We start from the raw sequence: 144179 nt of genomic DNA, 5'->3' as shown, positions 1-144179 counted from the left end.
ACTTAATATGTGGACCTTTTGAGAATATTCCAGATCCAAGTTGTAACACAATTAATATGTTGAAAGTGTATCATTGGTGTATTTAAAAAATTAACTGGGTGCAATGACTCTCAATTCTAATCCCAGCTATGAGAAGGTTGAGGCAGGAGAATCACAAGTTTGAGGCTGGCCTGAGCAACTCAAGTCTCTATTCCAAATTCAGGTAAAAAATGGATGAATAGGTTGTAGTTCAGTGGTAAAGTGCCCAGGAGGGGAAAACGGATTTAAAAATTCAGCAACACTATAGATGGTAATTTAAAAATGATAGCACGAAAGATACGATTTCCATTGAAAGGAACTGCCTACAAAGCACATTCATGGATTATACTTTGAAGAAAAAAAATTAAGTGTAACTACAAATAAGATAGCAAAATAACTATTGTTGATTGTTAAATTACCCCCTTCCTCCCTGAATACAATAACTGTTCCTGTATGTACATGTGAGAAAATTTCCCTGTATTTTACAGAATTGTAGCTAGAAAAGATTAGCAAAAAGTTGCTATGAAAATTCAGGAATTAATTCTTTCAATGACCATCAGTAGATTAAATCCCCAAATATTTACCATGATTTTTAAGAATTCACCACTCAAATTCTACAATATTTTCCTGTGTTCTTAGGAAACAACCCTCTCCTGGTTCTTAGTGTAGCATGAACATTCCTGACCTTGATCGTGTGTGCTGTGCTGATATAATAGAGATTCATTGATGTCTTCATAATCTATTCTCCCATAAGAGGTGATACAGAGTGATTTTAACCATAATTCTTATAGGGAATTACATTCCCATATCTCTGCTTACTATTGAGTCGTCACCATGAATCGTTCATTCACCAGTTATTATCTTGGAGCTGATATATTATTTTTCTTTTCACCACTGTTGGTCAATATCTCTAGAAGATTCTAGAACATTTATAAACAATTTGAAGTGTGAAAGCTGTATTCAATTAGTATTAAGGAATAAAGTTCAATCTAAATCTAAACTTTAACTTCATAAGCAATATGAAAGTTTTTCTTGGCTCAAAGGAAGCATTTTGCAAAGGGGAAGTGGATGTGAAGTTACTATTTCTTATTTCTTCTAAAGGGCGTTTATAATATAGCCTTGTTGCTCTGTATGTGACAGATGATCAAGTGTTGGATATTTCTCCCAGTGTGTAATACTTAAATCCTGGCTACAGAATGTATACAAGTAAAGAAAAGCCTTTTCATAAAGCATTGTCATTAGAAGACTGACAACTCCTCTCTTACAACTAAAAACTTAAGGTGGATGATCCAATTTGACATCAATAGCCACAACATAATCCATTAAAATTTTTTTTTTATGTTATGCTGGGAAATATTTTATTTCCTTTCTGCTTATTATTTGAATTCTTTCCAATTTCTGTGTAACAAACAACACTAAGGAGAATTATTTTGTTAAAGGTTAGCAGGCTTCTTAGGCTGTCCCCTGGAGATAATTTCTTTGATGTAGAATTTCTGAGTCAAGAAAATAATGACTTTTGTGATTTTGATAAGTTTGGGATAATTTTCTTACAAAACTGTATCTATTTATTCTTCAACCTGGAGGGTTACATAGTAAATTAAACAATCAACAATAACAACAACAACAATTTCAACTAACTAACTCTTTGTATCTTTTCAGTATAGGTTGTTATGATTTTAAGCAGCTGTATTAGTTAGCTATGAAGGTAGGTTCATGTTTGAAAGTGGTTTTAAATTTTCTCCCATTTATCTGCATTTGAATTTTTTCTTTATTGAATTACTTATGTATATTTTTGCCCATTTATATGAGGCTGTCACTTATTTAATTAATTATGTTTGCTCTTAAAATATTATATTCTTTGCTATATAACTAACATTTTTCTTTAAAAATTAAAATATCATTTGATACTATTTCCTTTTAAAATGTGTGTAACAGTAACAGGTTTCTATATGATCTTAAAAAAATGTAAAGGTTTTGAGACGCATTGTTGCATGCCTGCAATTCTAGTAACTTGGGAGGCTGAGGCAAGAGGATGGCACTCCTGGGTTCAATCCCTGGCATCAAAAAACAAAACAAAACAACAGAAAAACAAACAAACAAAAAACACCCTAAAGGCTAATAAATAGCCATGGACATGGTGTTTTAAACATAAATGCCCTAAATTTGCATGATTTCAAAATTCCTTCTCTCATTCACAAATACGTTTGGAAGATCTATTTATGTTGACTGAAGTTGTTTCAGTTCTTAACTTTCCATCATATTTTTAGTAAGATGGTGTCATATTATTTATACTTTCTTCAATTTTGTCATTTAATTACAATGTGAAAACTGATTTGAACATATCTGTTCACATTCTGGTTTCTATCAGCATGTATTTAAAAATATCTACTATACACACTTTAGTCAAAAATAAATTTTAAGGGGCTGGGGAGATAGCTCAGTTGGTAGAGTGCTTGCCTTGAGAGCACAAGACCTGAGTTCAAATCCCCAGCACCGCCAAAAAAAAAAAAAAAATCAATTTTAAGATTTTTTGCTTTGGATGAAGACAACTCCTTTTGATATACAATGTGGAAATATTAAAGTTGAACAAACAAAAATGAATAGAAGCATCCCAAAATATGCTGAACAGACATGAGAAACCAGGGTTTAGTAGTGTCTATCTCCAAACTTCTGACCTGCACAATTTTGTACATCATGCAGTTTATGTGCTGACAGCTGTAGTTCTCATAAAATGAAATATTCTAATCCCACCCATGGCCACTAGGGTTTCTTATCCTTAACTCTTCCTTTCCCAAAAATTTATTTATTTTTGTCATTTCCCCCTCCTTTTCTGAAAACCACCTTGAACAAATTCTTCAATTACCCAATATCTTTTTACAATACAGCTGATAAAATCCTTCTCCCTAGTTGTGATCCTGAAGACTTTAAAACTTGTTTGAAAACTATAAGACTTGAAGAGCATATTTTAGCCTGTCTGAAATTTATGTCTCCTGAATTGCAACTCTGATTAACCCAAATAATCTTTGTTTCTTGATCAATTTTTGCCTCAGTTTCTCTTAAGGGTCTACAACAGTGAGAAATAGTTCAGAATCCCAAATTGCCTGTTATCAAAATTTTGCATATTTGAAATTAAATATGTGAAGTGAAATTATTTTTCTTTAGAGGCCTCAGAAGACAGTAATACATACAAAAATTTTAGGCTCTGATGTTCTGTTTTACACTTTACAAAAATAAGTATTTATGCAAATTTGTTTGGACAACATCACCAGAAGTTAGTGATTGGATAGATCTTATGAATACTAAACTCTCTCCCACTCAAATTTCTACATTTTATTTTTAATCTCTGTTTTTTATTGAGATATGATTTCTGCATACACACACATACACCACACGTTCCAATAATTAATTTATGAAACTAGGTCATTATGTAGTATTACTTTCTATATTTTTAATGTATAGGAAACAAAAAAACTGGTGGCCCAAAGACCTGATATGACTACAGACACACCTTTTGTTGTTATTTGTTTTTCATCTGACTGTTTTGAACCTTATAATTGCCTTCCTTTAAATTTCAATGCCTTAGTGAACACATATTCTATTCTTTATCATAGTCCCCATTGTTACTCCCTATTATGTTACGCTTGAGACAATTCATATCACCAGTTTGCATCCTGTGTCAATGATTATTTAGTCTGTTTGTTCACTTAAATTTTCTTTATTAATTCCTCCACTCTCAACTTAACCTCTATTTTCCCTTTCCCAAGAAACAAAAACTAAGAGCTTGCTTGGTGAAGGTAGATAGTGGAGGGGAAAGGTAGTACTTTAATTAATTGTACAGGGTTCCTGATTTAATGATAGTCTGTATTAATTGATCAAATTTATGATAGAGTGAAAGCAATATGCATTCAGTAGTAATTGCACTGAGAGTGTACAGTTTTGATCTTTTCCCAGGCTAACAATGCATGGTGGGATACTCATGATGTTGGATTGCTGCAGAGACCAGCAGCCACCCATCAGGCACATGATCACGAGGGTCAATAAGCAAGATTATACAGTGTTCTGAGTTACTAAGCTATGATGTTAAGTCAGTTAGGTATATTAAATTCACTTTTAACCTAATGATATTTCCAACTTACAAAGGACGGATGGGTTTATCAGAATGGAACCCCTTAGTAAGTCGAAGAGGATCTGTAATGCTCTAGAGGTCATAGGCAAAGGCTATGCTAGGTTCCTAATAAATCTTATGCTAGGTTCCTAATAAATTTTATCCAGAATTAATTTCCAAACTATTTATTTCCCTTGGATAACAATGTTAACTCCAGTTGTGTATGAACATGTGTTTTGAATTACCTATTAATTCACCCTTAACCCCCACCCCATCCTTCCACTTCACTCTTTTTAGCTGTGTTTCCCTCTCATTTATTGTCTGGTCAATCAGAAAATGTGTTCAGTGTTTCTTTTTCTTTGATTTTTATTAATAATTTCAGGATATTCACAATTTTCTAAAAACCCGATACTGGCTGTTGTGTAAATAAAAAGCTACTCAGAGTTTCCTTCATTAACAGGTCTCATTCACACTTACATGGCTGTTCGGTTGGTGAAGTGCCACACTACTTCTATATTACAAACATTCACACCATTTCCCAGTAATTACCACTCACAAAAGGCTGAAGGTTATTACTTTCTTACCCATAAATGGAAATTAGTCTACTAAATAGCATTTTAAAAATTTTACTGAAGCAATGAGTAATGATCAAAGGGCTTAATAACTGATAAATTGCTGATCCTGTAAATGGCATCTCTGGAGTTTTGTCTTTCTGAGTACCAACAGAGTAGGTTCAGGGAGTTCTGTTTTGTTTTTTTTTCTCTTCTAGCCAAAACACATCCAAGGACAGATAAGGATAAAACAGTAATACTAGAGGAGAAACTTGAAAATGTCCTATCAATGTGTGAAGCCTTCCTCTGAGATAAAGAAAGGGAGTGAGGGATGGAGGGCCTAAATAATCTAACTCCACTGAACAGGAAATAAAAGTTGAAGCCTTGATCAAAACTCAAGGCATGGACTGTAACTGCAGGGGATATTAAAGAATGAGTTACAAAATGTGGCACTTACCATTTGTTCACATTGTTAAGAAAAACAAAGACTGTCTTAACTATGAATCACTTATTGATTTATATAATTTAATGCTTTTGAAATAAGAAATCTTATAAATAAATGGCAATAACTGGTTCAATTTTTCTGAAGAATTCATATTATTATTTTCTACTCCTTCTACCTTTTTTGGCTTTGGGGATTGAACCCAAGACATCATGTATACTATTTTTTTTTCTACTCTTATACCCTATTACCTTTGTACTGTCTAGCATTTCACTGTCTCCCAGAAAACCAGTTAAGAAACTACTACAGACTTTGCTTCTCAAATAGTTTGTTCAACACCTTCTCAGACCCTGATATATCTAAGATTATTATGTTGTTCTTGTTAAGTCATCTTAACATTTTTCTTTTGCATTCTAGTAAAACAGGGAATGAATAACTTGAAAACAACTCCAAAAAAACATAATTATTTTAAAATAGTAACAGAATCTCAACATGTAGCTGGTAAGATTCAATGAATTTCACATGAAGTAAATCTCTCAATGATAACATAGTGTTCCTCTCTCCTCTTGAGGCCTTTGGGATTTGTTACAAGCGGCTTTGTTGTCTATTATATCAATGTAATTGCCATATTGTAACATCTCAGATTTATTTCTGTGGAACATTTGTCAGTAAGGACTGCATTCATTTTCTGTTTTTCTCTACTATTCAAAATTCAGCACAAATCACACAACAAACCATCATTTTCTTCTGCTGCTAATAGATGATATATAAAAAAGAATACCACAATCCCAGTATTTTTTATTTTCTATTTTTTGTAATTTTCTTCTACCTTGAATTGTATCTATGGAGAATGAACTCCGGTGGGACAGTAAAAATCTATAATAGACACAAAAGAAAAAAAGTTAGTGGTTTATGTATTTCATAGTATGTACAATATCTACTTGTCTGTTTTTGGAGAGTGAGAGCTCACCTACCCTTGGGGTGATATGGTGTATATCAATAAAACTGTGTTCAAGACTTATTCTTTTAGAGCAGTTTCAGGTTCATAGCAAAATTGAGAGGAAGACAGAAGTAGCCCATATCTCCCTGCTCCCGATGCATGCATACCTCTCCATTATCACACCCCCTGCCTGCATGGTACATTTGTAATAATTGATGAACCTAATTTAAAAAATCATTATCACCCAAAGTTCACAGTTTAAATGAGTTACACTTGGTGCTGTTCATGCCTTAAGTTTGGACAAATGTACCCTGATGTATATTGATCATTATAGAAAAATAAAGCCCCGAAAGTTCTTTGCACTCTTCTTGTTTGCCTCTTTCTGCTTTTTTGGCTCCAGTCTCTGGCCCTGTTCCTTCTACAATCTCCATAATTTTGCCTTTTCTAGAGTGTCACCCAATTGGGAACAAATATTGTTGTAGCCTTTTCAGATTAACTTCTTTCTCTTAGGAATAAGCATTTAAATTTTCTTCCACATCTTTTTATTTATTTATTTATTTATTTATTTATTTATTTATTTATTTATTTATCAATCGTGTGTGTGTGTGTGTGTATGTGTGTGTAGTTCTATACCTCATTTCTTTTTATCCCTGAATAGTGTTCCATTGTCTGGATGTACTTGCTCATCTATCAATTCACCCACTGAGGAGGCAGGTCTCTGGAGGTGTACCTTCAGGGTGTTTATTTTGTCCCTTGTGAGGAGAGCTCTCTGCTTTCTTGTTGACTGTGTCCGGAGCTTTTTTCCTCTGCCACACTCTTCTGCTGTGATGTCCTTCCTCACCTTGGGCTCAGAGCAGTAGAATAGACCATCTATGGACTAAGATCTCTTCAAACCTGAGGCACAAATAAGCTTTTCCTCTTCTATGTTGTTCTTATTGGGATTTTTGGTCATAGCAATGAAAAAGCTGACTAAAACAATTAAGATTGCTGTAAACACCCAAGTATAATATTGGTTCTTTTACTTGTATGTGCCTGTTGGATTCTTCCTCCTGACCTCCTTTAGAATTGCTTATTCTGGGCCTACTGTGATGAGCCTATCATTGCTCATTTTTTCTCTCCAAGTTGCCTGAATTACCACTGCAAGGAAGAGTGAACATTCTTCTTCAAATATGTCTATACATTGCTTTTGAGTATTTGCTGCTGATTCTTTGTCTGAAGAGTTTGAATTACCTCTCTTCTTTGAATTATGAATGGGATTAACTTCCTTGGAAAAACTGTGTTCTGGTGATTCTGACATTTTTCTCCCTTAGCGTTGTCCTCCACGAAAGCACCTTTAGTTCTCTCTCTTCCCACTTTAAAAAATCATTTTTATTGAGATATAATTCCCCTAGCTAACATCAACTCTTTTAAAATGAACAGTTCAATGCCTTTTTATTACAGTATAGTCACAAATTCCATTCTACATTTTGCTGCCTTTATTCTAACTCTTTCTCTCATTGTTGCTGTCTCTTCCAAAACGTGTCATCCTGCCTTCTGGGACTCACATTTTCAGCTAAAATACCTCTCCTGCCACCTGAACATTTTCATTATACTTTGCCTGTATCCCATTGCACTAACTGAAAGCTGGCTATCTGCTAAGAGGATGACAGCTTCCTCATTATTCCCTATTCCTCCTACATTGGTGCTGGGAGACAGGGATTATATCCAGTTCTCTCCCAAATTAGTTTCAGGATCATTGCTGCTTTATCCTCCCGTTAAAAGCATCTGTTTGACAATTACTCCATCTGCCTATACCTATTCTTTCAACTACTCAATTTTAGTCACTATTATTTTATCAAGTTTATTGTAACTCCCTTACATTTACTGAAGAGTGCAGTACCTAGAGTGAATGGGTCATTTGCACTCCAAATTCTGCCATTATTCTGGTTGACTGCTACATCCAACTGGATTGAACATTTAGCACTATACAACACAAGTTCTTGTTTTTCCAATCTCAAACAAGCCTCCAGTGCTATCTCACAAACACTGTTTTCACAATTTCCTTTATTCTCTACAGGGACTATTGCAAAACTTTATCACACTTTCAAGCACATAATCAATAACGTGTCCACTCAGGTGGTAGTGTTCTTATTTCTGTACTTTCAAACAAAAAATTTAAATAAAGGAAGTAAAGATTTTACTTAATATATAATACTGTGTTCAGTAAGTAACATCCACCTGTCTCTCCTTTCAGAGTCTTTCCTTCTGCCTAAGGCTCTATCTTCCATCTGATCTTAATTCTCACTGAGATTGATTCATTTCATTATCCTTGCTGTCTCACATTTCCACTTGGTCCATTCTTTTCTCTGACATGTTACCACATATTTAAAAATGACCATTTTTTTAAATGTAAAAATTTTCAAATAAAAAATCTTAAACATAAAACACTTAACACAAATAGGTAAAATACTCCATCTTCTATCTCATATGGTTTTTCCATTTCATAGTCAAATCTTTGTGACCTTCATCAATTTTTACGGTTTCCAAAATTTCCAGTTATTCCTCAATTTATGATCATTTGATTTTGCCCCATCATACCACTGAACCTGCTTTATTCTATAATGTGTACTTGCACTGAATACAGTTAAACTTTAAAAAATTATTGCTTTCCTTCTGTATATACTTTTTTACACTTTTCATTTGTTCTTCTTAGTTATACATGACAGTAGAATGTATTTTGACATATCATACATACATGGAGTGTAACTTCTAATTCTTGTGGTTGTATATGATGTGGAGTTATGCTGGTCATGTATTTGTGTATGAACATAGGAAAGTTATGTCCAATACATTCTACTGTCTTTCCCCTTCCAATCCTCACTTCCCCCTGATTTCCCCCGGTTCAATCTGGTGAACCTCCATTATTGCCTGCCTCTCTCCTATTGTAAGTCAACCTAAGCATATCAATGAGAACATTTGGTTTTTGTATTTTTTGAGAATGACTTTTTTAACTCAGCATTATACCTTGTAATTCCATCCATTTACGGGCAAATGCCGTAATTTCATTCTTCTTTATGGCTGAGTAAAATTCCACTGTGTATATATACCATATTTCCTTTAACCTACGGCACCTAGGTTGGCTCCATAGCTTAGCTACTGTAAATTTAGCTGCTATAAACATTGGTGTGGCTGTATCACTGTAGTATGCTGATTTTAAGTCCTATGGGTATATATTGGAGAGTGAATAACTGGGTCAAATAGAGGTTCTATTCCAAATTTTTAAGGAATGTTACTCCTTTACAGAGTGGTTCCACCAGTTTGTAGTCTACCACTAATGCATGAGTGTACCTTTTTTACCTACATACTTGCCAACACTTACTTGTATTGTTTTTTTAAAATTTTTTATTGTAAAGAAATGGGATACATCTTGTTTCTCTGTTTGTACATGATTAGAGGCATACCATTTGTGTAATCATACATTTACATAGGGTAATAGATTTTGATTCATTCTGTCCTTTTCTCCCTGTCCCCATCCCATCCCTCTTTTCCCTCTATACAGTTCTTCCTTCCTCCATTCCTGCCCCCCTTCCACCCCCCATTATGTGTCCTCATCCATTTATCAGCGAGATCATTCATCCTTTGGTATTTTGACATTGGCTTATCTCACTTAGCATGATATTCTCCAATTTCATCCTTTTGCCTGAAAATGCCATAATTTTATTGTCCCTTATGACTGAGTAATATTCCATTGTATATATATATATATATATATATATATATATATATATATATATATATACACACCTCAGTTTCTTTATCCATTCATCAATTGAAGGGCATCTAGGTTGGTTCCACAATCTGGCTATTGTGAATTGAGCAACTATGAACATTGATGTGGCTGTATCTCTGTAGTATGATGACTTTAAGTCCTTTGGGTATAGGCCAAGGAGTGGGATAGTTGGGTCAAATGGTGGTTCCATTCTAAGTTTTCTAAGGAATCTCCACACTGCTTTCCACAGTGGCTGCACTAATTTGCAACCCCACCAGCAATGTATGAGTGTACCTTTTTCCCCACATCCTCGCCAACGCCTATTGTTGCTTGTGTTCTTAATAATCACAATTCTAATTGGGGTGAGATGGAATCTTAGGATAGTTTTGATTTACATTTCTCTTATTACTAGAGATATTGAACTTTTATTCATATATCTATTGATTGTTTTGTAGATCTTCTTCTGTGAAGTGTCTGTTCATTTCCTTAGCCCATTTGTTGATTGGGTTATTTGTGTTCTTGGTGTAGAGATTTTTTTTTTTTTAATTAATTAATTAATTAATTTATTTATTTTTATTGTAAACAAATGGGATACATGTTGTTTCTCTGTTTGTACATAGAGTAAAGGCATACCATTTGTGTAATCATAAATTTACTTAGGGTGATGTTGGTTGATTCATTCTTTTTTTTTTTTTCCCTTCCCCTACCCCTCCCATTCCTCTTTTCCCTCTATACAGTCCTTCCTTCCCCCATTCTGGCCCCCCTCCCTAACCCTAACTCTAACCCTAAAACTAACCCCTCCCACGCCCCATTATGTATCATCATCCACTTATCAGCGAGATCATTCTTCCTTTGGTTTTTTGAGATTGGCTTGTCTCACTTAGCATGATATTCTCCAATTTCGTCCATTTGCCTGCAAATGCCATAATTTTATCATTCTTTATGGCTGAGTAATATTCCATTGTATATATATGCCACAGTTTCTTTATCCATTCATCAACTGAAGGGCATCTAGGTTGGTTCCACAATCTGGCTATGGTGAATTGAGCAGCAATGAACATCGTTGTGGCTGTATCTCTGTAGTATGCTGATTGTAACTCCTTTGGGTATAGACCAAGGAGTGGGATAGCTAGGTCAAATGGTAGTTCCATTCAGAGTTTTCTAAGGAATCTCCATACTGCCTTCCACAGTGGCTGCACTAATTTGCAACCCCACCAGCAATGTATGAGTGTACCTTTTTCCCCACATCCTCGCCAACACCTGTTGTTGCTTGTATTCTTGATAATCGCCATTCTGATTGGGGTGAGATGGAATATTAGGATGGTTTTGATTTGCATTTCTCTTATTACTAGAGATGTTGAACATTTTTCCATATGTTTGTTGATTGTTTGTAGGTCTTCTTCTGTGAAGTGTCTGTTCATTTCCTTAGACCATTTGTCGATTGGGTTATTTGTAGTCTTGGTGTTGAGTTTTTTTGAGTTCTTTATAGATTCTGGAGATTAGTGCTCTATCTGAAGTATGATTGGCAAAGATTTTCTCCCACTCTGTAGGCTCTTTCTTCGCATTGCTGATAGTTTCCTTTGCTGAGAGAAAGCTTTTTAGTTTGAATCTATCCCAGTTGTTGATTCTTGCTTTTATTTCTTGTGCTATGGGAGTCCTGTTGAGAAAGTCTGGTCCTAAGCCGACATGTTGAATATCTGGACCTACATTTTCTTCTATAAGATGTAGGGTCTGATTCCGAGGTCCTTAATCCATTTTGAGTTTAGTTTTGTGCACGGTGAGAGATATGGGTTTAGTTTCATTTTGTTGCATATGGATTTCCAATTTTCCCAGCACCATTTGTTGAAGAGGCTATCTTTTCTCCATTGCATATTTTTGGCCCCTTTGTCTAGTATGAGGAAATTATATTTATTTGGGTTTGTGTCCGTGTCCTCTATTCTGTACCATTGATCTACCTGTATATTTTGGTACCAATACAATGCCATTTTTGTTACTATTGCTTTGTAGTACAGTTGAAGTTCAGGTATTGCAATACCCCCTGCTTCATTTTTCCTGCGAAGGATAGCTTTAGCAATTCTGGGTTTCTTATTCTTCCAGATGAATTTCATGATTGCTTGTTCTACTTCTGTAAGGTACATCATTGGGATTTTAATTGGAATTGCATTGAATCTGTATAGCACTTTTGGTAGTATGGCCATTTTGACAATATTAATTCTGCCTATCCAGGAACATGGGAGATCTTTCCATCTTCTAAGGTGTTCTTTAATTTCTTTCTTTAGTGTTCTGTAGTTCTCATTGTAGAGGTCTTTCACCTCTTTTGTGAGATTGATTCCCAAGTATTTTATTTTTTTTTTTATGCTATTGTGAATGGGGTAGTTTTCCTAACTTCTCTTTCTGAAGATTCATCACTTATGTATAAAAATGCATTGGATTTATGAGCATTGATCTTGTATCCTGCTACTTTACTGAATTCACTTATGAGTTCTAAGAGTTTTCTGGTGGAATTTCCTGGTTTCTCTAAGTATATAATCATATCATCAGCAAATAGGGATAGTTTGAGTTCTTCTTTTCCAATTTGTATCCCTTTAATTTCTTTGGTCTGTCTAATTGCTCTGGCTAGAGTTTCAAGGACGATATTGAATAGGAGTGGTGAGAGAGGGCATCCCTGCCTTGTTCCAGATTTTAGGGGGAATGCTTTCAGTTTTTCACCATTTAGAATGATATTAGCCATGGGCTTAGCATAGATGGCCTTTTCAATGTTAAGGAACGTTCCCACTATCCCTATTTTTTCTAGTGTTTTGAGCATGAAGGAGTGCTGTATTTTATCAAATGCTTTTTCTGCATCTATTGAAATAATCATGTGATTCATGACTTTAAGTCTGTTGATATGGTGAATTACATTTATTGATTTCCTGATGTTGAGCCAACCTTGCATCTCTGGGATGAAACCCACTTGATCGTGGTGCACTATCTTTTTAATATATTTTTGTATGCGATTTGCTAAAATTTTGTTGGGAATTTTTGCATCAATGTTCATTAAGGATATTGGTCTGAAATTTTCTTTCCTCGATATGTCTCTGTCTGGTTTATGTATCAGGGTGATATTGGCTTCGTAGAATGAGTTTGGGAGAGTTCCCTCCTCTTCTATTTCATGGAATACTTTGAAAAGTATTGGAATGAGCTCTTCTTTAAAGGTTTTGTAGAACTCGGCTGAGAAACCATCAGGTCCTGGACTTTTCTTTGTTGGTAGGCTTTTGATGACTTCTTCTATTTCATTACTTGAAATTGGTCTATTTAAATTGTGTATGTCCTCCTCGTTTAGTTTAGGCAATTCATAGGTCTCTAGAAACTTGTTGATATCTTCGAAATTTTCTATTTTGTTGGAGTATAGATTTCCAAAATAGCTTCTAATTATGTTTTGTATTTCAATCATGTCTGTTGTGATATTTCCTTGTTCATTCCAAATTTTGGTGATTTGGGTTTTCTCCCGTCTTCTCTTTGTTAGCGTGGCTAAAGGTTTATCAATTTTGTTTATTTTTTCGAAGAACCAACTATTTATTTTGTCAATTTTTTTTGTATTGTTTCTTTTGTTTCAATTTCGTTGATTTCAGCTCTGAGTTTAACTATTTCCTGTCTTCTACTACTTTTGGTGTTGGTCTGTTCTTCTTTTTCTAGGGCTTTGAGCTGTAGTGTTAGGTTGTTTATTTATTGAGTTTTGCTTCTTTTATTGAATGCGCTCCATGAAATAAATCTTCCTCTAAGTACTGCTTTCATAGTGTCCCAGAGATTTTGATATGATGTTTCTTTGTTCTCATTTACCTCTAAGAATTTTTTAATTTCCTTCCTAATATCTTCTGTTATCCATTCATCATATAATAGCATATTGTTTAATCTCCAGGTGTTGGAGTAATTTCTGTTTTTTACTCTTTCATTTATTTCTAATTTCAATCCATTATGATCTGATAAAATACAAGGAAGTGTCTTTATCTTCTTGTATTTGCTAACATTAGCTTTGTGGCATAATATATGGTCTATTTTAGAGAAGGATCCATGTGCTGCTGAGAAGAAAGTGTATTCACTCTTCGTTGGATGGTATATTCTATAAATGTCTGTTAAGTCTAAATTATTGATTGTGTTATTGAGATCTATGGTTTCTTTTTTCAATTTTTGTTTGGAAGATCTGTCCAGAGGTGAGAGAGGCGTGTTAAAATCACCTAGTATTATTGTATTGTGGTCTATTTGGTTTCTGAGATTGAGAAGGATTTGTTTGACATACATGGGTGAGCCACTGTTTGGGGCATAGATATTTATGATTGTTATGTCTTGCTGATATATGGTTCCCTTAAGCAGTATGAAATGTCCTTCTTTATCCCTTCTGATTAACTTTGGCTTGAAGTCCACTTTATCTGAAATGAGGATGGATACCCCAGTTTTTTTGCTGGGTCCATGTGCATGGTAAGTTTTTTCCCATCCTTTCACCTTTAGTCTATGGGTATCTCTTTCTAAGAGATGAGTCTCTTGCAGGCAACATATTGTTGGATCTTTCTTTTTTATCCAATCTGCCAGTCTATGTCTTTTGATTGATGAATTCAGGCCACTAATATTCAGGGTTATTATTGAGATATGATTTGTATTCCCGGTCATTTGACTCATTTTATTCATTTATTTGCTTATTTTTGACACGACTTGGTTCCTCTTTATTTGAGATTTCCTTTAGGATATCTCCTCCCTTTGCTGATTTGCTTCTTTGTTTTTCATCTCTTCCTCATGGAATATTTTGCTGAGAAGTTCTGTAATGCTGGCTTTCTTTTTGTATATTCTTTTAGCTTTTGTTTATCATGGAAGGATTTTATTTCGTCGTCAAATCTGAAGGTAAGTTTTGCTGGGTATAAGATTCTTGGTTGGCATCCATTTTCTTTTAGGGCTTGAAAAATGTTATTCCAGGCTCTTCTAGCTTTTAAGGTCTGGATTGAAAAATCTGCTGATATCCGTATTGGTTTCCCCCTGAATGTAATTTGGTTCTTTTCTCTCACAGCCTTTAAAATTCTGTCTTTATTTTATATGTTAGGTATTTCATTATAATGTGCCTTGGTGTGGGTCTGTTGTAATTTTGTGTATTTGGAGTCCTATGAGCCTCTTGAACTTGATTTTCCATTTCATTCTTCAGATTTGGGAAATTTTCTGAAATTATCTCATTGAATAGGTTGTTCATTCCTTTGGTTTGTTTCTCTAAGCCTTCCTCAATCCCAATAATTCTCAAATTTGGCCTTTTCATGATATCCCATAGTTCTTGGAGATTCTGTTCATGATTTCTTACCATCTTCTCTGTTTGTTCTACTTTGTTTTCGAGGTTAAATATTTTGTCTTCAATGTCTGAGGTTCTGTCTTCCAGGTGTTCTATCCTATTGGTTGTGCTTTCTATGGAGTTCTTAATTTGGTTTATTGTTTCCTTCATTTCAAGGATTTCTGTTTGGTTTTTTTTCAATATCTCTAACTCTTTATTGAAATGGTCTTTTGCTTCTTGTATTTGCTCTTTTAACTGTCTATTGTTGCGTTCATTCAATGCCTGCATTTGCTCTTTCATTTCATCATTTGCTTCCCTTATCATGTTGATTATGTACATTCTGAACTACCTTTCTCACATTTCTTCTGCCATTCTGTCATTGGATTTTATTGATATAACATCCAGATTTGTTTGAGGCATTTTCTTCCCTTGTTTTCTCATATTGTTCAGGTATCAGTGGACTGCAGAGATGTTGCAGATTTCCTCTATTGACTTATAATGTCCCTGAAGATTACTAGTGTATCCCCTCTTATCCTTCAGTAGCCTGAAGTCTTAGAGGAAGTTGATACTGCGTTGTTCCCCTAGGTAGCTGCCTCTCTAGGGGTGGTGGTCTTCAGGTGGGGTATATTCCCTGCTAGTGGGCAGAGGTGCCTATATTTGTTGACCAATGGTCATCCAAAGGGGAACTAGACTGCGGGCTGAGGCAATGCCTGTTTGGGCCTGTGTCTCTGGTTTTACCATCGTTGTGGGAAAACCTCACCCGGTGGGGAAGATTCACCCGGTGGGGAGGTCTCGCTAGTCAGTTCCCCTCCTAGAGGTTCCCCTCAGTCCAGAACTACCTGGGCAGGGCAGTCTTCTCAGGCAACGTTTCCATGGGCCTGGACCTACCTCCTGGGCCTGGGAGCCCTGCCCTTCGCAGATGAGTCTCCTTAGGTAGCCCCTCCTCAGAGAAGCTGCCCGCAGTCCTGGAATCTTCGCTCCACCCCTCAGCTTGTCTCTGTGTAGCTCTTTCAAGAAAAGGTGCTTAGGTCCCTGGATTGGACCGTGCTTTGCACCTAATCACCTGGCTATGCGACCCCTCCTCTGAGCAGTCACTTGGAGCCTCGTACATATGCTCCAAGCCCCAGTGACCCGTCACTCGTCTCTTCCTCCAGGCAGCCACCCGGTGTTCTGTGTGGGCGCTTGGAGACCAAGCCACTCACTGCGCACCTCCACCTCCTCAGGACAGCCCCCTCCCCGTCGTTCAGGCGGTTGCTGAGTCCAAATAGCTCACCGCCCAACTCTTTCTCTGGCAGCTGCCGGAGCCCCAGCAGATTGCTCCAAAAAACCAAGCGGTGTGCTGTTCAGCCTCCTGTGCAAAGTTCCCCGCTTTCTGAGTTCACTGCTCCATCGGGGGGAGGGGTGTCTTGCCGCCTGGGCAGGGCAGCCTTCCCAGGCAGCATTCCCAGGGGCCCGGACCTACCTCCTGGGCCTGGGAGCCTCACCCTTCATAGATGAGTCTCCTTAGGTTGTCCCTTTTTAGAGAAGCTGCCCGCAGTCCTGGAAACTTCGCTCCGCCCCTCAGCTTGTCTCTGTGTAGTTCATTCAAGAAAAGGTGCCTAGGTGCCTGGACCGGACCGTGCTATGCACCTAATCCCCTGGCTATGCGACCCATCCTCTGAGCAGTCACTTGGAGCCTCGTACATATGCTCCAAGCCCCAGTGACCCGTCGCTTGTCTCTTCCTCCAGGCAGCCACCCAGTGTTCTGTGTGGGCACTTGGAGACCAAGCCACTCACTGCATACCTCCACCTCCTCTGGACAGCCCCCTCCCCGTTGCTCAGGCGGTTGCTGAGTCCAAACAGCTCGCCGCCCCACTCTTTCTCTGGCAGCCGCCGGAGCCCCGGCAGATCGCTCCAAAACCAAGCGGTGTGCTGCTCGGCCTCCTCTGCAAAGTTCCCCACTTTCCGAGTTCACTGCTCCAGCAGGGGGAGGTGTGTCTTGCCGCCTGGGCAGGGCAGCCTTCCCAGGAAAGTGCCCAGGGGCCCGGACCTACGTCCTGGGCCTGGGAGCCTCACCCTTCACAGACGAGTCTCCTTAGGTTAGAGAAGCTGCCCGCAGTCCTGGAAACTTCAATCCACAGTTTTTTCGCTCCGTTTTTTTGCTCCGCTTCGCTGTCCGTGTTTACCGCTCCAGTGGGGGGAGGGGCGTCTTGCCAAGCCACTCTACTTCACAAAGTTCTCTGCGTTCCGGGGCTACTGCCCCATCCGGAACGCCTCCCCTATGGGAGAAACTCACCCGGTGGCTTTGAGTTGGTCCCAAGTCACTATCTCCTCTTTTGAATCTTGAGTCCTGGAGCAACATGAAATGCAGCCGCCCTCTAGTCCGCCATCTTGAAAAATGGTGTAGAGATTTTTGTGTTCCTTATATATTGTGGAAATTAGTGCTCTATGTGAAGTATGAGTGGCAAAGATTTTCTCCCAGTCTGTAGGCTCTCTCTTCACATTGCTGATAGTTTCCTTTGCTGGGAGAAAGTTTTTTAGTTTGAATCTATCCCAGTTATTGATTCTTGCTTTTATTTCTTGTGCTATGGGAGTCCTGTTAAGGAAGTCTGATCCGAAGTCGATATGTTGAAGATTTGGTCCTGCTTTTTCTTCTATAAGATGAAGGATCTCTGGTCTGATTCTGAGATACTTTATCCATTTTGAGCTGAGTTTTGTGTTGGGTGAGAGATAGGGGTCAGTTTCATTGTGCTGCATATGGATTTCCAGTTTTGGCAGCACCATTTGTTGAAGAGGCTATCTTTTCTCCATTGCATACTTTTGGCACATTTTTATAGTATGACAAAATTGTATTTATTTGGGTTTGTGTCCATTTCCTCTATTCTGTACCATTGATCTACCTATTTTGGTACCAATACCATGCTGTTTATGTTACTATTGCTTTGTACTATAGTTGAAGTTCTGGTATTGTGATATCCCCTGCTTCACTGTTCTTGCTAAGGATTGCTTTAGCTATTCTGGGTTTCTTATTCTTCCCGATGAATTTCATGATTGCTTGTTCTATATCTATAAGTTACATCATTGGGATTTTAATTTCAATTGCATTGAATCTGTATAGTAATTTTGGTAGTATGGCCATTTTGACAATATTAATTCTGCCTATCCAAGAATATGGGAGATCTTTCCATTTTCTAAGATTTTCTTAAATTTCTTTCTTTAGTGTTCTGTAGTTCTCATTGTAGAGGTCTTTCACCTCTTTTGTTAGATTGATTCCCAAGTTTTTTTTTTTTTCAAGGCTATTGTGAATGGGGTAGTTTTCCTAACTTCTCTTTCTGAAGATTCATCACTTATGTATAAAAATGCATTGGATTTATGAGCATTGATCTTTATCCTGATACTTTACTGAATTCACTTATGAGTTCTAAAAGTTTTCTGGTGCAATTTTCTGTTTCCTCTAAATATATAATCATGTCATCAGCAAATAGGGATAGTTTGAGTTCTTCTTTTCCTATTTGTATCACTTTAATTTCTTTGGTCTTATTGCTCTGGCTAGAGTTTCAAGGACAATGTTGAATAGACATGGTGAATGAGGGCATCCCTGCCTTGTTCTAGTTTTTAGGGAGAATACTTTCAGTTTTTCACCATTTAGAATGATATTGGCCATGGGCTTAGTGTAGATGGCCTTTACTATGTTAAGGAATGTTCCCACTATCCCTATTTTTTCTAGTGTTTTGAACATGAAGGGAGGCTGTATTTTATTAAATGCTTTTTCTGCATCTACTGAAATAATCACATGATTCTTGACTTTAAGTCTGTTGATATGGTGAATCACATTTATCGATTTCTGGATGTTGAACTGACCTTGCATCCTTGAGATAAAATGCACTTGATCGTGGTGCACTATCTTTTTAATAAATATTTGTATGCGATTTGCTAAAATTTTGTTGAGAATTTTTGTGTCGATGTTCATTAAGGATATTGGTCTGAAATTTTCTTTCCTTGATGTGTCTCTGTCTGGTTTAAGTATCAGGGTGACAATGGCTTCATAGAATGAGTTTGGGAGGATTCGCTACTCTTCTATTTCATGGAAAATCTTTGAGAAGTATTGGAATGTGCTCTTCTTTAAAGGTTTTGTAGAATTCGGCTGAAAATCCATCTTGTTCCGGACTTTTCTTTGTTGGTAGGGTTTTGATATCTTCTTGTATTTTATTACTTGAAACTGATCTATTTAAATTGTGTATGTCCTCCTGGTTCAGTTTAGGTAATTCATATGTCTGTAGATCCCTGTTGATGTCTTTGAGATTTTCTATTTTGTTGCAGTATACATTTTCAAAATAACTTCTAATTATGTTTTGTATTTCAGTCGTTTCTGATGTTATATTTCCTTGTTCATTCCGAATTTTAGTAATTTGAGTTTTCTCTCTCCTTCTCTTTGTTAGTGTGGCTAAGGGTTTATCAATTCTGTTTATTTTCTCAAAGAACCAACTATTTATTTTGTCAATTTTTCATATTGTTTCTTTTGTTTCAATTTTCTTGATTTCAGCTCTGATTTTAACTATTTCCTGTGTTCTACTACTTTTGGTGTTGGTCTGTTCTTCTTTTTCTAGGGCTTTGAACTGTAGTGTTAGGTCATTTATTTGTGATTTTTTTTTTCCTTTATTGAATGCGCTCCATGAAATAAATTTTCCTCTAAGTACTGCTTTCATAGTGTCTCAGAGATTTTGGTATGATGTATCTTTGTTCTCGTTTACCTCTAAGAATTTTTAAAATTTCCCTCCTGATGTCTTCTGTTATCCATTCATCATGCAATAGTGTATTATTTAATCTCCAGGTGTTGCAGTAGTTTCTGTTTTTTATTTTGTCATTTATTTCTAAATCAATTCATTATGATCTGATAGAATACAAGGTAGTATCTCTATCTTCTTATATTTGCTAACATTAACTTTGTGGCATAAAATAAGGTCTATTTTAGAGGTGGATCATGTTCTGCTGAGAAGAAAGTGTATTCGCTCTTTGTTGGATAATATATTCTATATGTGTCCATGAAGTCTAAATTATTGTTTGTGTTTGTGATCCATGGTTTCTTTGTTCAATATTTGTTTGGAAGATCTGTCCAGTGGTGAGAGAGTTGTGTTAAAATCACCTAGTATTATTTTGTTGTGGTCAATTTGATTTCTGGAATTGAGAAGGATTTGTTTGACATACATGCATAATTCACTATTTGGGGCATAGATATGTATGATTGTTATGTCCTGCTGATTTATGCTTCCCTTAAGCTGTATGAAATGTACTTCTTTATCCCTTCTGACTAACTTTGACTTGAAGTCCACTTTATCTGATATGAGGATAGATACTTCAGCTTTTTTGCTGAGTCCATGTGTATGGTATGTTTTTTCCCACCTTTTCACCTTTAGTCTGTGGGTATCTCTTTCTATGAGATGGTCTCTTGCAGGCAGCATATTGTTGGATCTTTCTTTTTAATACAATCTGCCAGTCTACGTCTTTTGATTGATGAGTTCAGGCATTAACATTCAGGGTTATTATTGAGATATGATTTGTATTCCTGGTCATTTGGCTTATTTTTGTTTTTTGACATGATTTGGTTTCTCCTTTATTGGCTATTCCTTTATTAGTATTTCCTCCCTTTGCTGATTGACATCATTGTTTTTCATCTTTTCCTCATGGAATATTTTGCTGAGAATGTTCTGTAGTGCCAGCTTTCTTTTAGCTTTTGTTAATCATGAAATGATTTTATTTTGTTGTCAAATCTGAAGGTAAGTTTTGCTGGGTATAAGATTCTTGGTTGGCATCCATTTTCTTTCATAGCTTGAAAAATGTTGTTTCAGGCCCTTCTAGCTTTTAGTATCTGGGTTGAAAAATCTGCTGATATCCGTATTGGTTTCCCCCTGTATGTAATTTGATTTTTTTCTCTCACAGTCTTTAAAATTCTGTCTTTATTTTGTATATTAGGTATTTTCATTATAATGTGCCTTGGTGTGGGTCTGTTGTAATTTTGTATATTTGGAGTCCTGTAAGCCTCTTTAACTTGGTTTTCTATTTCATTCTTCAGATTTGGGAAATTTTCTTTTATGATTTCATTGAATAGATTGTTCATTCCTTTGGTTTGTTTCTCTAAGCCTTCCTCAATCCTGATAATTCTTAAATTTGACCTTTTCATGATATCCCATAGTTCTTGGAGATTCTGTTCATGATTTCTTACCATCTTCTCTGTTTGGTCAACTTTGTTTTCAAGGTTAAATAATTTGTCTTCAATGTCTGAGGTTCTGTCTTCCAGGTGTTCTATCCTATTGGTTATGCTTTCTATGGAGTTTTTAATTGGTTTATTGATTCCTTCATTTCAAGAATTTCTGTTTTTTTTTTTTCATATCTCTAGCGCTTTATTGAAATGATCTTTTGCTTCCTGCATTTGCTCTTTTAACTGTCGAGTGGTGCGATCATTCAAAGCTTGCATTTTCTCTTTCATCTCATTGTTTGCTTCTCTGATCATTTTAATTATGTACATTCTGAACTCCCTTTCTGACATTTCTTCTGCCATGCTTTCATTGGATTTTATTGATGTAGCATCTAGGTTTGTTTGGGACATTTTCTTTCCTTCTTTTCCCATATTGCTCAGATATCTACCCTCTAGTATTTAAACCGTGTGATATTGCAGATTTCCTCTATTGACTTATATTGTCCTTATAGATTTCCAATAACTCATCTCCTAACCTTCAGTAGCCTGAAGTCTTGGAGTAACTTGATAATGCAGTGATACACAAGGAAGCTGCCCCCCTAGGGGTGGTGGCCTTCAGGTGGGTATATTCCCTGCCAGTGGGCAGAGGCACCTCCACTTGTTGACTGATGGTCAGCCAAAGGGGGTCTAGATTGCGGACTGGGTTCATCTGGTCTGGGCCTGTGTATCTGATTCTACTTCCCTGGTGGAAAAGCCTCACCCAGCAGGGAAGACTCACCTGGTGTGGAAGTTTTGCTGGGCAGCTCTCCTCCACGAACTTGCCTTTGGTCCACAACTACCACCTGGACTGGGCAGCCCTCCTCTAAGACATTCTCAGGGGTCCTGATCTACTGCCTGGCCTGGGGAACCTGGCCCTGCAAGGAAATCTTTTGCTGAGCGGCCCTCTTCTGCTACATTCCCTGGGGACTGGACATATTGCCTGGGCCAGGGAGCCTCACCCTGCACTGAAGTCTCTCAATGGGCGGCTTCCTCCAAGAAGCTGCCTGCGGTCCAGTCCTGCTGCCCAGGCCTTGGCCCCTCTCTCTGTTTCAAAGACTCTTGCTGTGTGGCCCTCCTCTGCATTGTTCCCAGTTGACCGGGTTCATGGTTCTGGCAGGGGAGTCTCACTGGGCTACTTTTCTCCATGAAGTTTCCTGCATTCCTGTCCGGGGATCCTTGCCCAGTGGGAGAGACTCACCCAGTGGCTCTGAGTTGGTCCTGAGTCTCTCAATACCTTCTCTTCTTGAATTTTGAGTCCTGACATAGGGCCTCCGGTCTCCTGTAAGAGTCTCAGGAAGGGAGCCGCCCTTCCGATGATGGCCACGCACTCAGGAATAATTCGAAATGCCTGCACCAGCCTATAAAGAAGCTGGGGAGCACCAGTGAAGGTGTGGTGAATCAGCACAGAGGCAATTGCAGTGTCCCTCAGCAGTAGGGAGGGAAGGCAGGCAGGCTCAGCAATGGCATCCGACATTAGTGTGAGGATAGGGTGGGCTCGCTCACCCATCCGCTCCATCGGAGATGGAGACTGACCAGGTGTGGGGATTGGGCAGGCTGGCTCACTCACTGACTCACCATGCAATGGTGACCAACCTCCATGTGGTAGTCTGGCAGGGTTGTTCAGTGATGGTGTCCGACCTCGGTGTGGGGGTTGGATGGGCTCTACTTGTATTCTTAATAATTGACATTTTGATTAGAGTGTGATGGAATCTCACTGTAATTTTAATTTACATTTCTGTCATTGCTAGAGATGTTGAACATTTTTTCATTATTTATATACCATTTATATTTCTTCTTCTGTGAACTGCCTGTTCAGTTCCTTTACCCACTTATTGATTGGATAATTAGTTTTATTGGTGTTAAGTTTTTTGAGTTTTTTATACACCCTGGAGATTAATGCTATATCTGAGAAGCAGGTGGCAAAGATATTTTATCCTATTCTGTAGGCTCTTTCTTCATGTTCTTGTTTCCTTTGCCTTGAAGAAGATTTTTAGTTTAATACTATCCCATTTATTGATTCTTGATTTTACTTCTTGTGTTTTAGGGGTCTTGTTGAGAAATTTGGTTCCTAAGGCAACATGATGGAGAATTGACCTATTTTTCTTTAGTAGGTGTAGAGTGTCTGGTCTAATGTGTAGGTACTTGATTCACTTTGAGTTTTGTGCAGGGTGACAGATTTGTCTAATATTATTTTGTTACAAATGGATTTCCAGTTTTCCAGCACCATTTGTTGAAGAGGCTATCTTTTCTCCAATGTAAGTTCAGGCTGCCTTTGTCTAGTATGAGATAACTGTATTTATGTGGATTTGTCTCTGGTCTTCTATCCTGTATCATTGGTATTCATGTCTGATTTGGTGTCAGTACCATGCCATTTTTGTTACTATAGCTCTGTTGCATAATTTAAGATCTGGTGTTGTGATGCCTCCTCCTCCAATTTTCTTAACTGGGGATCAGTTTGGCTATTCTGGACTTTTATTTTTCCAAATGAATTTTATGAGTTTTTTTAGTTCTATGAAGAATATCATTGGAAACTTAAGAGGAATTATATTAAGTCTGTATAGTGCTTTTGATAATATGGCCGCTTAGATAATGTTAATTCTGTTTCTCCAAGAACATGAGGAATCTAGTCAGTTTCTAAAATCCTTTTCAATTTTTTTCTTTAGTGTTTTGTAGTTTTCATCATAGAGGTCTTTCATGTCTTTCATTAGATTGATTACTAAATATTTTATTTTCTTTGAGGCTGTTGTGAGTAGAATAGTTTTACTAAATTCTCTTTCAGTTGATTCATCACTGAAGTGTAGAAACATAATTGATTTATGGTTGTTAATTTTATATCCTTTCAGCTAATTTGCTGAATTCATTGATGAGTTCTAGAAGTTTTCTGGTGGAGATTTTTAGGTCTTCAAAATATAGAATCATCATCAGCAAATATGGATAATTTGAGTTCTTTCCCTATTCTTATCCCTTATATTTCTTTCTTCTAATTGCTCTGGCTAGAATTTTTCAGGACTGTGTTGAATAGAAGTGATGAAAGAGGGCATCCTTGTCTTATTCCAGGTTTTAGAGGGAATGCTTTCAATTTTTCTCCACATAGAATGATGTTGGCTTTAGTTTTAGCATGTATAACTTTTACAATTTTGAGGAATGTTTTATTATCCCTAGTCTGTCTCGTGTTTTGAACATGAGAGAGTGCTATATTTTGTCAAATGCTTTTTCTGCATGAATTGAGATACTCATGTGATTCTTGTCTTTAAGTCTGTTGGTGTGAAGAATTATGTTTATTGATTTCCATACATTGAAACAACTTTGTATCACTGGGATGAACCCCACTTGATTGTGGTGCACTATCTTTTCAATATGTTTTTGTATGTGATTGGCCAGGATTGTATAAAGAAATTTTACATCTGTTTTCATCAGAGATATTGGTCTGAAATTTTCTTTCTTTAATATGTCTTTTTTTTTTTTTTGGTTTTAGTATCTGGGTGATACTAGCCTCATAGGATGAGTTTGTAAGGGTTCCCTCCTTTTCTACTTCATGGAATAATTTGAGGAGGATTTTTGTTAGTTCTTCTTTGAAAGTCTGATAGAACTCAGCTGAGAATCCACCTGGTCCTGGGCTTTACTTTAATGATAGAATTTTGATGTCAACTTCAATTTTATTGCTTGAAGTTGATCTGTTTAAATTTTCTATGTCCCTGATTCAATTTGGGTAGGCATATTTCTCTAGAAATTTGTTGATGTCTTGGAGATTTTCTATTTTATTAAAGTATGAATTTTCAAAATAAGTTCTCATTATTGTCTGTACTTCAATAGTGTCTGCCATGATGTTTCCTTTTTCATTGTGAATTTTAGTAATTAGAGTTTTCTATATCTTTGTTAACGTAGCTAAGAATTTATCAATTTTATTGATTTTTTCAAAGAACCAACTTTTTGTTTCATCAGGTTAATTGGATTGTTTCTTTTCTTTTAATTTCTTTGATTTTAGCTCTGATTTCAATTATTTCCTGTCTTCTACTGCCTTTGATGTAGATTTTTTCTTCTTTTCCGAGGGCTTTGAGATGTAATGTTAGGGAGTTTATTCATTGACTTTCTGTTCTTTTAATGAATGTGCTCAATGTAATGAACTTTCCTTTTAGTATTGACTTCATAGTATCCCAGAGATTTTGATATGTTGTATCACTATTCTCATTTACCTCCAAGTATTTTTTAATTTAATCCCTGATTTATTCTGCTATCCATATGTCATTCAATAGCATATTATTTAGTCTCCCGGTGTTAGAGTAGTTTCTACATTTTACTTCCTCATTGATTTCTAATTTTATTCCATATGATCTGATCAGATGCAATTATCTCTATTTATTTTTTTTTGTATTTGCTAAGAGATGCTTTGTGCCTAGAATATGGTCTTTTTTGAGAAGCATCCTTGTGCTGCTGAGTAGAAAGTATATTCTGTCATTTATGGATGAAATATTCTATATATGTCTGTTAAGTCTAAATTATTAACTTTATTTTTTTGTTCTATAACTTCGTGTTTTAGTTTTTGTTTGGAGAATCTATCTAGTGGTGAGAAAAGTGCCTTAAAGTCACTCGGTGGTATTACTGTGTTGTGATCTATTTGCTTCTTGAAATTGAGAAGGGTTTGTTTGATATACGTAGATGTTCCAGTGTTTGGGGCATAAATATTTATGATTTTTATATATTGTTGATGCATAATTCCTTGAAGCAGTGTGAAATGTTCTTCTGTGTCCCTTTCAATTAACTTTTGATTGAAGTTCACTTTATCTCATATGAGGATAGAAACCCCTGCTTGTTTGTGAGATCCATGTGAGTGATATGTTTTTTTTCCCATCCTTTCACCATCAGTCTGTGAATATCTTTGCCTATGAGGTGAGTCTCTTGGAGATAGCATATTGTTGGTCTTGTTTGATTAATGATTTTAGGCCATTTACACTGAATGTTACTATTGAGATATGATTTTTATTCCCTGTCATTTTTATTTATTTCTGATTTTTAATTTTAATTGGTTTCTTCGTTGATTCACTCTTCTTTTAGTGTGAGTCTCCCTTTGGTGATTTTCACTTTCATTTTTCATTTCTTCATCTTAAAATATCTTATTTAGTATGCCTTCTATTATAAGCTTTCCAGTTGTGAATTATTTTAACTTTTATCATGGAAAATTTTTATTTCATCATCCATTTCAAAGCTTAATTTTGCTGGGTATACTATTCTTAACTGGCATCCATTTTCTTCAGAACTTGGTATATATTATTCTAATACCTCCTAGCTTTGAGAATCTTTGTTGAGAGATCAGCTGAGATCTGGATTGATTTTCCTCTAAATGTTATCTATCATTTTTCTGTACCATCCTGTATAATTCTATCCTTATTCTGTATGTTAGACATTTGCATAATAATGTGCCTTAGGGGAGGTCTGTTGTAATTTTGTACACTTGGGATCCTATAAGCCTCCTGTATTAATATTCCATTAATTCTTTAGGTTTGGGAAATTTCTGATATTATTTCATTGAAAAAATTGTGCATTCTTATCATTAGTATCTCCTATCCTTCATCTATCCCAACAAGTCTTAAATTTGGTCTTTTCAGTTTATCCCATTGTTATAGTTTTAATGTGCAGTGTTCCCAAAAATCACATGTGAGACAGAGCAGTAAGGTTCGGTGGAGAAATGATTGGGTTTGAGTCTTAACCCAATCAGAGAATTAATCCTGATGGTATTAATTGGAGTGGTAGTGTGTGGCGAGGAGATTGGAATTAGGACATGGTTTTGGGATATATATTTGGTATCTGGAGAGTGAAATCTGTCTCTCTACTTCCTGATGATGCAAGCTGCTTCCCTCTGCCATGCTCTTCTGCCATGATGCTTGACCTCACCTTGAACCCTGAGGAATGGAGCTGGTTTTCTATTGACTAAGTCCTCTGAAACTGTGAGCCCTCAAATAAACCTTTCCTCCTCTATAATTGCGTTGGTCAGATCATTTAGTCACAGCAGCAGAAAAACTGACTAAAACAACCATATTTCTTGGAATTTTTGTTTGAGTTCTCTGAACATATTTTCTTCATGGTCAACTTTTTTTTCAAGACTATATATTCTGTCTTCATTGCTTGAAACTCTGTCTTCCAAGTGATGTAGTCTGTTGGTGATGTTTTCAATTGAATTTTTAATTTGGTCTATTGATTGTTTCCTTTGTTTTGATGGTTTCTACTTTTTGTTTTTTCAAGACTCTCTCTTTATTGAAGCAATCTTTCATTTCTTGTATTTTCTGTCTGATTTCTCTTCTTATGTACCATTCTTTACTACACAGATCAGTTTAAGTACATTCTAAAGTCTTTCTCTGAAATTTCTTCCACTGTGGCGTTGTTCAGTGGATTCTGTTACTGGAGTATCTTGGTTTGTTTGGGGTGATTTGTTCCCTTGCTTTTTCATGTTGTTTTTGTGTCTACCCATCTAACATTTTGTATCTGAGGCTGTAGAGTTTCTGACCTGTGGACATATAGTGTCCCTGAAGGTTTCCAATAACTCACTGTTTAATGGGAGACAAGTAATAACAGTAAAAAATGCAAACAATATATAGCATTAAACCAAATATTTCCTACTATGACATCTTCAATGTTATCACAATAAACAGAAATGATATGACCAGTTATTCCCTACAATAAAAACAGTGAGTTTGCAAAAGGGTCTACAATTTCACATTTTTATACAGGGATAAAAACAGAAGTGATCTAAGATGTGATGATTATGAAGGAAAGAAGATGGAAGTAAAAAATCAAAGGAAAAGTGAAAGGGAGAACAATAGAGATCGGCTGATAATGGAAGAAAAGAGGGAAAGAGAATCAAAGGAAACAGATAGGTAAGACAAAAAATACATATAAATTTAATAAATTAAAAATAAAAATAATAGAATATAAAAAACATACTAATCAATAGTATAAAAATATACTAATCAATCATCCTGATCCTAAAAAAAACTGATCTATAAAGAATAATTGGCTTCAAAAATTGTAGAAATGAGGAAACAAACATGAGTATTGTAAATGACCATGTACCCTTAACTTCACGATTAAAGAGAAGGGGAGAAAAGGAAAAAAGAAAAAAGAACAAAATAGAAAAAAGTGAGAAAGAAAAAAATTGATGAAAAGTTAAATTATTTCTTCTGACGTTCAGTAGATTCTCAGTTTCTCTTCTCAGAAGTTTTAGTTGGAGTTGTCTGGAGAATGATTCTTCCCCTCCAGATCGCTGGACTGAGAGAGGTAATCCCTTAGGTGAAATTCCTGGAGGCAAGGTTTCAACTTAGGTGGACTCCAGGCACTCTGCTGAATGCCAGATGATTTAGAGATTTTAAATCAGTGCAATCCCAGGCCCAGTAATTGCCAGTCCATTCTGGAAGGCTGTACCCAAGGAATCTCCCCTTGGTTCCACTAGTGTGTGGAGGAGCCAATTCTTAGTCCACTACCTCACCTACTGATCTTGAATTTCCTGGTCTTGTTTTCAGTCTCCAAACTTAATCTCTCCTTCCCCTGCACTTCTGAATTCCCTGCCAGATGCGTTTCTCCCAGCAGGTCCTTCAAGCAGCTGGATTGGAGTAAAAGGGGTAGAGCTGGGTGAGTTTCCATGACCAGTTGTCCCCTGTGTAAACATCTCTCCACATTCAATTTCTTTCTGGTCACTTAAGCACACTCTATGTCACGCAATGTATGTTTACTGGGATTGTATTTTGGGCCAAATTTGAGTTTGCCTGGAGTCAACTTCCTCAGTTTCTGGCCCCTGTACTATGGCTACAAAATGGTTCCTTCCTTTGTTCTGGAGAGATCGTGGTTTCTTTCCCTCAAAAGAACTTTATGCAGTGTGCCTTCAGTTTAGTTGTCAATGTTCTTGATCTCTAAATGCTCAGCATCCAGACATGCCTCAGGCTTCCTAAAAATCCAGATTCCTTTAATTCCCTTATCCCTCCACTTTGCTCATGGAGGGAATGCTCTGGCTGGTGCTTTCAGCCTTACCAGGGAAGTGGCTATGCTGCTGAGGATTTCTTCCTTGTTTTATTATATCCAATTTCCTGATTCCCTGATATACTTTGAATATCCAGTTTTAAATTTCAGTAAAGTCCTCCCATGCCTTTTTGTTTGTTTGTTTTTCAATTGTTCACCCACCTTGTGGAGAAGCTGCCTTTCTGCTTTCTTGGTTTCACACCATGGACCAGCCAGGAAAGGGACATCCTCTATTCAGCCATCTTGAAACCTCCCCTTCTATATATTTGAGTAGCTTCTGAACTACTGATTTCTCCCTTTACTTAAAACTCTCTCTGTGACACTACTCTTTCTCTTTTTAACTTAGTTTTATTATTATTATTATTATTATTATTATTATTATTATTATTTTACAATGCTTCAAGGTTTAACACAATATTTCTTCTAGAAATTAAAATTTTTGTCAGTTTTATGTGTACTAGCTAGGACTGTTTCATAACATATAGAAGAAAGGGAACATACTCTCACACATATGTATTGTACAGAGCCTTCCAAAAAACGTTTTTCATTCCATATCATTATGAGAAATAAAACACTAAACTCTGAACCAATTATTATATGTCAGGGAATGAAATACTCTGGTTTACTCAGAGAAAGCTCACCTTTGTAGCTGCAAAGATAGTCAACTCCACTGAAACTAGGTAGGAGGGTGGAACACTTTTCCAAAAGGCAATTATGAACTTTGGTCTAAAGAAAGGTGAATATATACTTGAAGATCTGTAAATTGATTATAAAAATGCATCTATTACAACTAGGTTTCATTTTCAAAACAGTTTTTGGCACTCTGAATTGAACCTGGATAGTAATATCTAGTCCCAAGTGTCAGTGATTACCTCTATGATGCTGGTGCTCAAATACTATTTCAGCTGTCCTAAGTTTTCTCCTAAGTTCCAGAACCCAGTATCTACTGCACATCTTGCCAATATTCTTCACTGGATTGTTTTACTGGCAGTAAATATATTTAAAAAAATGTTTTTTGGTTGTCAATGGATCTTTATTTTATTTATTTATTTATATGTGGTGCTGAGAATTGAACCCAGTGCCAGGCAAGCACTCTACCACTGAGCCACAACCCCAGCCCTACTGGCAGTGTATTAAACTTATTTTTTTTACTCCAGAATCCCTATTCTCTGAATCACTTTGGTATTGATTGTATTTCCTGAAGGAATCAAATTATCTGAATTTTAATGATTTATAATGTATGTTATTTTACACATTGTATGAGGTTCTTGATTGGTTCCAGATCTGGTTGGGAAGGCAGATTTCTTCTAGCCTATTTGTTGTTTCATCTGCCATTTCATCGTACAACTTGGAATAAGGAACAATTTTCATTTGAGACAGTTCTATTTTTGTGTTTGAGGGGAGGAGTAAAGAGTGGAAATGAACCAAGATGTCACCTTTAAGGTTCCTGCTCAGACACGACACCTGTCAAATGTGCTCATGCTTTTATGACCAAAGCACCTCAGAGATCCAGTGCCAACAGAAAAGGATATGAAAATGAGTATTTGTAAAGAATAAAACAATCTACTACAATGTTTTCTTTTCCCAAATGTGGGTATTGTTTTATTTCATATATTTCTCTTATAAAATCAAACCACTGGGACCACAGGACCACTACTGTTCCTTTGGAACATTCTATGACAGTGAGAATAATTTATAACGTGTATTTTCACACAGGCTAGTCCTTTTTTATGCTCATGCTATACTTTATTTTGGTGAATGAATGCATATTAAAATCGAAGGAGGAAAACCATAAGGCAGAGTTGGGGAAAAAGCAGATGGCGGTTCTCTTCCAATGGATTCATGTGAACAGCACTTCATTCTCCCTGAAATGATGTGTGGCCACACATGCAAAGCATCACCAACCAAAGAGGTTCACCCAAGCCTTGGTGTCCAGGGATTTTATTGAAGATCATTCATATAGGCATGGAGCATTCATGTAATTGACCTTAACTACTCCCATAACCATAGGCTAGTCCTTAACCACATGTAATATTCAGACATAAAATATAGTTAGTCTAATTATGAAGTAAAATTTTTAGTTTTTAAAAAACTTTATTTATATAATGTGCCTGGAGACTACTGTCTTGGACATAAAATCTAAACCCTATACCTAAAAAAAAAAATTGAATTTTGATTTTTCATCAATCTTTTTTTCTCTTTCTCCTTAACATGCTTCCTCGGTTGGATGAAATAGACTTGATTTAGGACATTTCCACTGATAATTTCCAAGACAGTTTCTAAACCACAATGTGACTTGGTGTTTGTTTTTGGAGGATTTGTTAATTTTTTTTTTCTTTTTAGTGCTGAGATTAAACCTTGTATGTGGCCTTGCTCATCATCTCCAGCCAGTTTTGTTAAATTCTTAAACCATTTTTTTTACATAGATAATTAAGGTAATCAATATCTCTTTGGTCTTCTGTCACTTCTCTTAGTGATTGCTTTTTGCAGTGATTAAAACTCACTAAATTTTTGTGGCATATGATAGTGAAATAATTTATTTGTATCTAAAATCTGACTGTGCTTTGCCTGGTTTTGACTATGCTCAGCTGAACTTTGTTCTAGGATGCAAATCAGATCAGAAATTTTGCATTGCAAGACTCAGGATAAAAGATCTATAACCACTTGGAAAGTAGTTCTATTGTAACAGATGGTGGCACAAGAAAAATACAAATTCTGCTCTGCCCATACTACATGGGTCAAAGTAAGTATCATGACTTAAACTCCAAACCAACTGGTGTAAAGAAATAAAGCTTGCCTTCAGTGAATCAAGGTAAGGTAGAAAAAGAAGACAGTAGTGTGATTAAATAATAACCCTTTCATAATTCCGTATACAAGTGGTGATTTCCTTTGTGTGACAGGTTACAAAATATGCAGTGCCTTGCTACTGTAGGAAAAATGAATTTTATTGAATTATCTATATCTTTATCAACCTATAGATATGCCAAATTCATATGCTTTCAGGTGTTGGCACAGTTCCTGAAACTTTGATGAATAAAGGTGACATAGTTTATTACTCTTAAACCAATATCATCTTATTCTTACACTAATATTTAGTTCACATAGTCTCTCAATACTACCCTATTGGAAAGTATGTATTATGAATTATTCTTACCATCATAGAATGCTCCCAAGGGACAATAATGATCCTGTGGTCTCAGTGACTTATCTTTATATGAGAAATAAATGAGATAAAGCAATACCCAGGTTTGGGGAATAAAAGGATATTATAATAGGTGGTATCATTCTTTGAAAATACTTTTACATCCCTTTCTATTAACATGCAAAATAACACACATTAGTGTAAATCACTGAAATTTGTATTATTTTATTCCTTCAGGGAATCTAATCAGTATAAAAGCAATTAAGAGAACAGAGACATTTAGAAAAAAATAAAAAGTGTAATATACTGTTAGAGAAGATTCATGATAAGCTGAGAAACAGAAACTCCATTCACCTTCCTTTAGATCAAAGATCACTGCCACAAAGGTATAGATTTGCGCATTCAGACCAGCCAAGACTTACACAGTTTTCTTTTCTTCCTATCTCCTTTAATGAAAGTGATAACACATCAAATTGAAACTTGAAGAGGAAGCAGGGAAATTCCAGGGAAAATGAAAATGGAATATCATCTTTAAAATAGTATTTCCTTTCCCATGTAATCAAAGAAAACTTGTACCAATTAAATTATCCTTTTTGGTTTCATATTTAGGCATTCTATCTTCATTTATAACCAGAAAAATATGAAATTAAATAATCAAAAGTCTACATAAAGGCTTAAATGATTGTTGTTATGAGAAGATCATACATATATTCAGAATCATTTTGAGAACTGTAGGCAAATTTTGGGTTAATGTAATTAAGTGGATACCAGAAATCTTAGGTATTATGTACAAGTTCATGCATATGGGTTAAAGCGAAATGGGAATGTGAATTCAGGTTTTGTAATTTCAAAGACATAACATTGCAAAGAATTTCTGTTAGGAGTACTGTAATTTCCTCTCCTAACAAAGTTCAACTAAAATAGACATCATTATTGTCAAACATTTTGTATATTTCATACTCCTAGCATTTACTGTTAGATTAGATGCTAAAACATTACCTGGTAATCATTATTTCAACAGTCCCCAAAGTAAAAGGAGTTAACATTATGTAGCACAGATTTTCTACTACATCAACTGTTCCCACTAAATAGTGCAACACAATGAAACATTAGATATTTTTGGTATAACAATCTTTTTATTTATTCCTGATCCTAAGCCATGTGTGAAACAGTCAGAAATTCATACTATGTATTATATACTGTAGAGTAAAAGTGTTATTTTCAAATAATTTCAAAAGAAGTCATACTCTTAACAGAGTACTGTAGAAAAGTAAAAAACCCATGCACTTAGTTTGACTTTTTAATTTTTTTCCCTAAAGTTTCCCAATTTGATCAAATGAATTCCATTTTTAGTGCATCAATATTATTACCATAAGACATTATATTAGCTTTATTTTTATTGAGACTTGCCTTTATTCTCTAGAGTTTCTATGATTCAGATTTATTGCTTATTAAATCATATTTTTTCTTTATTTGTCTATCATGAAGAAAAGAGGATTTATAGGCCTGGTAGATCCTGACTTTGTAGCTGCTAAGAAGAAATGCTAGATAATTACATATAAATTAATGTCTTTTTTGATTAAACATAATTAGTGGTAAACTGTATTGTTGTTAAATATTTCTGAAGCACTAAAATTTAGTTTCAAGAAAGAAAAAATTAGGTTTGTAATTTGTGGGTCTGTGACTCGGGTTTACTAATTCTCTGAACAGCTGAGTTTCCAGATTAGAGATTGTTTAAAGCAATTGCACGAAAGAACAGAGTTTTATTGTATATTTACTCATAGTTGTTTCGAACCATATTGTACCAAAGAAAAGTCCCACCTATTGGTGTTTTGAGTATCAACTAAAGCATTCCTCTGCAGTTGTTGGCAGTGGACTCAAATAGTGGCAATGTGAACAGACTCTGAAAGGTGGATCTTCTTCATTAATTGAAGTTTGAAGTGAATTATTGTGATAGTTAACCACTTTCCAAATTCTATAAGCCATGAATTTATTATACTTTTTTTTCAAACCATTCTATTAAATAGCTGACTGGCCTACTGTGAGAATCATTAACAAGTGCAAATAAATCCCTGCTGCTCCTTACCCCGGGGCACACATTTGGATTCCCACTTGTGAAAATAGCCTTGATTGCAAATCAGCACCTGCAATTTGGGGCATCTATCTTTTTAATTTTCATTTAGAAACCTCCCTTACACCACTGTGTTCTGTTCATCCACAGCGCCTAATCATGTATTGGTAGGTCTGCTCTATGCAACAGACAAATGGACTTGTAGCTGTTCTGTTCTGTTTGCCCTTGAGGAAGACTGCAAAGATTGCTGAGGTTCTCTGTGGGCTTCCCAAGACAGGTAACCAGGAAACAGCAAAGCTTACATTTTAAGTAACTATCCCAAATATAAGCACAAATCAGGTTAAAATCTGTTCTGCCATATGGGCATTTTACAGGGGGAAAAAAAAAAAAAAAACTCAGAAAAATAAAAATATTTAAATTGTGTATTTTAGGAGATTAAAATCTGACCTACCTATTTGTCTATTTGTTAATCTATGTTGTAGGCTATTTCTAATGTTAAATTCCAATTACTAATTTGATGTTGATTTATTAATATGACTAACCAGCCAAAACCTAACATGTTCAAAATCATTCTTTTTCTGACTTCCATTAAACTAGTTTCTTATTTAATAGAATCATTAATCATCATTGTCATTCAGATAAGGAATCCCAGAGTGTCAAATAATTTCTCTTACACATATTCTACATACAGAAAAAATTCAAGTCGCTATCTTTATACTTCATTTATTCATTTTTAAAATTCATACACTTAACACATATTTATCAAATGTCTACCATGTTAGACAATGTTTATGCAGTGGACATTCCTTAGGAAACAAACGTCGAAACTTGTACCTTTGCATTGCTTATATTCTGGTATAGAGAAAAATGTTTAAACATGAGAGAAGTAATGAAAATGTATCATCTGCCAGGCATGTTGTTGCATATCTGTAATTTCAGTGGCTGGGGAGGCTGAGCAGGAGGATCACAAGTTCAAAGCCAGCCTTAGCAACTTAAGAGAGGGCCCAAACAACTTAGTGAGACCCTGTCTCAAAATAAAAATAAAAAGGTCTGAGGATTTGGCTCAGTGGTAAAGCACTCCTGGGTTCAATCACTAGCACCAAAAATGAAGGAGAAAATACATCATCTATCAGATGGTGATTTCTACTAGAGAAAAAGGAACAAGGGTAGAAGGAAGTAGGATGAAATACAATTTTTAAAGCATCTAAATTATATTTATAAGATTTGTTACAAATATGTAGCGGAAGCAAGGTGGTTAGAAAATGAAGGAATATCCAAAAAGAAAATTGTGAAGATCTTTGTAAAAATCCAAGTAAAAATAACTGTGACTTTGGCAGGGTGGTAGCATTGAATGTGATAAAAAGTGGCAGGACATTTGAAGTTTTCTAAGGACCTAAAAGGTATTGCAAATTAACTGAATCCTGAAAAAGAAAAAAAAAAAAAATCAAAGGTAATTCAAAGGATTTCTGGTCTCAATTAGAAATCCATGATGCCTTTTACTCAGATAAGATAGATTATTGGAAGAATTTTTTTGGAGGGAAGATCAGGAAATCAATATTAGAAATGTTATATTTGTTATGCCACTTGAACTGTGGAAATGTTAGGTTGGCTATTGGATTAAGTTACCCGGAATATAGGAGTGGAAATTCATATATAAGAACTGGGACTCAGGACATGGATATTTATAGCTTAGTTCATGAGGAAAATATATGTGAATAGAATAAGAGGCATTATTAAGAGATGGACAGTGTGAATGGTAAGAATAAGAGGTTAAGAGAAAAATTCTATAAAATGGGCCCACCGTACTCACCTCCACATGCTTTATTTTCCAAGAAGCAACTTACCTGCAGCCTTGCCTGGCCTAAATGGAAGGCTATGCCACAAGTTCTTCACATATTACCTCCTATCTGCAGGAAAAATGCAGACCTGAAATAATGTCTATAAGAGGAACCCAAGTTACCCTGAAGGTGGAGATTTTTTGTAATCCTTTTCATAGACCAGATCCTAAAATTCTGGGAGATAAGGAAAATTCCTCCTAACCATGAAATCTGTAAAAATGTATGGTTAAGATGTCAATTAGAACTGGTTAGCATGGCCCAAAGTGGCCTAGAGTTGCCATGACAGTGGGGACTTGAAAGTCTAATGTCACCCAGCTGTCAGTCACAAGTCAAGAGGTGGACCTGGGTGGGACTCTCTGGAAACTTCTCTGGATTCCTGGAGTGCAGGAGAGGCACAATCTGATTACTCTGAGCAACATGGTTGAAATTTTTTCTGACTTGATTGCAAAAATTGGGGTTTGAAGGGGGTCTTTGCTCTGCCTCAGCTTCTCAAGAAGGCCCCAGCTCTGTAACAGTATCAAAGTTGAATAGTGCAGTCCTCAACAATATACAAGTGAGGGAGATGGAATAATTAGAGATGTAGTTAGAACTACTAGTGATATAAAACAATAACCAAATTATAACAGTGGTGAACAGGAAAATCAGGAGTGTGTTCTTCCTACAGTGAAGTACAGAAGGAATTAGTTGTCTATCTACCAACATACTTTTAAGTAAACTTTTTATTTTGAAATCATTTATAAGCAGTTGTAATAAATAATATAGACAGATCCTGTGCACCATTTACTCAGATCTCTCTCTCTGTGATATCAGAATCCTTAGAAACTGGTCGCACAACAGATGGAAATACAGAAACTATAGAGAAATGAATAGTCACTCTCACCCTGGATATTGGCATTGGTGCAGTGCAGGCACAGGACAGTCCCAGCCCCTCTAGGCCCCCTCTGTTGCCCTTTGTAGGAACACCAGCCACCCCTTCCCTTCCTCATCCCAACTCACAGCCACTGTTTTTCATTTCTATAATTTTGTCAAGTCAGTAGTATAATATAAATGGAATTATGCAGTATGTAACATTTGGGAACTGGAATTTTTCACTCCCAGCCTGTTTTCCTTTGTTTTACCCTAGCAGTTGCTGGAACCCAATTGTTCCCATTGCCCAGAAGAGTCCCAAGATCAAGTGAATCACACTGTGTGTTTAACCACTCATCTGTTGAAGACACCTGTGGTTTTCCAGTTTTTGACTACCTCTCCAAAAGTTTCTATGAACATTTGGGTGAATTTTTGTAGATTTTTGTTTTTATTTACTCTGTATTACAGTCAAGAGTATGATTGTTGACACAGATGGAAGTGTCATGCTTAATTTCATTAGAAATAGCTAAAGTGTTTTCCAGAATATTACTTTACATTTTCTTAATGGCAAGGGAGGAATGATTCAATTTCTTTACATTTTTGTCTGCATTTGATATTCTCAATATTTTTTTTTACTTTGTCTATTCTTATTGCTGTGTAGAAACAACTCAATGTAATCTTAATGTGCATTTTCATAATGGTAAATTGTGTTCAATATTTATTATGTCTTTGTCATTTTTATATCCTTTTTTGTAGAGTATCTACTTTTTGTTGATTTTTAATTTTTTTTAATTGGTTGATTTTGGGAGTTCTTTATATATTCTATGTGACTTCTTATTGGATATGTTATTTACAAATATGTTTTTTTTTTTCCATTATGTCTTTTCCTCCTCATACCTAGATTTTCTGCAAAGCAATTTTGAAAATGATGGGTTTCAAGTTACCTTTTTAATGGTTACTTCTTCTGGAGTCAAAGATAGGAAGCGTGTCTGGCTCTAAATTTAGACATTTTCTGAAAAAAATTTTCTTAGAGGTTTATAATCATAGGGTTAAGTCTAGAATTTTGAGTTAATTTTTACATAGGTGTGAGATTTTGGTTAATCTTTCTCTCTTTTTTTCTTTCTATAAATATCCTTTTCCTGTAGCACCTTTTGAAATCATTGTCTTTCCTCTCTTGAATTGCTTCTGAACCTGTGTAAAAAATTGTTTGAGGATATTTGGTCTATTTGTATTCTTTATTGAAATCCATTGATTTACCTGTCTACCCTTCTATTAATATCACTATTTCTTGATTTGGGTAGATATAGAGTTTTGCTATACTATTGCATAAAGTTATTCCTCCACTTTATTCTTCTTTATGAAAACTATGCCAGCTTCTTTAGTTATGCCTTCATGTATAAATTTTTTCAGTGTCTATCATAAATCTTGCTGGGAATTTAATATAATTGTTCTAAATGTGTATGTACTTCAATTCACTTAAGTATTCATTGATTTATTTCATTAGCACTTTATAATTAGAATTCTTAGTATGCATGTAAACATTGTATTAAACTTATACCTAGATATTTTATTTCTTTTGTGATAATATGGCATTTTATTACTTTCCAGTTTCCACATGATTATCATTAATTCACAGAAATATATTTGATATTTGTGTCAATCCTATATTCTGTGACCTTCCTAAAATTACTAATTTTACAAAGAGAAATCATTTTATTTTTTCCCCTTTCCAATATCTATGTATTTTACTTCTTTGTCTACATTATCATAATGGTGAAAACATCCAGGAGTATGGTCTAACATAGTACTGAGTAGAAGTCTGGTCTTGAGTGTAAGTCTTGAGACCAGAAGTACATTCAGAGTTTTATGAGTTTATCATTAGTTGTAGTTTGTGTATATCCTTTACTAAATTATGAAGTCCATCATTAAGTAGATGTCCATTTTGTTTCTAAACTGTTGAGAATATTTTATCATGAATGGGTTTTGGATTTTATCAATTTTCTTTCTTTTTTTTTGGTGACATAAGCAATGAGATTTTCTCTTCTAAGCTATTCTTAAGGTGAATTACTCTGATGATCTTTAAGTGTTGAATAATAAGTCTTACATACATATATAATATTTGTTAATTTGTGTATAGTTGTTTTATACATTATGGGATTTTATTTGCTAATACCTTTTTTTTTTTTTTTTTTTTTTTTTTGGTACTAGGGATTGAACTCAGGGGCATTAGAACACTGAGCCACATCCCCAGCCCTATTTTGTATTTTATTTAGAGACAGGATCTTGCTGAGTTGCCTAGTGCCTCACTTTTGCTGAGGCTGATTTTTTTTTTTTTTATATATTTATTTATTTTTTTTAATTGTATACAAATGGGATACATGTTGTTTCTCTATTTGTACATAGAGTCAAGGCATACCATTTGTGTAATCATACGTTTACATAGGGCAATGATGTTTATTTTTTTTTCCCTTCCCCCCCACCCTTCCCACTCCTCGTTTCCCTCTATACAGTCCTTCTTTCCTTCATTCTTACCGCTCTCCTTATCCCTAACCCTAAACCTAACCCTAAACCTAATGCTAACCCCTCCCACCCCCCATTATATGTCCTCATCCGCTTATCAGCGAGATTATTCGTCCTTTAGTTTTTTGAGATTGGCTTATCTCACTTAGCATGATATTCTCCAATTTCGTCCATTTGCCTACAAATGCCATAATTTTATCATTCTTCATTGCGGAGTAATATTCCATTGTATAAATATGCCACAGTTTCTTTATCCATTCATCAACTGAAGGGCATCTAGGTTGGTTCCACAATCTGGCTATGGTGAATTGAGCAGCAATGAACATTGATGTGGCTATATCTCTGTAGTATGCTGATTTTAAGTCCTTTGGGTATAGGCCAAGGAGTGGGATAGCTGGGTCAAATGGTGTTTCCATTCCAAGCTTTCTGAGGAATCTCCACACTGCTTTCCAGAGTGGCTGCACTAATTTGCAACCCCACCAGCAATGTATGAGTGTTCCTTTTTCACCACATCCTCGCCAACACCTATTGTTGCTTGTATTCTTGATAATCGCCATTCTAATTGGGGTGAGATGAAATCTTAGGGTAGTTTTGATTTGCATTTCCCTTATTACTAGGGATGTTGAACATTTTTTCATATATCTGTTGATTACTTGCACATCTTCTTCTGTGAAGTGTCTGTTCATTTCCTTAGACCATTTGTTGATTGGATTATTTGTATTCTTCGTGTAGAGTTTTTTGAGTTCTTTATAGATTCTGGAAATTAGCGCTCTATCTGAGGTATGGTTGGCAAAAATATTCTCCCACTCTGTAGGCTCTCTCTTCACATTTCTGATAGTTTCCTTTGCTGAGAGAAAGCTTTTTAGTTTGAATCTATCCCAGTTGTTGATTCTTGCTTTTATTTCTTGTGCTATGGGAGTCCTGTTAAGGAAGTCTGATCCTAAGCCAACAAGTTGAAGATTTGGACCTACTTTTTCTTCTATAAGATGCAGGGTCTCTGGTCTGATTCCGAGGTCTTTCATCCATTTTGAGTTGAGTTTTGTGTAGGGTGAGAGATAGGGGTTTAATTTCATTCTATTGCATATGGTTTTCCAGTTTTCCCAGCACCATTTGTTGAAGAGGCTATCTTTCCTCCATTGCATATTTTTGGAACCTTTGTCTAGTATGAGAAAATTGTATTTATTTGGGTTTGTGTCCGTGTCCTCTATTCTGTACCATTGATCTACCTGTCTATTTTGGTACCAACACCATGCCGTTTTTGTTACTATTGCTTTGTAGTAGAGTTGAAGATCTGGTATTGCAATACCCCCTGCTTCGCTCTTGCTACTGAGGATTGCTTTAGCTATTTTAGGTTTTTTTATTCTTCCAGATGAATTTCATAATTGCTTGCTCTATTTCTGCAAGGTACATCATTGGGATTTTAATTGGAATTGCATTGAATCTGTATAGCACTTTAGGTAGTATAGCCATTTTGACAATATTAATTCTGCCTACCCAGGAACATGGGAGATCTTTCCATTTTCTAAGGTTTTCTTGAATTTCTTTCTTTAGTGTTCTGTAGTTCTCATTGTAGAGGTCTTTTACCTCTTTTGTGACCTCTTTTGATGCCCAAGTATTTTATTTTTTTTGAGACTATTGTGAATGGGGTAGTTTTCCTAATTTCTCTTTCTGAAGATTCATCACTTATGTATAAAAATGCATTGGATTTATGAGCATTGATCTTGTAACCTGCTACTTTACTGAATTCACTTATGAGTTCTAAAAGTTTTCTGGTGGAATTTCCAGGTTCCTCTAAATATATAATCATGTCATCAGCGAACAGGGATAGTTTGAGTTCTTCTTTTCTTATTCGTATCCCTTTAATTTCTTTGGTTTGTCTAATTGCTCTGGCTAGAGTCTCAAGGACGATGTTGAATAGAAGTGGTGAAAGAGGGCATCCCCGCCTTGTTCCAGTTTTTAGGGGGAACGCTTTCAGTTTTTCACCATTTAGAATGATATTAGCCATGGGCTTAGCGTAGATGGCCTTTATAATGTTAAGGAATGTTCCCACTACCCCAATTTTTTCTAGTGTTTTGAGCATGAAGGGATGCTGTATTTTATCGAATGTTTTTTCTGCATCTATTGAAATAATCATGTGATTCTTGACCTTAGTCTGTTGATATGGTGAATGACATTTATTGATTTCCGAATGTTGAACCAACCTTGCATCCCTGGGATAAAACCCACTTGATCGTGGTGCACTACCTTTTTAATATATATTTGTATGCAATTTGCTAAAATTTTGTTGAGAATTTTTGCGTCGATGTTCATTAAGGATATTGGTCTGAAATTTTCTTTTCTCGATGTGTCTCTGTCTGGTTCAGGTATCAGGGTGATATTGGCTTCATAGAATGAGTTTGGGAGGGTTCCCTCCTCTTCTATTTCATGGAATAGTTTGAGGAGTATTGGAATGAGCTCTTCTTTAAAGGTTTTGTAGAACTCGGCTGAGAACCCATCTGGTCCTGGAGTTTTCTTTGTTGGTAGGCTTTTGATGACCTCTTCTATTTCATTGCTTGAAATTGGTTTATTTAAGTTGTGTATGTCCTCCTCGTTCAGTTTAGGTAATTCATATGTCTCTAGAAATTTGTTGATGTCTTCGAGGTTTTCTGTTTTGTTGGAGTGTAGATTTTCAAAATAGCTTCTAATTATGTTTTGTATTTCACTCGTGTCTGTTGTGATGTTTCCTTGTTCATTCCGAATTTTAGTAATTTGAGTTTTCTCCCTCTTTCTCTTTGTTAGTGTGGCTAAGGGTTTATCAATTTTGTTTATTTTTTCAAAGAACCAACTATTTATTTTGTTAATTTTTCCAATTGTTTCTTTTGTTTCAATTTCGTTGATTTCGGCTGTGATTTTAACTATTTCCTGTCTTCTACTACTTTTGGTATTGGTCTGCTCTTCTTTTTCTAGCACTTTGAACTGTAGTGTTTGTCGTTTATTTGTTGATTTCTACTTCTTTTTTTGAATGCACCCCATGAAATAAATCTTCCTCTAAGTACTGCTTTCATAGTGTCCCAGAGATTTTGATATGATGTGTCTTTGTTCTCGTTTACTTCTAAGAATTTTTTTATTTCCCTCCTGATGTCTTCTGTTATCCATTCATCATATAATAGTGTATTATTTAATCTCCAGGTATTGGAGAAGTTTCTGTTTTTTATTCTGTCATTTATTTCTAATTTCAATCCATTATGATCTGATAGAGTACAAGGTAGTATCTCTATCTTCTTGTATTTGCTAACAGTAGCTTTGTGGCATAAAATATGGTCTATTTTAGAGAAGGATCCATGTGCTGCTGAGAAGAAGGTGTATTCGTTCTTTGTTGGATGGTATATTCTATATATGTCTGTTAAGTCTAAATTGTTGATTGTGTTGTTGAGATCTATAGTTTCTTTATTCAATTTTTGTTTGGACGATCTATCCAGTGGTGAGAGAGGTGTGTTAAATCGCCTAGTATGATTGTGTTGTTGTCTATTTGATTTCTGGAATTGAGAAGGATTTGTTTGACGTACGTGGATGAGCCAATATTTGGGGCATAGATATTTATGATTGTTAAGTCTTGCTGATTTTTGCTTCCCTTAAGCAGCATGTAATGTCCTTCTTTATGCCTTCTGACTAGTTTTGGCTTGAAGTCCACATTATCTGAGATGAGGATGGATACTCCAGCTTTTTTGCTGTGTCCGTGTGCATGGTATGTTTTTCCCATCCTTTCACCTTTAGTCTATGGGTGTCTCTTTCTATGAGATGAGTCTCTTGCAGGCAGCATATTGTTCGATTTCTTTTTAATTCAATCTGCCAGTCTGTGTCTTTTGATTGATGAATTCAGGCCATTGACATTCAGGGTTATTATTGTGATATGATTTGTATTTCCAGTCAATTGACTCATATTTGTTTTTGACATGATTTGGTTTCTCCTTTATTTGGCTATTCCTTTAGGCTAGCGCCTCCTGTTGCTGATTTGCATCGTTGTTTTTCATCTCTTCCTCATGGAATATTTTGCTGAGAATGTTCTGTAATGCTGGCTTTCTTTTTGTAAATTCCTTTAGCTCTTGTTTATCATGGAAGGATCTTATTTCATCGTCAAATTTGAAGGTAAGTTTTGCTGGGTATAAGATTCTTGGTTGGCATCCGTTTTCTTTCAGGGCTTGGTATATGTTGTTCCAGGCCCTTCTAGCTTTTAGGGTCTGGATTGAAAAATCTGCTGATATTCTTATTGGTTTCCCCCTGAATGTAATTTGATTCTTTTCTCTCGCGGCCTTTAAAATTCTGTCTTTATTTTGTATGTTAGGTATTTTCATAATAATGTGCCTTGGTGTGGGTCTGTTGTAATTTTGTATGTTTGGAGTTCTATAAGCCTCTTGTACTTGGTTTTCCATTTCATTCTTCAGATTTGGGAAATTTTCTGTTATTATTTCATTGAATAGATTGTTCATTCCTTTGGTTTGTTTCTCTAAGCCTTCCTCAATCCTAATAATTCTTAAATTTGGCCTTTTCATGATATCCCATAATTCTTGTAGATTCTGTTCATGATTTCTTACCATCTTTTCTGTTTGGCCAATTTTGCTTTCAAGGTTAAATAATTTGTCTTCAATGTCTGAGGTTCTGTCTTCCAGGTGTTCTATCCTATTGGTTATGCTTTCTATGGAGTTTTTAACTTGGTTTATTGTTTCCTTCATTTCAAGTATTTCAGTTTGTTTTTTTTTTCAGTATCTCTAACTCTTTATTGAAATGATCTCTTGCTTCCCGTATTTGGTCTTTTAACTGTTGATTGGTGCGATCATTTAATGCCTGCATTTGCTCTTTCATCTCCTCCTTCAATGCCTGCATTTGCTCTTTCATCTCCTCATTAGCTTCCCTGATCGTTTTAATTACGTACATTCTGAACTCCCTTTCTGACATTTCTTCTGCTGTGCTGTCATTGGGTTTTATTGATGTAGTATCTAGGTTTGTTTGGGACATTTTCTTCCCTTGTTTTCTCATATTGGTCAGCTGTCAGTGGGACCCTGAGATATTGCAGTTTTCCGCTATTGGCTTATAGTGTCCCGGTAGATTTCCAGTGTATCACCTCCCAGCCTTCAGTAGCCTGATGTCTTGGAGGAATCTGATAAAGCAGCGCATCCGAAGAAAACTGCCCCTAGCCCCCTACTGGTTCCACGGTTTGGAACTGGTTCTGTGCGGAAATGCTCTCACTGTGGGCCTGCACCGTGTAGCTGGCCGTGTGGGAGGAGCCCACTGCCGGAGTGTGGAAGGCTACCTTGGGAAGACTCTAGCTGCCCTACCTGGCTCCGATAAGCCACCTCTATCTGGGCCTGCCACCCGGGCCAAGCTTTACCCAGTGGGCAGACTCACCAGTGGCTCTATTTCAGTCCGAGTCTCTCAATGCCTCCCCTTCTTAACTCCTGGGTTCTGGAGCGACTGGGGGTGCAGTCACCCTCTAGGCTGCCATCTTGGAGCTCCCCGTGAAGAGAGCCTGCGACCAGAGTGGGCAGAGCTGCCTGAAGAGTTCTCTGGCTGCCCTGCCCTGATCCCAGAGGCTGCTTGCGGATCGAAGCTCTCCGTTGGTTCGGGGACTTGTGGCTGGTTCTATGTGGAAAACCTCTCACTGGGCGGTCTGGTCTGAGAAGCTAGCCTTGAAAGGCACCTCCCACCGCAGGGGTCCAGGCTACTTGGGGAAGTCTCTGGCTGCCCTATCCTGGTCCCTGAAGCTGCTTGTGTACCGGAGTACGTTGTGCTGCAGTGGCTCCGGGACTCGGAGCTTGTTCTGGTCAGAAAGGCTCTCACTAGCGGGCCAGTTCCGTTCCGAGAACCTGGAGAAGCTGACTGTGTGGGCGTGGCCCACCCACGGAGTGCGCAGGGCTGCCTGTGGATGACTCTAGCTGCCCTGCCTGGCTCCGATAAGCCACCTCTATCTGGGCCTGCCACCCGGGCCGAGCTTTACCCAGTGGGCAGACTCACCTGTGGCTCTATTTCAGTCCGAGTCTCTCAATGCTTCCCCTTCTTAACTCCTGGGTTCTGGAGCGACTGGGGGTGCAGTCTCCCTCTAGGCCGCCAACTTGGATCGCCCCGTGAAGAGAGCCTGCGGCCAGAGTGGGCAGAGCTGCCTGAAGAGTTCTCTGGCTGCCCTGCCCTGATCCCAGAGGCTGCTTGCAGATCGAAACTCTCCGTTGGTTCCTGAGGCTGGTTTTGAACTCAAGATCTTCCTGCCTCAGCCTTCCAAGCCCCTGGATTATAGGCGTGCACCACCGCACCTCACCTTCTAAATTTTTATTTATTAATTTTCACTGTTTGATTTTACTATTAAAATAATTCTAGCCACCTAAAATTGTGTTGGGAGATGTTTCATTTGCTTTTTTCTCTTCCAGGAAAAGATTATCTAAATTTGGGGTTAATCTTTCTTTAAAAGCTTGATAAAATTTATGAGTGACACCATGTGGACCTTTAAATATGTTTTTTTAGGGAGAGTTTTTAATAGTACATTCAATTTACATAATGGTTACAGGATTATACAAATTATTTACTTAATCTTGATGAGGCTATATTTCTTTGTGGTTTCCAAGAAACTCTTCAATATTCTAAGTTGTTAAAGTTATGAAATAAACTATTCTCTTATTATCTTTTTGATGACATAGGATTTGAAGTAATATCTCATTCTATTCTCGATAATTTTTCTGCTATTTATCTATTTATTTAGTACTATAGATTGAACCCAGGGGTGTTTTACCCCTGAGGTACATTCTCAACCCTTTTGATTTTTAATGTTGAGACAGGGTCTTGGTAAACTGCTGAGGTTGGCCTCAAACTTGCAATCCTCCTATCTTAGCCCTCCAATCACTGGTATCATAGGTGCATGCCACCACACCCTGCTCCCATTCTTGATATTGATGGGTTATGTCTTTTCTTGTTTCATTTTTGTTAGACTTTTAGAGTTTCATTAATTTTACTCCTTTTTTTTTAAAAGAAGCAGACTTATTGTTTTATTTATTCTTCTATTGTTTCCTATTTTTAATTTTTAAATTTTACTCATTACTGCTCTTATCTTTATTATCCTCTTTCTCTGCCTGCTTTGTTTTAATTTTGATAGTGTGTGTGTGTTTCTTCAGGTAGGAGCAAAAATCGTTTAGTTTGCTTACTTTTTTCTAATGTCAACATTCAGTGCTATAAATTTTTCTCGCAGCACTCTTTTAGTTACAATCTAGTAAGTAGGGCTCCTGGAATGATTTTTGGAAAGCTGCTATATCTATGTATCTATCCCTGTGATGGGTCTACAAAAAAGATGATATCACTGTTTCCAGGGCAGCTGTTGGCCAGCAGGACCAGCTACAGAAAATAACTGATTCAAGAGCAAGAAAAAGCCAGGACTGGCGGGCAGCTTTGTAATTGTTCTTCAACATATCTGACTACAAAGAGCTTAAGGTGGTAATAGCTGCCACTTTATTTTGTTCCTTTGAAATGTGATACAAGTTCCTCTCTAATCTGATGTACACAGAGAAAGAATTTGAGGAAAATGTGAGTCTCAGCTAAAGCAGGTTGACAAAGTATGATCCAAAAACAGTCTGTTATTTGTTTAATGTGGAATTTATATAAACTCAATCATATTTACCTATAAATAAAACCAAAAATAAAAATCATGCTTCTGCCTAATATAATGGAATTACTCTGAAAAGTCCCAAACATAATTTTCCACAAAGACAATTGACAAAGTACATGTTTCATTCAACATGTTATCTTTACTGTTATGGTCACTTTGTCATGGGATAAGGGCATGAATGGCTAATTGACATCCACAGATCACAACATTTTGTTCATCTGATTATTAATGCCCTCTTTTACTTATATTATTTAGTAAGTATTCAGGTGGACACTGATAATCTCACATTTCTTCCCCAAACATTATCACTTCCACTTTTCATTTGTTTTCCTTCTGAATTCTTGATCAACCAGATAAATCAGTAGTTATTACCCATGAATAGGTGGCAACATATACTTGTGGATATGTCTTTTTCTAGAAAAATAAGCAAAGATGAACAACAAGGTAGGCTTCTCAATATCTACGTTCCCTTTGGAAGAATTTTTGTTCATCACTGTTCTTGAAGGCTATCTATGAATGGACCATGATTGAGGCAATGTCTGCTTTCAGGAAAGCAGCATGTTATATATAGTCTGCAGATGATAACTTAATCTTACTCATTTTCCATGAGTCATTAGTACAAATTCAGAGATGATGCAATGTAGGAAAAATGAGAGCTATGAGAATCTTAACTCCATGTCCATTCACCTTTACTTGTACCTCCAGAATCTGTTCTATTCTGATATTGTGTATACATCTTCTGTTTGATCATGGAATATGTCTGTGTACACCAAAACTTATGGATTCATAGGACACATAACTTTATATTTCATGATAGGCAGTTAGTTTTTATAGCAACTTATCTCACAGGGTAAAGAGGTAGTGTCTGGTAGAGCCTAGTAGCAAATCAGATGTTGTTTATTTTGAAAAAGCCATTATTTGAGAATGGAGCTTGTTTCAAATCCTGGAGGGTCCATAATAGTAACTCTTCTGTCTACTGATATATCAACCACCTCCAAATCATTTCAGTTTTATAACCAGTGTCAGATTAGCTGACACTTCTTTAAACTACGTCTTTATCTATGGGTTGCATCTAAAACTGGTAACCCTTAAATTTACTCCATAGATGAGTGACAAATAGTAAGGGAAAATTATGTATACATTGCCTCAAACTCTACAGAAGATGAGTAGGCTTTATATTTTTTCTAAGTGGTAGGAAAAGCCAGATGCAGTTTCCTTTGAATTGATGTATTGGTATGTACTATAATTATAGAGTATAGAAATTTCATTAAGTTATCAGAATCTTGAATTTTTGTGAAACTTATTTTCTGTCTTCTAGCAAATATGTACATTAGAGAGGTATCAAGTATGGCATGGTATTGGCACAAAATAGACACAGAGATCAATGGAACAGAATAGAAGACACAGATAAACTCACATAAATAGAAGTATTTCATATTAGACAAAGACACCACAAACATACACTGGAGAAAAGACAGCTTTTTCAACAAATGGTGCCAGGAAAATTGGAAGTCCATATGTAACACAATAAATTTGAACCCCTCTCTCTTACCCTACAAAACTCTCAACTCAAAGTGGATCAAGGACCTAAGCATTAGACCAGAGACCCTGCACCTACTAGAAGAAAATGTAGGCTCAACTCTCAATCATGTAATCTTAGGAACCAACTTGCTCAACAAGACTTCTAAAATGCAAGAAATAAATGGGGTAGTATCACACTAAAAAGTTACTTCAAAGCAAAGGAAACATCAAGAATGTGAATAAAGAGCCTACAGAATGGGAGAAAATATCTTTGCCACTTGCTCCTCAGATAGTGCATTAATCTCCAGGATATGTAAAGAACACATAAAACTTAATACTAAAAACACAAATTACCCAATCAATAAGTGGGTAAAGGAATTGAACAGGCACTTCACAGAATAAGAAATATGAATGGTCTATAAATATATGAAAAAATGTTCAACATCTCTAGCAATTACAGAAATGCAAATTAAAACTATACTGAGATTCCATCGCTCTCCAGTCGAAATGGCAAATGTCAAGAGTACAAGTAAAAATAAATATTGGCAAGGAAGGATGAGGAAGTTCATTCATTGCTGGTGGGACTAGAAATTGGTGCAACCCCTTTGGAAATCAGTATGGAGATTCCTCAGCAAACTTGGAATGGAACCACCATTTGATTCAGTTATTTCACTTTTCAGAAGACTTAAAATCAGCATACTATAGTGATGCGGCATCATCAATGCTTATAACAGCTCAATTCACTCTATCTAAGCTATGAAACCAACCTAGGTGCCCTACAGCAGAAGAATGAATAAAGAAAAGTGGTATATATATATATATATATACATACATACAATGGAATATATATATATATTATATACAATGGAATATAATATATATATATACATACAATGGAATATTACTCAGCCATAAAGAAGAATAACCTCATGACATTTTCCAGTAAATTAATGGAAGTGAAAATACACAAATTTCCCCCCAAATCAATGACTAAATGTATTCTCTCTGATGTGTGGATGCTTACACATATTAAAGCAGCGGGGATAGGAGTTCTGTGGAGCAAAGAGGAATGAAGGGAAGGGAGGGGATTGGGAAGAGGAAATACAGTGGAATGAACAGGACACAACATTACTATGTTTATATATGAATACAGGACCAGTTAAACTCTGTATCTTGTACAACCACAAGAAAGGAATCCTAATTAGAATAAGTTATACTCCATATATGTATAATATATCAAAATACACTCTACTGACATGTATATCTAGAAAGAACAATTTTATTTTTAAACGTGTGGGGGAACAGAAAAGAAAGATATCAAGGACAGTTGTTAATTCCTGCTCTGCAGGTCTAGGGAAAATGATATAATCAACACAGTGGGTCAGCATCATGTCCTGTGAAATGAAAAGGTCATCAAAGTTTCTGCAGACAATATTATAAAATGAACTAATGTAGGACTCTGAAATTATCTGCTTAACTTTTGTAGCATTTATTAAGATATAGGAAAAAAATCCTTGCTCAATATTTGCCTCCCAGATGCCAAAGGATCCTTTCATGTTTAGTAACAAAGAACGCACAACTAGAAGAAAAGCTGAAAGTCAATGCCTAATTAAATTACCACAGTTCTCATATGTCCACCAGCCTTTGCACACTCTAATGGGCATATTGGGTGGAAATACGGAAAAAGTCACCAACTCTGCATCTGTCAAGTCCTGTTTTCTGCAAGCTTTCCAAGAATTTCATGTTTTGGTTTCAATGCTATGAAAGGTAAAGGCTCCAGTAGAAGCTTCCAGTTGGCCTTTCCTACCATAATAACCATCAAACCTCAAGGCCAGAGAATCAATTCAGGCATTGCCAGTTGCCTAGAATGTCTGTTAGAGCTGTGGTCCAGAAATGAGAAGATCATCACAGAGTGGTTTCAAGCACCCTCTTGAACCTGTCTGAGACAAAAGCTGGCTGGACTCTATTAATCATCTGGTGTTCATGAGTCCTTAATGTGATCAGGACACTATCACCACACTTCACTTTTCAGGAATTCATGCCAATTCAAAGACAATGACCACTACTTTCTGAATATCATGTTGTTTTCCATTCTTTAATGCACACTACCCTGATAAATGGCCACAGGTGAGTTTGGGGAAGGCAAAGAGTAAGATTTAACATATTATCTGGAAGCTGAAGCAAGATCCTTCCTCGAGGGAAAATGACTTTCTCTGTATTTAAAAGGCACTGGATTTCTGACTTGCCTCAATTCTGAAATTTGTAGAGGAATCATGATTCTTTATTTTGGTGATTCAATTTAGACTTATTCAGAAATAGAATAAATCTGCTTATGTCAAACATATGTAGTCCATCTATATCAGTCTTAGGGACTTTATAGTAAATTATTCAATACCAAAAATATGTCTTCCTCAAAATTTTCTGATAAACATCTTGTCTTTTTACCCGTCATGGCAATCATATCAACCTGTCTCTCAAAATTGCATAGTGTCACTTAGTCCTTCCTTCTCTGAGATTTCCTCCTCTCCATCCAGCATTTTCTAGACCGATTCCTAACTTCCCAAGAACCACTGCAGAACTTTGGAGAGAATGAACTATTTAGGTCATGAACAGTGGGAAGTGAATGGATAAAGGAAAATGAAAGCGGAGTAAGTACAGATTTAAGCCGAACATGTTTGTGGCCGAATTTATTTAAAACAGAGCTTTGCTAACGCCAAGTTAATTTTAAGGTAGCAGCTCTATTGAGTATAAATTTTGATAGCTGTTGTAACACTTCATTGATCATACCATGCACCTGAATAATTTATTAATATTATTTGAACTCAGAACCCATGCTCTTAATCATCACCTAAAATATATGGGAAATAAAAGAGCTAGTGTGGAGAAACAAGAATTGACTGGCAAATTATTGGTAAAGGACTATGACAGGTTCTCCCAGACTAACTAATCTAATATGATGACAAGGGATTGCCAATTGATTGCCAGAGATAATGGATACCAGTACAATGCCATTCTTTTTCATCCCTACCTGTACTCTGTCTGAAGCTGCCCACTTACTTGTCTGTATTCCCAGAAAAAAGATTGCTCTTTAGACTTCTGTGTGTTCTGTGTGTTGAGTGCCCCTTACATTATTTATTATTTGTGTTCCTGTTTATAATTCAAGTTATTTAAGACTGCGCTTGTGTCTCTGTTATTATTTAATTTTATATCCTGATGTTCTACATTAAATATGCTTTATAAACTACAGAAGATTAAACTTTTGCGCAACCAGTGTACTTTCTCTCAGTTACAATATTAGAGAGCAGGGTAGAAATGCTCACCTCTCTACTGGCTTATGGTTCAAATACAGTTGTTAAATATCTGTGTCATAATTGCTTTTCTTTCATTTGTCATGTCTCTATGGTGTGCAAAATGTTTGTTTTATATTCAGTCATTTTATTTTTTTGTGCAACAAAATGATAAATATCAAATTAAGAGAAAAAAATTGGGATAAACTACTATTTTTTTCATAAGCATGGACACCCTGAATAAATAAGAAAATTTTCTTATTTGTTTTTTTTACTTTTTGGGAGGGGAGTACAGGGATCTATGCCAGGGTCACTTTGTTATTGAACTACATCCCTAACCCTTTGTATTTTTTATTTTGAGACAGGGTCTTGCAAAACTGCTAAGGGTCTTATTAAGTTGTTGAGGCTGATCTTGACTTATAATCCTCCTGTCTCAGTCTCCTGAGTCACACTCTTGTTTTTAATACATCAGGATGAGGAATTTCCCAAGAGCATTACGTCCTTTTAGATGACAATTACTTAGTTTGCTTCTTCTTGCTCCTTAATTCTTACATGTAATTTGAGTTATTGTCTAGCCACCAATGATCTATAGAAATAATCACCTAGGTCAACAGAATCTGAGACCCAGGAATATTTTTGAAACAGGTAGTTGTACTTCCTATTGTAACATAGAGTGTGGGTGCCAGGTGGGTTTGTTGTCTTGCAAATTCAAAGAATGAGGTCCATGGACAAGCAGAATGTAGAATAACAAGATTTATTTAAAGCAGAGAAGGGCTCCCATAGCATGGGAGGCGTCCCAAAGGAGGGTACTGCTGACTCTTCTGTGAAGGGGTTTTTATGGGCTTGATTCGACCCTATGGTTGATTGGTGGGATGACACCTAAAAACAGGATTCAGAAAGGGTCCAATCAACTCTCTCCTTTCTTGTCTTCTTTAGCAAATCTGAAGAAAAATCATTTCTAAGCCTAAATCAGCCCAAGGGGAGGGAGTGAGAACTTGTAAGAAGAAGTGGTTTTTAGGGAAAATTTTGAGTTTGTCATAGTTAACAGCTATGAAGGGACCATCCTTGTGGCTAGGACCAGCTGGGGCCAGACACTTGATCTCTAAATTTCTCTTTCTCCTTTTCTTTTCCAAGACCCTTTTCCTGGCTGCCTGGGATAGTCTATTTTCCAGTTTCCCTATTTTGTTTCATGTCTCCACAATTTTAACTTTGCCATTTTGCAAAGGGTTCATATTGTGTGTTTTCTCAGAGGGTTTTCCTTGACTCTGGCAGCCATCCCTTCCTAGGGCTCCACAACCCATTAATTATCTTCTAACTCCTTTCAGAAACTTGTCTGCTCTATACTCGTCATTGCTCTCAAGGCTTGATTCTCACATTTTTGCAATGAATAAAATGGCAATAACAATATCCACAGAGAAAAGTATGTTTTTCAATCTTCCTCTATCCTCATTTTCTCTCTTTACACCCAAGTTCACATTTCCTGATAGGGTGGGTCATAATGAGTCCATTTATTTTCATGTCCAGTGTACTCTCACCTTGTACCATTTGCAATGCTCCACAATAGGCCATCTTTGCCAGAGCTAGCTTGACCTGAGTCACCATGGACATCATTGATGCAAAACAAGGTGGTAGCATTCATTAAACCCTCTCATTATTGTACATTGTCCCTGCAGAACCTCCTCCCCTTGACAATGTTACTGATTTCCCTGACATAATTCTCTTGTGGATTCTCCTACTCTCTCTTTGGCAGGTTATTCTTATTATAATTTTCTGACCTTTCTCTTAAATGCAAATTATTTTCTATTTTGTGTTCAATGTTCTTCCCTGATTAAATTGTATATTCTTGTTTCTTTAAACATTGTTTGTGCTGATGTTTTCAAAATATATTTTGAGATTACATGTACAATAGGTTTTAGATGAATATGTATTATTGCCTCTGGATTTGAATCACTCCAGAATTTGGCCCACAGTAAATCAAAATGGACATGTCTGAAACGGACCTCATTCTTCTGTCCTCTACTACTGCTTTTTCTCTTTCTCCTTTTCTTTTCCTGAACCTTTTTTACTGACACCCTGGTATAGTCTATCTTCCTGTTCCACTATTTTGTCCCACTATTTTCTTCCTGTTACCTGAATAGTAAATTTACCGTGTCATCCTTAGTTTATTCATTTTTCTCTCCCTCATCTCAAATAAGACACCAAGTAATATCAATTTATGGCTTTACAGTATTCCAGGAACTCATAATCCTCACTGATTTTCTAATATCTTTTCCCCTGTTTATTTTATCAACATGGGGGGAGGGAATAATGTTATTTGATCTGCAGTTATAATCTGACTACTTTTTTAAAAACATTCCTTGGCATGCAGAACAAATTTCAAAACTAATATATCTTTTCTATAGCCACCTGTCTTTGCACTCCTATTTGAGAAGTTGCCACGTGGTCAAAGCATTTCAGGATTCATTATGGCTACCTTAACAACTCCACTTACAGTGACTTACATGACTTTTTATCTATTTTTCTAATGTAATGGATAACTCTAAGGGAAACATCCCAGCCTGAATTAGTATATCAGGAAGAAACACTTCTTTCCCACTCTCATTCCCTTCATGTGTAAGAGAACCTGTTATGGTAACTCTGACCTTTGGCTTTTCTCTACAGTTTTACTCTGCTCCAGAGGAGTGTGTGACTCTAGAGATGGATAAACAGATCTGCTTAATTCTAGTGGTCAGTGAGCTGGGCTTTTGAAGCAGGTAATCTTCCCTGGTCCTCTAAAACAGGCTCTTCCCTGGTCCTCTAAAACAGGCAACAGAGAGTTGCCTGGAACAGCATTGCTTGTGCTGAGTGGATACGTTTATCTAATTGTGTATTTTGTTTAACAAACTTTTTGATACTCACATTAGGTCACACAGTCCAACCTAACATCTGTCAATAATAGTGGTGGTGATCTTCATCCAATTCTGTCTTTTGTTTTTGCTTTTGTTTTGTGGTGGGTGGGTACCGGGGATTGAACTCAGAGGCACTCGACCACTGAACACATCCCTGCCTTATTTTGTATTTTATTTAGAGACAGGGTCTCACTGACTTGCTTAGCACCTTGCTTTTTGCTGAGGCTGGCTCCTTCTGCCTCAACCTCCTGAACTGCTGGGATTATAGGCGTGTATCACCATGCCTGGTTTCCAATGCTGTCCTTTGTCCCTTGTTTTATCTCTTAATGCATGTACAAAAAGAAGGTCCCTCTGAAGCCAGAAAGGGTTCAGATTCTTCCTATCTCTGTCCTGGACTCCATATCAATACTTAAACATAAACTCAGTAATTTCTTTTAAGTTTCTAGCAGTAAAGAGGAAGAAAGGTATAATGAAAAAGCCTCTGAAAACAGAACATGTCCCTATTTTATCATGAAATAATAGTTTTCTTGGAAGTTCAATCTAATAAACTACCCAGAATTGAATACATGATCAAGTCTAGCTTTTAGGGATTTAGGGAAAGAGATCATACATATTGATAATTTGAACAAATCAGAGTTTGATTAGAAACAAAACCAAAAACAAATAAGCAACATGAGAGGAGAGTGAATATTGTATAGGCAGCCTACATGCACATTACTTATAAACCCTAAACCCTGAGAATGTTGATTGACTTGTAGATTATTAAAGCTACCAAAGACTTTCATCCCTATGTCTCATTGCATTATTTTTACTTGCTAAATATATCTGTCCTTTAAAACTCAGGCAGGCATTTTCTTTCACAAAACTTACTCTCCTTCAGATTGTGTTAGGAATCTTTCCCAAGAGAGTTCCTACCAATCTGTATTTAGGTTTATCTTAGTACTTATCATACTAAATTGTCAACGTCTATTTTGAGATTTAAGAATAGGGATGCACTCTAAATTTTATTTTCCAATTTGTATGTTTAAATCCATTCATGTGCTGTAAAATCCGAAGATTTGTTTAAGCAGCATTCTTCCTAGATTGCAAGGCATTCAATCAGGGAATATATCATAATAATCTATTAATCTTTGGTGCACATGTAGCACACAATGATTGTATCTCATTTCAATCAGCTTTGCTGTCTTATATGTTTTAAGAGTTATTATCTGGCTATAATCCCTTTACCTACAGAAGTGAGCCTTATGGTAAAATGTTCTTATCAAATCAGTAGGGAAAATAATTTGGGTATACCTGAGTTTCTGTAATGTTTAAATCACCGTTCATAGGAATCCTCCATTCCAATTATACATGGAATCTAATGGAAACCTAAAAATTTAATTACTGACAAGGGAGTAGAAAAGGGTATGTATGTGATAGGGAATAGAAATGGGATACTTCTTAATTTTGGGTCCTCTTATCTTCTCATTTTATACTTTAACTTTGCTGGTATTCTAATTTTGAATTGACTCTCCTAGTAGAGATTTGTCATTCAACAACTTTGTAACTATTGGTGAATTAGTAAACAGCTCCAAGCATCAGTTACATTTTCTGTGAAGTGGGGATCATAATGCCTGGTAAATCTGTTGCAAGGAATGAGTCAACACTGAAAATGCTAAGAGCAGTGTTATTCACTTACTAAGTGTTTAAAAACATTGGTTATTTTAATTTTTAATTATTCTACTCATGCCTACTTATTCCTAAGGACTACTGAGACAAAGGAACAAAAGACATATTTACTATCAAATTAAAATATTATTTTCTTCTATTAGTTGTTCTTTTGCACGAGATCAGGTGAATAAACCTTACTCCATGTTTGCAGATATTTAATGACATACTGTCTGATGGAAAGATAAAACTCAATCCTGGCTTAAAATATGTACTGAGTTCACATTGATTTAAAGTTATTGCCATGAACATTCTGTGTTTATATTTTGCGTTTTTATTTACTAAGGTAAAGTTTAAAGAGGTTGCATTTAAAATAAGAAAGAATTGTACTTACTGTGAACTTGGGGTTCTCCCTGTGAGTTTGAGACCTGGCCTTGCCTCTTAACTGTATGTCATTATGAAAGTCACTGAAATTTTTTTAACTTTATTTGCAAAATCAGGATAATTATATCTCCTTTATCTTCATATATTATTTAAATTATTACTTACAAAGATGCTCATAAAGACTGTTACTTCATGTTTAGCAGTAAGTGAAATCTGAAATCTCTTCTTAAAAAGAAATGTGTTTGAAAATACAAATTAAAATTACAAGAGTGACTGTAATACATCTCTGAGAAAGAGATAAATTCCATGGAAAATGTTAATGCCATTGATACTGATAACCTGGTGCTTTGTTCTTCTCAAAAAGAATGAACATTCACCCAAGTTGGAACAATCTGAATCTTCTAAAGATGATGTCCAACCTTTGGACAATGCTGGAGTCTCAACTATTACTCACTGAAAGTCTTTTTGTAAGTTTTAAATTCACCATTCAATGAGGAGACCATGCAAGCAGAATGTTAAGATGTAATTTCAGGATTTGGACCTCTGGTCAAGAGGGGAAGGAGGTCAGGTTGAGCAAAGGAAGACGTTGAACTCTCTTGTGGTCCTAAGGAGTCTCAAGCAACTGCTCAGAGATCTGGAGAGTGATTTACCTTCAGATTTCCCTAAATAGGGGCAGGAGACCTGAACTGTTTACTGTCATGGCAAAGTCTTGGATGTGTGATGCCAGGGGGAGGGTATGACCAATGGCAAGACAGTGCTCTTCACCTAAGGCATCTCCAGAGGGAAAGGCAAGTGAGAGGTACCTGCCAGTAGCAATTCTAATAACTGTGTAGTAAGTGAGCAAGGACTTTTAAGGTTTGCAACATGGTATCTACATGCAGAATTTTTATGGCAGATAATGGTTGTCTTAGTTCATTTATTCAGGAAATAATAAATACCTGAGACTAGGTCTTTTAGAAAGAGATTAAATTTATTTTCTCACAGTTCTGGAGCCTGGGAAACCCCAAATTGAGGTGCTGGCAGATTCATCTGTCTAGGGAAGACTGTCTTTTGCTTTCACAATGTGCCATATGGCTGAATTCACCAAAGAAGAACTATGCCCTGTCTTGACTTGGCAGAAGGCAGGAGAACAAGCCAATTAAATTCAGTGTGAAGCCTCTTTCACTAGGCTGTTAAACCCCGGAGAGGGAGAAGTCCTTATCTGCTAATCTCTGGTATGAAGCTCCACCTCTTCACCATATAGTATTGGAAACACCTGAGTTTTGGAGGGGTCACTTTGAAACCATAGTGATGGTGAAATAGTTTTTTTTACTGAGAGTTAATGCCACTTAGACACTATACAGTTCCAAACACAGCTGCTCTCCTGGAGATAATATCTTCACTAGTATTGATGAACATGAGCTTTGACTTTAGTAATGCATTTAAAAATGTAGTACATTACTTTAATCTCCACAAATAAATAGTATTCCAAACAATTTGCATTTACATGGAAGGAAAGAATTTCATGTATTATCTGGCCCCAGGATTATGTTAATTCCCTGCCTGTCAAAGTTTTATCAGAAAGTACCTAGATAAGGTTAACACAGCTATAATAATACCTCATATGCTGATGATATCAATCCTTGAAGTTTCAGCATAAAATTATTTCCTGAATGGCAAACCACTAAGAAATTCCAATAAATCTTTAATGCAGATTATTGCATAAACTAAGTAGGCTAATAGTTTTACCTTTTTAACATCTTAGTCATTATTTATTTTATTTATGACTTTGTACACTTGACAAAAATGACTTTCTTGTTGTTTAAACCTATGATTCATCTAAAACTGGAAGGCATGAAGAGTTTAATGAAGAAAGTTTGATAATCCTGTTTCTTAACCAGTTTTGACTGAAAAAGATTAAAGAACAAATACGGTGTTTGTGAACCTAGAAGGACTGTACATAACTCATTGTGACTTTGTAAAATAAATTTTCTCTTTTCAAAAATGATATTTCAGTTTCCAGGTGTAATCTAAACAGTTAAAACTAAAGAAGGTCAAATGACCAGGTAAACAAACATATTAGAAGTTTCTCTAAAGTATTCCAATTTTGTACATGCAAACGTTCAGGTTTTAGATTTATTAAGAATTATAATCCTTTAAAGATATGATCACTACTTAAAATAAGAAATTTAAAATTTTTATGAATAACTTCAAGTAGTTTTAATTTTATAACATTTGAATATAGGCAATTGACATTGCTTTCTGAAGCATTAGCTTGGATCTAGCAACTCATGTTTAAGTTTTCTGTTCACTAAACTTAAATAAACCTCTAACTCTTACTATAGTGACAGCAATTAGTACATCATTCTTTTCAACTGCTGAAAAAGAAAGAAAGAGAATTGCATTCTGTGATGGTTATAAAAGTTTCATAATTACAGTAAAACTACATAAAACAAAAAATAATGGTATATAAATGGAATATAAATATGATAATTGGACATTAATGTATGCCTTTTTATATCTGTACAATGTGCATGTATATCATCTGATTCACTGTAGTCTACCATTTTGGGAGTAAACTGCAGTTTGCAATGTTTAATGTCCTTAGTAAGTGAAGATGAAGGAATGAAGACTGTTGCGGGTAACTCAAAATGGACATAACTAAAAAATATTATTTATAAGACATTGGTTCTGCACCAAAAACCAGCATAACTCAGGAAAATTATATAAAGATTTACACTGCAAGCAGAAATACAAAAACAAACAAAAAATTACTTTCTGGAAGCTTTTCTGCAAACCCAGCAAAACTTTCTTGTATGGCAGAGGCACTAAACCTGGTGACCACAAACAGAAAATTCTGGGGAACATCAACTGCTTTCATTAACTGCCAAAAGATTCGTCAACAATTACGTTCTTCCCTCCTGCCTAACCTCTGATCTGATATGAATTTACATTTTTCTATTGTATATGTAAGGCAGTAAATCATACTAAGTGATGGCTGCCACTTTTTCACAAGAGAACTCACAGATACTTTCATATCCCATTGAACCAATTGCAAATATTTCCTATTATTAATTTCATTATTTTGAAATTATTACAATTATTGGATCTGCCAATAATTTTTAAATTTAATACATTAATCAAGATGCATCTATTATCTATAGCATGCTTCTATTATTCTTATTATATTTCATTATTTTTGGATTTCCTCTGTAATAATATAATTTTTTGGGGGGGAACCAGAGATTGAATCCAGGTGTGCTAAACCACTCAACTACATCCCCAGCCCTTTTTGTGCTTTTTTGTTTTGAGACAGGATCTCACTAAGTAGCTGAGGCTGGCTTTTAACTTGCCGATCCTTCTGCCTCAACCTCCCAGGTCTCTGGGATTACAGGTGCACACCAGCTCTAAATTACTTATGTATTGTAAGTAAGAATTCATAAACAAAACCAGACCATCAAAGAGGTAAAAGGCAAAACAAACACATACAAACAAAAATCAAAACGAAAGACAGAATAGTGGATAACAGTTCCCAGGTAAACTGGGAGCAGAAAAGTGCATCATTAAATTGATGAGTCAGAAAATCTGGAACATGATTAAAAAAATCCAGTGATATCCTCCTTGTTTATCATACATGATATGGATAACTTTAAATTACTATGTTTATGTGTGTGAGTGACAAGGGGTGGTATTCCATTGGGGAAGATAATGTTAGGGTCATATAGAATAAAGCAACCTTTGAAGGAAGGAGAGGCCATGGCCTAAAAACTCATTTGACACACAAAAAATTTCTGAGTTCAGACAAATTTGGGTGAATACTAAATATTATATGAGAAAATTTATAAAAATAAAAACTAACATATTATATATAATACATGATATATATATATATATATATGTGTGTCAAATGACCTCTCAAAACTCTTACTTCGTTATTGAGCATTGTGACAATTAAGTATTTTTCAATATTTCATAAGCATAGAAACTTCTCTTCTTCAAGCATAAAATGGGAATAGAAGTCTATGCATGAAGAAAACATTAACTTAGAATAATTAAAATAGAAGTAAAAATTCTTCAGTGATTACTGACAAACAGTAGGAAATGTCGGAACAAAATAGGAGAACGATAAATAAATAAAAGAGAGAAATACTTCAGAGGTCAATTACTAAAGGCTCCAGAAAAGCTAGTGGCATTTTCAGTCTCAACACTGGAGGGTGTAAAGGATAGAGTAGGATTTAAAGAAAGTTAGAGAGAGGAAGATTTAATATTTTATTTTGAGAAGTTGACAGAGGTGTGCTAAGAGTTACAAAGAGAATGTCAAAAGACACACTGAGCAGGAAGATTAAAGAGAGGTCTAACAGCTATGTTAGCCTCCAGAAACTGTGGACTGAGTCTGTGTTATTATTTCCAAAAGCAACTGTGGTCTGTAAGGCTTGTTACTGATTGCTAACTTTTAATTAACTTCATGTGCTTCCTTAGGGTTCATACTAAGGCATATTATTATTAATAAGACACATTCCATTTTATATAAGAGTATGTGTAATATGAGCTGTATTCCTGGGGCTTAAGAGAGAAAGAAGGAAGAAATAACAGAATTTGAGAAAGAAATTTGTCTACTGAGGTTTAATTAAGAATAAGCTCAAATATCTGCAACAATACACTTGAAGTCTTAACCTATACACATTGTAACCACAGGCAAGATAATCAAGATACTATCAGTAATAAAAATAGTGATTATTAATGCTACTAGGAATCAGGCACTTTGGTGGGAACTTCACCTATATTTTTCAGCTGTTCATTCTAGGAGTTTATGAAATAAGTGTCATTAAAATTTCCAATTTACAAATAAAAACTATCCCTTATTCTTAGAGAATTTGAGTAATTTATTTTAGGTCATACTGCCTCTAAATGACAGAGCTAAGATTGAATTCCAGTTCTTAAGTTTCTAAATTCAGGCTTAAATGACTTAAACTGTCTACCTCTGAATTCAAACCAAGAAACACTTGGGGTGTTATAAATTTAGGGGATAGCTATCGAGTTTTGGATATTAACTTTTGTTTTCATGAAGTCTTCGCTGGGGAACTAAAACGCACAATTAGGCTAAACAGTGAAATTTTGCATACACCAGTTGTTATGGTTTAGATATGAGGTGTCCCTCTAAAGCTCATGTGTGAGATAATGTAAGAATGTCCCAAGGTGGAATGATTAGATTATAAGAGATTTGATATAATCTATGAATTAATCCACTTATGGATTTACTGGGTAGTAACTATAGGCAGGTAGGGTGTAGCTAGAGGAGATAAATCTCTGGAGCATGCCTTTGGGGTTTATATTTTGTCCCTGGTAAGCACAATTCTGTCTACATCCTGGCTGCACAAACTGAGCTGCTTTCTTCCACCACACCCTTCTTACATGATGTTCTACCTCATTTGGGGCTCAGCTACAGAGTTGACTCACCATGGACTGAACCTCTGAAACCATGAACCAAAATAAACCTTTCCTTCTCTAAGTTTTCTTATCAAGTCTTTTGGTCACAGCAAGGAAAACGTAACTGAAACACTAGTCATACTTTCAGCTCTCTGAATAATAACAAACATTTCATTTTATTTAAAAGAACACTTAGGTTGGTAACATGTTATCACTGAAAGAGAGATGATTTTGATATTTAGAAACTAAATAGTATATTGTAGTTCTTATCCTATTAACTTCATTATCTTGAACACATTGCTTCATGATTCTAAGGCACCATTTATTTGTCTTTAATAAGGGATAGAAACATACCTCCTTGTAGTCCAACACAGGCATATGAAAAAGCAATATGAAGAGAACAACTATAGTCATTGTTCTCTTTGCAAATATGTGAGTTTAAAAATCTATTTTAGTAAGACCACCATTTCTCAACCAAACTATTTCATTGAGAAGACAATTTAATTAACTGAACACAGATGCTTAACCTGTGCTCGGTAACCTGATCTTTCAACAAGAATGATGGAACACTTTATATTATATCATCCCATAAAAGAATACAATTATGAGTGCACTTCCCTTATGTCTCAATAAAACTTCAGGAGAGAGGGCCCCTGCAGAATCATTAATATCCTACTCCTAACCTTTGATATGTCTTGATTATTCATTATAATTTTATTGATAAGGCCTTGACAAGAAATAGACATCCTTTAACCTTCCTTGTTATTTAGTAAGGGAAAATGCTTCAACTGGAATTCATTATAGACCATGAAACTATAAAGGGGAAAACTAATATTCATTACTTTATATTCATTGAAAAATCTTAACCTTTAGGAATCATTAGTTTTCAGGATAGTCTATAAAGTTAAACCGAGCAGCACAAGGGCAGATGTGGAAGATCAGGGAGGAGAGAAGATCATAAACACATTATCATTTAACATTTGTTGAGCTGCATTCTTTTAGACTCTAGACTCAACCCAAGTGACAAAATATTTTCAGAACTGAGTTCTCAAATAATCTTACTAGGGCAAGTAAGTTGCTTTAAAAAGCAATACAAAATAGCAATACTCCTAAAGGTGTGATTTATAGTTGTAAATACAGAAAAATCCTTATTTTTCACTATCTACTCCAAATTACTGAAGTCAATCAGAATTCAGTCACTAAGACATCTCAGGATTTCCATTGTCATTGGGGGAAATGTTGGAAATCTTTTCTGTGTGTGTGTAGGTGTCTGTATGTTTGCATGTATGTGTCTTAGTCCTTTGTGACTGCTTTAATAAAATGCTATAAACTTGATGGTTATGGCATCCTCTCACAGTTATGGAGGTGGGGAAATATAAGATCAAGGCACTAAAAGGCTCAGTGTCTGGAGAGGGCATGCCTCTTCATAGATGATCATCTTTCTTCTGAAACCTCACATGGCAGAAGGTGAAGAGGTCTCTCTGGAAACTCTTATAAGGGTACTAATTGCATTCAGGAGAGATCTATCCTCACAGATTAATCACCTTCCAGAGGTCCCACCTCCTCATACTATTGCCATGGGGATTAGGAATTAAAAACTGAACTTTGACAGAATCCGAACATTCAGACCATAGCACTGTATGTATCAAATAAGCCACCCCAAAGCTCAGAGCCTTAAAACCACAGCCATTTGTCATCTGTGGTCTGGCTGAGTAGTTCTGTAGCTGTGGGCTGAGCTAGGGTAATTCTACCTGCTCCTGCTCACATGTCTGCATGACCCTGGAAGGTTGACTAAGAGCTCACACATCTAGGATGGTCTCAGTTCTCCTTCCATGCTCCTCACATCTTATGTGTAGGCTCAGGTTTGCTCTCCTGCCAGTGACAGAACTCAAGTGCGAGAAGTCTGGATATGCAGAAAGACAACATGCACTTTTCAAGACTCTGTTCACATAGCATTTTCTGATACCCCCTTGATCAAAGAAAGCTACCAGGCTCATCACCAAGTCACAGACCAGAGGGCCATGAAATCACAGGGCAAAGTGTGTGAATATTGAGAGGACTAATTCTGACCACTCTAAATATAAAGAGAGTTGGAAGGTAAGATTTAAGAATATCATTCTCATCCCTGTGTTCAGAATGAAGTAGTACATGGTGAACAAGTCTATTCATGGAAAATAAATAGGTAATCTTGGGGTTATCAATAAATTATATTCTTCCCAAGAATTTCCCTGAAGGACAAAAATGGTTTGTTTGTTATCACATAAAAGGAGTCATGTCTTCTAACTAGTACATGTTCCAAAAGAGAAACACATAGACCTTTAGTAAAATTATTCTTGATGTGGGATTTTATGTGAAATCTCCATCTGAACCATCCTAGGAATAGCTTATAGAATTTTTGAAAACATGTGATGAAGTGATAGTGAAGTCTTATTGCTCCAGTTCACTCTTTAATGGTCTATTATGGAAGACTGAGCCATTGATCCATTTAATATGCCATTATTGTTGGATACTATGGTTGGTGGTATACTTATATCCAATTTCTAATTAGTTATAGCACATAGCCTCAAATGTATTTTAAATAACTTTATTATTATATCTATGACACGGATAAGACAAAGATGCCAGTGGTCAATTTTTTCTTGTAATCTATTTCATTTTTATTTGGTCTGAGTACATCCCACTAAAGCTTAGAGTGTGTAAGGAGCACACACAACCTTAATTTAACCTACTAAATTCTCCTTTTCTTTTGACAACATAGGCTCTTTTATATTTATAGCTATTATTAATTTCTTGCTGATATCCCACTTTCCCACAGAGAAGAATTATCACCATACATTATGACAAATCAGCAGGCTTTTTTAGTTGAGGAAACCAAGGCTCAGTAGTAGGAAGTAGTTAGTGCAGCATGAAAGTACCAGTGAAAGAGAAATAGAACCTTATTTTCTCAAGATATCAAGCATACATTGGTTATTCAGATAAAAAAGAAGTTGAATTTAAAAAACAGCAACAATTTTTTTTCTTTAAAAATATTTCTTGAATGTTTATAGCGATTCTAAGCATATGACTACTCTGAAAGAGAACTAAGTTATGCACATGCATAACTATATTGCAAAATAGGAAAAGATGTATACCATAAAAAGTACGGATGCCTTTTTCAAGACCAACTTTTAAGTTTTTATTTCATAAGATAATATTACTGGGACTAGAAAGTGAAGAACAAAAACTATGCAGGCATAACAACTTTGTTCTCTCAATTTTAATGAGCTCAACTTTCTACATTCTTCTTAACACTGTTCAGTTTTTGACATGTGACTCATAACTTACTCTCTTCTCTTTTGCAGGATACTCTTTAAGACTTTTTAACTGTTAGGCTAATTTTGCCATTATTCAAAACAGGCACTCATTAATATTATAAGTTCTATATTGACAGATCATTTTTTTGTGTGATCCACAAAGTAGTTGACACATTTATAAGACACATACGTGTGGTTATAAATATTACCTTTTCAATTGCTACTGTTTTATTCTTTCTTATCTCCAAAGTTTAGCTCAGGATCCTTATCATGTTTCACTGTAAAAGCACCTAATAATGCATGAAAAAAGGTAACAAGGGCAAAAGCTGAGATGAGCTAAATGAAAAGCTGTTAATGGGCACATAAGGACATTCAGGAAGAGATTTGGAGATAAAGAAATGGAAATTTGAAATCTTTTTTTCTAAATTTGCCATAAAAATAAACAAAATAAGCTAGAGATTTTTTTTTTTTTTTTGAGAATGGGTCACAAACATTCTTTGCCTCTTTCCTTGATTCCATTTCACTTGCTCATGCTCATCTTTTTTAATTTTTTAATTTCAATAAAATATTTCATTCAATCCAGTATATTCACAGTAGCATTTTTTTAAAAAAAACATATGGCACTGGTTCCACCTGGCGCATTCAGGAGATGCACTTGGCTAATAGCTCCCACATGGGACTGAGTAGTTCTTGTCTCGAACTTCAGCTGTCCTGAGGATCCCATTCCCTATCTTTTCAATCCTAGGAACTCACTTCCTCACCTACAATATAGGTGAGGAACCAGATCTAATAAAGGGGCAGGAAGGATTTTGGTAGTTATTCCAACTTGCCACTAAGACACTGTGGGGCTAGAAATATCTGAAGTAACTAAACCATCTTCCAAAAGTAGTGGTTTTGGACACTGAAAATGTTGGTATATCCCTATAATCAAGGATTTGATGCATTCTTAGATGAAGAAAATGATACTTTTGGTAAAGTGGTATCTGGTGGGATTGGTAGGATACAATTCTTTATTTACATACGTGAAATATTAAAGGGGCAGCATTTTATTGAATTAATGTAAATAAACTATCCAAGCTTATCCAGAAAAAATTGTCAGGCAGCATTTTAACATTACAGTCTGCTCAATGTTCCATGGTTCTTTGATTTTCACATGGGATGAGCAGCAATAAAAACTAAAAGGTTTTTAAGAATGTCATTTTAAAACAGTTGATTTTTAAAGATACTTTTATAATGATACCATTATTCAAAAGTAATCTTAATTTACTTCTTAATAGTTGGGAAAATTTTATGTCTATTATTTGATTTTAAATCTTATCCATTTTTATATTTATTAATATAAGATAGTTATAAAGCATTGACAAATATTTTCCAACTAACAGCCAGTAATAATGATTATGGATGGTGTCAAGCACACAATTAAAAGATAAGTCACATATAGTATTAAACATCACATTTGCATAATATAAATAAAGTAGTGTCCTTAGAGAAAAGGGACACTTTTTGGATTGCTTGACAGGGAGTGCAATTCTGAATTGTCATAATGAAAAGCTGACAACCTTGAACATGTTAACTGATAGAATCAGATACAGTGCTTGTAGGCAACTCTCCTAATTGTGATATTTGGATTAAAAATCAGATTAAGAGGCAATTTAAGAACAGAGCTCAGTCAGAAAAAGAAGATGGAAATATATATAGCTACCTTATACATGCAAAGTGTAAAATCAATCTAAGAGGGAATTTTGAGGTTGCTAAAAATGACTAAAATATACATAGAAACAAAATCCAATAGATGACACATGTCATGAATACTTCAAAAAGGGATATATAAATTCATGTGTGATGAATTTAAACCACTTTTTAATTGACAAATACAACATATATTTAGGGTAAAATTTTTGAAATATGTGCTGTTGAAGAATAAAGTCCAACTGATTAACACATATATTACCTCACCTGTTTAATAGGTATTTGTGGTGAGAATACTTAAATTCTATTCTTTTAACCATTTTCAATAATATAATGCATTATTTCTAATTACTATGTACAATAGATCTGTTGAACTTATTCTTCCTGTTTGAAGATTTGAATCCTTTGACCAACTCCATTCCAATTGTTAGGGTCTCTTTCTAAAGATGAATAAGAATTTTGTTTTATAAACTTTACCAGAACAGGGAACTGCAGTGTTTTAATTCAGAAAAATTCTCATGAATAGACTTATCATCCAAAAAGTTGTGCACTATTAACAATGACTATTTGCCAGATAGTCTACTACCTTACTTAGTGTTAAATGAGTATTAAATTTTTATCCCTTTGATACATTTTCATATTATAGTTATAATATGAAAATTATATATTATATAATTCAGCACTGTTTTTTTCAATTAGTCAATGTAAAAAATTGATTTAGTGAAATTCTAGTTTTGATGTTGTACTCTGCTTGTCTTCATTCATTTAGTGATCCCTCTTATTGACTCTATATATCTCAAAGAAAATATTTTTTACTTCAAATAATTTTCAACTTCGTAAATGAATTATCCTATATTTATATGAGTTTTACTTATTGTTATATTTTTTATATCAATGAATGCATATCCAATCCAATTTTTTATTATTTTATAATACTCATTCTTTTTAGTGAGACTTAAAGTGAGTCAATTATAAGCAACAAACTGAAGGAGTTTGTAGTCTTATCTGTAAACTGCAAAATTTAGTGAATTTTTATTTATTGTAACTAATGTAAGATTTGTTTTTGCATATTAGTTTGTGATGATTTTGTTTCTGTGCTCAGATACTCAATCAACAGCAACTGTGAAATAGTAAATGTGATATTATTTTTCATGAAGTTTTAGGATTATTTATTATGCAGCAATAGATAAGTAATAATAATCACCAACATATTAAGAAAAAACATTCCTTAACTGGCATTCTATTTTAAAGGTGAGTTTTGTCCTGCATTTTCTCACTTACTTATTATGTAGTGTTATATCATTATAAAATTTGATTTTTTTATTGGAAGATAATGCATAATGTATCATGTATACAAAGAACTGCTTTCTACATCTTCTGTTCTGACCAAACTCCACTAGGAGAAGCAGGGATAGTGCTTAGAATGAAGTCAAGTCCTGTGGTTATCCTGGGATGTGCTAAATTTGGGGGTGAATAATCATTGCCACTTGTGTTTGCTTTTTCTGTACAGAGTCTCTCTCTGCTTCTCTCCTTGTGGACCTCTGCCCATGATGGACGACTAAATTGCTTTCATCAGTGACTTCTCTGCTCTCCAGTTGCCTGTTGGAGTCAGCTAACTTGGAATGCTAGATGGGAGGTCACACAGTGGATGGAGAGTAAAATCAGGACTTTTATTCCTATGTTGTCCTGCCTGTGCCCTTCTGTTTTCCTGACTCTTTCACTAGCTGGAAGGTCATGGTGCCCTCTGTGTAGCCTGCTCTCTCTCCTCCTGTTCATGGTCATCTTTTTTCTATCTGATATTCCTAGCTATAGTATAATGCTTGATCCATAATGTCACCTCATGCACACATTGTTAAAATATCTCTTGGAAATTAAACTTTCCCCAAAGTAACCTGTTTTGACTATGCTTTTTCATTCTTGTTGGGACTCTATTGTATCTTATTAAAATTTAAAAGGTCACTTTGATGACAAGAAACCACTAATGACAAAAAAAGGCAAAATCCTGCTCACTATATATTAGATTCCAAGAATAATCAGGTCAATGTTAAATCTCAAGGAGTTTTAAAAAGATCAAAATAATACAAAGAAAAAATAATAACATGTACTGAGAATAGTGTTTGCCCTATTTACCATCCTCTTTAATGTTGAAGAAAGGGAACTGAACTTTAACAGAAAGATAAACAATGTAAAGCTTGTTCACAGGCACATATTTAAATTCATGCTTTCTTATCATATGCAGCTATTCAATGTTGCCTCAGAGATCTATTACTTGTCTCCTATTTTTCACTCCTGCCTTTCCTTATATTGATTTAGATATTCTCAGAAGCAGAAGAAACTGGAACAAAGATTTTACTGACAAGAATTTTTATGGAAGGTTATCTTAGGAAATGCCTATGGGGAGCAGAAGTGAATCAGGAACTCTAAAATGTATTGTCAATCTAGGAACCACTGCATATTGAAGGTTAATCCCACAGAGGGATACTGGGAAGCAATGTAGAAAAAAGTGCCTTGAGTTATTCTACATGAGCAACAAAGGATCTATGGTATGTATACACCAACTCCTGTCAGTTATTGGATATGAGGAATAATTCTCTAGAAATCCTAGTCTGCTAGACTTGCAATTAGATTATGTTCTGTGAGAGAAAGCCCTCAGGCCAAAGGGAGGTGGGTAACAAGTCCTGCACTAGTCTTTGAAAGTCTAGCCATACCCTTTTGAGTTTTACAATTCCTGCAGATTAGGTGGACTTTCAAAATCCAGCACAGTGCTTACATTTTTTTTCTCCTTTAGGATTTTAAAAATTATTCTAAGAGCCATGTGAACACTTAAAAATATCTAAGCAAAGAGTACAGATTCAAATTTATGATTAGATGAAAATCTTGTTGGTTGCAGTTCAAAAACATAAACGTAATATAAAAACCTATAGTAGTTAGCTGCCTTCTTGCCCATCTCCTCCAATGTATTGTAAAATTGATGATTTCAAGTTCTTCCCTCCTCAATTTTATATTCCCAGCATTTGACACAAAACCTGATATTGATGAAGATATAATTAGTAAAAATAACAAAAAGAAAGATAAACAAGGGTATTATAATGTTTAGAATCACTACAGAATACATTTGTGACATTATATTGCATTTTTAGAATAATCACATATAGTGAATAATAACTGTCTTACATTTTAAAAACAACCCAAATACAGAATACTAACAACAAAACATAAATAATTAGTAGTATTAACTCAAATGTACAACAGAACTGTACTTCATTAAAATAAAACCATAATTTATTATCACTTAAACTGTAGGAATATATTGAACATCTAATATGAATTGATACTACAAGGAACTACTGATGTTTACGACCATATTTGTGACTTCAACATCTCATTTTCCTCTGGGAATGCAATGTTCTATGTATATAGCTAACCTTCTACATCTCTGGATTCAGCATTCATGGATTCAACCAACACAGATTGAAATATTAAGAAGAAATTTGTCCATACCTAACATGTTCAGACATTTTTCTTGTTGTTATTCCCTGAACAGTATAGTATAGAAACTATTTACATAGCATTTACTTTCTATTAGGTATTATGAGTCATCTATATTTTATAGTATACAGGAGTATGTGCATAGGCTATATGCAAATACAATGCATTTTCTACAAGGGACTTGATCATCTTCAAATTTCAGTGTGTATGGAGGGTCCTGGAACCAATATCCTGTGAAAACTGAAGGACAGCTATAATATGAACGAAATTTTAAGCAGTGAATATTATTAATTATTATTCAGCCCTTTATATTAAATAAAAATTATATATTGAATACAAATTTATATATAAATAACTAAATATTGATAAATATTAAGACAAAAAGTAGGAAAAGATACAAAGGAATATGGTGATGCCTGGGAAGAAACAGAAAGAACTGGTGGTTGGACTAAATCTTGAAGTGGTTAAGATAAAATAGTCTGACAATAGCAAACAGATTTCAGACATGTTTATCAATTAATGATGTGTTAAACTATAACAGAATCTTTTTACGTTTAAACAAAAAGTAATAAAATATCCCACAACATAAAAATAAAAATTAATTTACTTCTCAAGAAATGAGTAAATTATGTCTGAAAGTTATCACACCTTGACATTTCATTGGGGACAGCAATACTGAATCTTTCTTCAAGTAACCAGTCCCTTGACAATTTTTCAATAGATATTGTCAACAACAGATATCGACATGACCGACTTTACTCCTTCTTCTTTTCATGTTTTCCCTTTGGTGATCCTGCAAATATCAAGCTATCTGAAATCAGTAGCCTAGTTATATTTCATCATAAAGCCAGAGGAAATATCCAAATGTTTATTGCTAAGGCAGTATAAAAGGTCATTACTAGAGGTGGCTTAAGATAATAAAGAATTTATGTAGCAAAACAGATATCTCAGGTTCAAACACTGGGTCTACTCTATAGTGAATGACGTTATTTAATTTGTTTCTCATAATCTCAATATTTTTGTATGTAAAATGGGGTTGAAAATAAGATACCTGTCATAGAATTGTGCAGATTAAAATGAGCTTCTTCCCATATATGGTTAGAATAGTGCCCGGCCTATAACTAGCAATGAAGTAACACTTATCTTGATACATTTTCCCAAGAGATCTTTCCAAGGGTTATTTTTCCTTTCTCTATTCTACCTCTCCAAATTACAGTAATCAAACATATAGACAGGGGCATACAGCATAGGGAAAGTGTGAATTACAAGGACGATAGATTAGAGAGAAGAAGAATGATAGGAAGGAGTTCCAGGTGGGAGAGACCTGGAGGAGCAGGATGTTTGATACTTATTGTCATTTATGAAGTCCAAGCATCAATGAGGACAACCAGGAGAGGGCAACACAGAGCAGCAAGGAAGAGGAGCTAGTCCCATCCCCTATCAGATGAAGATGTGGCAAAGGATTGAAATTTAGAACTTCAACTAAAGGAAAATATTGGGCATGCTATACAATTTATGAGGAATATAAATGGTATTTGGTTGTCTTTTCATGATAAGATGGTGGTTCATACTGAAAGAGACAACAACTACAAAAACACAGGATATTGCTAAATGAGATTTTTTAAGTTTACAAGAAATAATGTGAAAATTATGTATAATTTTATATTTCCCAAAGTATGGTGCATGTATCATATGTATACAATATTTTCTAATTTAAAAAATAAACGGACTACAGTTCACTTTATAGATACATATAGTCTGCAAGATTAGTTGTCAATTTTCCATCTCTATTTTTCGCCAGAGCCCTTTTCGTTGTTATTGTTGCTGTTGTTGTCTTAGGCTAACAGGTTGCCATTATCGTTTCCAAAAATATCAGAATTTGTCCTAAAATTCAGAGTGCTCCTTTTTTTTTTCTTTTGTACTTTTTCTATTTACCATTATTTAATCAATTTTTATATTTCAGTCCTCCTTGAATATTTATACAATTAAATACAGAAACCATCTTGTAACGGCAACTTCAAGATTGGTGATTTCAGAGTGTTCAGAAATTTGCTATGTATGGTATTTTCTCTTATTAATTGAGTTCAAGATAGACACTTTTGAAATGGCTTCAGGAATCAGAAATTCAGTGCTTATCACTTAGAATCAGTACACTTTGATTTCAGGGTTTTAATAGATTTTCTTTTAAGGAAACTATATTTTATTTGAGTTTGTTTACTTCAGTTTTTCAACTTATTGAATATAAGGAAGTTTAGAAATTGCTTCATTGAAGATTCAAAATAATTTAGACTATTTGATGATACAGGATTAACTTTTTGATCAGATGTCAATTTGAGAATAAAATTTTTAGGATGCAGAAATGTTTATTGCCTTCCTTTTGTAATTAATGAAGAAAAATAACGAAAGTATTTGTATTCGTATGACTTTTTGACTAGTCAGTTGTAATATTTTGACTTTCTGAACTATGTATGCTCTTTAATTGTGGTAGAAATCTTATGTAATAATTTTATCTTTGCTGTAAATATGAAGTATATGTAGACATTCTTCTTTTCTATGAAGATTTGCTCAAACTCCTTTAAAATTCCTTTAAAACTCCTTTAAAATGTATTATCCCAAATATGATATAATTGTATAAAGCTTGTGATTAGTTGTTGCCACCCTTTATCATCATTCCATGATTGACTCTTACATAAAAAACATATTTTCATAGAAACAGTTATTGTGGAAAACATAATTATCATTGTTAGAATATTGAAGGCACTTATTTTCTCAACTATTCGCACTTTTTGCTTTTTTAAATTTTAATTCATTGTACACAAATGAGGTACAACTTTTGTTTCTCTCATTGTACATGAAGTAGTCACATCATTTGTGTAATCATACATGTACATAGGGTAATGATGTTTGTTATATTCTATTATCTTTCCTTCCCCCATTTCTCCCCACCCCTCATTTCCCTCTACACAATCCATCCTTCCTCCATTTTCCCCTTACCTCCTCACCCTATCCCTCTTACATATGATCATCCACTTATGAGAGAAATCATTAGGCCTTTGGTATTTTGGGGATTGACTTATTTCACTTAGCATGATGTCCTCCAAATCCATTCATTTACCTGCAAATGCCATAATTTTATTCTTCATTATGGCTGAATAATATTCCATTGTGTATATATAACACAGTTTCTTTATCCATTCATCTATTGAAGGGCATCTAGGTTGGTTCCATAATCTAGCTATTGTGAATTGAGCTGCTATACACATTGATGTGGCTGTGTCACTGTAGTATGCTGATTTTAATTTCTTTGGGTATAGGCCAAGGACTGGGATAGCTGGGTCAAATGGTGGTTCCATTCCAAGTTTTCTAAGGAATCTCCATATCGCTTTCTAGAATGACTGCACCAATTTGCAACCCCACCAGCAATGTATGAGTGCACCTTTTTTTGTCTATTTAAAAGAAATAGGAATTTCAAAAGAAAATTTTCTAAACTCATCTTAAAAATGAATTCAAAAGCTTTTCACTGTTTTAAATATTATTCATTATTTTCTTATTCATTTTGTATATGTTATATTTTCATGTGTTTTTGTTTCTTCTGTGCAATGGAAAACATTACATGACACTATTCAATTGTGATGAAAGTTAAATCATTACTAAGTAAAATATATTTAATTGACAGGTGAATGAATGTTACATGACCTATTTTATCATAACTATTAATATGGAAAAGTTTGGAACAAGTTTAAGTACTAAACAATTACTCATGTTGCTTCTCATTTGGCATATTTATAGACACATTCATAATTGGGACAGCTATCCAGATGTCTGCTTTCAGCAACTTAGCCTCTAGCTTTTTAAAGATTATACTCTCAACTTATTGCATTAATTCCCTAAAGTTAGTTATTAAGCAATTCTCAGATCCCGTAAAATAAGTACATTCTTGATTTAATTTGTTGGAAAAAATGCAGTGAAATCAAGTTTTATAACAATGATTTTTAAAGTTCAAATGTACATGTCATTCAAACCACTTCTACTCTGTTTTACTATTACTCCTTATCACGACGTGATTCCAATTTTCTATTTTTAATACTATGTGAAATTTTAAATTGCTCACCATAAAAATCTTAGAACATTACTGCTGGAAAGCTCAGGGAACTTTTAAGCTTAACATATACTGAAGAAAATAAATAGAACTGAAAAGGAATTAAGGCTTCAGAAACCTGAATTGCTAGTTTAGAATTTAATAATAATGAATTCTGAGAAGTTGACATTGCAGAATTCTGAAAAAGAGATTTTTTAAAAAAAGAATTGAAACACATTTCAATTGTTATTAACTCAAGTCAAGTAATTATGGCTTCTAACATAAAAAAAAAAAAGATTCTCGCTGTTTTTTTTTTTTTTTACATTATTATTTTTTTTTAATTTATTTTTTTACGTTTACATAGGGTAATGATGTTTCTTTTTTTTCCCTTCCCCCCCACCCCTCCCACCCTTTTCCCTTTATACAGTCCTTCTTTCCTTCATTCTTACCGCTCTCCTTAGCCTAACTCTAAACCTAACCCTAAACCTAATGCTAACCCCTCCCACCCCCATTATATGTCCTCATCCGCTTATCAGCGAGATCATTCGTCCTTAGTTTTTTGAGATTGGCTTATCTCACTTAGCATGATATTCTCCAATTTCGACCATTTGCCTACAAATGCCATAATTTTATCATTCTTCATTGCGGAGTAATATTCCATTGTATAAATATGCCACAGTTTCTTTATCCATTCATCAACTGAAGGGCATCTAGGTTGGTTCCACAATCTGGCTATGGTGAATTGAGCAGCAATGAACATCGTTGTGGCTGTATCTCTGTAGTATGCTGATTTTAAGTCCTTTGGGTATAGACCAAGGAGTGGGATAGCTGGGTCAAATGGTGTTTCCATTCCAAGCTTTCTGAGGAATCTCCACACTGCTTTCCAGAGTGGCTGCACTAATTTGCAACCCCACCAGCAATGTATGAGTGTTCCTTTTTCACCACATCCTCGCCAACACCTATTGTTGCTTGTATTCTTGATAATCGCCATTCTAATTGGGGTGAGATGGAATATTAGGGTAGTTTTGATTTGCATTTCCCTTATTACTAGGGATGTTGAACATTTTTTCATATATCTGTTGATTACTTGTACATCTTCTTCTGTGAAGTGTCTGTTCATTTCCTTAGCCCATTTGTTGATTGGATTATTTGTATTCTTCGTGTAGAGTTTTTTGAGTTCTTTATAGATTCTGGAAATTAGCGCTCTATCTGAGGTATGGTTGGCAAAAATATTCTCCCACTCTGTAGGTACTCTCTTCACATTTCTGATAGTTTCCTTTGCTGAGAGAAAGCTTTTTAGTTTGAATCTATCCCAGTTGTTGATTCTTGCTTTTATTTCTTGTGCTATGGGAGTCCTGTTAAGGAAGTCTGATCCTAAGCCAACAAGTTGAAGATTTGGACCTGCTTTTTCTTCTATAAGATGCAGGGTCTCTGGTCTGATTCCGAGGCCCTTGATCCATTTTGAGTTGAGTTTTGTGTAGGGTGAGAGATAGGGGTTTAATTTCATTCTATTGCATATGGTTTTCCAGTTTTCCCAGCACCATTTGTTGAAGAGGCTATCTTTTCTCCATTGCATATTGTTGGAACCTTTGTCTAGTATGAGAAAATTGTATTTATTTGGGTTTGTGTCCATGTCCTCTATTCTGTACCATTGATCTACCTGTCTATTTTGGTACCAATACCATGCCGTTTTTGTTACTATTGCTTTGTAGTAGAGTTGAAGATCTGGTATTGCAATACCCCCTGCTTCGCTCTTGCTACTGAGGATTGCTTTAGCTATTCTAGGTTTTTTATTCTTCCAGATGAATTTCATAATTGCTTGCTCTATTTCTGCAAGGTACATCATTGGGATTTTAATTGGAATTGCATTGAATCTGTATAGCACTTTAGGTAGTATAGCCATTTTGACGATATTAATTCTGCCTATCCAGGAACATGGGAGATCTTTCCATCTTCTAAGGTTTCTTGAATTTCTTTCTTTAGTGTTCTGTAGTTCTCATTGTAGAGGTCTTTCACCTCTTTTGTGAGATTGATTCCCAAGTATTTTATTTTTTTTCGATGCTATTGTGAATGGGGTAGTTTTCCTAATTTCTCTTTCTGAAGATTCATCACTTATGTATAAAAATGCATTGGATTTATGAGCATTGATCTTGTAACCTGCTACTTTACTGAATTCACTTATGAGTTCTAAAAGTTTTCTGGTGGAATTTCCAGGTTCCTCTAAATATATAATCATGTCATCAGCGAACAGGGATAGTTTGAGTTCTTCTTTTCCTATTCGTATCCCTTTAATTTCTTTGGTTTGTCTGATTGCTCTGGCTAGAGTCTCAAGGACGATATTGAATAGAAGTGGTGAAAGAGGGCATCCCTGCCTTGTTCCAGTTTTTAGGGGGAACGCTTTCAGTTTTTCACCATTTAGAATGATATTAGCCATGGGCTTAGCGTAGATTGCCTTTATAATGTTTAGGAATGTTCCCACTACCCCAATTTTTTCTAGTGTTTTGAGCATGAAGGGATGCTGCATTTTATCGAATGCTTTTTCTGCATCTATTGAAATAATCATGTGATTCTTAACTTTAAGTCTGTTGATATGGTGAATGACATTTATTGATTTCCGAATGTTGAACCAACCTTGCATCCCTGGGATAAAACCCACTTGATCGTGGTGCACTATCTTTTTAATATATATTTGTATGCGATTTGCTAAAATTTTGTTGAGAATTTTTGCGTCGATGTTCATTAAGGATATTGGTCTGAAATTTTCTTTCCTCGATGTGTCTCTGTCTGGTTCAGGTATCAGGGTGATATTGGCTTCATAGAACGAGTTTGGGAGGGTTCCCTCCTCTTCTATTTCATGGAATAGTTTGAGGAGTATTGGAATGAGCTCTTCTTTAAAGGTTTTGTAGAACTCGGCTGAGAACCCATCTGGTCCTGGACTTTTCTTTGTTGGTAGGCTTTTGATGACCTCTTATATTTCATTGCTTGAAATTGGTTTATTTAGGTTGTGTATGTCCTCCTCGTTCAGTTTAGGTAATTCATATGTCTCTAGAAATTTGTTGATGTCTTCGAGGTTTTCTGTTTTGTTGGAGTATAGATTTTCGAAATAGCTTCTAATTATGTTTTGTATTTCACTCGTGTCTGTTGTGATGTTTCCTTGTTCATTCTGAATTTTAGTAATTTGAGTTTTCTCCCTCTTTCTCTTTGTTAGTGTGGCTAAGGGTTTATCAATTTTATTTATTTTTTCAAAGAACCAACTATTTATATTGTTAATTTTTCCAATTGTTTCTTTTGTTTCGATTTCGTTGATTTCGGCTCTGATTTTAACTATTTCCTGTCTTCTACTACTTTTGGTATTGGTCTGCTCTTCTTTTTCTAGTGCTTTGAGCTGTAGTGTTAAGTCGTTTATTTGTTGATTTCTACTTCTTTTTTTGAATGCACCCCATGAAATAAATCTTCCTCTAAGTACTGCTTTCATGGTGTCCCAGAGATTTTGATATGATGTGTCTTTGTTCTCGTTTACTTCTAAGAATTTTTTTATTTCCCTCCTGATGTCTTCTGTTATCCATTCATCATATAATAGTGTATTATTTAGTCTCCAAGTATTGGAGAAATTTCTGTTTTTTATTCTGTCATTTATTTCTAATTTCAATCCATTATGATCTGATAGAGTACAAGGTAGTATCTCTATCTTCTTGTATTTGCTAACAGTAGCTTTGTGGCATAAAATATGGTCTATTTTAGAGAAGGATCCCTGTGCTGCTGAGAAGAAAGTGTATTCGTTCTTTGTTGGATGGTATATTCTATATATGTCCGTTAAGTCTAAATTGTTGATTGTGTTGTTGAGATCTATAGTTTCTTTATTCAATTTTTGTTTGGACGATCTAGCCAGTGGTGAGAGAGGTGTGTTAAAATCGCCTAGTATGATTGTGTTGTGGTCTATTTGATTTCTGGAATAGAGAAGGATTTGTTTGACGTACGTGGATGAGCCAATATTTGGGGCATAGATATTTATGATTGTTAAGTCTTGCTGATTTTTGCTTCCCTTAAGCATCATGTAATGTCCTTCTTTATCCCTTCTGACTAGCTTTGGTTTGAAGTCCACATTATCTGAGATGAGGATGGATACTCCAGCTTTTTTGCTGTGTCCATGTGCATGGTATGTTTTTCCCCATCCTTTCACCTTTAGTCTATGGGTGTCTCTTTCTATGAGATGAGTCTCTTGCAGGCAGCATATTGTTGGATTTTTCTTTTTAATCCAATCTGCCAGTCTGTGTCTTTTGATTGATGAGTTAAGGCCATTAACATTCAGGGTTATTATTGTGATATGATTTGTATTCCCAGTCAATTGACTCATATTTGTTTTTGACATGATTTGGTTTCTCCTTTATTTGGCTATTCCTTTAGGCTAGCGCCTCCTGTTGCTGATTTGCATCGTTGTTTTTCATCTCTTCCTCATGGAATATTTTGCTGAGAATGTTCTGTAATGCTGGCTTTCTTTTTGTAAATTCCTTTAGCTTTTGTTTATCATGGAAGGATCTTATTTCATCGTCAAATTTGAAGGTAAGTTTTGCTGGGTATAAGATTCTTGGTTGGCATCCGTTTTCTTTCAGGGCTTGGTAAATGTTGTTCCAGGCCCTTCTAGCTTTTAGGGTCTGGATTGAAAAATCTGCTGATATTCTTATTGGTTTCCCCCGAATGTAATTTGATTCTTTTCTCTCGCGGCCTTTAAAATTCTGTCTTTATTTTGTATGTTAGGTATTTTCATAATAATGTGCCTTGGTGTGGGTCTGTTGTAATTTTGTATGTTTGGAGTTCTATAAGCCTCTTGTATTTGGTTTTCCATTTCATTCTTCAGATTCGGGAAATTTTCTGATATTATTTCATTGAATAGATTGTTCATTCCTTTGGTTTGTTTCTCTAAGCCTTCCTCAATCCCAATAATTCTTAAATTTGGCCTTTTCAAATTCTGTTCATGATTTCTTACCATCTTTTCTGTTTGGCCAACTTTGCTTTCAAGATTAAATCATTTGTCAACAATGTCTGAGGTTCTGTCTTCCAGGTGCTCCATTCTATTGGTTATGCTTTGTATGGAGTTTTTAACTTGGTTTATTGTTTCCTTCATTTCAAGTATTTCAGTTTGTTTTTTTTTTCAGTATCTCTAACTCTTTATTGAAATGATCTCTTGCTTCCCGTATTTGGTCTTTTAACCGTTGATTGGTGCAATCATTTAATCCTGCATTTGCTCTTTCATCTCCTCATTAGCTTCCCTAATCGTTTTAATTACGTACATTCTGAACTCCCTTTCTGACATTTCTTCTGCTGTGCTGTTATTGGGTTTTATTGATGTAGTATCTAGGTTTGTTTGGGACATTTTCTTCCCTTGTTTTCTCATATTGGTCAGCTGTCAGTGGGACCCTGAGATATTGCAGTTTTCCACTATTGGCTTATAGTGTCCCGGTAGATTTCCAGTGTATCACCTCCCAGCCTTCAGTAGCCTGATGTCTTGGAGGAATCTGATAAAGCAGCGTATCCGAAGAAAACTGCCCCTAGCCCCCTACTGGTTCCACGATTTGGAACTGGCTCTGTGCTGAAATGCTCTCACTGTGGGCCTGCACCGTGCAGCTGGCCGTGTGGGAGGAGCTCACTGCCGGAGTGTGGAAGGCTACCTTGGGAAGACTCTAGCTGCCCTGCCCGGCTCCAATAAGCCACCTCTATCTGGGCCTGCCATCCGGGCCGAGCTTTACCCAGTGGGCAGACTCACCCGTGGCTCTATTTCAGTCCGAGTCTCTCAATGCCTCCCCTTCTTAACTCCTGGGTTCTGGAGCGACAGGGCGTGCAGTCTCCCTCTAGGCCGCCATCTTGGATTGCTCCGTGAAGAGAGCCTGCAGCCGGAGTGGGCAGAGCCGCCTGAAGGGGTGTCTGGCTGCCCTGCCCTGATCCCAGAGGCTGTTTGCGGATCGAGGCTCTCCGTTGATTCGGGGGCTTGTGGCTGGTTCTATGTAGAAAGTCTCTCACTGGGCGGTCAGCTCCGAGAAGCTAGCCTTGAACGGCACCTCCCACCGCAGGGGTCCAGACTACTTGGGGAAGTCTCTGGCTGCCCTGTCTGGACCCTGAATCTGCTTGCGTGCCAGAGTACGCTGAACTGCACTGGCTCCGGGACTCGGAGCTTGTTCTGGTCAGAAAGGCTCTCACTAGCGGGCCAGTTCTGTTCTGAGAACCTGGAGAAGCTGGCTGTGTGGGCGGGGCCCACCGCCGGAGTGCGCAGGGCTGCCTGTGGATGACTCTAGCTGCCCTGCCCGGCTCCGATAAGCCACCTCTATCTGGGCCTGCCACCCGGGCCGAGCTTTACCCAGTGGGCAGACTCACCCGTGGCTCTATTTCAGTCCGAGTCTCTCAATGCCTCCCCTTCTTAATTCCTGGGTTCTGGAGCGACAGGGGGTGCAGTCTCCCTCTAGGCCGCCATCTTGGATCGCCCCTGTTTTTTTTAACTTTTAAAAATAGTGTGGTAGTCACAGAATATAATTTTTACTATCTTAATCCTTTCTAAGTGTATAGTTCAGTAGTAATTCTTTGTTATTATTGTGTGACCAATCTCCAGAACATTTTCCTCTGGAACAACCGAAATTCTATACCCATTAAACAAAAACTCCTTCTTTTCCCCTTCTACCAGTCAGCCCCTGACAAACACAATTTAATTTTCTGTATTTATGAATTTGACTATTCTGGATACCTCATATAAGTAGGATTATAGTGTTTGTTATTGTCTTATTTCACTTAAAATGTTATTAAGATTCATCCATACTGTATTCAGTGTTGCTAAAAAATTATTTCCTTTTTAAACCTAAATAACATTGTATTTTGTGTATGTATCATGTTTCCTTTGTGGATTTATCCAGTGATGGATATTGAGTTCTGTTTTAGTCAGCTTTTTCTCTGCTGCTACCAAAACACCTGACAAGAACACTTAGAGGAGGAAAAGTTTATCTAGGGGCTCTGTTTCAGAGATCTTAGTACATGGACAGTCAGCTCCATTCTTTGGGGCCCAAGGTGAGGCAGGATGCCATGGTAGATGAGTGTGACAGAGGAGAGACCTTGCAGGATCTGGCAACGCAGAAACAGAGAAAGAGCTCCATTCATCAGGGACAAAATATACACCCCAAAGGCAAGTCTCCAGTGGTGTACCTCTTCCAGCCACACCCTATCTGCCTATGGTTACCACTCAGATAATCCCTATCAGGCGATTAATTCACCCATTAGGTTAAGGCTCTCATAACTCAATCATTTCACTTCTAAGCTTTTTTGCATTGTCTCAGCAGACATGAGCTTTAGGAGGACATCTTACATCTATAAAGGGTTCCTTCTACCTCTTGGCTATTTTAAATAGTGCTACCATGAACACGGGTAAGCAATTATGTCTTTGAGATTCTGCTCTAATTCTGTTGGATATATACCCAGCATTGGAATTGCTGGACACACTTTTTTCATTTTTAAGATATGAGACTTGTTCACTATAAATTCTATTATTTACATGATGATTTCAGTTCAGTACTGCAATATATAATTCTCACACACACAAAAAAAAAACAAAACGGTACCATGGTCTTAATTCTTCATCAAATAAATTAGAATCACCAGGAATATTAGCTGGAAAATATTACTTCTGTTCATTTTAAATTTTGTTCAGCAACAATTGTTTCAAGCATTATTATATTCCTGGGTATTTTACATAATAATCAGTACAAAATAATTAAACTGTAATACATCTGAACTATAGTGAGTTGATGTTAAGGAAATCTTTTAGTATAAAACAGAGAGAAACCTGTGCTAACACATAACAGCTTTTTTCCCCCTCAGAGATCCCAATAAAATCTAAGTCAAAGATAGGATAATGCTAATCTGTCCAGCATTAAAATGTGATGGGGATGATAATGTATCTGAAAATAAATCAGACAAAAATGGTTCACATCAGATTTAAAATTAATTGCCATTTTAAAAAATCGAGTGGTTAGCTGTCTTTTGGGGGGAAATGTTTCTTGATAAAGCGATGAAGATGCCACTCAATTAAATTTGGGCATTTATCAGACAAAGCAAAGACTTTCTGCAATTGATAATTTGTAATTTGTTGCCTGTGATTAGCAAAAGACTAGCAAACAAACAAAAAAATATAGCTTTTAAGAAGAAATGTATCAACTTAGAAGAAAACAAATGAGTGGGTTAGAATAGTATTGTTTACACTGTTGTGTATCTAAATTCTGGAGAAATCTTATTTGATTCCAATTGATTATACTAGTGCCTTCAAAAATAACAAAATTTATGATTTACTTCCTTTCTTGGATTAGTTGATTGCTATTTAACTGTTATAAACCACAGTAAGATCTGATGTGTTCCTTTGTTTTTTTTCTGACAACAAATAGATATTACAAAAAATAACATGCAATGTTTTTGAAACTGTTCTGGGAAGTACCAGAAATTTCACTGCATAGAAATTGCTCTTTCTTTCTGCTTAATATCTATTAGAGATAACCTGTCCACCGAAACTCTATTAAAATAAGATGGTCATAAGTATATATCAACAAAACCATAATTTGTATCTCAAAAGTGGCAATAGATAAAAGGGAACATCTCATTTCTTTAAAGAAATTTTTTGTGCCTAGGAAGTTTATCTGTAGGTTTAGTGGTAGTTTTAAGCCCTTTCTTTCAATCTGTCAAACAATATAGCTTAATTTCTGAATTATTTTTTTAAAAAGAAAAATTTCATCAAAATGATATCAGACTGTGTATTATAACAGAATTGGACAAAGCCTTTCTTATATTAAAAATGCATTGGAAAGTATCAGAGGGAAAAAAAACAACAAATTTGATCCATATATCTTGGTATTCTAAGCCTCTATCATTTTATATTAAGGAATCAAAGTTCATTTAACAACAACAACAACAACAAAGGCCATCTGTGATTTGGGATGTATCTTATATATCTTAATGTATTATCATATATGGTAAGCAAATTTATAATTGTTCAATTTTTCTTCTTTCACATTTGTTTTATTACAAAACTAAATATATTTAGTTTTTCTTTTCAAATTGAAATACATTTTCAATACATCGATACTTTGGTGTTCATTTAAATATTATAGCTTAAGAGGTCTCCTTAGGCAGGGTTTCTTAGTGTTTCGTAAAATTGGAATCTTACTAGATTATTAATATTAAAACATGGCAAAACTCCACAGGGAATACCATGATAGAATTCAATGTGATCTTCCTGTTATTTCTACTCAGGAAGGTCACATATGTTACATAAATAAAATAACAATGACTTAAGATACAATGATAATTCTCAGCCAAGGCCCTCAAAGAACCCATAGTTGATTGGAAGCACAAAGCTGTGACACTGATTTTGAAATTAAGCATGTAGTGTTTCTTTTTGAATATTATAATATATAAACATTTAATGATTCTTCCCCCAAAATATGTCCTTCAGTTTCTTTAGGTCTTATTAGTAAGATTTTGCTAAAACCCTGCAGAATAATACATCACACATGTGATACCATAGTCTTGGGAAGGACACTTATGATAAAAAAAATTATTCAAAACAAAAATAAAAACACCAGATATATTTTTTCTAGAAAATTATTTTGAATTTTACTGCTGCTAAAATTATAGTTCAGCAATTTGCTTCTGTCAGCTAACAGAGTACAAGTTTGGACTAATTTGAATAATTGTCATAAATTAAGGGAAAAAAAAGGAAAATTAAAAGAAAAAGTTAATTGTGACTTCTAGTGGGTGGAATTATTTCAAGTATAGATGACATCTTCAATTCAGGGACCCAGAACATATTATCCTTACTCTCTTCTCTTCATGCCTGGGTTAGTTCTGTTCACTTCTGCTACATGTTGTTCTTATTATACTTTATATATAGAATAATAAAACTTTCCCTGTCTTCTCACCTAGAGTTCCAGGCTTTTCAAACTAAGAAAATCAGAGAGAAAGAGTAGGCATGTTTTTCTTATCACCTGTAAGAATATCAGGGGTAAGTGTGATCAGTTTAGAGACAAATACACACACTTATGTGATACAATTGTTGTGGTGTGAAGATGCAATATCCTTATGGGCTAAATCTGTATTATATGCTTACCTTTGTATCTTGTGGGATCAACTGCATATGAAATAGTAACATAAAAATATAAACTGGGTAAACATGACATTGAAAATGTATACTTAGAAAAGACATGTTGTTCAGAGCACACACATCTTCACTTAAAAAGTATAAAATGTTAAGCAAATTCAACAATTTCCCTTTACCTATATCAATTTTGTTTGATTTGAGTATTTTGATTCAAAATTATCAGTGATCTTAAGTTTTATAGTTAGTAGTCATCTAATGGTAAAAATTAAGTAATCATTTTTTAAAATATTGAATAAAATTGATATTGTATAAAATAGTAACAAAACTAATGAATCATAATTTAAAGTCATCCTATTTCTTTCTAAATATGTTTTTCATGTTAGTATTTTAAGATTTTTATTAATAAGCTGACATTGTTTCTTTTTCTCTGCAGTTATAATTAGTTTCCAATATGTTCTTTGATGGTACTATTTCTCATTTATACTTTAACACATTCCAACTTCCTCCAAACTGGAAGTATACTTTACCATAAAGCAGTTTCTGTATTTTTTAAAATTTTGTTTTTATTAGCTCTTTGTGAATTTTCACACTATTTTTTCATCTGCAGTTCAATTCAGTGACAGAAAGTTCAGGGAACATATAGTGAATTTAAAACAATGGCTTACAAAATAAGGCAAATGGGAGGGGGAATCAAAGGTTCTACCTAGTGATTTTCCTTCCTAGCTATTCTATTTGTTTTTGTAAGGTGATGGTCAAAGGCTGTCACCACAATTAATCTTCTTACTTTGAACTTTGACAATATTTCTTTGTCTTTGTACTTATTTACTTCTTAACTTTTAATTATAATTAGCAATATTGTCTCTCTAATCATTTAAAAAATATAAAAGAATTTTTATATTTCTATTCATGCTAAATGTAGTCTTCTGAACTAGGAGGCAGATGACAAAATATCAAAATATTTATAGTTAAAAAATTATGATTTCGAATTTTCTCTTCATTTTCCAAGAGTTGTGTTATATTGGTCAAAGTAAATAAACTTTATGGTAAAGAAATAAGAATAGCAAATGGTACACAGGGCTATTTTAAACATCAAAAGAGTTCACATATACCTGTCAAATGGCATAGTCTGTGGCACATAATAGCTGTATAATGGATATGAAGTTAAATACTCTATCCACTCTTTCTTTCTAAAAGAGACTTAATGAAAATTTATTCCTTAAACAAACAGTACTATATTTCAATAGATTTTAGTTCAATATAAATCTTAAAATCTGCCAGTTTGAATCATAATACAACTTAAAGAAGCCTGAACAAAAAGAGAAATGAGAATAAAATTAAAAGAGATACCACAGATGGATTTCTTTTTTATTGTAATAAGCTTGCTTTCAATTAATATAGTATGAATAGTCCTAAGAAAAATGAAAAAAGTAAAACATGAAAATAGTACAAAGGTAAACATCTTTCTCTATTTCATAGATATTAAAGTCTTAAGGCTGGAGAGATAGCTCAGCTGGTAGAGAGCTTGCCTTGCAAGCACTAAGGACCTGAGATATTAAAGTCTTTTCAAGCTCTTCTGAGGGTTGAACACAGAACTATGTGTATATTATAACGGGTTTAAATATTAAAGTTATTGAGAGATTCTTAAGTTACCAGAATATGAAACAAATACAATTTACTATATTCTTAATAGCAAAAAATATGGGCAGCGTTATTACTTTATGACAGGAATCTAAAGATATTTTACTGATGGTATCTTTATATAATAAAACTTATTTCTCATCAAATAGTTAGAAAAATTTAAGATTTTGATGAATAATTGTCTGGTGGCTCACACCTAAGGCAAAGAAATATTAAGAATACCATAGTCAGTATTGCCCATTTCAATGTTGAGTGCCGAAGTTTTCTGAAGATTGCCATTAACCAACAAGTATGAGTTGTTTCAATACACTTTCTCTACATGATTAAATCAAGTCTTTAGATACCCTGGGGTATAGAGAGGGTGATGGAGAAAAGGAAATTATTTAAAACAGGACATAACTGAAGAACAAACAAATACAATGAAGTTAGCTGGTTGCTCCTAATTTCACTGTTTATGACAGAAAATGATGAGCTTGGGAATTTTTATTCCCAGCTGAAGAACTGTATATATGACTCCAAAGCTTTTCTGTGTGCCCTGAGGGAAACCCTTATCTCCTAGAGCCCTGAGGCCAAGAGTGCTGAGAATCCAATGCAGAATCTCATTCTGTAATTGACTGACATGAAATTTGGATGCTCAGTCTAGCCGGGGTGTCTACTGTTAAATCGAAGTCTTTGATTGAGAATGAATGTGATCCTGTAAATTGGAATGGGGTTGCATGGGAAAACCCAAACGAAGCTGAGAACATGGTGTCTCTAATTTCTGTGAAAACTTGTTTGCCAGTGAAAGAGGTCTTAACTTATGTAATTAGTGTAAGTGAGGGATTTAATTTTTAATTTCATTTACTTTAAATTAATGAAAACTTAAATCTGGATAGCCATATATGGGAGTGGGTAGTTGATTGTTCATCACATATCTAGACAAAAGAATTTGAACTTAGAGTGGTAACATGTTTATAAATCTTCATCCACTTGAGGAATATTAGGAATGGGTGCTCACTTTAGTAGAATTTTGTTCTCTCCAATGATCTTTTAGTTGTGAATTGCTGTGCACTTGTTGGAGAAAAAATAATTTAAATAGTTTTTACATTTTTTGTGCTACAAGTTTTTTTTTTCTCAAAACACAACTAAATTGTAGCAAACAAAACAAAAAAGTAATGATAAATGCTAAAACTAAGACCAGAACTCAAAACAACAGATTATTTTGAAATCCATTTTTCCTTATATTTTTCTTAGAAATGGGTGTTAGTGTTTTACTCCATTAGGTGCCCCCATATTCTAACATAATTTTCATTTATTTGTTGATGGAAATACCCAGTTAATGGTCACTGTGCTTTCATTTTTTATTTCTCTGCTCTCTCTTGTTGATCATTCATAAATGTAATTAAACTGTCAGTGTTTATTATTCCTCTTCATGGGCTATAGTCCACTGCTGTGGACTTGTTACCTACCATCTGATAATTTTGACTGTTGTCCTGAAGTTTAGTGTTCACCTATCTAATTATTCCTCAGCTGCTTTCAGTCAAGCTATAACCCTCTTTATGGTGACTTGCCAGGTCTACTTCATTTTAAGAGCATTAGCTCATTTTCAGTCTCTTTCTGGCTTCCAAAAATCTAAATATCCATTCTGATATCCAATTTTATTCAGAGCAAAAGATAATATACCACCAATTTACTTTAATAATGCCAAAGAAACTTTACATTTGAGAAGATACAAAGAAATACAATCTAAAAAAAAAGCAGAAATCAACCATGAATGATTTCTTCAATTAAATTGGAAAATAGAAATATGGCTGCAATTAGAATCAGAAAAGAAAGCAGGGTTCTAGTTTCTCCCACCTGGAGATTAATTTACCACAAAGGAAAGTAAACAGCTTATCAGTTGAAACATCTTAGGTTGAATGAGTCACCTTGAAGATGTGTATATATTGGAAATAATCATTACATTTTTCTCTTTTGTCAGGTTTGAGAGCCTTTGTGATCATTGCAGAGAAACTTCATGTGTTTCTCACACATGGAAAATAACCTGCAGTTAGCAATCTAGTAAGGATAATAGTTACACTCTTTCTTCTAGTATTATATTCCATATCTTCTTGATCCTCTGCTGCTATTCTAAATCAGAAGTCTTTTATTTTTGAGAATCCTCACCTAAAATAATTACTCCTTCTAAAGTTACCTTTCAGAATACAGTCCAATACAAGAACAATAACCATGACTATTAACAGCATTATTTTTTCATGAATTGGATGGATATGACCATTTTTACAAGGTTTTCACAATAATATGAAAAAAGAAAAGATAATATTTGGAATGAAAAGATGGTTATAATCATAGCAGTTATGAAGGAAATAGGAATATATATTTATTATAGAATTAAACTATAGAAAAAATCATTTCTACATACTGATAAACACACATTTTCTCAGTGAACCATCATTTTGAAGATTGATTCTGCAATAAAGTTTCATTTTACCCTAACTTTTTGGAGCACAAACATCATGTAGCTTAGGTTATAGTGGAAATGTATGTCAATAATGAAGTCGTATTATATTGACATAAGTAATTTTAAAAGCTCCATAGTTATCAAAGTATAATGAGGTTTTTGTTTTTTGGCTACAGGATTTAGTACTTTTATTTCATAATTTTATTTCATAATTTGTGGGCAATTCTTAGATTATATAGTTATGAGAAAGCTATTCTTCAGTCATATTTTGGTTTGTTTTATTTTCATGCTTTATATTTGTCCATGTATGACTAACAAAAAGTAAAGAAACAAAAGGCAACCAATTAAAATGACATGATGAACTATTTATGCATTTCTGAGATTCTTTGAGTTAAAGCATTTAACTTAACAGAAATGTACTTCGATTTTTAAAGAAAAGGTTGCTGTGAATGTTATCAACAAAAATCAGAAGGAAGAAAAAGCTCCAAGCTGGTGTGAATAACACACCATCAGTGAAAGTCAGATTTCCCATCCTTGACTGCCAAAGGTGTAAATGAGCATCTGAGGCTAGTGCTAATTACAGCAATCTAAAGACAGAAACTGCTGTTTTTAAGTCTAGGAAGCAAAGTGAGATCCAGCATTGATTTCCAAAGAGTGTAATTTTAGAACTCTTTCCTGTGATACTATGTATTTGATCTTTCCAATCATGGTTCACATTTAAATCACTTATTTAAAGCATTTTATTTAAAACCATTTTTAGGACATTTAAAAACACAAATTTGTAACTAATAACATTGTGAATATATTTTAATTATTAATATCTTTTTGTGTGATATCTGGTGGTCCAAGTTAACTGGATATTTAGAATCATCTTTCTAATTGCCTTTCAAAAAATTGAAATACTGAAAAGAGCCTGAATAATTTTTTGTCAATGATTAATTAAGTTGCAGATATAAATGATAGGTTTGGATTTTGAGGGTGAGGAAGAATCAGCATTGCTGAAGCATTTAAGCATAAGTGTTTATTTTATTTTATTTTTTTTCCAGTTCTGTCTTTGACAGGTAGAGGAGGCAACATACAGTGAAGTAAAATATGACCTCAAAAATACATGGCCTAAATCATTAACTCTTTATGGGTCTCAGTTTATTAACTAGTGAAAAAAAGATGTGGGTTTTTTTAAATGGGTTTATTTTGAGGATACATACGGATGTGCGATAACACAAGGACAATACAGTCAGCCCTACAATATTCTTTGGTTTGGTACCCAAAGATTCAACCAAAGATACAATCAAAGATGTGTTTTAAAAAATGAATCTGTACTAACCATGTGTAAACTTAAAATGCTTTATTATTAGTGTATTTTAATCTTATGAATAATGGATTTCTTTGTAGTATATTTGTACATGTGCACATTATACTTTCATCATATCAATCCCCTCAGCACCCTGCCTTAATCTCCACTTCCCTCCTTATTCTGACCCACTTACCCTTCTCTTAGTAGTCTCCCTGCTACTTCCATTTCATCTGTATTTATTTTTTTTCTCAAATCCACTATGAGGATAAGCATGTAATACTTGTCTTTCTGTTTCTGGTTCATTTTGATTAGCATTATCATATCCTGCCCCATCCATTTTCCTGAAAATGGCAGGATTTCATTCTTCTTTATGATTAAATAATGATCCATCATGTATGTATGCCACAACATATTTGTACATCCATGCATTGACAGGCAACTGGACTGATTTCATAACTTGGTTCTCATGAATTGTGCCATTATAAACATGAGTATGCAGGTGTCTCTATAGTATGCTGACTTTAATTCTTCCAGTACATACTAATTAGTGGTATACCTGGATCATATGGCAGTTCTAGTTTTAGGTTTTTGAAGAAATTGTGTGTTGAGTTCCATAGTGGATCTACTAATTTATGTTCTTTCCAACAGTATATAAATGTTCCTTTTCCCTTACATACTCACTTGCATTTGTTGTTTTTGGATTTTTTGACGATAACTCTTCCGGCTATCATCTAAACTAAGTATCTAGAATCTCAATGTAGTTTTGATCTGCATTTCCTTGATGGCTAAAAAAGTTGAACATTTGTTCATATAATTATTGGCCATCCATATGGAAACAAAAATGTCCCTCAGTAGTCCAATTGGTCCAGAGCAAATGAGCAATGCTGGAGATATCATAACAAACAATTTCAAAATATATTACATAGACATCATAATAAAAATAGCATGTTACTGGAACATAAAAACATGTTTATCAGTGGAATAGAGTAGAGGACACAGAGACAAACTCATGAAGATACAGTCATCAGATTCTTGACATAGGTGCCAAAAACATTTTGGAGGGAAGATAAACTCTTTAACAAATCTTTTTGGGAAAACTGGATATCCACATGTATAAGATTGAAAGTGGATTCCTACCTCTCATCCTGAGTAACACTCAACTAAGAATGGATCAAAGACCTAAACGTAATGGTTAGATGAAAACATAGGGGAAACACCTCAAGACATAGGCACAGGCAATGACTTCCTGAAGAGGACTCCAGTATCTCAAGACATAATATCAAGAATCAACAAATGGGACTTCATCCAATTAAAAAGATTCTACACAGCAAAGGAAACAATAAGTGAAGCAAGGACCTGCAGAACGAGAGGAAAAAAAAGAAAAAAAACTCAAAAAAAAACAAAAATACCAAACAACAACAAAAAAACTACACCAGTTATTCATCCAACAGAGATTATATAAAGAACTCAAAAAAATTTAACACCAAACAAATAAATTACCCAATAAAAAAATGGAAAAATGAATGGAACAGACACCTCTCAAACTTTTTTTCCTGTCATTATTCCCTGAACAATATTGGATTATTCTACTTTCGTGAAATTCCTTCATATTGGTTCATTCTTCTTCCTTTCCTTAAAACTGTTCATTTCCCCATCTAAAACATGTTTTTTTCAATGATCTACAAATATGTTTCATATTCTTTTATTTTCCTTTTAGAGATAAACAATAAAATAATTTACAGTTATTAAAATCAATTATACCGGATTCTACTCAGATTCACATGAACACATATTTATGCATATTTATAAATATTGGATTATAGTATTCTTTAACTTTTTGATTTCACTCACTTTTCCTAAGTATCTATTTGAATTGCTTTATAGATCATCAAATTTATAAGTATTATAATTTTTGAGGGCTACATAATTACGCTACTATATTTATGATACTACAGTTTCCAAGTATTCTGGTGAATATGGCATATTTTTCTTTATTTGTTCTTTTCCTTACTGGAAAACATATAACATAATGCTTTGGGTTACAAGCTTTAAATGTAGACTGCTAGATTAAAAATCTTGGCCTTGCTAGTTAATATTTGTGTAATCTCAGAAAAATTAGTTGTCTGCGATAAGCAAATTTTTAAGGACAATAAAAAAGTTATGCTATCCCAAAGTTTTCATAAGTGTTCTAAATCTTCCTTCCAGATTCCATAATTTAAGGACTAGATCAATTCTCCAAGGCCAAGGACTCTGAAATTTCACTGTGAATACATACAATATACATGTGTATGTATATGGATGTACAGGCACAATATATGTGTGGATATTTCCATTTTCTCTGCAGGGAAAAGAGGAATACTTGGCTTAGATAAAGATTGGATATCAAATCTGAACTGACACTGATATCATGGTATGAAAGAGTAAGGGCCAGAACAGTTTCTAGTTTCCTGTGAATTCAGTGATGGTTGGAGATCAAGTGACAAATTGCATCTTGAACCAATTTTGTCTGATAGGGGTTATTTCTCCTGTTTAGAAGAACCTACTTGCCATGGATATTCTTATCAGTTGAGAGAAACTTCCATAAATTCTTGACTCGAAGTGTTAAGAACTATCAGGTAAGAAGAGAATAAGTGTAAGGGCTGAATCTGTACTCACACAGCCAAAATGTTAAATCAAAACCAGTAATGGATCCCAAATATCATTCCTCAGATTAGTAACAATCCCAGAAGCTTAAAAGACAAAATGCTGTTTGACCCATGTACATTTTTAATTCACTGCACTGAGTCTGATAAAAGCTAGGTAAACATGGTGGATGCTGGCAAACACCTGGATATCTAAGATAAATAATTAAGGAGTAGATTATAGTTATTGTGGAGGACATGGTAACTTTGTTTTAAAATATTACATGTTCATTAAGTACAACACATGTGTTTTTGTTTTCAATCTCCATCAGAAAATATTATCAAAAGCAGCTCATATTCACCTTGCATGCAGAGCAGCATACATGTATATACATATATCTTGCCAAGGAGTAAGCTATATCTCTTACTTTCTGTCACAGGATAATCCAAAGGAACTTTTTATCTTGACATTTACCAAGAATATTACACTGGTCTAGTCTTTTAATGACACTAAATGGCAAGTACTCTGGATATTCCAGAATATATGTCAGGAAGTTCAGGAATATTTCAATTTAGATCAAATTTTAGGTATCATTCTGGGCATCGTAATATATCCTCTCCACGGTACAGAACAAACTCCTTTCCTAAAAGTAGGAAAAAAATGTTGCTTTATAGCACCCTTAGAGTTTTGGAGATCAGTTCTGTATTGCTTTCAAATATAACTCTAAACCATTTATAGGTATATTGCTGCTGCAATAAATTTCCACACATTTAGTAGTTTAAAAAAGAACATATATTTATCATATTGTATTTAGTGGCCCAAATAGTTTTCACTGGGTTAAAGTTAAAATGTCAGTAGGGCTGAGGCTGTTTCCTTCTGAGCTTCTAATGAGACAAATTGTGTCCCTGTTTTTTTAGTTTTTCAATGTCGACTGGATTCCTTATCTTCTCTCTACTCCTGTCAATCTTGATTCTGTAGATGCCAACATCTACCACTGACTTTAATCCTTCCTCTGCTCCCTGCTGACAAGGACTCTTATGATTACATCTATCAAGGATAATCTAATGTCCAGAAGTAGTTAACAGAATCTGCATTTAAAATTTCTACATAAATGAAGGGTATGTTTTTGCAAGCTCCCATGTGTAATTATCTCTGCCTTAATATTTTCTACAATTTATTAATCAGTTACTATCCTAATTGCCCTCTTCAGGATTGACTTTCATTATAGGTATTTGTAGTGCTTCAGTTACTTAACTACAATTGTTAGAACACATAGACAATGTGTGAATAACAAATGGTAAATTGTGATCACTTAATTTGGAAAATGTTCTTCTATTAACCTAACTGGTCATGAATGGTTTTAACAGTCTTATTAGATATAATTCACTTAACAAAAATTTATCTATGTAATGTGTACACCTCAATGGTTTTTAAGTATATTTTGAAAACTTTCACAGTTATCACCACTATCTAATTTTAGAACACTTTGATTACCCTTGACACCCTTAGCCAAGTACTAAAAATTAATATGAAAGTAATAAATCATGCTTCTATTATACAATCTCCTGAGATGGATATATAAACTTTGTGATATATTTCCTAATAATGCATAACTCAATCTGGCCAAGAAAACACACACACACACACACACACACACACACACACACCACACTGGTATACTCTACAAAATAATAGATCAGTTACTATTTAAAATTTCTGAAGTAATGAAAGAACTGGAGAACTATCACAGATTAGAGGATAAGTGCATTCAATGGAGAATCTGGAATTAGATCCTGAACCAGATAGAAAAAGGAAATTAGTCGAGAGTGAATAAAATGTGAATTAGTTCTATATTTTGGAACAGTAATTTCTTAGCTTCAATATATTAAACTGTACTTATATAAGACATATTTTTGTTGATATTGTCATAAAAGGAAATCGAAGAGTATATTGAAACACTGCACTATTTTTAACAGCTTTATGAAGATAGTTTTATTGAGTTGGAACTTCATTAAGATTCACATGCTGTATAATCATTACATATATAAAGTCTGCAATGTGTGATAGTTCCAATTTTGCCACATCTTGCTTTGCCAACACTTGTTTTTGCTGTCTTTTATTTTCGCCATACTGGTGAGTATGGTAGTTCAACATGGTTTTGGTTTTCAGTTTTCTATTGATTATATGCTTCTGATGAGTATTTTCTCATATACTTACTGGCCATTGTCCATTTTCTTTGGAAAAATGTTTATTCAAATCTTTCAGATTTAAATTGAGTTATATAATATGCTTTGGATAGCATCACCTTATCTAATACATGAATTGCAAATATTTTCTCACTTTCTGTAGTTTATCTTTTCATTTTCTTGATGTTGCTATTTCAATCAAAATATTTTTAAATTTTATGGTCTTATTTATTGATTTTTTTTGTTTTTTACTTGTGCTTTTCTCATTGAAAGTGAGAAACCATTTTCTAATCTTAAATCATGAAGGGTTAGTTTTATTTTTTCTAAGAATTTTATAATTTTAACTATTGTAAGTGAGCTCTATAAATTATTTTGATTTAACATTTTTGTATGATGTGAGGTAGGATTCAAATTTACTTCTTTAAATGTTGATATTTAGTTTTCCTAGCATCATTTTTTGATAATACTCTTTTATGTATTAAACTATCTTGGTGTTCCAAATTGAAAGTCAGCTAACCAGAAATGTGAGAATTTATTTCTGGACTCTCAAGTTTATTCCTCTGATTGACATGTCTATCATTCCAGTACTATATTCTATTGATTAGCAAGCTCTGTAGTTATTTTTGAAATTGGGAAATGTGCTTCACTCAATTTTGTTATTTTTTTATATTTCTTAGGAATATTCTTGTACACTGCATTTCATTATGAATTTTAGTGTTCTGTTGTCAATTTTTCCCTTTTCCTCAATCAAAAGAAATAAATAACCTACAAAACAACAAGGATTTTGTGGCTATTGCACTGAATATGTAGATCAATTTTGGAAACAATGGTATTAAGTCTGATCTGTGAATATGTGGTATCTTTCCATTAAATATTTTTAAATTCTTTCTAATAATGTTTTGCAGTTTTTAGGACACAATAAATTTATTTTTTAAAATTTTATTTCAAGTGTTTCATTCTTTCATTATTTATCATAAATGGAATTGTTTCCTGAATTTTATGGATTGTTCATTACTAGTATGTCAAAAAATACAAAAGTTTGTTATTGATGTTGTACTATGCCATCTTGCTGAATTCATCTGTTCTAAAAATTTTTTTAAATTCCTTAAATTTTTTATATACAGGATCATGTTATCTGAAATTGATCTAGTATTGCTTACTTTCTGGTATTGATGCTTTAAGTTTATTTTTGATTGATGAATGATCTTATTAGTATCTTTAATACAATGTTGAATAGAAGTGATGGAAGTAAATATTCCTATTTTGTTCCTCATGTCAGGGAGAAAACACTGAAGCACTGAGTCTTTTGCTAAGTGTGATATTAACTATGGATTTTTTTAATTAAGTTTTTTATTAGATTGAGGAAATTCTTTTCCACTGTTAATCTGCTTGAAAATTTTTGTTTTGCAAAATGCCTATTCATGTCTGGTGGTTTCATATATTCTATAATTATGGTATGTTACTTTAGTGGATCTTTTGATGTCAAAACAATCTTCATTTCTGGGTGAAAACAGGTTGATTGTGGTATATAATCCTTTTCATATGACACAAATGAATTGCTAAGGTTTCTTGAGAAACTTTGCACTTATATTCATAATAACTTTTGCTCTATTTTTTTCTTCTACTGTATTTCTCTGGTTTTGGCATGAGAATACTACTAGCCTTGCCTCTCATCAAACAAGGAGGGAAATCTCTTTTCTTCTAATGTTGAAAGATCTTGTGATGGATTAGCCTTAATATGTCTTTAAATGTTTGATATAATTTATCAAGCATTTGTGAAACCAAATTTTGTCTATGTTTAAAATTTAATTTTAATTGTTTTAATAGGAAGAATGATGGCTTCATTCAAAATATCTATGACCTCATCACTGGGATTCAGTGAAAAGGAATGCAGATATGATTAAGTAATGAACCTTGAGATGACGAGGTTTTCTTTTTTTTAAATGCATCTTCTAATTTTATGTCCAAGTCATGATACAAAGTTAAGAAATTTCATCTTGGATTGAAGTTACTCAAGCAAGTATGAACAACTCAGAGTGAAACATTTTGTGTTCCCTGCTTTCCCTGAGCATTCTGCAGGGTGAAGTCATCAAATTGTCTCTTAAGATCCTCAATTGCAAGATTACAATGCCTGCAGGAGGAAATGGAATCAACCTTACAATTAGGTCCTGAGGCAAGTCTAGAGTTTGGAAGAAATCTTTTTACTTTAGTGGATCCCAAATTAAATTTCCTTGGCAATAGTTGGAGGAAGCAGTCAGATTTTCATTGCACTTCAGGTTGTACAAAATCAACCAGAGGTCTCTGTATTTTTGCATGGAAAGATTGTTCGAGGTTCTTTTCTGGCAGGAACAAGTGTCGTGAAGAGTAAGTAGAGGCACTCGTACCCCTGTTAATTAGATCTGTTCTTTCAAACAACCCCTTTCAAGATTTTTGTTTTTTCAATTTGTAAACATTTTTTTAAAAAAAGTTCTTTTTAGTTATACATAACAGTGAAGTGTATTTTGACATATGATACATACATAGAGTATGACTTCTGATTCTTTTGGTTGTACATGATGTGGAGGTACCATGGTTGTGTATTCATGTATGAACCTAGGAATGTTATGTCTGATTCATTCCACTGTCTTTCCCATTCCCATCCATCTCCCTTCCCCTCATTCCTCCCCGGGTCCACCCCATTGAACTTCTATTCTTCCCCTGACTCCCAACTTATGAGTCAGCATCTGCATATCAGACAGAACATTTGGCCCTTGGTTTTGGTGGATTGGCTTATTTTACTTAGCATGATAAAACCCAGTTCCATACACTTACTGACCATAATTTCATTCTTCTTTATGGTTGATTAATATTCCATTTTGTATATGTACCACATTTTCTTTATCCATTTATCTATTGAAGGGCACCTAGGTTGGTTCCATAAAGCTTAGCTATTGTGTATTGAGTTGCTATAAACATTGATGTGGTGGTATCACTATAGTATGTTGATTTTAAGTCCTTTGGGTATAAACCAAGGAGTGGGATAGCTGGATCAAATGGTGGTTCCATTCCAAGTTTTCTGAGGAATCGCCATACTGTTTCCACCAATTTGCAGTTCCACCAGCAAAGTATGAGTGCATCTTTTTTCCACCACAACCTTGTCAACATTTATTTATGCTTGTATTCTTGATAATTGCCATTCTTACTGGAGTGACATGAAATCTCAGTGTAGTTTTAATTTGCATTTCTCTAAATGCTAATGATATTGAACATTTTTTCATATATTTGTTGAACATTCTTATTTTTTCTGTGAAACGTCTATTCAGTTCCTTTGCCCATTTGTGAATTGGGTTATTTGATTTTTTGGTGTTAAATTTTTGAGTTATTATATATCCTATAGATTAATGTTGTATCTGAGGAGCAGGTCACAAACATTTTTTTCTTGATTGTTTCCTTTGCTGTAAAGAAACTTTTAAACTTGATACTATCTCATTTATTGATTCTTGATTTTATTTCTTGTGTTTTAGGAGTCTTGTTGAGGAAGTCAGTTCCTATGCCAACACGATGGAGATTCGGGCCTACTTTTTCTTCTAGTAGGCACAGGGTCCTTGATTTAATGCTTAGGTCCTTGATCCACTTTGAGTTGAGTTTTTTGCAGGGTGAGAGATATGGGTCTAATTTAATTTTATTACATATGGATTTCCAGCACCATTTGTTGAAGAGGTTATCTTTTCTCCGAAGTATATTTTTGGCACCTTTGTCTAATATGAGATAACTGTATTTATGTGGGTTTGTCTCTGTGTCTTCTGTTCTGCACCATTGGTCTTCATGTCTGTTTTGGTGCCAATACCATGCTGTTTTTGTTACTAGAGCTCTGTAGTATAATTTAACATCTGGTATTCTTATACCTCTTGTTTCACTTTTCTTGCTGAGTATTGAGGATCACTTTGACTATTCTGGACTTCTTTCTTTTCCAAATTAATTTCACGATTGCTCTTTCTATTTCTATGAAGAATGTCTTGAAGCCTTAATAGAAATTGTATTAAATCTGTCTAATACTTTTGGTAGTATGGCTATTTTAACAATATGAATTCTGCCTATCCAAGAACCTGGGAAATATTTTTATCTTATAAGATCTTTCTCAATTTTTTTCTTTAATGTTTTGTAGTTTTCATCATAGAGATCTTTCACCTTTTTTGTTAGATTGATTCCCAAGTATTTTGTTTTCTTTGAGGCTATTGTGGATGGGATAGTTTTCCTAATATTTCTTTCAGTTCATTCATCACTGATACATAGGTACATAATTGACTTATGGATGTTAATTTTATATCCTGCTACATTGCTGAATTTACTTATGAATTCTAGAGATTTTCTGGTGGTGTTTTTGAGGTCTTCTAAACATAGAATTATGTCTTCAATATTAGGAATAGTTTGAGTTCTTATTTTTCTATTTTTATCCCTTTAATTTCTATCTTCTGTCTTATTGCTTGACTAGAGTTTCTAAGACTATATTGAATAGAAGTGGTGCAAGAAGCATCCCTGACTTATTCCAGTTTTCAGAGGGAATGCTTTCAATTTTTCTCCACTTAGAACAATGTTGGCCTTGGATTTAGAGAGCTCTTATAATGTTCAGGTATGTTCCTACTATTCTTAGTTTTTCTAGTGTTTTGAACATGAATGAATGCTGTATTTTGTCAAATACTCTTTTTACATCTATTGAGTTAGTCATGTGATTCTTGTCTTTAAGTCTACTGATGTGATGAATTATGTTTATTAATTTCCACATATTGAAACAACTCTGCATCTTTGGGATGAACCCCACTTGATTGTGGTGCACTATCTTTTTAATATATTTTTGCATGTGATTTGCCAGAATTTTATTAAGAAATTTTGCATCTATGTTCATCAGTGTATTGGTCTGAAGTTTTCTTTCCTTGATGTGTCTTTTTCTGGTTTTGGTTTAGTGTGATATAAACTTCATAGGGTGAGTTTGGAAGGGTTCCCTTTCTTCCATTTCATGGAATAGTTTGGGGAGGATTTGTTTTAGTTCTTCTTTGAAGGTCTTTTAGAACTCAGCTGAGAATCTGTCTAGTCTTAGGCTTTTCTTTGTTGGTAGGGTTTTGGTGGCATCTTTAATTTCATTGCTTGAAATTGATATGTTTTAATTTTCTATGTTCTCCTGTTGTAGTTTGATTAGATCATATCTCTAGAAATTTGTTGTCTTCAAGATTTTTCATTTTATTAAAACATAAATTTTCAAAATAGGGTCTGATTATTATCTGTATTTCAGTAGTGTCTATTGTGATTTTTCCTTTTTCATTGTGAATTTTAGTAATTTGAGTTTCCCTCTTTCTCTTTTTTAAATTGGTTAAGGGTTTATCAATTTTATTGACTTTTTTCAAAGAACCAACTTTTTGTTTTGTTGATTTTTTTGAATTGTTTCTTTTGTTCAGTTTCATTGATTTCAATTATTTCCTGTCTTCTGCTATTTTTGTTGTTGATTTATTCTTCTATTTCTGGGTCTTTTAGACGTAATGTTAGGTTATTTGTTGACTTTCTATTCTTTTAATGAATGAACTCAATGCAATGTACTTTCACTTAGCACTGCCTTCATAGACTTCTAGAGATTTTGATATGTTGTATTGGTATTCTCATTTACCACTAAGTATTATTTTATTTTATCCCCGATACCTTCTGCTATCCATTCATCATTCAATAGTATACTATTTAGTCTCCAGGTGTTAAAATAGCTTCTATTTTTTATTTTTTCATTGATTTCTAATTTCATTCCATTGTGTTCTGATAGGATATAAAGTATTATCTCTATTTCTTGTATTTGCTAAGAGATGCTTTGTGACCTCAGATATGGCCTATTTTAGAAAAGAATCCATGTGGTGCTGAGAAGAAAGTGTATTCAGTCATTGATGGATGAAATACTCTATATATGTCTGTTAAGTCTAGATTATTAATTGTATTTTTATAACTTAATTTAGTTTTTTTTTTGGAGGATCTACCTAGTAGTGAGAGAGGTGTGTTAAAGTCACTCAATATTATTGTGTTGTGGTCCATTTGCTTTTTGAAATTGAGAATGATTTGTTTGATATGCTTACATGTTCCATTGCTTAGGCATAAATTTTTATGATTGTTATATCTTATTGATATATAATTCCCTTAAGCAATATGAAATGTCCTTGTCCCTTCTAATTAACTTTGACTTGAAGTCCACTTAATCTGATATAAGAATAGAAACTCCTACTTGTTTACAAGATCTGTGTGAATGATATGATTTTCCCCATTCTTTTACTTTTAGTCTGTGGATGTCTTTACCTATGAGGTAAGTCTCTTGCAGACAGCATATTGTTGGGTCTTGTTTATTAAGTTAATCTACCAGTATGTCTTCTGATTGATGATTTTAGGCCATTTACATTGAATGTTATTATCTATTTCTTATTTTTAATTTGAATTAGTTTCTATATTGAGTCACTTTTCTTTTAGTGTAGGTCCTCCCTTTTGTGATTTTCACTTTTATTTTTCATTTCTTTTTCATGAATATCTTATTTAGTATGTTTTCTAGTATAGGCTTTCCAGTTGTGAATTCTTTTAACTTTTAACATGGAAAATTTTTATTTCAATCATCAGTTATGAAGCTTAATTTTGCTGGGCATAGTATTCTTGACTGACATCCATTTTCTTTCAGAACTTGATATATATTATTACAAGACAACTTTGAGAATTTTGGTTGAAAGGTCAGTTGAGATCCAGATTGATTTTCCTCTAAATGTGACCTGTCATTTTTCTAGGCAGCCTTTAAAATTCTATCTTTTTTCTGTATGTTGGGCATTTTTATGTTAATATGCCTTGGTGTGGGTCTGATGTAATTTTGTTTATTTTAGGTCCTGTAAGTCTCCTGTATTTTATGTTTCATTTCATTTTTAGGTTTAGAAAATTTCTGATACTATTTCATTGAAATGATTTTGCATTCCTATTGTTCGTACCTCAGCCTCCATCTATTCCAACAAATCTTAAATTTGGTCTCCCAACCTTCATCTATCCCAACAAATCTTAAATAACCTTAAATATTCTCAGGTTATCTCATATGTTTTGGAAATTCTATTCATGATCTCAACATGTTTTCTCCATGGCCAACTTTGTTTTCAAAATTTTATATTTTGTCTTCATTCCCCAAAACTCTGTCTTCCAGGTGATGTAATCTGTTGGCAATACTTTCAGTTAAATTTTTAATTTGGTTTATTGATTCCTTCATTTTGAGGATTTCTGCTTTTTTTTTTCAGAATCTATCTCTCTCTTTATTGAAGTGATTTTCCATTTCCTTCATTTTTTCTCTGATTTCACTCATATCATTTTTTAATTTGCAGATCAGTTTAACTATGTACATTCTAAACTTCTCTAACATACTTTCGCTGTGATGTCAATGGATTCTGTTATTGGAATATCTTGGTTTCTTTGGGGTGATTTGTTTCCTTGCTTTTTCATGTTATTTTTGTATTTATCCATCTAACAGTTTGTATCTTAGGTACTATCATTTCTACTCTGTGGGCTAATACTGTCCCTGAAGTTTTCCAATACCTTACTTGCTGAGAAGCTGTTTGGCTGCTCCTGCTCTATTCCACCATCTTGAGTCAGTCCCAGTAGGCTCTCTTGTATTATTGAGGTGAGTCCATGAATTAAAGATTCTTCATTGGGTTAAGGATATAAGAAAGACAGACAAAATGTCATGATGGGATCAGGAGTGTAAGCCAGGGAAAAAATGGAAGATGAGGTATGAGGTACTGAGTCAAGGAATACAGGCAGCTTTCAGAAACTGGAAAAAGTTGGGAGTGAATTCTTTAGCCTCTTAAAGAAAAAAAGCTCAGCAAATTAAATTTATTTCATTCTTCTTACCCCTAGAATTGTACGAAAATAAATTTGTGTTTTTCTAAACCCTTATGCTGTAGAATTTGTTATAGCAAAAATACAAAATTTTGGCAATGGTTTTGTCTATTGATGTATATGCAGGTTTTCTCATTCTTTTGTCACCTCAAGTTACTGCTACATCCCTTTAGTGAATATTTTACTCTGGTTATTGTATTTGTCAACTCCATTATTTCTATTTGGTCTTTTTTAATTTCTATTTTCATATTACTTATTTTCTAAGATGCCATTATTATATCTTCATTACAAGTCTTTTAAATGTATTTCATTTTAACTGATTTGAAGTCTTTGCTAAATGCAATATGTGAGATCATTGAAAGGAAATTAATATTCTGTGACATTTTTCCTATATGGAAGTCAGTTTCCTTATACATTGCATGGTCATGCATTTACAAAAAATGTTGAATATTTTAGGTAATATGTTGTATCAATGCTTGGTGCAGATACAGAGGTTAAGTTTAATTAACCTCAGAGGTGATTTGTAATTATTTACTTATTTTTGTGAATAGATGTGTATTTTATTAATTTAAGGAAGTCTAAATTTACCAACCAATCCTTTCTCTTGTGCTTGATAATACTTTGAATATACACATATATTAAAGAAACTTTCACAGAGAAATTTGTAATTGTGGTTTTTAGTTGTTTTTCTTTAGTTCACTTTCTTGTTTTTTTTTTTAATTGTATTTACTTAACTTTATGATTATACCCAGTAATGAGATTCATTGTGACATAATTGTAAATGCATATAACATAATTTGATTAATTGCATTTGCCAATGTTTAGTCTTTCTGCAATTTTCTCTATCAAGAATACAAATTTATGAATGTCTGGTTACCTGTGCAAAGTGTTCTAGGATGATCTGCACCTTATTGTCAGTCAGATGAGAATCACATGGTCAATGATTCCATTTGCTCTCTATATAGAAAAGTAACTGAGATGTTAAAACCAGTGGTTCCACATTAATCAATAACTCATAATATATGCTAAAAATTCTTTGTCATGAATCTTCAAGGTAGCATTATATTTTGGGGACACTATGTTAATATCTATATTTCTTACATCACTAACAGGATTTGCTTTGGAGTTAACATTTTAATTTTAGCATTGTTCACCCTGAGAAGAGAATTTAGAACAGATGAAGGACACAAGAACTCTCTTCTTTGAAACAAAGTTGAACTACACTGCTAATGTATTGTTGAAGCTTCATTGACCTAACAGACTTTAAATTGCTGAGTGGGGGGATCCAAGTTGGCAGACTAGAGGGTGACTGTATCTCCCGTAGCTCCAAAACTCAGGATTCAAGAAGGGGAGATATTGAGAGATTCTGATCAACACAGAGCTGCTGGATGAGTCTCTCCCACTGGGTGAAGCTCTGCCAGGGCAGCAGGCCGGGACAGTGGGCAGCTTCTTGGAGCAGGGCAGGGCAGCAAGTAACTTCCCCGAGCAGCCCAGCTCCCTCTGGCGGCAGGCCGGGTCCACAGCAAGCTTCTCCAAGCAGGCCAGCCCAGTGAGAGCTTTTCTGCACAGAGCCAACCCCAAGCCCTAGACCCAGCAGTGTGCTAGGGGAAGCTTTCTTTGGAAGCACTGCATTATGACACATATAGGGAATGGGAAGGGGGCAAGAATGGAGGAAGGAGCGACTCTATAGGGAGATAAGGGGGGTGAGGAGTGGGGAAAAATAACAGAATGAATCAAACAACATTACCCTATGTAAAGTTATGATTACACAAATGGTATGCCTTTACTCCATGTACAAACAGAGAAACAACATGTATCCCATTTGTTTACAATAAAAAAGAACCTAAAAAACAAAAACAAAAGCAACAACAAAAACAAAAAATTGCTGAGAGGCCAGAAATTTTTGTTTTTTATTAGTATTCCAATACTCTCTTCCTTGTTTTCTTTCCCAGTTGACATATTTAAATTCTTTCCCTTCTTGTTTCTGTTGTGATATTTACTGAAACCTTTCAACTTACTAGAAGTCTCCGTACTAGTTTACCCTGACTGCTTCTGATGAGCTTTATATTTTATTAGGTAACATTAAAGTATTATATTGAATATATTAAGTAATATATTGAGTATTATATTGAGTAATTTGACTGTCTCTTGCCTTAATGACAATGGTTGGTAAAAGAACATCCCTAAGTGATTGGAATGTTTTAATATAAGAATTAGATCTAACATTGGCATTGTTTCTCCATTTCTCCTTTTTATTTAGGGAGCAATTGCTTAAGAAGTGTTCTGGTGATTTCTCAGTCTAGCAGTCATTACAAAATAAAGAAAACTATGTGTGGATCACATTTTGAAAGATGTGAAAATGAATAATCCTCCATCTTTGCTATTGGGTGAATATTCAAATTTCTTGTGACTTTATTATGCCATGAGACTTGATGTTAACTGAGATTTGACTATCAGGGCAGTGTCTCTGTGTGTGCGTGTGCATGTGTGTGTGTGTGTGTGTGTGTATACTTTAAATGATTACTTGTTCTTATACAGATTCATATCATCCAGAGAAAAGGATAACTATATTTTTTTGTTGTTTTTATTACATTTTTTCCTCTTTCACATTTTATTGGTACATTACAGTTGTATATAATTGGGATTTGTTGTTATGTATTTGTAGATGCACACAATACAATAATACTGTTTGGTCAATATTGCTGTCCAACAGTGTGATTTTTAATTAAAATAAAGGTTTTTCACATTGGACTTGGGGCATTCATAAAAGTGGAAATGATTGGCCCACTGCTTTGGGGTTCTAATTCAATATATTAAAAGTTATTTCTCCTTTGAAATTTGCCAGCAAATAGCGTATGGTACTAATAGGTAGTGTCTTTCAGAAAACTTTACATTTGAGTGGTTGTTTATAGTTTTACATGGGATTATAGCTGTTAGAATGATTTTACAGTTAGCAATATTTTTCTTATAAAATATGTCACCATAGGCACAAAAGAAATGGTATAAACAAATTGTAATGGAAGTTACTAAACTGTAAATTATAGTTCTTTTTAATCCTTTAACCATCTAAGAAATTTATTAAAAGCCTACTACTTATGAACATTTCTTCTATACCAAGTGAAAAAAATAGGAAACGCAAGAATAGAAACTACATCTCAGGTCTATGAAAGAACTGTTCACTAGGGTTGATAAAAGATGTACACAAAAAAGTATAGGGTTACAGTTAAAAATAAATGCCATAAATAAAGTTCAGCCAGTAATTGCTAAAAGAATGCAAATGAGGATAAGTTTGTTAATTGTCATCAATTTATCCAAATCTAATTTTTATTCCTACTCCTTAATTAAAATGTTCTTTTATAATTTACACTATTTTTCTAAACAAAGAGAAAATAACTTCTTCCTAGGAATTATTCAGGGCAGTGCAGTCAAAAATTCATATAAGTGAATTTTTTTCTCTGTCAAGGACTTCCTTCCTTTAGAGATTTTTAAAAATTGTTTTTGTCATTATTTTCTTCTGAATGTTCCCAATTAATTAAAGGAAAGTTTTGCACTGTCACCTAAAGTTAAATTTCTTCTGAAGTTTTTTACCACTCATGGAAATAACTCAGATTGTTATTATCCAGTTCATTGTGCACAAAGTGAATTAACACTTTGAGTTTATTTTCTAGATGGGAAATTAAGATAGCAGATGTACCCATTCCCTCTTTAACTTTTAAAAATTCCCTTTAACTGTTTAATACTGTAAGAATTAACTGTACTTTTTTTCTTTTTTTAATTAAAATATTTTTTATTTTTACAGACACATTTTGATTCATTGTACACAATGGGGTACAAATTTTCACGTCTATGGTTGTACACAATGTATATTCATGCCATTCATGTAATCATACATATATATAGAGAGTAATACTGTCTGTTTCATTCTACTGTTTTTCCATCTCCACCCCCTTCATCCCTTTTCCTCTACACCAACCAAAGCTCCTTCATTCTTCTCTTCCCCCTGTCACCCCCCAACATTATATATTGTTAAGCACTTATCAGAGAAAACATTCAGCCTTTGGGTTTTTGGGCTTGGCCTATTTCACTTAGCATGATATTTTCCAACTTCAATCCATTTACCAGCAAATGTCATAATTTTAGTCTTCTTTATGGCTGAGTAATATCCCATTGTGTACATATACCACAGTTTCTTTATCCATTCATCAATTGAAGGGCATATAGGTTGCTTCCACAATCTAGCTATTGTGAATTGAGCTGCTATGAACATCGATGTGGCTGCATCACTGTAGTATGCTGATTTTAAGTCCTTTCGGTATACACCAAGGATTGGGACAGCCGGGTTAAATGGTGGGTTCATTCCAAGCTTCCTGAGGAATATCCATACTGCTTTCCAGAGTGGTTGTACCAATTTGCAACTCCACCAGCAATGTATGAGTGTGCCTTTTTCCCCACATTCACACCAACACTTATTATTGCTTGTGTTCTTGATAATAACCTTTCTAATTGGAGTTAGATGAAATCTAAGAGTGGTATTAATTTGCATTTCTGTAATTAATAGGAATGATAAGCACTTTTTCATATATTTTTTGATCACCTGTATATCTTCTTCTGTGAAGTATCTGCCCATTTCCTTAGCCTACTTATTGATTGGGTTCTTTGTATTTGGGGTGTAAAGTTTTTTAACTTCTTTATAAACTATGGAGATGAGTGTGTGTGGAAAAGATTTTCTCCCACTCTGTAGGCTCTCTTTTCACATTATTGATTGTTTCCTGTGCTGAGAAAAAACTTTTTAGTTTGAATCTATACCATTTATTAATTCTTGCTTTTATTTCTTGTGCTATGGGGGTCTCATTAAGGAAGTCTGGTCCTAAGCCAAAATGATGGATATTTGGGCCTACATTTTCTTCTATTTGGTGAAGGATCTCAGGTCTAATTCCCAGATCCTTGATCCATTTTGAATTGAGTTTTGTACAGGGTGAGAGATAGGGGTTTACTTTCATTTTACTGCATATGGATTTCCAGTTTTCCCAGCACAATTGGTTGAAGAGGCTATTTTTCTCCATTGTAAGTTTTTGGCACCCTTGTCTACTATGAGGTTACTGTACTTATGTGGGTATGTCTCCGTGTCTTCTATCTGGTACCATTGATCTACCTGTCTATTTTGGTGCCAGTACAATGCTGTTTTTGTTACTATTGCCCTATAGTAGAGATTAAGGTCTGGTACAGTGATACCTCCTGCATCACTCTTCCTGCCCAGGATTGCTTTGGCTATTCTGGGTCTTTTGTTCTTCCAGATGAATTTCATAATTGTTTTTTCTGTTTCTATGAGAAATGTCATAGGAATTTTAATTGGAATTTCATTAAATCTGTATAGTACCTTTGGAAGTAAGGCCATTTTGATAATATTCTGCCTATCCAAGAACATGGGAGATCTTTCCATCTTCTAAGGTCTTCCTCAATTTCTTTCTTCAATGTTTTGTAGTTTTCTTTGTAGAGATCTTTTACCTCTTTGGTTAGATTGATTACCAAGTATTTTTTTTTTTCTTTGAGGCTATTGCAAATGGAATTGTTTTCCTCATTTCAGATGTTTCATCGGTTATGTATAAAAATGCTTTAGATTTATGCATGCTGAATTTATAACCTGTTATTTTGCTGAATTCATTTATGAGGTCTAGAAGTTTTCTGGAGGAGTTTTTTGGATCCTCTAAATAAAGAATCATGTCATCAGCAAATAGAGACAGCTTAGTTCATCTTTTCCTATTCGTATCTCTTTAATATCTTTAGTCTGTCTAATTGCTTTGGCTAGTATTTCAAGGACAATGTTGAAAAGAAGTGATGAAAGAGTGCATTCCTGTCTTGTTCCCATTTTTAAAGGGAATGCTTTCAGTATTTATCCATTAAGAATGATGTTGGCCATAGGTTTAGCATAAATGGCCTTTACAATGTTCAGGTATGTTCCTACTATCCGTATTTTTTCTAGCATTTTGAGCATGAAGGGGTGTTGTATTTTGTTGAATGTTTTTTCTGCATCAATTGAAATAACCATATGATTTTTATCCTTAAGTCTATTGACATGATGGATTATGTTTATTGATTTACAGATGTTAAACCATCGATGCATTCCAGGGATGAACCCCACTTGATCGTGGTGCACAATTTTCTTAATATGATTTTGGAAATGGTTTGCCTGTATTTTGTTAAGGATCTTTGCATCTATATTCATGAAGGATATTGGTCTAAAATTTTCTTTCCTTGCCTGGTTTGGGTATGAAGGTGATATTAGCTTCATAGAATGAGTTTGGTAGGGTTCCCTCCTTTCTTTTGCCTGGGATATTTTCAGGAGTATTGGAATGGGTTCTTCTTTAAAGGTCTTGTAGAACTCAACTGAGAATTCATTTGGTCTTGGGCTTTTCTTGGATGGTAGGCTTTTGATGGCTTCTTCTATTTCATTCCTTGATATTGATCTGTTTAAATTGTGTATGTCCTCTTGGTTCAGTTTGGGAGGAGTATATGTCTCTAGAATTTGTTGATGTCTTTGGTTTTCTATTTTGTTGGAATATAGATTTTCAAAGAAGTTTCTCATTACGTTATGTATCTCAGTGGTGTCTTTTGTGATATTTCCTTTTTCATCACAAATTTTAGTAATTTGAGTTTTCTCTCTCCTTCTCTTTGTTAGTGTAGCTAAGGGTTTGTCTATTTTGTTTACTTTTTCAAAGAACCACCTTTTAGTTTTATCAATTTCTTGAATTTTTTTTTGTTTCAATTTCATTGATTTCAGTTCTGATTTTAATTATTTCCTGTCTTCTACTACTTTTGCTGTTATTCTGTTCTTCTTTTTCTAGGATTTTGAGCCATAAAGTTAGTTCATTTAGTTGTTGATTTTTTATTCTTTTCTGGAATGTGCTCCATGCAATGAATTATTCTTTTAGTACTGCTTTCATAGTGTCCCAGAGATTTTGATATGTTGTATCATCATTCTCATTGACCTCTAAGAATTTTTTTTATCTTCTCCCTGATGTTTTCTGTTATCCATGTTTCATTCAATAGCATATTATTTAGTCTCCAGGTGTTGGAGTAATTTCTGTTTTTTATTTTGTCATTGATTTCTAATTTCACTCTGTTATGATCTGATAGAACACAAGGCAGTATCTCTATTTTTTGCATTTCCTAAGGGCTGCTTTGTGGCATAACATATGGTCTATTTTCAAGAAGGTTCCATGTGCTGCTGAGAAGAAAGTGAATTCACACACTGATGGATGGAATATTCTATATACATCTGTTAAGTCTAAGTTACTTATAGTGTTATTGAATTCTATGGTTTCTTTGTTTAGTTTTTGTTTGGAAGATCTATCTAGTGGTGACAGTGGTGTGTTAAAGTCACCCAGAATTATTGTGTTGTGGTCTATTTGATTCCTGGAATTGAGAAGGATTTTTTTGATGTACATGGAGGCATTATTGTTTGGGGCATAAATACTTATGATTGTTATTTGTTCCTGATTTATTCTTCCCTTAAGCAGTATAAAATGTCCTTATTTATCCCTTCTGACTAACTTTGGCTTGAAGTTCACTTTATCTGAAATAAGGATGGAAACCCCCGCTTTTTTAGTGAATCCATGTGCATGGCAGGTTTTATCCCATCCTTTCACCTTTAGTCTGTGGATGTCTTTTTCTATGAAATGAGTCTCTTGAAGGCAGCATATTGTTGAGTCTTTCTTTTTTAATCCATTTAGCCAGTCTATGTCTTTTGATTGATGAGTTTAGACCATTAATGTTCAGGCTAATTATTGAGATATGATTTATATTCCCAGTCATTTGGGCTTATTTTTGGTTTTTAACTTGGCTTGGTTTCTCCTTTGAATGGATTTTTCTTTAAGGTAGCTCCTCCCTTTGCTGGGCTACATTGTTGTTTTTCATTTCCTCCTCATGGAATATTTTGTTGAGAACATTCTGTAGTGCAGGCTTTCTATTTGTAAATTCTTTTAACTTTTTTTTTTATCATGAAAGCATTTTATTTCATCTTCAAATCTGAAGGTTAGTTTTGCTGGGTATAGGACTCTTGGTTAGCAACCATGTTCTTTCAGAACTTGACATGTGTTGTTCCAGGACCTTCTAGCTTTTAGAGTCTGGACTGAGAAATCTGCTGATATCCATATTGGTTTCTCCCTATAAGTAATATGATGCTTTTCTCTCACAGCCTTCAAAATCCTATCTTTATTTTGTATGTTAGGCATTTTCATTATAATGTGCCCTGGTGTGGATCTGTTGTGATTCTGTGCATTTGGTGTTCTATAAGCCTCTTGTATTTGATTTTCCATTTCATTCTTCAGGCTTGGGAAATTTTCTGATATTATTTCATTGAATAGGTTGTTCATTCCTTTGGTCTGTATCTCTATGCCTTCCTCAATCCTGATAATTCTTAAGTTTGGTCTTTTCATGATGTCCCATAGTTCTTGGAGATTCTGTTCATGATTTCTTACCATCTTCTCTATTTGGGTAACTTTATTTTCAAGACTAAATATTTTGTCTTCATTGACTGAGATTCTGTCTTCCAAGTGGCCTAGTCTTTTGGTGATGCTTTCCATTGAGGAGTTTTTTTTATTGGTTTATTGTTTCCTTCAAGGATTTCCATTTGTGTTTTTTTTTTTTTTTTTTTTTGTTTGTTTGTTTAGAATCCCTATCTCTTTGTTGAAATGATCTTTTGCTTCCTGCAGTTGCTCTTTCAACTGCTTATTGGTATGATCATTCATTGCCTGCATTTGCTCTCTTATCTCATCCTTTGCTTCATGAATCATCTTAATCATGTATAATCTTGAGTCCTTTTCTGACATTTGTTCTACCATACTGTCACTGGATTCTATTAATATTGAATCTAGATTTGTTTGAATCATTTTCTTCCCTTGTTTTTTCATGTTGTTCATGTATCTTCCCCTCTAGCAGTGCAGATCTGTGGTATTGCAGTTTACCCCCTATAGGCTTATAGTGACCCGATAGGTTTCCAAAACCTTTTATTTAAGGGGAGATCAATATTAGCAGTGCATAGTTCAGACAGTATGCAATCCTAGATCAAATAACCCCTATAAGGACAATAACAATATTATCTTAATAAACAGAATGAGTTAAATTATTATCTTCAATATAACAGATTTGCAATAAGGTCTACAGTTTATAATGGAGGACAAAGAGGATGTGAAGGGGTGCAGGATGTAGCTGTTAATGGGGTAAGGAAAGAATATATAGAAGTCCTAGATAATAGAAAGGGTGAAAGTGTAATCAAAAGAAGTTGGTTGTTAGCATGTGAAAAGGGAGAAAGAGACTGTGAAGGAACAGGTAAACAAAAGGAAAAGAGAACAAGAAAAGTAAAGAAATAAAAATCTTAAAATTTTTCAATAAGGAGAAAAAAGAAAATCTGCACTATAACAGTCATATAGTATTCAAACCTCCCGGTCTTCAGTAGCCTGATACATGAGAGGTCCCTGACAATGAGCTTCAAGTCTCCAGCAGGCATCTCAGGATGGGATTTGCCCCACCTAAAGATGGGAGATACAGCTTCCAGGATTATACAAGATAGCTGCTCTGGCTTCCAAATGTGTTGGCAAATGGGGAGCTGCAGCTTGGAGTAAGGGCGTGGATGGCTGGAGGTCCTGGAGGCAAGGTGTGGGTGGTCAGGCAGGAATCCTGGAGGTGGGGTGTGGTGGTCTGGTTGCAGGATCCTGCTGGTACTGTGACAGTTAACTTTCAGGAAATAGCAGCCAGCTAGCGCTCCACTGGAAGTCTGTGGTCAGTTTGCTGACTGCTGTTGGATGATCAGAAGGTGAACAGTTTCAAAGGTCTTAGTCCATAGAAGGTTGACTCCATTCCTCAGGGCTCTATGTGAGGCAGAACATCATGGAGGAAGAGTGTAGCCGAGGAAAGCAGCTCACACCACCAGGAAGTCCATTGTACGTTTTTATTATTTTACTTATTTTATATGTTCTATTTACTTTTAAAAAGTAATAAATTTAATTTTTAGTTTTAACTACCACCAACTCTGTGAACATTTTCACAAGATAATCGGAACAGAATACTTAAGAATTATATTTTAAAGGACAAAATAAAATGATTTCTCTTCTCATTTCTGTACTCTGAGATATATAACTATGCTAATAACTATGTAATGTCTACTATGTGCTAATTTTTAGTTTTAAAATGAGGATTACATTGACAGATAATTATCACTGGCTGTAAATTTCTCCTGTAGATTAAATAGGTTAAGTATTGGAACAAATCAGTTGTTTTTTTCTATATAGCACTTAAATAAGAACCAAGTTGAATAATTTCAGATATAATTTGTAAAACTAGAGACAAAAATGATAGACTTAGGAAAATAATGTCTATTAAACACTTAGAATATGTTATATACCATGGTCATCATTGTATTGATTAGATTATTTTTGTTTATAAGAGTAAATTTTTATTCTGCTTAGCCTAATGGAAACTGTATTATCCCCATTATAGAAGTCCACAGTTTCTTTGGTTCCAACAATACCTAATCACATGATCTATGATGATAGGAAAGATCCCTTCATCTTTTTACCATCTTAGGTTGGTTTTATCTATAGCAAGATAACTATAGTAGCTCTAGGCATTATATCCAGAAATTAAAATATGTTTGTAAAGATAATGGTATTATTGAATTTCACTTTTAGTGGAAAGACTCTTTTCCTGATTCCTCTGTGGATTGTCTCATAGTCTCTGCTCATACTGGGTCATATGCCTAGTCTTCCAGTCATTGACAAGTGGAGTGTGAGTATTGTGATTAGGAACTATGGCCAGGGCTGGAATAAGAAGGTGCTCTTCAGAAGCTCTTTGCTCTGTGAAAGCATAGAGGTGTCTGTAGAGGATTTCCATGAACCATGGAAGGGTGTGTAAATGAAAGTGGTCCTGTTACAGATAGGTGCTACAGTTTGTAATTGACCATAAGTAACCTTATCTAACCTGCCTAAGAGCTCTTAAATGCAGGTTGTTTACAAATTAGAAACCAAGACTGAGAGAAATAATTTTCTCTCAATAACAAAGTAAAAAAGCTGTTGGGCTGGGATTAGAAACTGTTCAATTCCAAAGCCTATGTTTTTATCACTTACCATATTGTGCTAATGAAGAATCCTTAAATGATCTGGAAGTGTATTCAAAGAGTTCCAATTTCCCCAAATTTAATGATGATAAAAGATAATCAAAGAAGTTTTTATTCTTCTCTTCTGAGTCCTCCTTTGCAATATCATTTACTAATTAAGTTTCATTGAAAGGAAAATAAATATGAATGATATTTAATGGCAAAACAAAGCAACCAAATGGGTATTCATGTTTTCTTTATATTATGTGTAGAAGAAAGAGCAAATCTAATACCTTTTTAATTATATTCAGCTGAAGAATCAAACTCTGTTGAATACACAATTTTGATTCTACTCAACAGATAATTTAAGAGTGTTTTAGGAATGAGAGGATTAATATAACACCTTAGTCAAATTAATTAAAACTGGAGAAAAACCAAGGTTTGTTGAGTGTTTCAAACTGAAACAGACCTGCCAAGACAGATCTTTTCCACTGAAGGGTTTAAAAATGTTGGATCTGCATCTGGTAGCAAGCAAAGGCAGAATAGAAAGACTGAGGATGAAAGCCATTTAGAAAAGTTATTTTCTCCTGTAACTTCAAACACAAGGAATATATCAGAAACATAATGTGTAGTGAGGTCTTGGCAAAGTCATTAAATCTAACACATAACCAAGGATTGCATGCCAGATGGATGAGATTGAGTTGTAATCTTCCAATCTTTCATCCTCTTTATTTTAAAAATAAGTAGGAGTCTGGTGTTCATACACACACACACACACACACACACACACACAGAGGCATATAAGAAATTTTAGACTTCCAATTCCTCTACATCCAGACTACAGCCTCAAACTTCAATTAAGAGTTTTTATTTCCCCTACCTCTACTTCTGCTTACAATCTCTGAGTGGATGGAATAGGAGAGAAAGGAAAAAGGGAACAAAAAGACAATATCTATCTTTTTCAAGTTAGGTTTCTAAGTCCAGTTAAGGGACATAGATAAATATTTGAACCTATTGAGAACTTGCAATTTGTTTTATATTATCTCTACTCTCTAATATCTTAAAGAAAGAGAGTTTGTTCATTGCCTAAGTGGAGAATAAATAATATTTGGTCTTGAAACATAGCATTAAAAAATAGAAAAATGAAATATCTACTGTCACAGGATAAATAAAGTTATGCCATGATTTTACTTCACTGTGTCCAGTTTGTTTGACAAAATACTTACAAATGAATTTAACTATAATGAAATAAGGTGGTTAAGTAATGGAAAGAGATTCTCAAAGCCAAAGCAGGATTTTGACTTAATCAATTCAATTCAAAGCAATGTGTCATAGTTACAGATCAACTTGTCTAACAAATGTTAGCATCTAATAAAATCTGATGTTAGAGACAGTTTATATTTGAATAAATAAGGTATCAAATTTTAAATGTTGCCACATTTTTGCATGAGTTTAGACAATATTTACTTGCCATTTTCTCTTTCTCTTCATTCTGTTTTTATTTATTTGTTTTCCTGTGGAAATAAAAGACATAAGTTCTGAATTCATAAGTTTGAAAGAACTTAAATTACTTGAGACAGGATTGGTCAGATGGCTACCAATGCCATTTGACATTTATTGGTCACATCACAAATGACAGGTCTCAAAAACTTCCTCAATCCTGAGGAGTCAATTATGTGGTTTTACATCATCTGATTTCATGTCATGCTTTTTGGGAAAAGTTTGTGCAATGATATTTCCTCAAAATAGTCACTGTGCTTGCCAGAATTTCTATTTTTTAAAAAAATCTAATTGTCTCCTTCAAATGCGAAAGAAAAAGAAAAGTTAAGGTTATCTTGTACATGAATAAACCTGATATTCTGTCTTACCTTGGGACCACAGGTATGAAGTCGATGGACCATAATTTTAAGTTCTGAAACCATAAACCAAAATAAACTTTCCTTCTTCTATGATATTCTTGTCAAATCTTTTGGTCACAGGTGTGAAAAGTCTAACTAAAACAGAAGTTGGTATGGAGAAGTGGGGTTGCTGCTGTGACCAATTTGAACATGTGGTTCAGAACTCTTTAGAACTGGTTTGTCCATGGAGGAATTTTGAAAAGCTTAGGTATACAAGCTGGAAAAGATTTAGATTGGTATAACCAGAAATTAGGAGTTAATTCTGGTGGGAGGTTAGAAAAATAAAATGCCAATAATATTGTGGAGAGTAAAGACTGGGCTCATGAGGTTTCAGAGAAGGAAGACTATTGGAAATTGAGTTCAAGGTCATTCATATTACATTCTGGTTAAGAATTAACTACATTTTGCTCATACCTCAAGAACTTTTTGTGAGGCTGAATTTAAAGGTGATAGAGTAAGTACTCTGATGATGGAAATTTTGAGACATCACAGCACGCAGGTGGTGGAGTGGATATTGTTTCAGTTTTTAGTCATGATCAGGATACAGAGCAGAAATATTTGGAAAACTTAAAATTTGCCCCAAAATGTACAAATAAACTAGGACTAAGAAAGATATGATTATTAAAGAGATTGTAGTTACAAAGGAGATGCAAAGTACTTTATCAGAAGCAGGAAAGATGTCTTGAGAGTATCTCATGAATTGGAAAGACACATCCAACTCAGGAACAATGGTATAAAAATAAAATTTCTTTGAAAGGGTAAACTGGGGTAACCTGGTTGCATAGGGGTGCCTAGGAAATTTCTTCACCATTCTTGTGCAGACACTTATAGGCTGCTGCAACAATCATCCCTGGAAGTTTGGTTACTGCTCAAGATGGCAGGACTTGGTATCAATTACCTGGTGCTGGTTCTGAAGGAATGCAGGATTCTGAAGTTAGTGGGTCATGGAGGTTTCCACTGAGATTTCAAAGGAAGACATGGAAAGCCAGTCAATGTAGAGTCAGAGCTCCTGCAGGTTGCCTATGAGCAGGTAACACATGAAGATATGACAAGGAAGCCAAAGCTGCCATGCAGTCACCCTGAGATTAAAAGATGCCAGTAACATTGAACACCTGCCAAGGAAAACTGCAGGAATCAAGCAGAAACAAGAAAGAGGTCATGCTGGCTGCAACTGCCAATGGGACAGAACTATACAAACCCTTTTCTGAGGACATCATGATGCCACGTGCCCCAGTGTTGGTGGTGGAGCTACAGAACTTGTTTGCCTAGCTGGATTTCAGTCTTGCTTCAGTTCCATCCTCCTGTCTGTGCCTATTTCTCACTTGTGAAATGGAAATATTTACTCTGCCATTATATGTTGTACATATGTAACCTGCTTTTGCTCTTTACAGGGAAAAAAACCCATGAGTTTGCCTTGAGTCTCAAGTGAGATTTTTGTCTTGGATTTAATGTAATGCTGAAACTGTTAAGACTATAGAAACTCTTACAAATGGACTGAATATATTTTTCATTGTGCAATAGTCATGAGCTTCTGGGGGTCAGGCGAAGAATGTTATGGTTTAGTTTATGACCTGTTCTCCAAAGACTCATGTGTGATAGAATGCAAGAATTGTTCAGAGGGGACATGGTTGGATTTGTGAGATTTGCAATTTAATCAGTGAATTAATTCTTTGATATGGATTACCTGTTAGTAATTGTAGATAGGTAGAAGCAGCTGGAGGCAGTGGGTCATTGAAGGCATGCGTTTGGGAATTAAATCACTGAAGGACAGTGAAATTGCAGAGAATCCAAGACTGGGTCAATCCAACCAGTATCATTTTTTTAAATGCTATTTTTAAAGTAATAAAGTTTGTTTTAAGGGAAGTTTATGTTTGCAGCAAAATTAAACAGAAAGTAATGAGTTTTCATATACTCCTTATTCCTAACTTTCACATATTTGTATATTCATAAGCAATATTGGTCTGGAGTTTTCCTTTCTTACATGGTGTTGCTAATTATGGTATAAGGGTAATGTTGGTTTCATAGAATAATCTAGGGGATATTCCTTCTGTTTTTATCTGCTGGAAAAATTATAGGGAATCTGTATGATTTTTTTATTTAATTGGAAGATTTTACCAGGGAACCCATCTGTGCTTGGTGTTTCAATTTTGAAATGTTACTAATCAGTGACTTAGTTTCTTTTAATAGATATTTTCCTATTCATATTGTCTATTTCTTCATCTTTGAATTTTAGCCAAGGTGATCATGTCTTTTAAAGAACTGGTTCAAATCAAATTCATGGGCATAAAATTGTTTATAATCTTCGTTTTTTATATTTTAATGTCCATGTGATCTGTAGTGATGTATACCAATTCATTTCTGATATTGTAATTTGTATCTTCCTTTCATTTTAGCATGACTAGAATTCCATTGCTTTTACTGGTTCTTTCAAAGAGTCATCTTTTGATTTTGTTGATTTTCTCTGTTGTATTTTTATTTTCAATTTCATTTATTATTGCTCTAATTTGTATTATTTCTTCTGCTTAGGTTTGGATTTTTTTCCCCTTGTTTTCTAGAATGGAAGCTTAGATTATCAATTTAAGATGATTTATTTAGTAAAACACAACATTTTATTTGGAAAAGTGAGAGAAAATTAGGTCTGAGCAATATCCTTCCAACAAATTTCTAAGAAAAGTTAATTATATATTTTTATATTTTAGAAACTATAACTTACATTTTCATAATATATTTTGTTAGGTAACTTAGAAAATTTCATCTCATTTGGTATTTTGTTATCAAAACAATGTAGCTAAAATTGTACAATGGTTATTATTTTTTCCAGATGAGGAAACTGAGGCTTTGAATAATTAAAGAATAGCAATCCTTCCAAAGATTGTTCTGCTTCTATTTTGTGCAGAGAAATTTGTCAATTAAAAGTTTGTTTAAAAATATTTACAGAATATTGACCATATTAAAAAAAAGTTGAATTATGTCCTCCAGGTTAAATTCCAACCTCTAAGGGTTCAGCTGTGAATAAAACTGGCAAGGTTTATCATTCTTACACAACCTGCATCTTAACAGAAAGTGACAAAAATATGTGCAAATGATACTATATAAAATGAAACAGTGCTATTTGAGAAAAATAAAACAGAATGGAATTCAGTGAAAGGTGTTTAAGCTGTGTAAGGGAGGCTGCACAAATAAGTGATATTTGAATAGAAAGCAAAGAAGTGAGGGACAAAGAAGTGAGGGACCTTGCTACATTGCTAAGGCTGACTTTGAATTCAATTGTCCTGCTTCTGGACCCTGAGATGCTGGGTGAACTTATTTTTAAATGATTTAATCTAGCTTGTGTGCTGTGAATCAGCTACAGTAGGGCTACACATTCCATGTATTCCCACAAAATTCATGGCTGAAATATAATCTTACTGTGATGGCATTTGGAGGTAGGCATTTAGCAGGATATTAACAAAATGAAGGGAGAACCCTCATGAATGGGATTGGTACTTTTTATATGAGACTTCCAACGGTTTCCTTGACACTTCTATCATGTGAGGGTTTACCATGTGGGCAGACAACATCTACTGATTGGACGGAGTGTTCTTCTCTGACACTGAATCTGCTGGTTCCTTTTATCTTAGACTTCCTAGCCTCCAACTGTAAGGTTAGACACACATTTTTTTTTTTTTTTTTTTTTTACTTACAAGCTACCCAGTCTGTGGTAGTCTGCTGCAGGAGCCCATATGGGCTACAACAAAAAGAAAGGAAAGAACTGAAATAGATCATTAGAAGTCTTTTAAAAATTCAAGCTTGGTCCTTTGTTGTGCTCTGTTTCCTTAAATCCCTGCTTTGTTTACTAGAGTAGAGGTAAGTCTAGTCCCAAATAAAAAGGCTGTGACATCATTGGCTTGTTTTTCTTAAGTTTCAGTCCGAAGAATGATGAGGATATTTGGGGTGTTTGTGTGTATGTGTGTTGTTAGCATCTGGATCACTTTATTTTAGGAACACTATGAAGTTATCCATGATTTCTGGTATATCTTAAGTAGAACACCACCACAAATAATCTAAATACAATTAGTTTTTCCTCTCCCACTCCCCCTTTAAATAGGAATGTGGAAGATATTGTTCTGGGCTCTCTTCTAAAGTTTTTTTTCTTAAATAATAATTGATATTATTACTGTAATGATCCTACCAAGTAAGTATTATTACTATCCCTATTTTACATATGGCAAAACTTAAGCATAGTGATATTAAGCAGATTTTCCAAGACCAAATGTCTGAACTAGGAATTGACCTCAGCAGTCTCCTTTCATAATTTGTTTTATGTTTTTGTCAAAGAAAATAAAGAAATAAAAAGAAAGGAAATACAAGTTTGCTACAAGGCTTTCTTTCCTTCCTTACTCTACAAAGAATACTTTACAGTATCCTTTACAGATATTTATGACTGTGGAAGCAATTGTGGCCAATAGGATGTGAGCAAAAGTGATGTGTTGAATTTCTGAGTCCCACCTTTCAAGAGAAAGAGTGCACCCCTTCATCTTTGCTTCTTCCTCCCTATTGGATTAATGTAGTGAGTTAGAACATCAGTTGTGGATGATGAAATGAATACCTCATGTTGAAGATGGAAAAACCACAGACATCAAGTATGCCCCTGATGTTTGATCATCACCTATCTGGACTTTCATATGAGGGAGATTTTATATTTTTCTTGAGTTTAAGGACATGTTTTATAGACACTGAGTCTAAGATCTTCATAATGAAAATATACTTATAACAGTCAGTCTCTGTAGGAAACATCATATGCACTGATATTCCTTTTATGTCACCATTGGCATGCAATTATAACATCAGGTTTTATCTGACTTGGTTTGCTATTAGGTTTCCAACTTAAAAAATTCCAAACAGCAGCAACAAAAACAGTTCAAGCTTTGACACATCTAGGAGGATCTCCAGCACATGAGCACTGTACATAGCCAATCTGTATTTAGCTTTGTAGCTCTGAGCATAAATCCTTTCAACACATCCTTATATATCATTGGCATTCATTCCAACTGATGTGTTCCAAAGCTTTCAAAGAGTTCCCTCTCTGATCTAGTGTGGGTCCTTATAAATTGCTTGGAAAAGTTGTAGACTAACCCATTAAATCAATTTCTTAGAATGAAAAAGAACGATTCAATTTTCAATACTTCCTTTATAATGGTCCATCTCCTTTTTTACCAGAAATTCATATGAAGATCCTAGTCTCTGAATGACGTATTTCTTACATTTCTGAAATCAACTCAATCTTTGCCCCTTCCCCCATGTTTGTAGCAGTATTCTGGTTATTTCAATTTGGATCTGGGATGAACATCTCTCTTAAGTTAATGTTATGCCTAGAAGTATCAGTATCTTACCTCTTAATGACATTTCAGTTCAATTTTGTTATGTTAAAGGTATACTCATTGTGAGAAGAGGTAGGGTTTTATATTGACTGCAACATATGACAGGGAAATATTAAATTGTGTTTAAATCATTAAAACATCTATTGCCTTAAAAAACAGGCACAATGGCATCCAAGAACATTAACAAGATGCAAGCCACTGAATTTCATTTAAGTTTTAGTTAAAAAAAGAAAAAACAAATTTAGAATCTAATTATTATTATGTTTCTCATAACATGAAATTTCATAAAATGATTGACATACTTTTAGTATCTTGACAGACATATATTTCTGTGATACTAGAGAGACTAATTTTTAAAGAAAGTAACTAATTGTATTTAAATTACAAGAAAAATGGCTCAGAATATTCAAGTTTGAAAATTGTGCCTTTAAAATAGTGAGGTTTTAATGTCATTTTAATGACAATAATTATTCTTATTGACTTCAATGTAATGTCAAATACAATTATCTTCCAATTATAAATTAGATGACCTCTGTCTTACATTTTTTTGTCCAAACTTCTATAATTATAATCAAGCTGCTCTTTATTATAATTGAGAAACACTCTAGTAGCATTTTAAAGGAAAATCATGAGAAACTCTCCACAGGAATAATGTCTACAAAGGAATGAGCATCAGCACAGCTTCTGGTGGCATTATTCTTATGCAAATTCACCAACAAGCTTCTATGCTAAAATGTGTAAATTTTTACTTATCTCTTCCAAACACTTCTCTATACCTGTTAATGATAAATTTGCTATTAGATTACTAGAATATATAGGTCAACATTTTGTTCCCAGTTTTTCAGTTAAGATGAGCCTAGTCAGATAAAATTTCCACCACTTTTTCCAGAATTCCGAGTTGAAAAGTGATTATAATTACTACACTTCAGCCTCTTTCACTTTCCTCTAAATTTAACATACCATAAAGTTCTCAGAGTTTGGATAAAATTTAGATTATATGGCAAAATCACTATAACCTATACATTATAGGTTTTTCTTAAATTTGTTCTAAATTTTAACCAGAAGAAATTCCATGCTGTGATACCTGTTTCAATCTTTAAATTAGTATACAAAAATTATTGATATCTCCAGTGTTCTAATGTGTGTGAATAAATGAACTTTCCCAAGCAATAGTGGAAAATGTAAGGTTCTTCAGTACATTTAAAAATTATTCAAGATCCCACCTAGTGGCACATGCCTATAATCCTTGCAGCTTGAGACACTGAGGCATGAGGATGACAAGTTCAAAACGAGCCTCAGCAACTTAGCAAGGCCCTGAGCAACTTAGCCAGACCCTGTCTCAAAATAAAATATAAAAAAGGACTGGAAGTGTGACTCAGTGGTTAAGTGTCCCTGAGTTCAATTCCCAGTACAAAAATAAATAAATAAAATAACAAAAAATAGAAATTACTTGAAAGTACTTATTAAAAATGCATGTACTTTTTAAAAAAAATTTGTTGTACATGACAATAGGATACATTTATACATTTTGATAATCGTACATAAACGGAGTATAATTTCTCATTAAAAATGTAGGTACTTTTAACCAATCAATTGCAACTTAGTTAATATAACTTATAAAAATAAACAAAAATAAATATGAATATGTATATTCACAGACACAAAAACATACGGCTAATTTTGCAATATTGTTATAAATCTCCATGTATACCAATAAAAATGTTAGGAATAATAACTATATTATGCTGCTATTAAAATAAAAAGTTAGATTATTAATTGTCAAAGTTTTTACATGCCATTATATTTGATCTTATTTTTGTTAAAATGCAAATTGGACTTCTTTTGGCCCAATATATGTTAAATCAATGTTGTATTTTTGTATATGTGTGTGTGTGTGTGTGTGTGTGTGTGTGTGTATAGTAGAAAATTACCTAATTGTTACCAATGATTACCTTAGGGATGAGAAATTGAAGTAGAGAGAAACTATTTCTGTGTTTATACATTTTTGTTTTATTTTAATAGTTACTAAATAACATTTTAGTTTTGAAAATTTTAAAGGAAACAATATAAGAATATAAATCTCCAGTCTGGGAAATTAACACGTTTAAATGCCCAGAAGAATATAACAGCAGAGTTGATATTAATAAATGATCTGTTTGTTAGATACTATTTATTCTAAATGACTTCCAATTTTAGTTTTTTTTTTAAATTTCTTAAATAGTGGAAACTAGAAACTTTAAACCTGCTACTTTTTCTAGGTAATGATCTGTCAAGCAAAATCATATTTTATGGGGCTGTATGAGCAGAAAACACATTAATTTATAAAATTCTCAGTAGGAATGCTTTCTGAGAATTAAAGAAGAAATATTTAATCCAGTTACAAATCCATCTGTAAGTCAGTGTGGTTAAATGCATGAGGAATATAAAAACTCCATTAATTCGAAGTAACAGAAACTAATGAATTATACTACGTATAGTAGATGAACAGCTAGGTGGCATCTTGCTAGGACTATGTTGTTTACTTCAGCTCTGGGCTTGAAAGAAAGCACACCACATTCAGGCCTCTAGGCACATTTAATGCAAGTGGACAGAAATGCATGGTTATATATTTAAGTTGACTATTGAGCTGCAAGCTTTATTTGTCTGCTGTTCTATTGCCTGAAGCTGTAGAGATATAGAACTCTAACCTTGGAACAAGTGATTGGAGCATCACTAATATTTGATGAACAAAGAACTTACCCAGTGATTCTTTTTAACCCCATGACTAAGAAAATTCTTCATTTTTATAACACTGTCTCCCTAGTTCTTAATTAATATCATGCACAGGTGTTGTGAGGGATACCACAATAAATCACAAAAAGGGTTGTGAGCCTCCAAAGAACAATTATTAATTATAGGCACATCATAAAACAATCTTTTAGAGTGATGGGACTGTCAAATGCTAGGCTTTCAATCTGTATTTTTGAGACTGATTCTTCCTTCTATTTCTGCAAAAGGAATTTTAAATTAAACTATGGAGCTTAATTTATTATGTTTATTAGAAAATGTGCAATCTCTGTTTAAATACTATTTGATTATTTCAGTGATTTATTTTCCCCATTTAGTTTTCAAATGAATTTAGAATGTGAGATAGAATGGGTAACTGCATGTTAATAACAGGTTCCTCAAAATATGGAATAAAAATTGGAAGTTTTCTCTTTATTTTTTTTGTCCTCCACTCCCTATTTTTTTTGTTTGTTTTTTTTGAAAATGACCTAATCTCAGTGACAACAGAAATGTCTTTCTAATTACATTCTAACATTGAAAGAGCATGGCCACCAACCACAAATACACCTGAAATCATCTTTATATGCTGACAAGAATTTTTTTTTTTTTTTTTTGTGCCAGGAATTGAACCCAGGGGCACTTAACTACTGTGCCACATCATCAGCCAATTTTATTTTTATTTTTTACTTTTATTTTTTAATTTTGAGACAAGATCTCACTAAGTTTTTTAGGACTTCACTAAGTTACTGAGGCTGGCCTTGACCTTGCAATCCTCCAGCCTTGGCCTCAGCCTCCTGAGCTGCTTGAATTACAGGTGAGGGTCACTGCACCCGACAAGAATCTTAAAATCATTTTCTTAGAGTATCATTTCATAGTATTTTCCCATGGGTATTAATCCTGAATATCTTTATATCTGATTCTCTAATTATGAACCATCTCTGTCCTGTTTCTTAGCTCTGATATTATTGCTAAAACATTACTAGAATGTAAAGATAATTATGTACTTATAGCATTGTAAGACATATAAATATCTGATAAGTAGCTTATCTCCTCTGACCTTTCCCCTGAAGGACCCTTGGACCATTCCTAAACATGTATTTTGATTTCTAAAATGGCATTCTCTTTGGGTGCTTTTTAGCAGTTTCAGTCTCATCCTTATGCCTGTTTTATGTATAAAAGATGTTTGTCTGAAACTAAATATAAGCAAAATGATGCAGATGCTAAATGCACAACTCAGAAATACCTTATAGATTTTTTGTTTTTATTGAGTTCTTAAGGGACAATACACCAATACTCACTTACCAAATGTGCATAAGAGATTGTGGACAAGGTCAGATTACCCAAACAAGAAGTCTATTAGAATGCATACACATACAAAGATTTGCTCCCAGACAAATAGTTCAGAGATAACTAACATCTTAATAATGCTGCACTAACTGAGACAAATGAAATGAAGTATAGATGTTCTTGATTAGAAAATTTCACCCCAACCAAAATGTGAAAAGATCAATTTAGGTCTCAAATTACATTACCATCTATTACTAACATCACAGAATATTAAATATTTTACTGTTTGCCAGGCATTATCTAGATTATATGAACTGAGACTTATTTAAAATTTTTTTTTCAAAGCAGTGATATGCCTTGAAGTGCTTGACACCAAAAAGTTGTAAAGGAGAATGGCATTACTAAAAACTAAAATGAATATCACTAGCAAATACTTATTTCATTTTTGAAGTGATTTGATACCTTATAAATTATATAAATAATTGAATCATGCAAATGCATTGTATAAATAATATTGATATTAACATACTAATAATACTGCAAGAAAAATACAATTTATAATCCATCTCTAATTCGTTCACTTTGACATACATTTTATAAATCTTGTTTATTTTTCTTCCTTCTTGTTCCTTCTTGCTCTTAACCTTCCATTTATCAATGTATGCATCAATCTAGACAAAACATAGTTAAAAGGAATATATTTTGTATCATATTACTGATTCAGTCAATATTTTATAAATTTAACAATTAGATGCATTTTCCATATCCTTAAACCAAAGAATATTCTGTTATTGATATACATTATGTAACCCATTTCTTATATTAACAATTTTAATTTTTCATGAGTTAAAGGAATACTATAGATAATTTCCTTTAAAGGAAATTATGGATCAAAAATTATGACTGTCATTGCTAAATTTTAAGAACTTTTCTCCTGAGTTAAATAACTAACTGGGAACTTTACAGATTTCTTTGAGACCACCTATCTTATAAGGCAACCTATATAAATGATTGTTGCTGAATAATATGAAAATATTCTACTTCATTTAAAATATTTTTGCTTATTAGAGTGATTAAATATTATTTGTAATAATCTTTTATAACATTTTCTACCAGGATTGCTTATGTAATTTCACATATTTATTGCAGTATTTTCCTTCTCCTTGTAATTCTGAGGAGTTGTGTTTAGAAAATATACTAATTTATTATTTGTCACAAAAGTGCAATATGCTATAGTATCATTTCTACTGTTACATTTATGACAAATGATAGATATTATATTTTTTTTCAAATTATAGATAATGTGAATTCCTTTATACTACAAATTTGTTTTTTTGTTTTTCTTTAATTCATTTTTATTGTAAACAAATAGGATACTTCTTGTTTCTCTGTTTGCACATGAAGTAGAGGCATACCATTTGTGAAATCATACATTTACATAGGGTAATTATTTTTGATTCATTCTGTTATATTTTCCTTACCGCCCACCCATCCCACCCCTCTTTTCCCTCTATACAGTCCTCCTTCTACATTCTTGCCTCCCTCCCACCCCCCATTATTTCTCATCATCTGCTTATCAGCAAGATCATTCATCCTTTGTTTTTTTGACATTGACTTATCTCACTTAGCATGATATTCTCCAATTTCATCCATTTGCCTACAATGCCATAATTTTATTATTTTTTATGGCTGAGTAATATTTCACTGTATGTACATATACCACAGTTTCTTTATCCATGCATCAATTGAAGGGCATCTAGTTTGGTTCCACAATCTCACTATTGTGAATTGAGCAGCTATGAACATTAATGTGGCTGTATCTCTGTAGTATGCTGATTTTAAGTCCTTTGGGTATAGAACAAGGAGTGGGATAGCTGGGTTAAATGGTGGTTCCATTCCAAGTTTTCTAAGGAATCTCCACACTGCTTTCCAGAGTGCCTGCACTAATTTGCAGCCCCACCAGCAATGTATGAGTGTACCTTTTCCCCCACATCCTTGCCAACACCTATTGTTGCTTGTATTCTTGACAATTGCAATTCTAATTGGGGTGAGATGGAATCTTAGGGTAGTTTTGATTTTTATTTCTCTTATTACTACAGATGTTGAATATTTTCTCATATATCTATTGATTGTTTTGTAGATCTTCTTCTGTAAAGTGTCTGTTCATGTCCTTAGCCCATTTTGGATTGGGTTATTTGTATTCTTGGTGTAGAGTTTTTTGAGTTCTTTATAGATTCTGGAAATTAGTGCTCTCTCTGAAGTAGGAGTGGCAAAGATTTTCTCCCAGTCTGTAGGCTCTCTCTTGACATTGCTGATAGTTTCCTTTGCTGAGAGAAAGCTTTTTAGTTTGAATCTATCCCAGTTATTGACTCTTGCTTTTATTTCTTGTGTTTTGGGAGTCCTGTTAAGGAAGTCTAATCCTATGCCTACATGTTGAAGATTTGGGCCTACTTTTTCTTCTATAAGATGCAGTGTCTCTTGTTGGATTCCAAGCTCCTTGATCCATTTTGAGTTGAATTTTATGCAGAGTGAGAGATAGGGGTTTAGTTTCATTGTGCTGCACATGGATTTCCAGTTTTGCCAGTACCATTTGTTGAAGAGGCTATCTTTTCTCCATTATATTTTTGGCACCTTTGTCTAGTATGACAAAATTGTATTTATTTGGGTTTGTGTCCATGTCCTCTATTCTGTACCATTGATCTACCTGTCTATTTTGGTACCAATACCATGCCATTTTTGTTACTATTGCTTTGTAATATAGTTGAAGATCTGGTATTGTGATACCACCTGCTTCACTCTTCCTGCTAAGGATTGCTTTAGCTATTCTGGGTTTCTTATTCTTCCAGATGAATTTCATGATTACTTGCTCTATTTCTGTAAGGTATGTAATTGGGATTTTAATTGGAATTGCATTGAATGTGTATAGCACTTTTGGTAGTATGGCCATTTTGACAATATTAATTCTGCCTATCCAAAAACATGGGAGATCTTTCCATCTTCTAAGGTATTCTTTAATTTCTTTCTTTAGTGTTCAGTAGTTCTCATTGTAGAGGTCTTTCACCTCTTTTGTGAGATTGATTCCCAAGTATTTTATTTTTGTTGAAACTATTGTGAATGGGGTAGATTTCCTAGCTTCTCTTTCTGAAGATTCTTCACTTATGTATAAAAATGCATTGAATTTATGAGCATTGATATTATATCCTGCTATTTTACTGAATTCACTTATGAGTTCTAAAAGATTTCTGGTGGAATTTCCTGGTTTCTCTAATTATATAATCATGTCATCAGCAAATGGGGTAGTTTGAGTTCTTCTTTTCCTATTCATATCCCTTTAATTTCCTTGGTCTGTCTAATTACTCTGGCTAGAGTTTCAAGGACAATGTTGAATAGAAGTGGTGAAAGAAGGCATCCCTGCCTTCTTCCAATTTTTAGGGGGAATACTTTCAGTTTTTTACCATTTAGAATGATATTGGCCATGGGCTTAGCATAGATGGCCTTTACAATGTTAAGGAATGTTCCCACTATCCCTATTTTTTCTAGTGTTTTGAACATGAAGGGATTCTGTATTTTATCAAATGCCTTTTCTGCATCTATTGCAATGATCATGTGATTTTTGACTTTAAGTCTGTTGATATGGTGAATTACATTTATTGATTTCCGGATGTTGAACCAACCTTGCATCCCTGGGATAAAACCCACTTGATCGTGGTACACTATCTTTTTAATATATTTTTGTACGTGATTTGCTAAGATTTTTTTGAGAATTTTTGCGTTGATGTTCATTAAGGATATTGGTCTGAAATTTTCTTTCCTTGATACGTCTCTGTCTGGATTAGGTATCAGGGTGACAATGGCTTCATAGAATGAGTTTGGGAGGGTTCCCTCCTCTTCTATTTCATGGAATACTTTGAGAAGTACTGGAATGGGTTCTTCTTTCAAGGTTTTGTAGAACTCGGCTGAGAACCCATCTGGTCCCGGACTTTTTCTGCTGGTAGGTTTTTGATGACTTCTTCTATTTCATTACTTGAAATTGATCTATTTAAATTGTGTATGTCCTCCTGGTTCAGTTTAGGTAATTCATATGTCTCTAGAAATCTGTTGATGTCTTCAAGATTTTCTATTTTTTTTGGAGTATACATTTTCAATATAACTTCTAATTATGTCTTATATTTCACTCATGTCTGTTGTGATATTTCCTTGTTCATTCTGAATTTTAGTAATTTGAGTTTTTCTCTCCTTCTCTTTGTTAGAATGGCTAAGGGGTTATCAATTTTGTTTATTTTTTCAAAGAAACAACTATTTATTTTGTCAATTTTTTTGATTGTTTCTTTTGTTTCAATTTCATTGATTTCAGCTGTGATTTTAACTATTTCCTGTCTTCTACTACTTTTGGTGTTGCTCTGTTCTTTTTCTGCGACTTTGAGCTGTAGTGTTAGGTTGTATATTTGTTGATTTTTTTCTTCTTTTATTGAATGCACTCCATGAAATAAATTTTCCTCTAAGTATTGCTTTCATAGTGTCCCAGAGATTTTGATATGATATATCTTTGTCCTCATTTACCTCTAAGAATTTTTTTATTTCTATCCTGATGTCTTGTGTTATCCATTCATCATACAATAGCATATTATTTAATCTTCAGGTATTGGAGTAGTTTCTGTTTTTTACTCTGTCATTTATTTCTAATTTCAATCCATTGTGATCTGATAGAATACAAGGTAGTGTCTCTATCTTCTTGTATTTGCTAACATTAGGTTTGTGATAAAATGTGGTCTATTTTAGAGAAGGATCCATGTGCTGCTGAGAAGAAAGTGTATTTGCTCTTTGTTGGATGGTATATTCTATATATGTCCATTAAGTCTAAATTATTGTTTGTGTTATTGTGATCTTTGGTTTCTTTGTTCAATTTTTGTTTGGAAGATCTGTCCAGTGGGGAGAGAGATGTATTAAAATCACCTAGTATTATTGTTTTGTGGTCTATCTGATTTCTGGAATTGTGAAGGATTTGTTTGATGTATATGGATGTGCCACTGTTTGGGGCATAGATATGTATGATTGTTATGTCATGCTGATTTATGCTTCCCTTAAACAGTATGAAATGTCCTTCTTTATCCCTTCTGACTTGAAGTCCACATTATCTAATATGAGGATGGATACTCCAGCTATTTTGCTGTGACCATGTGCATGGTATGTTTTTTCCCATCCTTTCACCTTTAGTCTGTGGGTATCTCTTTCTATGAGATGAGTTTCTTGCAGGCAGCAAATTGATGGATTTTTCTTTTTAATCCAATCTGCAAGTCTATGTCTGTTGATTGATGAGTTCAGGCCATTAACATTCAGGGTTATTATTGAGATATGATTTGTATTCCCGGTCATTTGGCCCATTTTTTTTTTTTAACACGACTTTGTTTCTCCTTTATTTGGCTGTTCCTTTATGGTAATTCCTCCCTTTGCTGATTTACATTGTTGTTTTTCATGTCTTCCTCATGGAATATTTTGCTGAGAATTTTCTGTAGCGCTGGCTTTCTTTTTGTGAATTCTTTTAGCTTTTGTTTATCATGGAATGATTTTATTTCGTCGTCAAATCTGAAGGTAAGTTTTGCTGGGTATAAGATTCTTGGTTGGCATCCGTTTTCTTTCAGAGCTTGAAAAATGTCGTTCCTGGCCCTTCTAGCTTTTAGGGTCTGGGTTGAAAAATCTGCTGATATCCATATTGGTTTCCCCCTGAATGCAATTTGATTTTTTTCTCTCACAGTCTTTAAAATTCTGTCTCTATTTGTATGTTAGGTATTTTCATTATAATGTGCCTTGGTGTGGGTCTGTTGTGATTTTGTATATTTGGAGTCTTATAAGCCTCTTGTATTTGATTTTCCATTTTGTTCTTTAGATTTGGGACATTTTCTGATATTATTTCATTGAATAGATTGTTCATTCTTTGGTTTGTTTCTCTAAGCCTTCCTCTATCCCAATAATTCTTAAATTTGACCTTTTCATGATATCCCATATTTCTTTTAGATTCTGTTCATGATTTCTTACCCTCTTCTCTGTTTGGTCAGCTTTGTTTTCAAGGTTGAATATTTTGTCTTCAATGTCTGAGGTTCTGTCTTCCAGGTGTTCTATCCTACTGGTTATGCTTTCTATGGAGTTCTTAATTTGGTTTATTGTTTCCTTCATTTCAAGGATTTCTGTCTTTTTTTTTTTTCAGTATCTGTAACTCTTTATTGAAATGATCTTTTGCTTCCCACATTTGCTCTTTTAACCGTTGATTGGTGCAATCATTCAAAGTTTGCATTTGCTTTTTCATCTCATTGTTTGCTTCTCTGATCATTTTAATTATGTACATTCTGAACTCCCTTTCTGAGATTTCTCTTGCCATGCTGTCATTGGATTTTATTGGTGTAGCATCTAAGTTTGTTTGGGACATTTTCTCCCTTGTTTTCTCATATTGCTCAGGTATCTACCCCTCTAGTAGTGAAACACTGGGATATTGCAGATTTCCTCTATTGACTAATATTGTCTCTGTAGATTTCCAATAACTCACCTCTTAGCCTTCAGTAGACTGAAGTCTTGGAGGAATTGATAATGTTGTGCTCCACAAGGATGCTGCCCCTCTAGGGGTGGTGGCCTTCAGGTGGAGTATGTTCCCTGTCAGTAGGTAGAGGTGCCTCCACTTGTTGACGGATGGTCAGCCAAAGATTGACTACTCTGTAGACTGGGGCATGTCTGATCTGGTCCTGTGTCTCTGGTTCTACTTCTCTGGTGGGAAAGCCTTGCCCAGTGGGGAAGACTCCCCCAGTGGGGAAGTTTTGGGGCATGTCTGATGTGGGCTTGTGTCTCTGGTTCTTCTTCCCTGGTGGGAAAGCCTTGTCCAGTGGGGAAGACTCACCCAGTGGGGAAATTTTGCTGGGCAGGTCTCTTCTGAGAAGTTCCCTTTGGTCCAGAAATATCACCTGGAATGGGCAACCCTTCTCTGCAACATTGTCAGGGGTCCCAACCTACTGCCTGGGCTGGGGAGCCTGTCCTTGTGAGGGACACCCTCTCTGAGCAGCCCTCCTCTGCTATGTTCCCTGGGGACTGGAGCTACTACGTGGGCCTCTGACCCTCACTCTGCAGCGAAGCCTCTCGCTGTGTGGCCCTCCTCTGCAATGCTCTCGGTTGACTGAGTTCATGACTCCAGCAGGGAGACTCACTGGGTCACTCTACTCCACGAAGTTCCCTGTGTCTTGGGACTACTGTCCCATCCGGGGAGCCCATCCGGTGGGAAAGACTCTCCTGCTGACTCTGAGTTGGTCCCGAGTCTCTCAATACCTCCTCTTCTTGACTCCTGAGTCCTGTCAAAGGTCCTCTAGTCTCCTGTAGGTGTCTCAGGAAGGGAGCTGCCCTTCCAATGATGATGGCCATGCCCTCAGGAATAATTCAAAATACCTGCACCAGTCTATAAAGAAGCCTCTGGCTAGCACCGCATTGCTCCGCGATGGTGACCAAACTCGGCATGGTAGTCGGGCAGGATCAGTCAGTGATGGCGTCTGACTTAGGCCTTGTGGTTGGGCGGATTGGCTGCTCGCTGGCTACGCACTGCAGGTAGGTTGGGTGCCCACTGGCTAGCTCCACAATGCAGGTGGCCTGACTTACCTGCCAGTTTATTTCATGATTGCGCCAAATTTGGTTTTAATTATGGAAAGTTTAATCACAAGTTCCACCATGTTAATTAAATGTTATTAGCTGCACTGGAGAAGCCTACTTTATAAGGATTGAAAAATCTTTATTTTATTTATTGGCTATGGTTTGAATCTAAAACACCCCAGAATTCTACTTTCTTGGCCATGCATATGCAATTATTTCTCTTAAGTTTCATCTTCACTAAATACAAACATATTACAATAGCTGTCTGCCAATACACAAAACAAACCCATGTCTGGACCCTACCTCTCCTGTTTTGCTATGTTCATTTTATTCCCTGTGAAGCAAAACTCATTACATGAGTTGTATATTGTATCAGGGGTGATCCATCTATCTCCTTTAGCTGAGATAAATTGTATCTGTTGCAATATCTGATGCAGAGTTTTATCAGGACAAATGGATCTGTATTTAATGAGGCATTAAATGCTAACCTTATTCTTGCTGTCCTCATTGCTTTCTTCCCTTTCTTTCTTCAATATCTTCTGTTCCAACTTTGTCCCACCATGTCAAAATTAACAATTCCAAGTTGCAATTTCATTACCTCCACTTTGCTAAAATCTTCAATATTTTTGATCTCTCAGCAGTCATTGATATATTTATCAAAGGTTTTTCTTTGCAATTTCTCATCACTGGCATGGAGTATACTATAGTCTCCCCATTTCCATCCTACTTTACTGGTGATGACTTCTTCAATCTTTTCCTGCTGTCTCCAAACTCTCCAATCTTTCATCATTCAAGTGCCCTAGTTCTTGGATTTGAACTGCTTCTATTTTATGTATTTTCTTCCTTATATAAATAATGAGAGATTCTTTTTGATTCTTATTTCTATTCGTTGTCTTCAGCATTACACTGGCTAGCACCTATTGAACAGAAGCAAAATACTGAATGGAAGTAGCAAAATGGACATCTTTACCTTGTGTTTCACCTTTACTTTTGCTTCTCTAGAGTTGCATTCCCTGATAAAGAAGTAAAACCTAAACTTCAATTTCAGTTTTGGATTTTTGGTAATCCCAGTTGAGACAGATGGCACTATGTTTTAAGTCCTAGAAGTTCTTTTATAGTCTAAATTATCCAGAGATCCTTGTTTGCTCACTGTTCTGAATTCACCTTTCATGTTGATTATATCATCACTTTCCCCTTGATTCTGGCAATTAATTGCTACCACTTTCTGTTTGACATTCTGGGATCCCACCACTTTCACTGAAGTTAAATTTAATGGAAAAATCCTCTATCTGATAACTTTATCCCTACTTTGCATAGTACTGTTCCACCAGCACATTTCAAAGATGTTCATGCTTCTCTTACCAGTGTGTATCTCAGTGATGGTGAATAAATTGTTCTTTGAACCCTTTCAGTAGACATAGTTGTGGAGGGCTTGGTGCTTGACTAGAGCTCTTTAATCCTGCTCCAGTTTTTGTATCTTCTTAACCCTTTATACTATGGACATTTTGTTAAGGAATATTTTGCATCTCATCTTCAATTAGTGTAGGATGAAATTAAATGCTAGTTTCAATCAGCTGAATAAATAGTGAGACTTACCATTTGCTGAATGAGCTAGCACTACAGGTTTACTACTAAACAAATGAACTCCATCAGTTTATTCAGTCTGACATGAAATTATGGGATTTTTTTTTGTTCCTAGGTCCAGTACCATGAGTATCAATTTTTATATGAGTTCATATTTTGATGCAGTAAATGATAAAACCCTTGCAATATTTTGGTGTAAAAATACTGCCATAGTTTGGATTTTGTACTTGTCTGTTTAAGACATGCTAAACTTTTACATTAGTCTGGAAATTCAAATGGTATAGATAGGGCATAAAATGATTGACTTCCCTTTGCAAAGTAACTACCTCAAGTAATTTATTTATGAGTTCCTTAATCATACCCAAACATCCTGTTTCAGAATGCTGAAGTAGTTTCTTCTCTCAAGGAAAATTCAGTAGCTTTTTGGTATCAGATTATTGAGCAAGTCCAACATATTGAAAAACCCTCTCTCTTTTGTTTGGGATCTCACTCAGTTCACTCTTTTATTTAATGACCTGCATAGATAGTGAATTTAGCACATAGTGAATTTAGCAAACCCTAAGCTTAAATTCTATCTTAGATTGTAGCTAAGTCTTTTCTAAGCTTAGAGATAGAAGATCCCCCTTCCATTTTGTTTTTCCTTTTCTCCTAGCTGGAGTATAGACATGAATGACACTAGATGCTGCTGATCCAGGCAACATTGAAATCCTAGAAGTAGATTTCAAAGAAAAGAGAAGGATATAAGGCCACAAGAAATATGTTAATTATCTTGGTCTTTTAGCAAACAAGAAAGAAAATTTTTATCTTATTTGGGCCACTTTTTCAGTCTCTATCTCATTTGATGGAGTTCCCATACTATACCCACAATTTATAAAAAGGTACTTTTTTTCCCCTAAAGGATAAAATGGCTTCTATTTTATAGTGAGTACTTTTTATTAAATATTTAATTAAACATGGCACAAGTTTCATGAATTTTGATTATTTGGAAATAGATTTCTATTTAAAAAGAAGGGATTTTTACATGTTTCAAAATTAATTCTCCTTTGCACACTTCTGCTAATAGGGTTTTAATGAATAATTCTAACTGTTGCTTAGGTTTCAATGAATACTTTGGTTTGTTGGTTATAAAACAAAACTACAATAAAAGAAAAACAAAACAAAAAATTTAAACATTTTGTGGGTCACTTAGCTAGAAGCACCAATTTTCTATTTCTATTACAAAGTGCAAGTAACCTATATTTTTGTTTTGTTAGCTTAATTTATTTAAGAAAAAAATGTTCTTTTTTGGTAAAAGGTACAACAAAAATGGCTTACTTGTCTTAATTATTGCAAAGGCAAAGTTCCTATTTTCAGTAAATGAATGAGGATTGTCTTCTACTTACTGAAAGGGTGCCACTGTGTTTGGCACAGAGCATAGAAGTAGATGCACCAGTACCTTGCCCTTATGGCAGAACATCGAACCCAGCTGCATTCAGCAGATCTATCTGATCTATTGAAAATGGTGTTATTAATATCCTAATGTCACTCCAGAAATCTAACAAAAACAGCTTGACACTCAGTATGGAATTAAAAAACATATATATGTAGGTAGTATAATGATAGTCTTAGAAATCCTCTAGTGCAAGAAAATATTGATCATATAGTTTTATTTACAGAATAACATTTGGAAAATATAAATATAAAGATTTCCAAAGCTTCGTTAAAGAATCTGTGACCATCATATTGGTGTTCATTTGTTTATTTATTTATTGTAGAATTTTGAAATGGATTTGGAGAGACCATCAAACATCAATGAGCTCAGAAATTTAGATTCTTTCAAGACACAGGGGAATAAAATGACAGGAATTTTGGAAAGAATGGAGGTGAAAATTTTAAAATATACTCAATATGAATAGTAGGATGTAATTTAAGATAAAGTATTTCTAAGAAATGTATAAAATATTTCCAAGAAATATTAAAACAAAGAAGTAGGAATCTACTTTCAGCAAATAATGAGAAAAAGTTTCTGTGAGACACTTTGGGAGGAACTAGAAAAATATATATAACAACCTCTGTTATGGAGTTTATATACCCATAGAGGAAATAAAATTGAAAGTAATGAATCATATTTACATATTGTACATAATGTACATATGTATATAACATATTTTATCATTATGTGATGAGTGCTAAGAAAGAAATATAAATACAACTAAATATTTTAATGCAAGTCCTGATACTCATTGAGGACTATGATTTTTAGTTAATTAAAGTGAACTGTACAGTTTTCATTTTTTGAAAAGATATCAAAATTGTCAACTCGGAGTTAATTCTCTCTTATGAACAATATTTAAATTATCCCATAGTTTTTGTAAGATGAGTGGTAAGTCACTTTGAAAGCTTCCTTCATTAAATTTATCTCTGGTCATGTTCTTCAGGATAAATACTTACATATTTTTTATAAACTGGGCAAAATACTCAGAAATATCTTTTGGAAAATTACAATTTCTTTTCCTGATGATGTCACCTTTGAGTTTTTGATAGGCCAAACTAGCCTGTAATTAATTATCCACTTAAGGTGTTCTCTTTAATTCATCTCACAATGTTATGTATTTGTATCTGCTTTCAAAGAAATTTAATTTTCATCAAAGATATAGAAGACCAAAAGTTCTGATTTTCCTAGAAATAGGTTGTTCCCTTCAACTACTGAGAATTAAATTGTAAAATCTGAATATGTCTCATTATTCTTGGCCCAAATTTTGTGTTCAATCTTATAAGAACCCTGAAATGACCCCATTTAAACTGTTTAATTCCTTAGTCACTTTCAACATTTTTATAAATATTACCAAAAAGTAATATATAGAAATATATTCTGTATTTTTTTTCCTCTACGGAATTTAAAAATCATGGTATGAGAAGCTTCAGCTAGACTAATACACAAAACTTTTTTGAAGATAACCTAGCATCTCATGCTGACACCCTTTCAATCACCAGATATGTGAATGAGGACATTTTAAGTCATACCAACTTAGCCCAGCTGTCCACCCTTAGAGGGAGCCCAGGCAAGACCTGCACAAATTGTCTACCAACAGGATTATTGTTTTCCAAGCCACCAATGTTTGGGGTATTTTGTTATATATCTAGGACTTATTGATACTAGTTAATTTTTATAAACTTTTAAAATTTTTAATATTTTCCATTATTTAGAAATGTATTGGCAAACAACAGAATACCTGAATAATAGTGGCACAACCAAAAGACTTATCTTCCCACAACAACAAAATATCTGAAAATGAACATTTGCAGGTATTGTCTTACACAATCAACAATGAATTAAAGAAACCAAACTTTTTCTAACTTTTTGCCATCATTACCATGAAGTTGTAAGATGACTTCTGTAGTTTCAGGCATCACATGTGTAGAGAAAAGGGCATAAGAGATATAATCGATTATACCAACTATTTATGCTCCTCTTTTCATCAGTAAACAAAAATATTTCTCAGAATGCTATTGACTTTTTCCTTCCTTCATCTTTATGGCTAGAATTATGCCTCAGGGCCAGCCTTAAGTGTAGAAGAGACTGGAGAGACCACAATTCATCTTCTTGCCTCTTTTATCTTGGTAATTACCAGTTCATTTTCCAAAGGTCTGCACTGTTGTTCTTCCTTGCCCATGGAGCAAGTGTCTTCCAGAGTTTCACTTGGAAAAATAGTCACCATTTGAATCATCTGGCTGTTTCATGGAAGATTCCTCTGGAAGGGTTTTCCTTTACTTGACTTCAGTGGAAATCACCAAGTGCCAAAATGCTCCAAAGGGGATTTATCGGATTTTAGCATCATAACAATCTATCTAACATGAAGTAAGTCCCTCCAGGAATGTTTCTATTGCCAGTGGTAAATTGCATTACTAAATTGCTATGTTTTGATACAGAAAGGTCAACAATGTTGATGCTTCAGTTGAATAATAGCACATAACAAGAGCTGGTGACAAACCCATTCTGATGATACAGGGCACAATTTTATTACACATGTAGAATCAAGAGGATATTTTTTCCAGGATTTTTTTTAAAAAAGGAAACCCAAAACTAGAAAGATGATGATTTTTGTCAAATTTATTGCAACATAATGTTCCTGAAGTCCCAATGGAAGCTTTTTATGTGGGAAGTCAATTTTTGGTTCACTTTAAAAAAAATTTTTTTTTCAATACTGAGGATTGAATCCAGTGGCACTCTACTGATGTTGGACCCTGAAACTCTTTGATCTGATGGCAATGGAAATGAAATGAAATCAGGGGAGTGAACATGCAGAGAAGGCTTTTCTTGGGGCTTCCATTAAAAAGCGATGCATAGCTCTGATAAGATGTTAGGCAGATTGGGTGATTGAAGGGACAAAATGGTAATTATCAATAGGCACACTGAACCCAAGAATTTTACCTTGTGGTAAAGAAAAATAGCAGCTCTTCAAGAGAACATATATAGGGTACTCTGACTTCAACCATGCAAAGACAAAACTGGTCAAGGGTGACACTCATCAAATCTCCAGAGGTCAGCTGTCAGGCCCTGATAAGGCCCAGAAATGCATTTTACCTTTGTCCCTGTGGTGCTTTCTGTCTCATAATAGATCCACAAACCCAGACCTTTTGGTTTTTTAGTTTGATATAATCTCCCTAAATTGTTGAGGCTGGCCTTGAACTTGTGATTCTCCTGCCTCAGTCTCCCAAGTAGTTGGTGTTACAGGTATATAGGTGTACCAACTTTGATTCATTTTTATTCTTAGGGTATATTCCTTCATGATTACAGTGCAAACTTGGAGTTTTATCAGTTTTCTCCTTCTAGGCTGATACCGAACTCCAATTTTTGTCTCCACATGCATGAAACCATTAGGAATTCTGTTTGGGCTTCTCTATTCTTCAACATCTGTATTGCTACTTTTTCCTTTTTGGCCTCTGAGCATATTAATTCTGTTTTTTTTTTTTTTTTTTTTAATAGATCAACATCTTGAGGGAAATAGTAACATCAAATATCAGGCTCCTCTTTCTGAGATTTCTTTTTCTCTAGGATTTCACCTTGGCTAGTCCTAACATTTTTAGAAGCTATCTGGTACCTTCAATTAGATTTTAAAAATAAATACCCAACTTTTCTCACAGAATTTTGGTTGGAAATATGTCAAGTTTAATATTAAAGAAAAGGTAACCATCAATTAAACTTCACAATTTTCTCCTCTTTTTGGATTATAAACTCTGACAAAATGAATATATGACTTAGTCACCTTTGAGTCTTCAACATAAAACAAGGTTTGAAATACAGATTCTACTCAACTTTTTCTATTAGAATTAAATTAGATTTGGTATCAGAATGGAAAGAAATAGAATAGTGAGTGTGATGATTTTGGAAAAGAAAAAAAGTTAAGATTTTTTTATGTGTGGATCAAGGTGAGGCTTCAATTACAGATAAGTCCTGACATTTACTATCTATGAGAAAACATTTTTAAAAAATTCTTTGAACATTTTGTTTGGTTATGCTCTGTTTTAGACATGAGGCATTAAAAGACAATTTTAAAATAGTCCATTTTTTCAAGGAGCTCAAAATGTATGTAGTACAAAAGAACCATTTTAAACTTCACAAAATTCTATCATTTCTAACTTTAGAGAAGATCTCAGAGAGACTCGTTTAAGCCACATTTACTATTTCCATCTTAGCTCAAATGCCTTTGCTTCAGCCTCATCCATAGAACACCTTCTTATAGGGTCTCCTTTTTAACAAACACCACTTCCTCCTATCTAATTAAATGGGGAAGTCAGGGTGTTATATTTCAAATTGTACACCTGGTAGTATCTTTTTTTGTCTCTGCCTAAAACTTCAGTGGATTTTTACCTTTGTTAGAATATAAATTTCTTAGTGTGTTGTTGACTGAATGAATTTGTTTCTGCTTTCATTCTCAACTTTTGGTTTCATGAATCCCCTAATTTAGCTTAAATGTTCACTACTTTCCAGTCTCTTTTGGTTTTCTCCCATTAGTTCTAAACTACCTCAGGTTCTCTCCTGCCTCAGGACTTTTGTGCATTCTGCTCCCTCCATGTCGACTGTTCCCTCTGGGTTTTCTCACCGAGGATGTTTAACATGCTGCAGGTAAAGCTGTACTCTTCAGAGAAGCTTTTCTTGACTCTAGTAAATCCCTGGTAAATGGTGCCAAGACCATGTATCAAGTCAACATCTGTCTGGATATTTGGGCATAAAGCTCTCATTGCACTCGGAATGTATCCTGACTATGTTGATATCAACCTACTTGGTAAGGCAATTTATTCTAAGAATACATTTGGATGGCTCAGCCACTTATAAGTTAACTTACCCTTTCCATTAATGCATAAGACCTGCCAAGTGCAGAAGATTTGCCTGCCCTGTATTTCTCAGTGTTAACGTATTGATAGTTTATAAGTGTAAGCTAAGTAAATTTTTATCAAATCAATATGTGAAAGCATGTGAAAGCAGCCTACTCCTGGGGATGCCATGATCAGCATGAATAGTTCCAACCATTATGTAGCCCCCAGTGTTGTGCAGAATAAATACCTGGAAACAGATAATAACGTAGGAATCATTTAGTTAGATAAGTGTCATATAAGGGGGAAGAAATGCTTGCTTAAAACTTGATCTTAATAAAGAATATATTCTATTCATATTACAAACAATGTTTGCTAGCTGTCTTTCATCAAAGTAAATTTTTTTAAACTTTAGATTACAAAACTTCCAGGAGGTGTTTAAATATCTAGTATCATGGCTTGCTAGTGACAATGTATTTGCTCTGTTTCAGAGATGCAGAATTAGTTTGTATGCAATGTAGTATAGAAGAACAAGCATTGATTGCAAGTTGCTGGTTTCTAGTATCTTGGACATCAACTTGCTTGTGTCTTATAAAATGTTTTCAGATGTTAACATATCATACAATTATAATTAAAAATATACCTAAGTATATACCATAGATCTAAGAATGTAGAGTCTGGATTAAGCTTTCATGGATTTAAATCATGGTTTCCTCACTTTCCAATTATAATACAACATAGTACTGGGAAAATGGTTTAAACTTTATTTGTATTAGTTTTATAAAATGAAAATAATATGTATTTCTTAAGTTTTTCTGTAACATTAATAAGAGCATTTATATAAAATAATTGTAACATAAAATACGCACAGATATAAAATGTATGTAAAAGGTTTAATTTTAATGATTTTGCTTAAATTTGAAAAGAAGAACAAATTAAACCCATGCTAAAGGTCAACTGAGTGTAATATGTTTGAAAAATTGGAAAACTGCATCATTTTGCCCTAGATTTTCCACTTTGAAGAAATAGCATGGAGGTATACTTGGGTTTCTTAGAAAAGGGTTAGTTGCAATGTTTTATTAAAATATTTATAATGTTTTATAATGATAAAGCCAGGAACAGTGTCACATGCCTATAATCCCAGCAACTAGATAAGTGGAGGCATGAGGATCACAAGTTCAATGCCAGCTTTGGAAACTTAGTAAAATTAAGTCTCAAAATAAAATAAAGGACTGGAGATGTTACTCCATGCCAGGTCTACTGCTAAGTTAAACACACTTTTTTTTTTTTTTTGCAGTACTGGGGATCAAACTCAGGGCCTTGTGCTTGAGAGGCAAGCACTCTACCAGCTGAGCTATCTCCCCAGCCCTTAAACACACTTTTAAAAAGTCATCACCACATTCTTAAGGGACTTTGTAGACCCTGTGCCCTGTGGCCAGCACCTCACTGCACCCATTGTCCAGCAAACATCCTTCAGAGGGAAAGAACTGTGCTAAAGAATATTTCCAAGTCTTGTCCAGTTCTGCACTGAATGCACATTATTTTATTTAATCCTCACAAGAACTCTTTGAGGGTCTCACTATGTTGCCAGCTATCCTCAAATGGGTGATACTCTTGCTTCAGCACCCCCAAGTAGCTGGGATTTCAGGTATACACCACCATACCCAGCTCTACAAATTGGCCAAGATGGACAGGTCCAGCAGAAAAGAGGAGGAAGACAGTACATTCACCAACATTTCTCTAGCAGATGACAGATCATTCATCAAGAATTTTGCATTGAATACGTAAAAGCTTGTTACCCAAGATGATGAGTGCAACTTAGATACATTCCAAAAGTTACAGTACCTTTCTTTGTGGCTTCATTGAATATTTATGAAAATAATGGCAGATCTAGGCAAAATTAACTGAATAACAGGAGACTTCCATGAGTTTCTGTATTATGTTAGTCTGTGAAAATGCACAATTGTAGAGACCTTATAATTGTAACTGCATATGTTTACGACACTTGAAGATGAATGTTTTCTTGAAGATGAATTTGCTTTGTTATATAGGTTTAGCACTGTCTTTTTTTATATAGGCTTAGTAAAACGTACAAGAAAATAACCACCATGTTGTGAAAAAGTGACCGAAATCGTGTAGTGAATGTACGGCTTTATGTACACTGTCCAGCATCTTGTGCTTCTTCTCCATTTGCCTCTTTATTTCCATTTCACAAGGGCGGGGGAAAGGTTTCTCATTGGTAAAAGTACTTTTAATTGTAAATCACTTATGAGAGTAACCTGACTCTAATTGTTGAAACTTAACCAAAATAAGAATTCTGTTACTGAGGGCTTGTCCTTTGTGATATTTAATAATAAGATAGGATTACTGATTTCTCTTTATGCAATTGAAAATGAACTGAGACTATTAAACTATGGTCTCATGTTGTGAACATTTGTTAAATACTTCCTTTTGCAGAAAATAATCCACTTGCTATCTGAAACATTAGGAGTTCTGGTCATGTATGTGTGAAATATAGAAAATCTTGAGGAAATATAGAAATGGGATAGGAAAAAACTTGGTAAGTAATAACAACCAACTCTAAATTCTTTCACTTCAGATTTGTGTCTGGTAGAACAGATTTTTTGGGGGGAGGTGAATAGATAGTGGATTGATTTTGAATGACTTTATGTAAGCCACATGTTAGGGAGACCAGTTCCTATTTGGTCTTAAGGAAATTTACCCAGAATATCAACTCCTGAAAAATTCCTTAACAGAGTTTATTAGTATCAGAATCATGAATACGTGGTAGAATTTACAGGTATAATAATTGGTATTCTTAATTTATTATTTTGGCTCACTTGTTCTCACAAAATTTTCTGTAAATTCAACCATTTAGTTTGCATAGGTTTAGTCATTCTTTAACAAATTTTAAAAATTTAATTTGTAGATTCCATTTGGTAAAAAATATTGGAAATAAGATGCTCTAATATAAAAAGAGATCCACCAATACAGTTATTAGATTTGAGCTCCTTTTAATCATGAAATAAACTTATGTATTAGAGTAAGATTTGATATGATGTGACTTTAGCAGTATGAATATATAGTAA

Source organism: Sciurus carolinensis, chromosome 10 (assembly GCF_902686445.1).
Source record: "Sciurus carolinensis chromosome 10, mSciCar1.2, whole genome shotgun sequence".
In the NCBI taxonomy this organism is placed as follows: domain Eukaryota; kingdom Metazoa; phylum Chordata; class Mammalia; order Rodentia; family Sciuridae; genus Sciurus; species Sciurus carolinensis.
This window is presented reverse-complemented; position numbering follows the sequence as displayed.